Source organism: Nipponia nippon, unplaced genomic scaffold, assembly GCF_047370975.1.
Source record: "Nipponia nippon isolate SJK-2023a ecotype South Korea unplaced genomic scaffold, ASM4737097v1 scaffold_5, whole genome shotgun sequence".
Taxonomy (NCBI): Eukaryota; Metazoa; Chordata; class Aves; order Pelecaniformes; family Threskiornithidae; genus Nipponia; species Nipponia nippon.
This window is the reverse complement of record NW_028262369.1, coordinates 66,244,142-66,388,320: the sequence shown is the minus strand read 5'-3', so window position 1 is coordinate 66,388,320 and position 144,179 is coordinate 66,244,142. Positions and strand designations below refer to the sequence as shown.

The window sequence follows — 144,179 nt, the reverse complement described above, 5'->3', positions numbered from 1 at the left end:
GGTGAGCTCCCGAGGCTGAGTCCCCCCTCTGCTCCCAGCTCTCCCCCAGCCATGCCTCCCCCCACTCAGCAGGCATTCCAGCACCGAAAAGGAAAAGCTAGCCTCCCTATGCAGCTGGTTTTCCTCAGCTCCGACAAGCCAGGCACGACTTTCCACTTACCGCAAGGATGGAGGCATAAGAGCTCCCTCTTTCCAAAAGGGTTTTTGGTGCAAAGCCTCTAAATGGCAGACCTGCCCAGGGGAGTCCTCCTGCTTCCTGAGCAACCAGCTTGCCAAAGCCTGCTTAGTCCCTTTTGTCTCCCACTCCACTCCAGCATATTGCCTTCAGGTTTGAGATTCTTGGCAGGTGCAGCCTGGCAATGCCAGCTGCAAAATCATGTTTGCAGGCCAGCCTATTAGCCCTTTCCATCCTTCATCTCCTTTGGCACCTACTGAGGCACTCAAAAGCTGCCCAAGAGGTAGTGGTGTGGCCTATTGCCATACATCCATTCCCTCTGATGGCTTACAAGCCCATTTTATGTCCCTCACATGGTTTAAATTCTCATTTACATGAAGAGATGTTTCTGGCATACAAGGCGTCTCTTTGGTGTCTGAACAACCTTGGTTAATCAAATGGATATCCATAGAGTTTGCTGTTTAGTGTTCCTCTCATCCCACCAAATTTCTAGGAGACCTCTTACTGGTCCCACAACCAGCTTCACTAGTTTATTCGGTTTGAACAAGAGGCTAAGGGTAAGATCTGATGACAGACAGGTGTGAGGATCACAGCTGCTTCTGAACACCAGGAATGTGAGGTCCCAGATCTCCTTATTGACCAAAGGGATAAAAAAACCCACCATAGCCAGAGTATTTTAAACAAATACCAATCCTTGAGACATGAGAGAAAAGAAAGAAAGAAAAGAAAAAGCAGCGCATTACCAAGGACAGCTTGCTGACCACCTGCGACTTGGGTTTTCTCCATTGCCAACGCTGCTGTTGCTGCCCCTAAGGAGCCATGAGATCATGATCAAATTCAGGCTGCTGCTGTAGGCACACATACAGTTTTCATAAAGCATTCAAAGACAAGGCTTTGCAGTTAGTTTTGTACCTTCAACTTTCCAGGTCCATTTAATACCAGTGCCTAAAATAACCTCACAGACAGCTTGATTTTGCATGAAAGGATCTAGGGCAACGACAGCAATTCAGGTCCTGAGGCAGCTTGGATTTGGTGTGCTTTTCATGAGACCTGCCCCATTTTTCCAACTGCTCAGACACCACACAGGCCAGCAATCAATTACCTTTAAATAGCTCACTGAATAGTACTTGGCAAGTGAGCGGCAAATAACATCACTAAAAAAATGACAGTACTTGCCAACAGCGTAATTTTCTTTACTGGCTATGCCCTGCCTGATGAGTGTCTGTACCTGTTACAAATTAGCCTCACCTTTGCTTGTTCCCTTTGGTACTAACAGCCGGAGAGTGTAGTATAGCTCCATGGGACTGCAGAGCAATTCTCGCCTGCAAAATCTTCTCCAGCCTGCAGCACCTGCATGAACGCCCTGCAACATCCAAGTGGATGGAAGAGTGCTACAGGCAGTGGGTTTCTTTTCAGTCCAGTGTTCTCTGTGAAAGCAAAACAACTATATTAAAAAAAAAAATCAAATACAGGATAAAACATGGGAAGCTTTGGTTTGAAGAGCTCTCTTTACCCATTGCTGGCAAGAAAATGCTGGTAACTTCAGTATCTGCTAGGAAGAATTGTGGTTACCCTTTGCACTATCTATAACAAGGTAGTCAAGCAAAAATATTAACATCAGTTATTTTTACTTCTTGTGAAGCTGTTTGCCCATTCCCACATTCACAGGGTGCTAAGCAATAAGGTCTGGCCGTAGACTGGCCACAAAGTGGAGCACCTAGGAATTACTTGACCGGTCTTGAAAGTTACAGCCCCTGGGCAAAATATCTCTGCTTGTATGGAAACAGAGGTATTTAAAGAAATCTCAAGGGCTCTGTGCAAGTACAAAGGTCGTTCTACACATTGTAACTTACAGCCTCATGGTGTAAGGTATGAAACTATGGTTTGTTTTGGCTTCTAGACCATCTGCATTAACAGGAGTTATATTTCGGTACACTTGTTCCGGCAGGACCCCCGTTACACTCAACAGCTTTCACTCACATGAGAAATCCCTGCCCCAGAGGTGTCAATCTGTCACCAGATCAATGACCGGCACTCTGAGCCCATGTGGCTGCTCTGCCCCTTCTGCCCCCGTGCCAGCGGGACTCACCGCAGCCCTGCCCTGATGGATCGGGTCACAGGATGGGGACTGCGGGGATGATGGGGTCACAGGGGACAGGGAGAGGTTTCTGAAGCATACAGGCTCTAATGGTCCTCTTGTTAGCTCGGTTGTTTGCCATACTGCATGACAGCTGGTGTCTCAGTCCAGTAATTATACTGATAGAGTACTGCCTTGCTGAGGCTTGGCAAGAAGGCAGCCACCCAAAAAGGCACAGCACAGGCATGTTAGATTAACCCCATGTTCAGATAGCAGACCGGTGATTTCCCAGCTATCAACTTCAGCACAGCCAGGATTCTCCTGCAAGACAAGACCTAATTATTAGTGAAAAAAATCTATGGGATGACGCAGAAAGAAAAATATCCTCCTCTGTTACGTCTCATGGCTTGTTTGTTCTTTTCTGGCAGGGCAGAAAGTTGGAGGCCTTTAGCATCTCAGCAAGGTGAGTTACCCCCTGGGGAACACTATACTACGTAGTGGTACTGCACCCAGGCCCCAGGCAAGGTTAACTAGGAGCTCCTCCTGATTTTGGTGTAAAGTGATGCCCAGCAGAGCTTGGTCTCTGGTGAGCAGTCTAGCCCCAGGCGATGCAGGACTCACCCTGGGTGGTACATTACCTTATACTGAGTTTGAAAGAGGCGAGTTGCTTCTGGGGCACCTGGTAGCTCTCCGGTGTCCCTGCACTGCACAGCAGCCTGAATGGTCCTTCAGGAGTCTGTCAGCCCGTTGGCAGAGGAACTGACTGCGCGTGGGGCTGATGCGCGACCATGCCGCCGGCGTCGGAAAACGTCCCCATAATGAAAACCCTGACGGTGAGCTCCAATAATTTATACTTCTTCAGGTCGGTTCCTCCTGCTCACATACCAGATTGAACAAACCAGTAATTGCTGCCTGATTTCTAATTGCTCTCATTTACAAGAGCAATGGAACAAATCAGTTCTATGAACACAGCTTTGATGTAAAAAATGTACCAGAAAGCTCAGAAGCTCAGCATCCTTTTATAGGTTAGTACTGAGTACCCTACTAAAGTATATTCGTGTGACCTAAATACTTATACCACAGGTAGCAGTACTTGAGGTGGAAGGATTGAAAGCAAAAGAGATTTTTAGTGCATTCTTATACCAATAAATGTTGAGCCAGCAGCTAACAAGGCAAAAATCTGTTTCTCCAAGATCTAAGCACAGCGCAAAAAGCTGAGCTCGGATATCTTTCGTCCTCCTCTGCTCGACAGTGTCCTGCCAAACCGAAACCTCTCATTCATGCCTCTTGCTGTCTTTCTTTGGAGCTTTTCACAGCAGTCCCAGGCCATGCTGCAAGCTGTGGCTCAGGAGCACGGAGATGTGCAGTAACGATGTTTGCAGCCCTGGCAGCAAACCCAGCTCACAGGGGTTTAGCCTGGAGCGTACAGGAGGGGGAGCATTTGCTACGATAGCTGCTCCATCCCCATTTTCACCAGAGCCTTCTTCCCTGTCTCCTTCAAGGCACTGCACAAGCCCTTCGGCCCCCAGGATGCTCCTGCAGCATCTAACTGCGCAGTGCATTTTCTGGGCTTAGGGAAAGACTTACTGAATAATTTCCAAGTCTGAAACTGTCCACCTCAGCCAAGCTTGCTGAAAACCTCCCAAAAGTGACAAGCTCCCACAAGCAGATGGGGAGTTACCAGCAATGCGGGACTCACGACGTTATTCCTTAGCATCTCAACGTGGTTCGTAGCCGCTGCTTCGGTTTTTCCACTGTGGTTTGGAAAACCTCTTTGGGTTATGTTATTACAGGGGGCTTCAGAGAGGTTTCCCATAAATCAGGATTTTACCTGTAGGCTTTTGGAACATGTCTATAATGTGAACTCCCGTTCCTGTTCTAAAAGATACACTTTGGCATCAGCCAAACCCCTATAGATAGCTACAGGCACATCTTTCTGTCTGTCAGAGCGTGTGATGATGGCGTTTTCCAGAGGCGCTCTGGTAGTAAGCAGGGAATGCCTGGTCTAAGCATTTTCCCTTGTAAAAATGCCCAGATTGGTTCAGTTATGTTTAGCCGCCTCAAAGTTCCCAGCTCCTATGAAAAGTCCGTCTCAGACCTCTGCTAAGTCACTGTGGTTATGACTCACAGGCTAAACTGAAGTGCCAGGAAATCGTGTGTGTCCAGCAAAATGACTTTCTGCATCTGGCCTACTGATTGCTAGGCGGGATATTTTTGTGTTTAAGTAACAGCAGTTTATGAACGGGAACTCCTGGAAATTACTTCTTTCTGAACCGCTTCAGAAGTAAGAAATCTGGGGGCATTTATATGATGGCCCCAACAGAAAGGGAGCGTTGGCTGGGTCACATCCAGCACCTCCACATGCGTGCGGGATTCCCTCCGCCCATCTCCTACAGACATCAGCCCCAGGCAAGGTCGTTGCCGTCAAATGGGGCCTCCCCTCCCTTTGGAGGAGATAAGGATGGACTGAGGACATTCCTCAGGGGTCAGCAGGGTAGCCCCTGCGCAGGACCAAATCCTCCATCATGCAACGTACATGCTGCTTGCCTGGCCTTTTGACAGCATGCCTGGTGATACATGCCTGATACATGCCTGGCAACTTGCGCTCAACCACAGCACGCTGGATTCCCATACTTCAACTTGCCTGTAGAAATAGCATCTGAAGTAGAAAAGTGATTTGGGTTTGACCCGCAACTTCCACAGCAGATAAAACTCGACATGACCATTACTTGCCCTTAGGAGTCAGGGCAAAGTTCACTGCAGCACATATAGACCTGTGTTTGCAGTTTTTAATTAATTTAATTTCCTCAAGTGACTTCAGAACACTGACAAGATTTTCTTTCATCTTCGGCTGAGTCTTATTCCTCTTTAGAACCGATTTGCAGAATGAAGCATACATTCAAAAATTAAAAATAGCATTCAGGTTGGTATTTAGGAAGACAGACATTTTGTGGTCCTAGGCTCCTTTGTACAGCTGGAAAGGAAATGTGGGCTCCACAGGGAGGACAGGATCCTCAAGCAGCTTAAAAAAACAGCACAAACCAGAAAAAACTGTTCGTGAAAGCCAAGGATGCTGCACCTGGAGGAAGGAGCCGACGCTGGCCTGAGACGCAGTGTGCAATGGGAGGGACGCTTTGCTCTGGTGTGGATGTTGCAACCCAGCCCAGCTGCCCTCTGCTCCTGCCCTGTGCTTAATTCAACTGTCACCTGATGGCAACTAAAACTGACCAAAAGCATTTAAAATCTAAATTACAGAAGCTCTTTGAAGGATCTCTGGTCTCACTACTTCTCTGTAAATCTCCAAAATATCATTTTGATAAAAACACAGGGAGAGCATTTCCAAGTTCAGAAACCGAAAAGCTGTTTCTTCTGAAGGATGCATTTAAAGTTCCCCATCCACACCACAGAGTCAGAAAGCCTACCTAGAAAAATAGTTCCCTGCACCATCATAATAAAAAAGTAAATATTTACAGCCAGCCAAGGTGATTTGCAGTTAGGGACAGTAGAAATCACTCCTTTGTACCACTCTGTGCAGTTCTGATTTTAATATAACTAATACCCTGCAGAAAACTGGTGTAGGTTCCCAAATGGATTCCTCATCCCAGAAAGCTGACAAACTCTCATCATCTGAAGAGCCCTATTTTGAAAACTCAAGTGAAGAGACAGAAAAGGTAAAAACTCTAAAATATTCACCCATGGGAGTTCTCCCCTGGCGTGTGCATGGGCATGCCTGGGACACCTGTGAGTGGAGAGGACCCACCAGACACCCTTGTCATCTCACAAAGGCGCTGCCGTGCAACATTCCACCCCACCACCATGCCTGGGTGAGCCCTGGAGCCCACAGAGGCACCCGTGGGACCATGGGGGAGAGCAAAGGTCAATAGCTACCACACACCAAATATTAAAGCTTTCAAATCTTGGAGCAAAATACCAGCTTCGATTAAGCCCATCGGGATCGCACACCATGCCAAAAACTGATGCAGGAGAGAAGCTACTTCGTGAGCTGGGCTACAGGCTGGGTCACACATTAGGGGAAGGCAGCTTCTCCAAGGTGAAAGCGGCCACCTCCAACAAATACAAGGGCCCCTTAGCCGTCAAGGTGGTGGACAGGCAACGAGCACCCCCAGCTTTTGTGTACAAGTTTCTGCCCCGGGAGCTCTCCATCATGCGTAAAATCCGGCACCCCAACATCGTGCGCATCTTCGAGCTTATCGAGGTCTGCAATGGGAAGGTCTACATTGTGATGGAGGCGGCAGCCACTGACCTGCTGCAGCTGGTCCAGCAGCTGGGGAAGCTGCCCTGCGTCCCCAAGGCCCGGGACATCTTTGCGCAGGTCGTGGGGGCCGTGCGCTACCTGCACGACCGCAACTTGGTGCACCGGGATCTCAAGTGTGAGAACGTGCTCCTCACTGCTGATGGCCGCCGGGCCAAACTCAGTGACTTTAGTTTTAGCAAGGAAGCCAACAGCTACCCGGACCTCAGTGCCACCTTCTGTGGGTCAGCAGCCTACGCTTCCCCAGAGGTGCTGATGGGCATCCCCTACGACGCCAAGAAGTACGACATGTGGAGCCTGGGAGTGATGCTCTACGTGATGGTGACCGGCTACATGCCCTTTGACGATACTCGCATCCGCAGCATGCCCCAGCAGCAGAAGAAAGGGGTGCTGTACCCAGAGGGGGTACCCCCGCTGCCGGAGCCCTGCCAAGCCCTCATCGCCCAACTGCTCCGGTTTAGCCCGGCCTCTCGGCCCGGTGTGGGACAGGTGGCCAAGAACAGCTGGCTGAAGGGGAACATCTGAATGAGGAAGCCCTCCCCAGAGATCCTGGGAGAGCAGTAACACTTCAGTGCAATCAATGCTGTAGTGGAAAAGCATTTCTGTGGTTTATTGATCATTTTGAGCCCTGGGTTGCCTGTACGTGGAGCTGATTGAACTTCGAGCACCGGCAAAACCATGTGCTCTCAGAAGGTGGTCGGGTCTCTCCACAAAGGAGACACGTGAGCCTGCTGCAGGTTGGGTTTCAAGACACAATGACCATGCTGAGCTAGCGGTAAGAGCAAAGCACGGGGCTGCTTACACCAGCCATGGCTGCCTGACTGCAGGGGGGACCTGCACTCGCCGTCAGGGAGGTGGGGGCTCTCCCATGGAGCCAGCATGGCCGGGGCAGGGTGGTGAGGTGCAACATGCAGCAGCACAGTCCTTTATGTTGCCTCCTCCCTAGTACATGTAATGAATACCGAAACTCCCGTGCAGCTACCCCTCTCTGCAACCGTATGCACAGGGCACTGCCCAGGACTGCAGGAGGAAAGCTGTTCTCACACGGGTCTTGGCTTGTCCTCAACCTTATTCGCCACCAAACTGTATTTGAGCTGGTGGGAGGGGAGAATTAGTGGTCCTGCAAATCACTACTGCAGAGAAAATGTCACATTTTTTACATACCACCATTTAGATCTCACAGTGATATTCACAGCCCAAACTCACAGCAGGATCTTTGCAGGCAACTGGACAGCATTACCGAGCCAAAAGTTTTGGTGTGGGTTTGAGATCCACACCTTACATTCAACTACATCTTTCAGATATTGATTCTTACCAACGTTTGAAATCTCTGCCAAAAGATATTTGATGAGAGAGAAATGCCACTGGCCGTGGAGAACCTGAAACAGGAGAGAGATAAAGATGTAAAGGAGAACTGCTTTGCTAACACCTGCTGTCCAGCTTCAATGTAGAAAGTTACCAATTATTCAGAATGCAACCCCCAAAATCTACTACAGACCCTACTGGCAAGTCCCATTTTCAAAGGGTTAATTAAAAGTAGGAGCTGGCATCTGAAATGTGCTTTCGTGAGACATTTCAAATCCCCTTTAAACAATCTCCAATCTAGCTTCCACCGAAACTGAAGTCAAACAGAAGATTTCCAGTTGGGTGGTCCACCTCTTCGTGTTGCTGGTGCCACATGAGCTAACACAACGCAGCTCTGGCAGCAGCTCCCGCAGCCAGGCCACATCTTACATGAACAAACCAGTGCACATGGCTCTGCTGGAAGAGAAGGAAACATCTTTGGTAAAACAAACCTTTTGGGTCTATTAAAAGCAGCAGTTTAAGTAGAACAAGATGTGTCAGCAGAGCCAGCCCAAGGCTTTTCAGCATGTGGGCTACAGTGAATTTTGCCACCCCCAGAATAAAGATTTATTTTGTTCTCCTCCTTGCAGCTGCAAAATAAAACTTCATAGCAGCAGGAGCAAAGTCCAAAGTAGACAGAGTAAGGGATAGGAAGGGTGCCTTGGGGCCATCCATGGCTGGGGAAACAGGCTTGGGGAGGATCAGGAGGATGCTGGGGATGGAAAAGAAGGAGAGAAGTCGTAAGGATGTGGGAAGCGGGGAGGCGGATTTCAGGGTAGTGAGATTTTCAGCAAGGTTCAACTCTCTTTTTCCTAATCACCTTCCAACGACCCTGCAGCCTCATCCCTCTCCAAAGCCACCACCTTCCTTTGGGAGAGTTCCCGAATCCATACCCCAGGATATCCAAGTACCTTCTCATCTCCATCCCCCGCCTCACTCCAGCCCTTGATTACCTCCAAGCACCTCCCCACCGCCTGGGAAGCAGAAACCTGGTGTCAGACCTGGTGCTACTGTATTGCCTCTCCTTTTGCTTTCTTTTAATTTTCTTTCATTAAAGCTAACATAAAATGAGTTGTTTTAAAACCCACACCCTATTAATCTCCCCTCAGCACCACGGTCTCCTAAACAATTGCATCTGTTGAGGACATGAGATGACTAATGTTTTGCAAGGATGTACCCCCTTGAGTGGCTTGGGAAAGCAGCCGGGGTTCAAGTGGCAAGTGATTTGAATGAGCCACAGGAGGCTCGTAAGGCTGCCCCGCAGCCCTCGCCTTCTCCACGCAGATGGCAATCTCACAGGGCCCAGCACTAATGATCTCAGAGCAGTCCCGAGACCGTGAAGATAGTCCATTACAAATCTAATTATGCAGATTAAAAATAAAAATCACAATTAAAGACTCCAAACCAATTCTTATCTAATTTACACAAATGGAAAATCAGTTTTGAAGGACAGCAGAACCAGAGGTGTTGAGCAAGCTGGGGAGGACTCTCTGTGCCGGAGGGACTCCTGAGGTCTGCATACGTGCTAAGCCTGGCGCTTCCCTGGGCTTATTTCCTCCTCAAGAGGGTAGAAATGCTTTTTAACCTTCCTGGGAGGCACACAATCAATGGAAGTGCCCCTTCCCTGACTTCTGGCAGATGAGCCCTGCTATTCTGGCCGTGAATCACAGCGCCCTGCATTCATGGGAGAGCCCTTGAACTTTGCCTGAGCACCCGTGGGAGGCATAAACAGCTACGCTGGGTTATCAATATCCCGATCAGTCCCACCGGAGTCATTCTTCAATGTGACTCTGTCCTCCTCAGGCTGTTTGTAATGTACTGGTGCGGTGCGATCTGGAAATGAAGGGTCCTGTCTAATATCAGCACCGAATAAATAACTTTCTATGGGGGAGCTGATCACCATGCAAGATACACAATAAATAGACTTTATTCAATCCTTCTTCAAGGACAAGAAGGGAAACATTCAGAGACTGTATGAGGCAGCTCTGCAGTATGCCACCATCTAGCTCCTGTTGGCTTCCTATGTGGTCTGAGCATTACCCCCTCCGTAGCCCTGTCGTCGGCTGTTGTCATGCCCTGTGTCACCCGCCAGGCTTACTCTGTCTTCCAGATTTTTAAACCCGTATCTTGAAATCAGTTAGAGGGGCTCTCAGAAGGATGCTCAGTGGAATAAATTGTTTAGTATTTTGTGAAGACATTTTCTAAGCATCTTGAAGCAATTTTACCCCATTTAATCTCAGAGCATTAATAATTTCAAAGACATCTTCCAGACTTTTAGTATAGCTTTCCTCTCACTGCTTCTTTGTCCAAATTCAGCATCATCTTGCCTGAAATACACTTTATTTCAGACAAATGAAAGGAAGGGAGATAATTCGCTGGACGTTGACATTAAAGCTCCCTTTTCAGCTAACTAAAATTTGCTTTCAAGATTTTAGGTCATAGCTGATGCGTCTGATAAGCTTTAGGACTCAGCTATTTAAAAGTCTACATGTTACAAAACTCTGGAGATAAGTATATTCATGAATTGTGGGAAAACACTGCTGGGTAATCAAACACCTCATGTATTCCTGCATTAACTCTGAAGCTGGCTCTCTCAGGGCTGTACGTTTCTGCCTGGAGAGAAGCTGGGCTGCCCAGCCTGCAGCTAATGACCTGTTTCAATTACCCTTGGCCGAGCCGGCATGGGCAGGTTGGGTGAGAGGCATACCTGAGTGGCCCTGCCTCATTGGGAAGGCAAAGCTTTCAACAGGCAATTTAGCAAATAAATATAACTCACTCTGCTTGAATGCATTAACCTTTCCATAATTGCAGTCTTGAGTGCTAGCAGCCTTTTATCCACCTACCTAGGTCCTCCCCTCGCTTTTCAAACCGCACGCTGTGCCAAGTTATGGGTCTCCCATCCTCTTGCGTGCATCTTAACCCTTCTTCAGTTTAAGATCTCCTTTTCTGCTCTTTGCATAGTCCATTGCTCTGCGGGTCTCTACACTAACTTGTCTGTTGGAAGAGATAGGGAGGGAGAAAGGGGGCAAACATTTTCCTGTCTTGAGCCGTTGGATTATATTAAGTATAATTTTAAAAAAGCGAACAAGAGGTTCTCGCCAAAGGACAGGATCCAAAGGCTCTTTGTGTGCATAATTTTCCTTGCAGACAAGAAGCTTTCTGTGAAGAATATTTTCATTTTCACAGCATCTAGCAAAGATTAATCCTCACACTAGCACCAAGTGGTAAATATTATTCTCCCCATGTTATAGTAAGCAGACTAAGTGGCTTACCTCAAGCCAAGAGGATTTCATTTTACATTACAGTTTAAAACTTCCCTGGCCTCCGGTCTTCTGGTCAGATCATGATTCTGTCTTGAAATGATAACAAATTCAACAATATTTGATGGCCTGAAAAGACATTTGAATTCCCTCTCCCAAAACTGCTTCCAAATCAATTTCATTTTATCTCCTAAATGAACAAAAGGGACTATACTACAAAAGCAGATGGCCGGAGCTTCTTTTCCATGCTCTGAATAAGCGATCCAAATTTCTTAACTCCATTTAACACCCCTTTTCAGCAGTCGAGAAGGCACCCACACCACGGGATGTAACCTCAGCCCAGGTTGCCCAGAGAGGTTGTGCCACCTCCATCCCTGGAGGCTTTCAAGGGCTGAGCAGACAAAGTCCTGAGCAGCCTGGTCTGATCTCAGAGCTGACCCCGCCTGGAGCAGGACGTTGGACTGGAGACCTCCGAGGTCCTCTCCCGCCTGAGTTACCCTGTGATCTATGAACCCAGAATTCTGCGATGAGGTGACAGCTATTCTTTTTCTCACAGACGCACAGACTTAATGATTTTTACTGCAAAGGTAATAAATAACTGTATTTTTTAGACCCATGAAAATGCGGGACAGCAAGTGATGCCTGCATCTGCTGACTACGTTTTGGCTATTGTTGACTTCTCTCATAGGTGGCAACACGACATAGGCACCTAAAAAGACAGAGCACAGGGGTGAGCATGGTTGTTAGGTGTTTCTCTTTTAAGTTAAAGAGCTGCACAAGGGTGGGTGGGTGGGGTGTCTGTTCTCCTTCCTTCCTTCTCACGTTATTATCAGCCACAGCAGCAACCAACAGATTCCTTGAAAGACATATGTGGTGTTATTTCTTTCTCTCAGCTGACAGATGTTCATTATATTCAGGTAGCACCTAAATGTCACAGGAGCCCTACTGGGAGAGGTCCTGTGTACAGATGCTGTTATTGATCATCTCTGCCTCAGAAGATCTCACCTCTTAAATGAGAGAGGTGCACCTTGGCCACAGGAGAGGACCTTCTCCTGGACCACACAGTCTGTAGGTGGCCTCACAAAGAACAGACGGTAGGACACCACGGTGATCTGTTTGCCTCGTGTATTACCTAGCATCGGAGAAGCATTTCTGGGCAGCACGGCTCATAGTGTGCTTTGCAATACGAGTGATTCCTGCTAACAAATAGGAAACTAATTAAATGCCTCTTAGCAAACCAATTTAACACCAATAATGAGACAAGGTCAGTAGCAGCAGCATCAGAGTCAGCGTGGTAGCTGACAGGTTCACAGATCACCTTGCACCCTTGTAGGAGTGTATTTACAAAGGGGCTCGATGCCACCAGATGCTGAGGGCTCTCAAGTCCTACTAAATGGTTTTAAAGTAAATAGTAGCTGAGGGAACTGAGCACCGCCAGACAAACCCTTAAGAAATAACAGACCCCTCCTTCTCCATATGGTCCCTTTGCTTATTCTCCATGTACCGTATTGACCCACTGGAAGTGTAATTGGCAACATCATTGTTTTCATAATACTCTGCACGGCACTGTCATATCAGTATGTTCTCTAGAGAGGGACAAATGCGCCATTTCAATTAAAACCTTAATTAAAAATGCAGCGTGAGCATTTAGTGCAGCTGGCTTGGCTTTAGCTTTAACTCAGACATTGGCATCCCCAGCCTGAAGGCTGGTAAGATGTTGGAGTTCCACCACAAGTACAAGGTAGGGCTCGGCAGGCGGAGGCAAAAGGGTGTTTGCACAAAGGAGAGGCAAGATTTGCACAGCATGCTGGCTGCTGCGGCCTCCTAGCAGAGCACAGCAAACAACCGACCTCACCCAGGGGACACCAACAAATCAGACAACGTTCTCACTAATTACAAGCAAAACCCCAAAATATGCATTATTGTCTCAAATATAATGATAATCCTTGGCTCCACATTTGCATGTTCATTAGCTTGTTAATGGGATACCTATTATGGAACACCTAAAACACAGTCATGCACATATGCACCCAGTCATTTATTATAACAATAGCTTCTTCTCTTTCTATTTGACATATTTCTCCCCTGTCCAGAAAATGGTTCCAACTGCACCATCCAGGACAAACCATAATTGATGAATAAATCTCAGGGAAAGCAATTTTGCTTTCTGTGCATTACACAGCCAATTATCTTTTCCAATACTGAGAACTGTGTTTATTTACTGCCGATGGATCCAGGGAATTGCTGGATGAAGGACGCGTGGGAGGGTTGGTCCTACTAGCAGCCTTCAAATAAATCCACACAGCCTTCAAATAAATACACATATTCTTATAAGTAGGGGAAGAAATATCAAAAGCAAGTCCTCATAAACAACAGGTCTTCAAACCACTGTGTCAGAGTAGAAGGAAACTACTACTGGTGAAGAAAGCAGCTGCCATGCAGAGGGGTGGCCCGGGCAGAAGCGAGGACAGACCTCCCGAGTCCAAGAAGGGAGGATGAGGACCGATGCGCCCAGGGAAACAGCACGGCAGCCGCCAGGAGAGCAGCGGTGGTGCAGGCAGCTCGCTGGGGACAGGGAAGGCAGAGCGCGGCCAGCCTGGGTAAGCGGGACAGTTGCTCGCGTACATTGCCATGTATTTCATTTCATCTTCATGGCAGAAACAGCAACTTCAGTTTTCTGTCTTTTGTTAGACTCTATTCCAGGCAGCGCCTGGCAGCAAGACATTCATGGAGACAACTGTGCTGGTGGTTTTGGGACGGAGTATCAGTCTGTCAGCAGATTAAATCTATTACAAATGTTGTTCTCAAGACATCATGCAGGATCTAAACTTCAGACCAACAACTCAGCACAAGCTTCATTTCATTATGAAACTGGAGCCTTTTCATGTTTCATCTATAACACTTCGAAAACATTTGTGTTCTTCATTGCACCCTGCTCCATTTCTTTGGTTTTACTCTACCCCTAAATTTGCTGCGTGCCTCAGATTTTTGTACGGGCAAGGAACAGCTGCACCTCAGATGCTTTGCTAGCAGAACCCCATGGCCACACAGCCCCACAGCGGTCAGGGAGGACACAAAAACGGGCATCAGCTGGTGACCTACCTGACAGCAGGGCAGCAACAGAGGTTTTGGTAACCGGGCGGTGGATGCACAGAATTTCCCATCGAGCAAAAAATGTCGGAGGAGACTTTGGCATGTAAGACCACGACTTTACCTAAGTGCATACGATAAAATGCTGGCTACTTCAATCATTCACTCTGTTGAAAGTTTAAATATCACTAGTCTCCAGAAGGAATGGTCAGATAAAACAAATCGCTATACTGAGTTATGGTTGAAATCATCACCCACAAAAAGATCATCACAATTCATTGCTTAAGTTGAGCTCATGTTTCCAAGATCTTCCCCTAAATTTATCGGCAAGAAAATTTTAAAGAAGTATACGTGGCTGCAGAGCTGCAATTCATGCCAGGATAGGACAGAATCTATAGCTAATTCCAGTATCAGAGAAATACAAAAAATAGCACACAGAAGGGGAGTATTTGTAATGAGGGCATTTTTTCCAGTAGTAGACAGACTCAGGTCACTTGTACATATTTAGCGTCTGTCAAATGATAAGGGCTGTTGCTGGCTAGCAAAGCACAGGCGATCTCACTCTGGGCACGCCAAACATTTCCATAGCTTGTCATTACCCAAAGCTTTTATCACCTCCGCCACCAGATTTGCAATTTGTTACTGCAGCATAAGCAGACCATAGCAAACCTTCTCCTCTCACCGCCAAAAATCTCACTTCCATTCATTAAACTATGAAGTTCTCAAGCAGGACCTGACCCCGCCAAGCACTGTGGTGGAGGAGAGTCCTGGGACGCTCACCAGCCTCAACCCTTCTGCCCAGGGGACGCACACAGTACCAAGCTCTTGCATGGTGGTTAACACCCAGTTGCCCATGCACTGAAGAACGAAGGGCAGCGCTGCGCCTTGCAGAGCCGCAAGCAGACAACGTCGGAAAGAAATCAACGGTGGCAGGGGTTAGGCATGGTCAGTAGAGGACTGCCGCTGTCAAGGATGGCCCACTGGGGTAAAGATCTCTTGGTGTTATCACTAGGTGTCTTGTGTGCTAGCTTTCCCCACAGTTTAAAAAAAAAGTTCTACCAAGACAAACTCGTGACAACCAGCGACACCAGGGAACAAACTATGAGGTTCAAGAACAGCGGGAGACTGTTTTTCATCTCAATGGCTAGGGGTCAGTTCAGCTGCTACTGGGGCTGGGGAGGCTGGAAATGTGGATGCTTGGAGCTGGAAGGAGGAGGAAGGGCCATAAAAAAAAAAGCCCAGAGACCCATGGAAGGTTGAAGAGCGCGCGCGCACACACACACACACACACACACACAAAGAGAGCACGTTGTGTCCAAAGAAAGTTCAACAATTTTCCCAGCTCATTGGATTGTGGGAACTTTGCTTTTCCAGGGAATAACTATGCTATTTTTAGCATTTTTATGATACAATTCGTCACGAGCCGTCTCAGGAGACTATCAACAATCGGTTTCAAGCAGCATTTGACCACAAACACTTCTCCACATGTGATTTAGAACATCTGGAGCGAAGGAGTCTGCTTTCAAAGCATGCCAGCACTGTGCTGCCTCCTCACATTTTTTCTTCTTCCTTCCATCTTCACATCCATTCTCAGACCGTGTGTAGAAAGCGGGCTCGAGAAGCCAGGCTCAGAGGCCCTGACAATACACCCGTGCTCTGTATTTGCTGTAAGCACGTGGGGAGAGCGGACACCGCCTGCTTTGAAGAGGAGCATGGCTGGGGATTGCTGGTGGCACATTCCCCGCATTGCCGAGCTGCAGTGATTTATACATCACGTCTCCTAAGGATGGGAGATGGGATTCTTGGCCTGGAGGAGGGCCAGCGTAAGGACTCATGCCAAAGCCTGCACACTGCATATCAGATCCCCAGACCCGAAAAGGAGGTGCATGCTTTGCTCCATTCCTGCTGTAGGCACTAGCTCTGTATGTGGTGCACGGATTTCTCTGGCAACCTGGGGAAACCTTTTCACCAGAGAGCTCTGGTAAGTAAATTGTAAATTCACAAAGCACTTCTTCAGCAAGGCTGAGGAGGGAATGGGAAGATATGAAAAAGGAATCCGAGCAAATAGCAGAGGAAATGACATTATGATCCCAGCTGGAAGCTCTGTAATGATCTGCTTGGTGTCTGCGCAAAAACCTGCATGAGAACGGGGAGAGGTTCAGGCCCCTGTGGAGCCGATGAGAATTTTATCGTCAGCTAGAGGGGGGTGAAGGTTTCACACAGCCATTCATTTTGCGTTCATCTGTAATTTCTCTGACTAATCCACATAGATGTGGTGCAATCATACAGTAGTCTGCATTCGCACCACCTTCTGCCTTGCACGTCTGGCTTCCCCACATGGCTTCCAAAAGCCGGGCTCATTAGGATGTATGCTGTGGTGCTACCAGTGCTCCCCAACTAGATCCCATACAAGTCCTGGTTTGTAAGAATAAAGTCAGCCCAGGGGAAGAGAGAAATCTTGAATTGCGCTTTGTAAAGAGCTGGTTGGTGACATAGCAGCAGGATCTGTATCTACTTCTTGTCCTCCTTTATATGTTTTCAAAGAACAGCTGGTAAAATTCAGGGATGTTTTTCTCTCTTAAAGGTAGAAAACCTGGGATTTTGGCACACAGTGTCTTTTAAGAGAGCCCACGAAGTCCTCGAAACCCATTGCGACTGCAGAAAGCACAACCACTATTCCAGCACATGGTTTCGCATCATGCCTGAGCCGAATTCACAGCTCCCCATGCGCTCTCCCCCCGTCCAGCCCCATGGGGCTGCGCAGGGACCTGCGTCCCCCCAGGGAGTCCCTGTCGCAGGGCGACTTCTCCGCCCTCCTAGCGCACGGCCCCGGCTCACCCCAGGGTCAGGGTGGCACGGCCGGAGCCGTGGGCAGGGAGGACCAGAACACGCTGCTGTGGTGGCAGGGAACGCGCTGGTTCAGCTCATGCTGAAACATGAGACCACAGCCTCAGTTTTACTTTTCCAGCCATTTTTAGGAAAGAAATAGCTATAAATACAGGTCTCGTTGGTAGTTGCTAGGACCCATTTTATTTCTTTTTTTTTTTTTTTTTTCCAATACTGAGAACTGTTTTCAACTCCATTAGTAGTCAGTTCACTCAAAAAAAAAAAAAAAAGAGGAAATTTGTCCCTCTGTGTTAAATTACATTTTTTCATGAGGAAAAACATGTATCCTTAAAGCCACAGTGACCTTTATGTCACATTGCAAGTGCAACAATCCAAAAAAAGAAAAAACAAACAACAACAAAGAACAAACCAAAAAAGCCCGAACTAAAGCTTCCACAAGAGACCAGGCACTATTTCCAAGGAAACATGTGGCCAAATGCCTTAGATAATGAGGAATTGCATCCAGTGGACGTGCCAGGCCGAAGCTGTTCGCGCACCGTGCACGTTTTCATTTCCTTGAAGTACGTACATTCACACACCCTGGTTGAGGACACCAAAACCAGCTTTCCAAGCCCCACGGTGAGAACGCTTCTTCAGTGCTGCCCTGCCACGTCCTAGCAAATATGTTTCTCACCGATTAAAGCTGTCACCCGTACTGAACAGAGCTACTACAAACTCCAAGAGCTGCATGCTGAACCTCATAAGCTACCCTTGAAGCATGAGTAACGTGTCTGCCATTTTGACCAATACTCTGGTTTTGGAGCCCAGGTCTTCAAGATTGAAGAGGCAAAGCAGCTAAACCCTGAGGTAGGTGGCTGTGGTTTAGCAGTCACTAACAAACTCCTGATGCCTTGCAGCTCAGGCACCTTTTCCAGATGCCTCTTACCCCTACTCTGCTTTTGATTTGGTCTCCCTTCAGAAAAGATTTTCTGCTCCCCCTTACATCCCATCAGTTTCTAGAAATCCCCCTGCAAGCGTGACTGAGCCCTAGCAGAGATGGGCAGAGAGGTCGCAGGCAAAAGGGGGCTGTAGGACATGCTGGGGTAACATGAGAGAAGGCAACATCTGGCAGTGCAAAACTGACTGTGAGGAGAAAGCCACACCAAGGGAAGCCTCTAAATAACACCATGGACCGGGTTTAGCACAGTAACACCAAAATAGATCAAATCTACAACAGGCTTTGCTCCACCCCGGCTGGAGGAAGACGCAGGCCCCCACCCACGGCACCCCAGGGCCTGGCAGCTGGAGAAGACGCTCTCCTCTCTTTGGAAAGGGTTTCCTCACCTCCTTTGTACAGAAGAGCATGAAGATGTGACTGAAACTTGAGGCATAGATCTGGCTCACAATCCCCCTTCCTCTTCCATTCTGTTCTCGTTCGGTTGGGTTTTTTACCCTGAGAAATCCTATCTCCACCTCAACAGAAGGGAGAAAACCACCCAGGTAGGATCAGAACCCACATCCCAGGACGACGCGGTGCTCGGGAGCCAAGCACGTGCAGGGCATCACGTGCTGTCGATACCGCAGCGCTTTCTGAAGAACAGCGCTCAAATAAAGGATGGTCAGGAGGAACGTCTCTGTGCCAGTAACGGGCTGACTGTCAGCTGGAAACAGTCGTACATTTATCTTGCACTAAGTCTGCTGTTGGTTTAAAACAAATGCCTTTTTCCTATATCAGAAATAGCCAAAATTTTTTCTTCTTTGTTTTTTCTACTCTCCCCAGAACAGCTCATGAAAACTCAGGAAACTGCCATCACAAGGCTATGATCCCCGTATAATATTAAGAAGTTTGGGATGCAATCAACAGTTAGGATCTTCCGCTGCAAGCTCACCCACAATTTCTGGACATTATTCTTAAAAATTAAATGTTAATCAATAGCTTATGGCGATTTTGATCAGACAGCATTGCTTTGAACACCTACAATTGGACTCTTCATGGTTAAACTATGCCAAGGTCCCTTTCCATAGCTATAGCAGCATACAGGCGAGTAAAATCACAGGTAAGTGCATTCACAGCTATTTAATGCTCTTTTGCATCCAAATATAAATGAATTCCCTCCTTTTGGCACCACAGTTAGAAACTACCTATTTCATATTCTGATGGATTCCTTTTTTCAGGCTACAAGAAGCACGTACAGCAACCTTGAAAGCTGCATGCAGTGAATCGAGCCAGCAGGGACTTCATCACATCACTTCAAGTGGATTTCTCTTCTAACAGGAAGAGACAGAGAGCATAGCAACAGCAGCTTGTTACGGTTCAGGCTTCAGTTTTGCTTTTTGTCAGAGTTTTGGGAAACACTGGTGATACTGATACAGCTAGCAAGTTAACTCGAAAGGGAACAAACCATTTTTCATTAAAAACAGCTCTTGGTTAGAAGGGAAATAAAACATTTCCTGTATGTTCTACTGAAACTGAGGTGCCAAGATGCAGGGGTAGGTAATGGAAGAAAATAACCTAAAAGAATACATTGCTGCTTTACCCTGGAGACATATGCTGCTCTTTATCACCACAGGGAACGTCAGAGGCAGGAGGGAACGGGGGCAAGAGGAAACCAGAACGCGATGAGCCAGGGTGGGAAACGGCACCCAGCATCTCTGAGACCACCCAGCATCAAGATACTGGTGGGGAAAGGATTTGTAATGTCCAGAAGGGATGTTGCCAGGCCAGTAAAAATCACCATTCATCGTGGCAAAAAGCATCATCTCCTGCTTTCACAGAAGAACAGCCTAAAAAGCATTCCATGTTTTGGGGGGTGAAGGTGAGACTGGGCAGTGAAGTCCCGGGGGCCTGGGCAAGGACTCCTACAGGAGGACTCCCTGCAGATCCCCAGTGCTTTGCCACATTTCTAGTGAACAAAATTCCCTGGCCAGAGGAATATTTAGTTTTTATCTTTTCTGTAATAATTAAAGACCGTAAATAGTGGAATGTTATACAGCAAAGAGATCCTTACCTTGGCTTAAGTGCAGGGTGCAGCCTTGGAAATCAGTTGAATTATTAAGAAGAGATACTCAGATTCTTCAATTGTTCTTTTCATTCATGAAAAAGGCTTTTGTGGTTCATACTTCAAAATTTTGCCTAGCCAGTTCACAATCAGATGTCAACGTCTTAAAGGTTTAGGATGAAGGAGAGGGAATGTGTTTCTAAAAATCTTTTAGGACACTATTTCATCAATTGATTATAATCAAAGTGAACTGCAATGCCCTCAGACTTTCCCAACTTTCATTTTAAGTTAAAGCCTGAATACCCAACTCATTCATGAGCACAAGGGAACAGGAGCAGAACTGGTTCTAGCTGGTGACCCATTGGGATGAAGTTTGATATTCCTCTCACAGCCCCAAACCTTTAAATAGCCCTAGCTTACCATAGACAAATACAGCCAGACATGAATTAGCGATGCGTTTCCTTAAAAACAACAAATTCCTAGGAGCACCTTTTTCCTCTTTGCATTCCAGTTAAGTTTTTGAGACTGGCCAAACCAAATCTGCCCAAATTTATGTAAATACATTTTTACAAGAATTAACAGCAACTGTAAATTCACCACAATCCACCATCCTCTATATAGTGCACGTCAAAAGTACGGAAGAACGGAGAGATTCAGTGCTGCTGAATGAGCAAGCACTGCTGTCAGTGCTATCCTGGAAGAAAGAACGTGGCTTTTCTGTGCAGTGTATATATAGCGTGCACTTAAAGAGGCAACCGCTCCTATGTGTGATGCTTCAGCAGAAGCAAGTGCTGCTCTGCAAACAAACTCTGGCGATGAAGCTTTTTTTTCCATACACTAAACTTCCCTTCACCTACATCTCTAGGAGGAAACACTCCAGTTCAGTCACAAAATGGAAAGTCTCGCTGTACCTGGGACTGACACGTGAACGTTGTTCTCTTTGGGAGAAGATGCCGCTGCCTGAGTTAAGTCTCCTGAAACCAGAGAGCTTGAAACCAGTAGTTGGAATTAGCAAATACTGTGCTGGAATGGCTACAAGATCACACCCATGCCAACAACCTGTAGTTAGATTTAACTGGAAGGTCATGGGACAGTGGCATAGCATGTAATTATTTTAAACCGCATGATTAAAAGCAGCATCCAGAGAATTTTGATCACTTGGAGGGGTTTTACAAACATTGGTAAAGAACTGTGTCCTCCCCCCTCACAGTCATATGTCTAAGCTACAAAATACTCCCATAAGGACAGAAGCTGGACAGGAGGAAAGCCAGAACTCACCTGTTAGTGATGCTAGAGGTTACTTAGAATTCATGCTTGTCTGTATTGTTCTAAGTTGGCAGCATCCCCATAAAACACTTCCAGTTCTGTCCAAAGCAGCATGGACATGTGCCTCTCCCTCCTGCCCATCGCCATCACACTACAGTGCAATCTTCCAAAATAACCATGACCATTTCCTATAGAATATGGAAAAGTAGTTGTTCTTCAAGATTAAGGATCTAAAAGCTTAAGAATTAACAGTGAAATTGCTGCCGACTGGGGAAAATTATCTCGTTTCATATCAGAATTTTGAATTAATTCTTCATTTTTTTCCCCAGAACTGTTTAGAAAAAGGCTCTCATTTTGGCAATGAAAACAAACCTGAATTAAGATTGAAGATGCTTTTTCTGATTTTACATTTTAGTTTCTTTCTCCCATAATTTGTAAGATGAACAAAAATATACATAAATCAGGAGAAAATTGTTAAGGATAAAAAGAGAGAAAAAGACCACAAGACAAAACATGTGAAATATGATAGGTTTGGGGCTCAAAGTAATTTAAAAAAAAAAAATCAGGTTAATCTGGCTATTAATACTGTTCTTAGGGAATTGGTCCAAATCCTAATGTTAGGAAAGTTGAGTTTGCAGAAATTTCAGAGAAAACCATGTCGAGGAAAGACTTGCACTGAAGAATTGCACTGAAAAAGGTTACTGTGAATCACTGAGGAAGACATGCTGCCTCTTAAGGAACCACACACAAAATAAAAAATTGCTTCTCTTTCCAAGTCACTCACCAGTGTTGTGTATATTTAACTTAAAACCCAGTCATCTGCTCTTTTTAGATTTGATGGCAGTAAGGAAGATACAGATATAGAGAAAGTATAGGTCTGGGAACAGAATTTTATTTGATTCTGGAAAGTATCATGCAACAAATCTCTTTTTTTTAAATGATCCTTGCCCAGCTTTCAGATGACAAATTAAAATTTACAAGTAAAAGGATGTGTAAGGTTAGCACCATAGGAGGAATAATCTTCTCTTTACAACTCCATTTGACAGATGCTTATAAAGGAAAACAGAGGAAAAGAAAAAAAAACTAGGTGACCTTGCATTTTTATTTTCAACATCCTAGATACTTAAACCTAAACATCAAGATACCATGACTCTCCTAGCATATTTAAATAATTAATGTTCAGCAAAACTTGCTGTGTACATTGAGAAATATTTAAGTGTCAAATGGTAACTATCACAAAGTACCAGCTAATATGCAAGGTAAACATTGTAAAGGTCCAGAAAAAGAAATGAAACAACAGAAACCAAAGTGAGGAATTTGTCCCTCCTTCCAGTCTTTTGCAGGTATGGCTATCATGACTTGCTGCAAAGATCAAAAAAATAAAAGGGATGTGTACTGGGTCTGGCTGGGATGGGTCAAATATCCTAACGTTATCCTGTTATATCCTAATTTCATGGGCCAAATATCCAGATGTACTTAATCTAAACTCGCCCATTTCCTACCTGCAAGCCACTACAGGATTACATCAGACTTCAAATGTCTGTTTCCCTTACTTTTGTGTTCATTTTAAATATTTGCTCCTTGTGGCTCTTACTGTAAGATTTCCACGATAGCGAACAGCTTTACAAACCCTCCAATCTTTACCAAGCAGGAATTCTAATGCAGGATTTAGGAATTTTAAATGCCATGTTATTATGTGCTGTCTTCGTAACGCAATGGAATAATTCCTTTGAAGTATCCTAATTTTGCATTACAAATCAATGCTAAGATTTCCTTCGTAAGCATCTCTAATTACAATACATGTAAAATTATTTAAATGTTATTAAACTATTAACCTGACTTAATTCTTAAAAGAAGGGTTCAAACCAAGATCATAAGGAAGAGGAAACTTTTTGTCATAGTTTGGGAAATATATCTTTTGATTACTCCCACCTTGCGAGGTCATGCGCGTGGACTTTTAACAGCAACATTAAAGCAACCAGTTAAAACAATTGTTTTGTATCTAAATCATAACAAAATCATTTCCTCTAATCCCAAAGCAAAATGTGATATAACCCAAACCAGCTGGTTTTTTCAGACTGATAACCATTAGCACTAGAACATCTATTGCAGTAAACGCGGTTTTAACGCAGAGCCAACGTTAATGTTGAACTACCCAGAGGAGCCTTCGCAGCCGTGAACACTACGTAACTTTACCACCGGGAGAGTAAGGAGACTCTGAACTTTTCTTTATCTTTCCTTTATTTATGCTTGGACTTCCAGCACTGCACATCAGATACCCAGGGTCTTAATCTGTCCTGTATCAGGCTGCAAAAATACAATGCTTTCTCAACTGTCCTTGCATCAACAAATCAGTCAGTCACATCCAACAAACCCTTCACTTGAGTAGTTACTTCTATCTAAAAATGCATCTCTCCTCTTACGGATTTCACCTTATGCTTCTGGCTTATAAAAGATTAAGTGCAATCAGTTACACTGAAAGTTTATAATGCAGCTCTTGATTGTATTTTCTGTGCATGCATTTACATCAGGCACACAAGTTATATAAAACAGTTTGGAGTACAAAAATATGGTTATAACATAGGAGTACCAAACAGCACAGAATTAGAACAGCTTTATTACCGTAATACCAATTTATATACAGACCTCCAAATTAAGGATTTTTTAATTCTAAGTATTCTTCCCAAATTGACAACTGTAGTGTACACTCTAAAAAACTGCAAATTACAACACAAATCTATTTTAACGCCTACATTGTCTATGCAGTCTGCACCAATCCTCTCTTGCACACAAAAATGTATTATAAATAATTTTTCAAAAAATGTCATGTATGTTTTATTGCACATTGTACATGCCAATATCTAAAAGAAAGGCTCAAACCTTTTGCTTAATAACTGTTTAAATACCTAGCATTTACTTGCGTTATGAATACTATTGCATTTGTCAGGCTCTAATCTTAACTGATAATTTAAAAGAAAAAAGGCAGAACAGAAAATATGCCTCGAACTGTATAGCTTTTGTGAAAGAAACAAGCTTTTTTTAATTTTACTGATTTCTACTGTATAAAGTCATTAAAAACATCTGACCTAATTAAAAATCCCATTTCAAAATTTCTGCATTTTTTTACTATAAAATTATGCATATAGCTGCTTGTATAATCATATATTCCTTCTGTTTTGCAGAATTAGATGTTCCTGTGTTGTACTGACTAAAAGATTGAGTTACACAGGTCCTAGTGTTAACTATAGGAGTTAGTGTGTCAGTCTCCGTTCTGCCGGTCTCCCCAGTGGTGGCAAGCAAGGAGCCCGTCAGAACACCAGAATGGGTTGGTATAAAAAGACACTGGGCACAAGTGGCCATCAAGCATCAAGGCCATGTATAGTTCCTGTTAAGCGGATCTCTAGACTAAGGAATATGAGTTATTTATCATTAATATGTGGGTTTATGGTATGCTGCACTAAAATATGACCACTAAACAAAGAGAATGATTCGTGTATGATAGATATGTGCCAGCTGGTAAAAATGCCTCACTGGGTAAAAATCTGCATTTTGAGGGTTAAAACTCTGGCACAAACAAAAAGATTAAAAAGTCAATTGATCAAATGTTTTGCCAAGGGTTTCTAAAGCTATTAGCCATCAACAGCTCCAGAAACGGATAAAACCAGCAAAACCAAACAACTAAAATTGCACTATTACAAAGAAACAAGTCCGTGAAAGGGAGAGTCACCAGCTGCAGTTAAGGGACAGCCACTTCAAGAAGCCGATTGTTTTTTCGCTTGCAAGTTGGGATGTTGCCATTTTTCTGGCTGCCTTGTATGAACTTCACACACACTTTATCTTGTCTGAACTGGACCAGAAACCTAGGAGAGGGAATAAAAAGATACATTTTAGTTAAAGGTGGAAAAAAACACATGAGGAGCAGAAGTCCTTCCTCTTGGTTCTGAGCATCACTCCAAACGATGTCATTTTCAGGTCTGTTATTATTAATAAGAGTTGGGGAATTAAAAAAATCCACAGGTTATGGTATGGCTTGAGTCTCATTTGGGTAGTATCTCTTAATTATTGCCTTTTGCCTGTAACTCTGGACTTTTTACAATAGCTAGTTTGCTATTCCTTTAGAAAGAAGGCAGTTTAAAACAGTATTTCTAATGTACCAGAAATGCAGCAAAGACTATTTCCAACTCCTTCACCATCATCCAAACGGACTTTTCTGTTTTCATGGAAGCTAAATACTTCCATAGCAACATCAGGAGTGCTGCTCTTCTGGTTTACACTTAATTTAGTATACCCAGTATTTTAGCAGCTCTCATATTTCTAATCCTTAGTTAGCCTTTGCAGTCCTCTGCTTGGCAACTGGGAAACTTCACTTCCTTCCCAGCAATCCCCAAATTTAGATATTTCCTACAGTCCAGGATAAATTAATCTGGATTTGACTCTTCACTTTTTACTGGAAGAGAAATTTCACTGAATGTGGAGAATTGCTTTAAAAAAGCCAATAGGCTCCTGTGGAGCCTCAAACTTCTCACTGATCTGGATAGCAAGATTAAAAGCTATAAACAGGGCAGTGCTGCCTTCTGGCTCACACGCAGCGGTTGCTGACCTAAAAAGTCCTTTGTAATACAGCAGCTTTTCTCTTTTACCATCCTTAAAAAGTCCTCCAGCAGAGGCCAAAAACTTCAAAGAATTTGTTCTCCAGCCGGAAACCACAAATCAAGCTGACGGCAGAGCTCAGGGGAGGAAGTGGCCTCTGCTGCGCCGAGCTGCCCTTCGGTCCCGCTTTCCTGCTGAACAGCCCAGACGCCCAAAGATTAACTTGTTCAGCACTCCCAGCCATGCAAGCATCCGGTGCATAGGCCGCACCTCGAGTACTGTGTTCAGTTTTGGGCCCCTCACTACAAGAAGGACATCGAGGTGCTGGAGCGTGTCCAGAGGAGGGCAACGAAGTTGGTGGAGGGTCTAGAGCACAAGTCTTACGAGGAGCGGCTGAGGGAACTGGGGTCGTTTAGCCTGGAGAAGAGGAGGCTGAGGGGAGACCTTATTGCTCTCTACAACTACCTGAAAGGAGGTTGTAGTGAGGTGGGGGTCGGTCTCTTCTCCCTAGTAACGAGTGATAGGACGAGAGGAAATGGCCTCAAGCTGCGCCAGGGTAGGTTTAGGTTAGACATTAGGAAAAACTTCTTCACCGAGAGGGTGGTCAAGCATTGGAACAGGCTGCCCAGGGAAGTGGTTGAGTCTCCATCCCTGGAGGTATTTAAAGAACGGATAGATACGGTGCTTGGAGACATGGTATAGATGGACTTGGCAGTGATAAGTTAACAGTTGGACTTGATGATCTTAAGGGTCTTTTCCAACCTTGACGATTCTATGATTCTATGATTTTCCTAGACCCATTGCTCCAATATTATATATATAAACAGTATGTCTCTTACTAGACATACCCCTGGATCAACAGCATTTTTACTTATATAAGCCCTCTTCCCAAAAAAGTAGTGTACAGTAGTCAAAGTAAGGCCACATTTTCTCCTCGATTCCTAGCTGTGCTTGTATCTAAGCTCTAGCAGGGAGAAGAGAGTACCGCTTCACCATCAACAGAGATGAAACTGCTAAAAAAGAAGCAAACGACTTAAAATTATTGAGTCTGGATAAACTCAATAGCAATACACACTTGAATGTTTTTAATCTGCAAGACAAGAAACAAAAACACATCCCAAAATGCAAAACTCCCAGAAAGCACAGTTTTCCAGACCTAAGGCAGGCAGGCAGGCAGGCAATCCAGACTAGTGCAATGCATGCTTAAACTTTGGTTTAGTAGTTTATTCCTTTGCAGCCATCATTAAACTAGAATCTTACTAGGGACAGCCACACTCTTTCAGAGGCTAAAAAACACACCCTTGATTAATTAAATCACATCTAGTAACAGAACAAAGAAAAATGGCATATGTCATTTTCAAGGAAACAGCAAAAGTAGCCTTTAAATAAACCCTGAAATCTGAACAGATACAAAAGGTACTCGCCATGACTCTAGAATACAAGCAGTGCTGTGCAGCCAGATAAAAGGTTCAATTTTTGCCTACGGAAATTTTATTTCACTATTGTTACAGGGTTCCAAATTTTCTTCTTTATTCAAAATGAGCAAAACTACCACAGCAACACTGCTGAAATCAGGGGGCACTTCACACAAGAAACTGAGTGTATAACAACAGCGGACTAAGTGAGGGACTCTCACTCAGCAGGCTTTAGGAGCTCACACACACACAAATGTTTTTATTGCATGGGCGTAAACGCTGCAAGTGCAGTCCTTACTTAAGGCCAAAATCTGAAACTGAACCAAGCAGAAAGAAATACTGATTTGAGATGCAAGCTTTTTATCAAACAAAACTTTTTAACAACAGAAAAACCCAAACCAACAATAGGTGGTTCAAACACTGTCAGCAGGAATTTTAATAATATATTTTTCACCTTCACAAAAGAATGTAGAGCTTTATAGACCTACATTAGTAGCACCATCATTATGTGTGTTTCAGGAGGAGCTTTTCATTCTGTTTTGGTTGTTTTCACTGGAACTTGGCATCTGGTGTCCGCTCTAATTGATAAACATCTCATAGGAGTATGTAAACTTTTCAGTCACACACAAAATGGTTCTCTCAAATGTACTATCTCTTAATTATTTCTACAGCAGCAATTCTGCTTCACAGCCCTATTTGAAACTACCTTAAGAAAAGCACATTTTCTCTAATGACTTTCAAGGAAATAAAGCCAAAATGAATACTAGAAATGAGTACACATTGAAAATTCCATCCTTATTTACAAGTATTCTGTCAAGAGAAAAGAAATACTTGTTACACAACAGTGTTTTGTTTTTCTAACATTAGATACTTGACTTTTTAGCATGTTGCATTGAAGGAAATGCACTTCTAAGCAAACAAGAAACATACTCATCAGATATTTCAATGTTGAGCTTCTGTTTGGTTTGGCTGAGAGTAGTGCGGTAAAGTTTAGTGGCCATTTCAATAAGGTGATCGCTGCTGAGCAGGAAATCCCCTTTACCAGCTGCTCCTGAACCCTGAAACAGAAAGGAAAGTAGTTAGGACTACCAAAACCTAGAATATGAAAAATATTAAACGACAGCCAAGCAGGGGGTTTTACAAAGAGTGTTCTCTTCCCAGTGCAATGAAACAAGAGTCTCTTATCTGTAAATTAAATAGGGATGCGATGCAGCGTATAGGATCAAAATGAAATTCACTCTCAAATAAACAGCAAACCTGTGGAGAAAGTTAAAAACCCCTCCCGACCCTAAAGGAGGGTCACCTTCATCTGTCCTACAAAACTGTAGTGTTTCTGTATCCCTCTTCTGGCTACACCGCGGCAAGCTCACAATCTTTTCGGAAAGGAATAGAAACCAATTGCCAACACCAGTGTTAGGATGAAGGTGGTCAGTGTGAAAAGATACATATATGACGTTCTTCAAATCCATTTAAGCTAGACTACAAATGCCAGCTTAATGATTTTAGCAGTGAAGCAAATATAGCACTGAACTAAGTTCTTCAGAAATGAGTAACCAAATTAGCTGTGCCATAACGTGGATTTCTTGGCATCCCATAAAGAAGAGAAATATTATGCTAGTGTGTCAGGAAGAATTGTATGAGCAGCTAAAAAGGAAAGCATTGCCACAAGATCTCCAAACCAGATTAAAGGCCTGTATTACAAATGGAAAACTCCAATCCTGAAGAGGCTAAAGTGAAGCATGCAGTCTAATTTGCACAAGGAAATGATCGTTCGTAATGTAGTAACTGTTCTCATTTGGCTTCAGTAGTTTTAAATCAAAGTTTTTGCAGATATGGCAAAGTTCAATAAACTTCTAAACCTACAAGCTAACCACTACAATTTAATGCTACAAGACAATTAATAAACATTTTTTATATCATTGCATGTAAAACAGTCAAATTATTGTATTATAAAGTTGTAACCAACCTCCTTGAGGTGCACTGCAAAGAAGCCATCATTTTGGGAGCTCATGGACACTTTGGTAACATCTCCCAGTGGAACCTCTGACTTGATATTACCAGATTTTTGATCCGCAAGAAGAACGTTATTTTTGGTTAATAAGAAAATCCTGGATGTAGCCTGTGAAAATACAGAAATGCAAACCATTATCTATATAAACAGAGAACCGGTCTTTGTTGAGCACCTACTAAGACTACAAGAAGTTCATAGAGTTAATAAGCTTGGACCACATTAGTAAACATGAACGTTTGATGTTCAGTAAAAGCTGCAGATCAGTTAAAATCCGGTCAAATTTATTTATGTGTCTAATTATAGATTGAGAAGCTTAGCTCATTTGGGCACATATGCTTAGATATAAACAGTTCCTTTAATTACTAGCTTACAGTTATAAAATTCAGAAACTGAAACTCAGAAACTATGCAAATCAGGATAACCTCATTTCTCATGCTCTGTCAATCCCCAGGAAAACCAACATACCTTTTCAGTGATAGCCAATTCAGGACTAAGCCTCCCTATTTACTGTTATTCACCAAAACTGTGTTGCAGAAAAACACAAATCACGCAGGTATTTTCAGTGTTACATTGTCCTCCCTTTATCTAGTGGAATTATTCTTTAGGAGGATACACATTCATATTTTCAAACGAGAAATATTTTTAAAGCATCAATGTGTGTTCTTAAATTCATCTTAGAAAGTAATGAGAAAGAAAAATGAGAACTTAATCGACATATAGCTTTTTGTCCTGTAAAATTTTAAATAATGAAATCTTAACTACTATAATTAAGAAGTAGCTGTCTTAAGCACACAGAACAGCTCATGATTAATTGTTTTGGTTTTGTTGGGGTTTTTTTGTTTTTTGTTTTTTAAATTTGGAGAGCTGTAGCCTATGCAGTTACAGGAAAGATTTTGTCTTCATTTAATTAGTTCCTTCTAAACCAGAAAATTAACTTGGCATCAACAACAGGCAACCTAATTTTACTCCTACAAATGCATAAATGACATCTACATCTGAGAAGCTGAGATCTAGTACTTCTAATATTTAGACAGATACAGTGAAAACAATTACATTTACTAAGGGAGGATAATACTTCCTGTTTTAATAAGTATAATTTAAATGCAAAACAAGTTCTGTGTTGGCAGAATAAAAAAGTACCCAGCTTATTTAACAACTTTATTCAAATGATACAAGAAGCTTGCCTCTTCACTCCAAAAAGCTTTTGATATCAATCAGAAGACAGGCAAAGCTAGCACAGTATGCCACTCACAATTTTAAAACATAATAAAATGTGATAATCAGGAGCTTGAATGACAGTGTGAACCTTGAAAGGTTAAGTTTTCTAAATACTTGAACAATAACAATATTATCTAAATATTTATTTTCTTCAATTGGCAAATAGTAGATCTAAGTTTGGTACAGAGACTGCACTTAGTTGTGAATCAATACAGCCTGTTACCAGTTGATGAGATGCCATTTTTGTTTGAAAAAGTCACTGAAAACTACAAACCCAAACAAGATTTTAGTAATCTTTATGTAAATTTAAAATGGGTGCTTAAAATCACCAGTTTACATAAATCCAACATTTCCAATCTTGCCCTTAAAAAAAGGCATTTTTTTAAATCCTCAGACTATTACATGACAGAAACCAAGTCTCCCTCTCAGCTTATTTATAACAAAAATCATCTACCCTTCTGGATAAAGCAATGCCATTTTATTACCTTCCCATTAGCTCTATTGATCTTATTCACAACTTCTGCAATAATGATCTTTTCATCCACAGCATCTTTAAGTTTTTTGTACTTGGGGTTCTTGCTGATTTCCAAGTAAGCCCCTTGGAATGGCTGCCCAACACTGCCCAACAAAAAGAGAGACACGAGTTAAATATGAATCGCAGGGAAGAAGTAAACCTCCTGAAACCATCACGTTCTGCTTCAGACTTCGTGGAGCCAGGAGATGCACCAAATATCATTTTCAATGACTCTACACTACCAGAAGCTTCCTTAAACTTTGATAAACTTTGATTTTTAGCGAAAGAATGCTCTGATCAACCCAGAAACCTCTACTCACAATTTCTACCTGTTTTAAACAACAGCAATGCAAAATAATTTGCAATTGTGTAACAGAATAATTAGAGCAATACATAATTGAACGCAAACAGAGCTCTTAGCATGGTGTTTGTTTATGCAGCACAATTGTCCTTAATCCTGCTGAGAAGCCGAAAGCTGCAGCCCCCCAATCTCTGCGCCAAGAGTTTTCAGGTCGGTGCCACCGTTCGCTCAGTGCAGTGGTGTTGGCATCAATCTGTGCTGTGCAGGCATACTACATCAGCTGAAAATAACTCGGGAATTGCTACAGAGTAGTGTGGATATATCTCCCAGCACATTATCCCAGAAGAAAGAAGAAAGGAGGAGGAGGGGTAAGAAACGGTATGTGTATTAGACACAGAATCTTGTACACATTAACAGCACAGTGATGGTGAATAAAGAAATTTATCACCACAGACAGTAATAGGATTTTTTTTTTTTCCTTGCTCTGGCAACATTTTCCAATTAAATGGGCCAAATTGCTATGGGTATCAGACACAAGTACGTCCTTGCGTATGCAATCAATTTTGATTTAAAATCACCCAATAGCAGTCTCTGTGAAAACAGAGGAAATAAGACTTCAGTAGGACTGCCACCTCTGCTCTTCCACAGTATTTCACAGTGACAGACAAGAACTTGCCTTCAAGATCTGCTGTGTGTTGAATGTGTACCAGCTCTTCATCAATACTTGTTGCGCTTGCAAATCACCCCACCTTTGTCCACCTCAGGGTTATACAGTAACAGCTTCGTGATCAGGTAAGAACTGGTGAATACAGTTGCTGCTTGCTTTGTTTGGAAGTCCCTTTAACTAACCACTTTGATTAAATTACAGTCAATGTACTAAATGCAAAGCTTCGCCAAGACTAGAGCCCAAGAGGAACCAACATATTATGTGGAATAGCAATACCTTTGTAATTGCATCTCTGGCACATGGGGAGATGGGAGAGAAAAGGAAGGGTACTGGTATTTTAGTACTCACAAGAAGTCCCTCTTTCTTCTTAAATAATTATATTACACACAGAAAATTAGCCACATCCTATAAATCATTATCATACTAACTAATCAGAAACTTTATACAGTGATTTCCTACACCCTTAGGACAATTAAAAAAAAACAAAAAACAACAGGAGCTAATCAGCTCTGAATACAAGACAAAAAGAGATGGAAATGTTTCTAAATGAGTGCCGGGTGGGGAAAGCATTCCAGCTTTCTACCATGTTCGAGCTTTGGTGGTTTTTTTGTTTTTACTAATTAACATTATGAAACCACAGTCACCAAAACTGTAGATTCCATGTGGACTTTGTCCCTAAACGAACACTAATGACTTACAAGCTAAAACTGAAATGAATTAACAGTTACCCTCTATCACATATACCACTTAAGAATGTCTTGGATAAAAAGTAATTCAGATATATATTTTGCTGTATAATATTTCATTGTTCAGTCTTGGTGTAAAAAGTACCAAACCAGGGATATAAATAAAATTCCTTCCTTCCCAAGGAGCTCTACACTGATCAGAAGTATACTGACTCAAAGCAAAAAAACCTGCTTGCTTCCAGAAAAGTCCAAAGGCAGCATCTTTCTCTTTTTCCCAGCAGCATAAAAAGACGTCCCAAAGCAAATAAGGAACAAACCACAAGCTAACATATACAGCCATTAAATAAGTAATCTACTGAAGGGAAGAAAGAGAAACATATACTGAGCCCATTACAGGAAAAAAGGAAATGTCTCAATAAAAAATGAAACAAAACAAAACCAATAAAACACACAAACATCCAAGCAGAGCTTGTCCATGCGTTGAACTGCCCTCATCAACCCTTGCAGATTCCTGTTCCTTCCTCCACTGAGCCTTGCTTCTCGCTTTACAGTGCCTTGCTCCTGCTGTGCTCAAACTATGGCTTCTAAAAGAAAACTCTCCTGAGATCGACAAGACCTTTGTTTGCAAGAAAAACACAATTTCTAAGCTCATATTCACTTAAAAAGTTCAATTCAACTTCTTTCAAGGACATCAGATCTCTATTTTGTCAGTTTTATTGCATGCAAAAAAAAAAGTGCATTCCTTACGTAAAATCAGATACTATTGCACTTTGAGTAACGGAGTAATGTTAGCTCTGTAGATAGCAATGACAAGAATTTACAAGTTTTCAAGAACTCAATAATCTGAGAAACCAAAGTACTTATTTGCAGAGATTTCATATTTTTAAAAAGTCTCCAATTTAAAAAAAAAAAAAAAAAAGAAGATTCTAAAATGGAAATGAACTTCTAAGCACTTTTTTTTTTTTTTTGAAGTATCCTTTCAAAAAGGTATCTACCAACGTATCTAACTCTTAAATTACCTAGTCTTCACATTAGAGCATTATGCTGAATGTCCTACGTTTGAACACAGGAGAGCTCCCTGGCACGCCTCATCTGGGAGTGACATTGTCACTTAGAGCCTTTCAGTTCCCTCTACATTTATTGGTTCCAGGAACCAGCGTGATGGAAACTAGGGGAAAGGGTGAGAGTTACTCCTTTCTACAACTTCTCCAAAGTTTTACGATGTGAACAGGTCATGGGGGGTTAGAACAACAAAACATCATGGCTTCTGGACAGAAATGCTCAGTATAACATCTAAGTTAGAAGCAAACTGAGGTCAATTTCCAGGATTGTAAAGTAAAATGATGGAGGGACATTGTCAGACAAGGAAAATGCACTTTCCTGTGGAAGATAAAAAGCAAAATCTTGCTTAGTTTCCTAAATCTGTGTAAGTATATTGGATTTATTGTACACTAAAAGCAGCAGAATAAGTCATTACCTGGCTGGATATAAAGCCTTCTTGTCCTTGAAAAGTTCACTTGCTTCCAGTTTTTCTTCATATATAAGCTTCTGTTGATCTGTGAACTGGTCTCTGTACTTTTTACACTACAAAACACGATATATTAAACAAACCAAAAAATTATCCTTCCAAATCTGAGTTGAAGCAGCAGTACCACAGACTAATGGTTGCTTATTGCTCAAGATGCACATTCTTTGTATACTTCTGAAGTGACTCAGCTCCATCCTACATGCCACTGTAGCACAGTAACAAACAGCAGAGGTGTTTTTCTCCTCAGCCATTCTAGATCCTTCTGAATTACAGCAAAAATAATCTCTAAAACATATCATTTAAGCATGCTGAATTTGAACACGAGCTTAATCTGTCAGATACCCATCACTGGAAGACTGGGCTAAAAAGGTCCACAGAAACATATATAGTTCCATGATTGTGGAAGTTTATGTAAACAGACAGAAAGAACAAAACATAGCTGAGAGGATGAATTTTGCAGAAAGAAAAACTGTTCCTTGACAATTCACAGAAACCATAGCCCACAAGATCAGTAAAATGTCTCATCAGCACTTATACAGATTCTCGCTGTTCTCTCCATCCAAAGATGCAAAACAAATTTCAGCTAACCACAGTGCGTAAGTAAAAAATTCCACCCGATACTTCCAATGTTGGTCTAAGCCAGTCCCAGTCCTGGCCATGGACACAAGTATTACAAGCTACCAATTAACAGGCAGCAGGCTTACTGCTTGACTATTAAGTTAAAAGCTGATGGCAGGAAGCAATCCTCTCTCCCTAGCCCCAAAAAGGAGTAGGCAGGATAGTTATACCCCTTGCAGGCCAAAGACAATGATCAAAAGACACACTTCTTCCAAAGAAATAAAATATCCTGTCTGGAACGGGAAGAAATACAACCTAAAAATAGGCTCTTCATGAGCAACACAAAACTATTGAAAATCATGTGATGAAGTTCTGTATAGACTGAACCACAATGTGCCCTACCCTCCACAAATGGAAAATCCTCTTTAGTTCCTTGTGAGTTGAATCCAAGAAAAGGTAAGGTCTCGCTGGCCAGTTTTTGTCTATTGGTGATAAAGAAGGCATCTTATTCTTCATTTCCAGGAAGTATTTTTGCATCTGTGATAAAATTGAAGCAAGATGTTTTATTAATGTTCAAATACCAGAGTTATTGAAATAAGCAAGGAAAAGCAGATGCTCTGTGATTAAAAGCAGTTACCAAACGGCAACTCGCAGCTTTCATAAACCTGAATATGGATTTAAAAAGCCAGGTACATTGAGAAATGCAGATTCAGATATCATACAAGTGAGGCAAATGCTTAGTTAGTGCCATTCCCACACCTTCAAAACACTATCACTATCCTTTCTTTACAACATCAGAATATTTAAGTTGTCAATTTTCCATATGCTTAGCTTGGACATTTCCTTACAAAGACTATCGAGGCCATAAGATAGCTGTTACTTTTGCTAGAAGACAAAAATTTAAAACACAGAAAATGTACATGTGCTTTGTACGGATATATACATACAAGTCTCTGAAGGGTAAATTCATAAATTTTTCTTCCAGCATTGGCTCTGAAGAATTTCCTGTACTCTCTACGGACCTGAAAAGTTAAACAAACCCTCAAAGTGAATTCAAAGACATAATTTGTTTGCACAGGTACTTTTTTATAAAGCTCTATGGCAGAAAATACTAAAAAAGCATACAAACATGCAAAGTGTTCCCTGAAACAGGAACACTAACTGGGTACACTTGAAAATATATGAAGCAGACCATGGACCAAGAGGTCAGAAAGCTACCTCGGATGACCTGAATATAGTAAGTTGCAAATTTAACATAGAATTTGAAATACTTTCCTCTGGAAAGGCAAGCTACTCAAATATTGTTGAATTCACAGCATGAATCTCTTTTCATAGGCTTTTGCATAAAGCTGGACTGGAAAAAGTGAGATATCATCAGTGATACATATTTTATTGTGTCTGAAGTGACACTGATGTTAATTACACAGTTAACTGATGAACTGTTTCTGTTCTTCTCATTTAAGATTCTTAATACACAGAGTTTTCTATAATAAAAAAGGGATTTTTTTCCCAGAGCAGACTTATGCATGAAAAAACTCTTTTCACACAAGCAGTCTTCATTCCAAAAGGAAAATAAGGTTTTGGTGCTTGATGAGAGCAGCGAATCAACACAAAGGTTGCTTAATATCAGCAAGCTTGATATTTGCTCCTAAAATTTATTACAAAAAAAAAAAAAAAGTGATCGCTGAAAACCATTTTTGCAGGTGATACTTATTTTTTATACATGCTTGTAAATGCAAGTTTCAGAGTACTTGTTTCGCCCTTGGTATTTCTATCAGGGCTAATTAGCATAGTATCTAAATTCCCCCCCTCAGAAAACCCAATCTGAGAGAAAGCACAACCGGTTTGCAGTTTTTATGAGAAGCCCAGGCTCACGTCAAGTTAGCTGAAACATCCCCTAGGTTGTTTGGTTTTTTTTCTCCCCAAACTTTGGCATAGCCTGCAACACACCTGTTAAAAGTTTTGAGCAAAACCCAGGGAAAACATCGTGGCTTTGCATAATTTACCCCAGAGCAAATTTAGTGGTTTTAGCTAACTTGCTATGTGTTGCTGAGTTCACTGTAACCAGAAAATAAAGGGAAACCCATAGAGGCAAAACCCACATCAACTTAGAAGAAAAAGTTTGCTTGGCTTACCCTGGCACACCTTCTGCCCCACACTGAGTGTCATGCATTTTAAGATAAGCCAGCATTTTTAAAGTAAGAATCTGTCACCATTCTGGGATTTAAAAAAACCCCATAGATAAATAGGTTTTGCTTAATTACACATTAAGATGCATCAACAAAACTGACAGCATTCAGCTGTCTTCATTCTATGCAAATACAGCACATAGTTTTTTCCCCCCTCACTTTATAAAAAAAATTATTAGAGTTCTTATTCACTGATTTTCTCTAAGGTTTAGTGCTCTATAATTAGTGTATATAATTTATTTATTATTCAGGGATGGAAATTAACACACTCAAAGCCACTCCAACCACCATCATCCCAAATCTCACCATGTTCTCATAGACTCTCTTTAATGATGTTGGTTTATATTATTCTTTGTGAGCTGCAAGGTGTGCAAATTAATTTGGAACAAAGGGACTAATATACACCCACACATCCTATTGGCGCTGCAGGGAAGCTGCAAAGCAAGCACTGAGAAATGCAAGCCATTCCAGAAAAGCCTAAATCTGGAAGTACCGCAAATGCTATTAAAATCTACTTATCATACAATTAAAAAAAAAAAAAAAAAAGACTCAAGAATTAATGGTTTAATCTTGATCACTTGTATCAACTTTAAATCTTCACCTCTGTATGCCATGGGTGAAAATACTTTGCCATCAGACAAATGAGAACTGCCTGTGGTAACAGTGGTATATTGGAACTGCAGACTATGTTCTTGTTCAGAAAAATCTGCATGTTTCAGGTAAGATAGAAGTGCTGCTTACACTATTTAAAAAATACATCGAAAAACCACACCACAGAAAGGCAGAAACATATTTCTGCTCTAATGTGCCTTAAAGGTTTTGGATTCATCAGCTTTCATTTAAATGCCGCTGTTTGATATAAAACAGCTCCTGAGTTCTCAGGAGGGACATATTCTTGTTTTAAAATCATAAAAACAGACCAACTTTGGCAGTGGGTCTCAAGTACCTCAAGTGTGATTCTGATCTGCAGAATGACTTCTTAAAATGGCTCCTTTGTATTTCCAGCTCTGGTTTCCATGCAGGTATTGTAATGGATATTTTTATATACATAATATACATATATTATATACAATTATACGTTTTGTAACTATTTTTCCCATTTCATCATTGTTAGAATAAGTATGAGAATACAAGAGCTGGACTTTGCATTATCAAGTAAACTGTTTCCTTTTATACTTCTGTATTCTACAATATCCCTATTAGCAAACGTGACACCCCGCCAAACAAAACTGATTTAGATTTCCGCAGTTCTTCAGGACTGCATCTGTAAAACTATGTTTGAACACTATTATGTAAATCGTTTGGGCACAGACCTGAAACATCTCAAGATGCCAGACCTGAAACATCTCAAGATGCCATTTTCATAGTCTATTTACAGAGCAGAACTACATTTTTCCAGATTACAAGTGTGTCTTCTTTTGCCAACCAGTCCTTGGAAAGCAAGGGACAGAAAACAAGAGACTCTTGTACATCTCAATTTTTTCTGGGAATTCATGGCTACCACAAGCCATAAGTAGCTGCACACAATGCCATGCCCTAAAAAGGCTGATGGAAGCAACAGGACATTATCATTAGCTTGACACCATGCCCTCGACACTGGGGTCAGGGGTCTAACGTGAGCAGCATTGAGAGTCAGACAGCTCCACCCTACTTCCCATTCAATCAAGCAGAGGTCACAATAAGAAAATACATCCTTGTAATCTTTCTGGATAGGATCTTTGCCAACGTAGGTCAGGTTTTTAAGTCAATAATCGTAATAGAGTCCCTTTAATCTGACATTTGTCTTTTGCTTGAAAACTGAAATTCCTGTTTTGACAAAAAACACCTGATGCCTAAATATTGCTGTAAATGAGGCATTTTCAGCTCATGAATTTTTCAGTAAAGTCCATGGACAAAATTAAGCAATGTAATTCTGTGTAAAAATCATCCCTGCTAGTTAGCCCACATAACGGCTTGTTTATTAAGTGTTAGTAAGATGCCACGCTTTATTGAGTTCATGTTGACAGACAGGAGTGTTTGAGAAAGTACCTTCAGTCCAAGCCAGTAAGCCCAAATGACTGCAACAGCATGCTTACGCCTAGCCTCCTCCTTCAAGCGTTTCAATTCCCTTCGAGCCTAAAAGGTTTAGATAGTGAACAAAAGAGACAGCCCGATGCAGATAGCACAACGACCAGGAAAAGGCTTCTCCCAAACAGAACAGCCAACTTACAATCAAGATACAGAAAGATGGAAGAACAGCGTTTAACCTTTAAAACCCAACGTGTGTCAGTGGGAATTGCTGTGAAGCCAGACAGGAGGTCAAAAAAGCCTCCACTGCTGCTTAAGTGGCACGTACAGATAAGGATTTTGTCAGCCCCATTATTTGCTACCAGTGTTTCCATCTTCTCTTCCGTGCACACCTCGCAATCAGTGGTAAGTACCTCGTAACTTGATTCTAATGGAGAACTTTGCCTGCAGTTGCATGATCAAAATGGTGTGTATGAAAATCAAGACTTACTAAAATCTCTCTATCTAGTCACTTCTTCCACTGGCAAGTGCCTGGGCAGAACAGAATCAACTCTGAAATTACGTACATAATGATGCATTACTGGCACTATATTGAGGGCTTTTATTCTGGAGGTTATTTTTTATTTTGATCTTTATGTACTTTAAAAAAAAAATTCTCCAGCCTAGTAAATTATGTCTGTCTGTATGGAATGAAGAGGTGAACACCCCAAACATAGTGCCTTCCTCATGTACAAAGAGATAGGCACCTACTTACATTTAATCAATCATTCCCATTTTTGGAAAGCAATTTGCAAAGTATTCTAAACACAAAGGCATGTGTGGGCAACTTAACAGAATCTAACATTTTAGGAGATACCAGTACATTTGCTATTCAGTTATATGATGATAACACTCAAGCAAAATCAAGACTTCCAGTATTATAGGATCAGTCACAGCAGCTCTAGCCATCTATCTGAAGTTGTCAAGTTGTCAAACAGACTTGTGCAACAGCAGTTCCAGCCTGCGCCAGTTACACTTTTCTGATGTAGCTAGAAATGTTAATTTGTGTTAGACATAGGCTCTCATAAAGAGTATGTTTTCACTCATCTGCTTGGAACAAAAGCCCCTACTATACAGCACTGTAAAAACAAGAGCTCTGCAAAGCAAAAAGTATTTGTCTGTCTTGTGAAAAGGAAGGAAACTGGAGTACTTGAGTTCTATAGCGCTTTTTTTTTTAGTGTGTGCTAAAGCAAGTGATCTCTGAAGATAACTTTCAGAAATTTTGCTTTAAATATTCCCCTGGGAAAAGATAAAACATCACACCAATAACAAGTTTTATCTTTTATCAGATACTGTAATTCTTTTTCTAATCTTAATTCAATTTAGATTATCATCTTTAGAGATATATATTTTTAGATTATTTATATTTAAGGAATAAGGAGGCGATTTTTTATGAAATTCCTGTGAGCCAATTGATAAAAATAACTACCAAAACAAGTTAAAAACTATCCAAATCTACTAAATATTTAAACGAGGAGCTCTAACACAGTTAACACTATTGCATTGCTTGCTGGATGTGTCCTTTTTAATTCAAAAGAACATCTTAAACCTAGGAGAGTAAATATCACTTCTGCAGTACTGAGCAATTTTTTTAGTGAAAGGAACTCTGGTTAAAAACAAAATAAATTATCAATGTATTGCATTTAAATAAATGCAGAGGAAGCAGTGTGTCTGTCAAACTACATAGTTACCTAAATATCAAGCTAGAACTAAAAAGATGCAAAGTCTCTCTAGTATGAGGGAAATTCTGTACATGTTTGTTTGGATTCCCAAGGCTGCCATTTCATTAGAAATCTAATACATTTATATCAAAATAGCAAGGGCCAAACTTAGCATTATACTCCAGATGTAATTTGAGCACATTTCTCCATCTAGTTGGCAAGGTGTTCTGACAACACTCCCTCACCACCCCTCCAACCTTTATAATAACTGGAAGATGTTTTAAACTTAATATATTTACTGAATATGGTTTTCAACTAAGCTACGAACTTATTAATTGAAACCAATAAATTTTTGGCCTCTGGTGAACAGCATTTCAAATGTTCACATAACCCACAACTGCAGGCTGGGGATTAGCAAGAATCTTTCAGTGGGACTTTGCTTCTGAAAACAAACAGCTGATGCTGGAATTCCTGGGATTTTTCTAGGGCTGTAAGTTTAGAATTGCAAACTAACATCATTTTCTGCTAAAAGTTCAGGTCATAAAACCGTGCTTTACTTGTACTTACTGAAATTTTCTTACTGGTTCAAATGACAGCCAGAGAATCAATTAAACCAATTAAAACTAAAACTTAATAAAACTTCATAGCGTTGCTTTGAGCTTGTAAATGAAGACTGTCCAGAGTGCAGAACATATGGCCTGGTGAAAATCTCAATTGGATCACTAATACAGTGTCACTGAAAGCACTTGTTAGGGGGCGAAAAAATAACACACCAAAAAAAACCCAACCGTTTCTCCCCTCACAAACCATGCTTTGCATATTCACATGTAGTTAAATGCATTTCCTAATTTGAGAATACTGTAGTCTAGTCATTTTTAATCTAGTCTAATGGCTTGTTAGTGCAAATCACTACTTGGCTGCCATGCAAAGAATTTCCTACTCTACAAAAACCTGACATACAGAATGTTGCCAGATTTATTAAGTGTGGCATGAATGGTAATGGAGGGAATCAATGATCATGCTCTATTACTATATATTAAGTCAATTGTATTAGTCATTAATTCTCACTATTTACTACTGATTAAATGTTGATGTTGTTGGGTAATGAAGGGGGGCATGTGATATGTGCATGAAGTACCTTATATCCAAGCCAGTAAGCCCAAATAACAGCAATAGCATGTTTATTTCTAGCCTCCTCCTTCAGTCGTCTCAGTTCCCTTCGCGCCTGTGATGCATTTGAAAATGGGATATAGAAAAGCTTAGGAAAGAAAAGGTTACTGCAAGTTCACAATGGTGCAAGAAAGAAAGAAAGAAACCATTCGCTACAAAGAGCAAATATTAAAGCATGTCCCAGCTTCCCAGATTGCACCAGCTAAAACATGTTAGCAGCAAAGAGAAACATAAAAATCAGTAGTTTAAGCCACTGAAAATATTCCCAGATAACTTTATCTGAAGGGCCTTCTTCATTCTATGTAGAGACAATTAAGTCCACAATTTGTTGCCATTTTCTTACCTGGGTACCATGCCAATAAGCAGCAATTATTGTGGCAGCCTCATTACAACGCTTCTGATGCTTAAGTTCCCGAAGAAGTTTCCGAGCCTGCGAACAATTGAAAACATTATTTTATTCAAATAAATAAATAAATATAATTTCTTAATGATTTTAAACTAAGGCACTGCAAGCTCTAAACCTGGGCAAAACCAAAACACAATGCCTCCAAGTCCCCAAGCAAATAAATTAATGCTACGCAGCCTAACATTCGCTGTTCCAGGCAGGGTTCTGTGCAAAAGTGACAGCTTGGGACTGGTGGTTCAAGGGGATCTTAGTTCAATGTTTAGTTGTCTCCCAGATTTGTTGCATCACCTGAGATATCTATAGCTCTGTCTGTACAATGGCAATAATACTTTTCCTCCACACAGTATATGTCTTATCCATTTAGACTGCAATAAAGAATAAATCACAAGTAAACTGCCTGGCTTTAGGTCACACTTAAGGTTGCTGTCATACCAGGCTTTTATCCACGGCAGTGCTACCACAAAAGAGCGTGTTCTCCAATGACAAATGGAAAACCATAACCCGAGATGATGCTTTTACCCAATTTTCTTCCAATAATGCTCATGGGAAAAGACAGCACGTCAATAGTTAGACTGAAAGGATATTTTTAACTCATTTAAACAGAATAATAAAGACAAAGTAAAAATCAAGAAAAATAGCAAAATCAAATTACGGTAGCTTAGTGCTGGCAAACTTTAAAACCTTCTGGGCAGAAGAGGGCTGTTTATAACTATACCTAGTAACTGCAGCCCCTTCCTTCCCTTTCTGACAGGAAGGGAACTGACTCCTGAATTAAAGGCAGTTCTCTCTTCCCTAAAGAGAGGAGAAAGCCACATTTAGTGGGGTGGAGAAAGGTTAATAAGAAAACAGAGGAGCCCAGGGACATTTTTTCTGAAGCTGGACAGAAGTAGTTGCTTTAAGCACTGTGGCTGCTTTCATGTAAGCTGTTAACTTTATTTTTATCTGTTATTACAGCATCATTCCTTAAGTCTCTACTATGGCTGCAGGATTATCCCTTCACAAAGTACAAACCTCTCAGAGAAGAAGCAAAATTGTACCAAATTGAGGTAGAGGGCAAGCAAACAGTGATAAAGTACTTGCTCAATCCAAGTTGAGCACAGCACACTTTCACCCCTTTGCTTAGCACACAGAGGAGAACTGAAGACAACCCAAGTAACATACTGCCTAGGGCACCCAAACTCTTTATTTTAAGCCTGCTTTCAATTTTGTTCATTCTTTGACAACCCTGTTAACCATAAAATAACCACCAACCACAACATATTTCTTCCAAATCAGTCCAACGTTACAGTTTTCATAAGCCCAGTGGCAGAGCCCCGGACCATCCCGCTCTGGAGCTGCTGGCCTGCCTGGTTAGCGTGTACCTAGATCTGCTCTGAACACCGGATTCACGCATTCACACTCCAGTCCTGAAGCCCATGTAAAGAGGGCACCTCTCTCCAAATTCTCTGGCAGAAGACACCCCAAGGATAACCCAGTAGTTTAGTGTGGTCCCAGCCTTCCACTCACACCACCTGCAGGGATTTAGATCCCAGGCCACAAGCAGATATCCCAAACTCGCCTCTTCTATGGCAAACACCATGGCTACGGCACAGCCACAGCTCAGTGGACAGAAGGCATGTGTTTTCTGACCTGCTCCTTACCTCACCATGCAGGCATAGCCGCAGTAACAGGAAACTCACCTTCCATCCTCTGATGTAAGACTGTACGATAATAGCCGAACTCTTTATCTTCTGATACTTTTTTTGTTGCTGTATTGGAAACAAATATGTGGTGCTTAGAACAGAATATTGCAATTGTAAAATATTGTACAATAAAACTTTCATTACTAACATTTGAAAATATGATTAAGGATGCAAGCACTAAATGTAAAAAGTGAACTATTTTTGACCAAGCAGAACAGAGCGTAGATTCTCTGTTCAACTCGAGGGGAAACAAAGCACATCAACACTGCTGCATGGACAATGTCACTCTCTGTTTACAGAAACACTAAGTTCATGGTCAGCAGCACAAAAGTGACATGGAGTAAATACTAACAGTAACAGCTTTATTTCTCTTTCCCACCACCAGAGTAGCATACAAACCATCACAAATGCTCAGGTTTGTTGGCTAAGCTTTTTGCTGTCTTTTCGTAAGACTTGTGCTGTTCCTATTACCCACAGTCCCTTTATAATACCAAATGCTGATGATAACTTAGGAACAGGAAAAAAGAAAACCCATGGGTTCCTGAATGACATGCTGGAATATTATCCAAGTATGCCAGTTCGAACAATAAATTTCCTGGACAGCCAAGCATTTTCCTTCTAAAAAGCTCAGTTCTCCAGTTAGCATTATACTAAGTGAACAACAGTTGACAGACTTTGCAAAAAGGCTTTTAGACTTCACAGTCAGTCCACTCAATTACAGTGAACATCTCTGTGGCCAAGCTAGAAAGACTCCCCTCTAGGCCACATTCATGCCATGACTGACGTCTGTCATGCCTTGCAAGGGAACAGACAGGCAAGTGTCTGCAGATCCTTTAGCCAAGCCTCCAGCCCAAGGAGGTATCAAAAAGCTTTGTTCATGCAAGGGATTCCTTAGGAAACCTTCCAAAACACAGCGCCTAACAGTCATGTTGGGTTAGGAGAATGGTGCACTCCATCTCCATGAAGAGGCTGAGGAAATATCGCTGTCATCACCCGTAAGTAATTCTGAGGGTATTGCTATGACTTCATCCTGCATTCAAAGACAATTGCTGCCATGTTTCACCAGTGAACCATAAAGGTCTACAGTTAAGAAAATCAACGATGATGTAAACTCGGTCACATATTTGTTTTCATTTCATTAAATATAAAGTTGTGCCAATCTAGCTGTGGTAACTCCATTTTTAATTCATTAAGATTGTATGAGATCATCATGTTTTTACAGAGAAAAAGCATTTATTCATACTTTTTCTGAATTATTGATACTTTTCTCTATTTATCCAAGATAACTGAACCAAACATTAACGGCTTTCAAGATGATAAACAAAAGTACTCATCAACTGAAAAACAGTGATTGCCGATTCTGCAACTTGCAGCTTAAGAAGATACTTTCTTTCCGTATCATATATTTTATCAAGCTTCTCGATATGCACACAATAACAAAATGCAGCTGAGAGGTTTAAGAATTGTTTTAAAACTTAAAAACAGTAAATCTTTTTTTATCACGTAAGCCAATGTTATTTACTAACTGACAAAAAGACATGAGAGAGTCATATAACAGTACCGTTCAGAATACCCGGTCTAGAAACAGATTTGAAACTGTTTTAGAACTGTATCAGTAACAACTACTGAACTACGAGCCTTTTGAGCTATAATTAAAATAACTCCCTGGGATCCTCCCAAGCAGCATTCTTGAGCCTTAAATGCAAAGGTTCCAAATAAGGCAAAACTACAAAAAGCCTTAGGAATGACTGAAATCCACAGAATTGCACACATATACTACTGAACATTTTTTACACATTAACCATATGTTTTGAGAGCACTTTAAGTGCTAGGCAGCACAGCATTTTAGCTGAATAGAAAAGACTCTTCCCAGCTGGGCCACAAAATCCTGCTCTCCCAGAGCTAAAGGACTCTGGTGATCTTTTTAATTATTTAAGCACAAGCACAAACTAAATACTTAATAGAGGTCTCTAGAAACTAAATTTTCTTTTAGTCACATTTTTGGTACTTAAATACTAACGTAAAATTGAATTCTTTCAACACTTCTCCATACATATCAAGGAAAAATATCATATGAGGGTTATATGAAATATCATACCAAGGTTATATGAAAAAACATAATACACAATAAAAAGAACCCCCCATTTAGTAAGGCTATTATCTTACTGCATATCTCCTGTACCAGGAAGCAATGACAATCTGGCTTTTTTTCATTAACAAGAAGCGTGTGCGGCACTTCCAACCTCTATAAATCTTCTCAATTAGAGTAGCCAAGTCTTCCAGCCGCTGCTTTCTCAGATCTTCTAGTTTGAAGAGCTGGGTGTGAGGTTTTTTAGGGTTTTGTTTGATGTTGGAAGAAGAACAGTAGGGGAGAAAAGACAAAAAAAACCATAAGAACAGCTATTGTAAGAGAAATCTCTCCTTTATTCAAGTCCCCCTTCAGACACCTTTTGGTTTATTCATCTTCAGAGCTGTAGGCAGATACATCAACAGGGTTTGTGGCAGATGCATTGCCACAAGTCAGTGCATGAAAGTCACATTAAATTCAGGCTGACAGCTATTGTAGAGTCTTGATTCACACCAATTTTAATGGGTCTAACATTAAAAAGTGCCTTTTTTAATGCTATATTCCACAGCAATATATCAAAGCACTGTATCTAGAAAAATCTGTAGTAACCTGCTAGTGAATTATGCAGTTCATAACAGGCTGTCCTCATGAAAGATGGCTTGATTTTGCAGGGAAAGACATTTTTCACTTACCGTTCTTGGGTTGCGGATGAATATCTTTGATCTACCAAATGAAAATTCTTCTTCAGGGATTTCCAATTCATTAAACAGAACCTGTACTCCAGCCCTAATAAGAAGCAAATGAGCTTAACAAACATGACCTCCAGCTCTAAAACTTCTTAGTTTACATATTCACAGATTAATTCATGGAAAGTATACGCAAGCATATTTTAAATTTTTAAATAGTGCTTGACATAAGAAGATTGAAAACCTAACTCATTTACTCACTGGTTATTTAGCTAAAGGCAAGAATAATCACTGTAAAGATTCAGAATAATTCGATGAAAAAAAGAGCAATTTTTATTTATCTGCAGCAGCAATGGCCTATTTTTCCTCTTACATCTATAATGATTTTACTTTAAAAAAAAAAAAAAAAGAAAGAAAAAAGGAAGGGCTCTCACAGTAACGTCAAAACGTGAAACAAAAGACTGACAAGTTTGACAAATGCTAATGTTCCATACTCTGCCAACCGCATTTTATAAATGTCAACAAAAAAGAAAAGAGAGGAATTGCACAGAACTTTGTGAGGATTGTAACAATGCTATTGTTATCGATACTGCACTTCCACTGTTATCGTGATAACCTAAAGATTTAAATTGTAGCTAAAGATATTAATCTATTATGAAATAAATTTAAATCACGCTATTGGTGGCCACATGTAAAAAGAATTAAGAAGCTCATTCGTTTACTCAAGACATCATCTGTAAAAACACATACGAATACTATGCAATTTAAAATCATGTATTTAACACAATTGACCTGCAAGAGGTATTATCTCATAGTTGTTCACTAATCATTATGTAAAATTATTCTTGAAAGGACAGAGAAAGATTGCATGACTGTCTTCAAAGAAACGGGTGTTCCTACACTTTGAAAGTTGGTTATTAAAGATAAGCGTCCTCCTGATCATTCCAGACCTCCTTGTCATTTTCATTCCACTCCAGTATTGCTCTCTCCCCCCATTTTCTTTCAGGCCCAATATATTGTAAAAACAACGTGCTCTCCTTGCTCACATGCAAAATCTTTTCCATCAGTAGATTAGTTCATCACTAAAATCATCTCCTTTGCCAAGGATCTGTAATTTTTAGACTACTGAAAAGTATAGGTTTCCCAGTGAATGAACTCATCCAAAATCTGGAACAAGATGCTAAGGAACAACTTACAAGTAAAATACTTGAGTCACACTGGCTTAGTTTTTAATTTACTTTTAAAATACTTGAAAGTTCATTAAATTAAAAAAAAAAAAAATCAGAACATGTGGAAGATAATAATTTCAATCATTGGAACAGGACAGGTAAGAATACTGATGTTTTCCTACCTGGCTGGCCCTCTCCAGTGGGGCCACGTCTGCTTACACAGCATTTTGTACCTTTCCAGGCAAGGCTCATACGCCTGCCTGAATGCATAACCTGCCCTTCTGACCCGGACGTTCTCCAGAAGACCGAGGTAGCGGATCTGGTGGCACACCAGGGCATCATTGAAAATGTGTGCAGCCTTTTTGTCATTGGGTTTGATGCACCTGGAAAGAGAAATGAACAGGGACACTCATTTGCAGCACTGTACGTGTCAACAACTGTTATTGTGAGTTTAAACCATAGATTTCAATAATTTATCCTTAGATACCAAGTTGTTTTTATTTTTTTTTTTTAACTTCACCAAACATAAATTCAGCAAAGCTTTGCCACAGGGTAATTTACCTAATGTAGTTTGGATTTTTTGTCTGAAGATTTTTCATCAGGGTAGCAACTGAAGCCTTGAACTGTGAACCTGCCGTCGGTGGTCGCTTTAGATTGATCTTAGCGGGGTTACCTTCAGGGAACAATGCTTTGATAAGAGAGTGACTGGCCTTCCACATGGCCTGAGAGAGGTCACGGTACAGAAGATCATTATTTTTGTCAACAAATCCTTCCACCTGGTACATAACCTGAACAATACAAAAGAGTCTCATCAGAGCATGTTTTGAACTATAACATAGGCCAGTTCAAAACTGAACCAAGAAATTGATTTCTCCTTCTTTCTCACTATCCAAAACAAATGAAAGACATTTCAGCTTTCATTTTAAATTTGACATTTGTAAGACTTTTTGTTGGATAAAATTTCTGTTAACATGCTTCCTGAGAAAGATGCATTTTCTCACACTGCTAACAGTTCCTTGTGCTGATCAATTCTGGTTTCTGAAATGGAAAAAACCCTTCTTCTGTGATAACTCTGACACAACACCACTTGCCAATACTTCAAAATAATCTTTTTCTGGCTGACAAAAAGGTTTTCTCCCTCTCTTTTAATCACAACACCAAAAATACCCTTTCCCTTCAAAGTACTAATGCTTACATTATTTGCCTAACTAAAACAAGATATGAAATATCACCTCTTGATATGGCAGCAGCAAGCAGCTATCTGTGCACTCCTCAGGGGACTGTTATTTTAAAGGACTTTTACCAGGAAAACAGTCCAATGACAACAAGCATGAATGCAAAGCTCGGACCTGCAGCTGGAGACTCAGGAGGCGTCCAGGGGAACTTCATGTAGATCTCAGATTGCTACTGGCTTTTTTAATTTTTGAGGGTAGGGAATTTAGTTTGATTAATTGTGACAAATCATCTGGCTGGTAACAGAGATTCTTCAGCTTCGTGATTTCTCAGTTCTATGTAGATATGTACTATGTACACAGAATACCGAATAAAACTAATACTGACATAGCCATATTTTACACAACAGCAAGTGACTGGGAACTCAGGCAGCATTCTTCTTTGGAGTACACATTTCTGTTTCCGACAGGTGTGGTAAATGCCACTACTGAAAAAAACTGTTCATATGAACTTGCTTATATTTCATAAAAGGAGCATCAAACTTTTGTTCTCCAGTGACTAGATCAAAATGTTCTCAGCTGAGTACGGAAAGACAACATTCCTCCCAAAATAGGAGAAATTCACTGACTTCTCAGTGGGTAAGTGAATGCCAATAACAATTGAAGACCCTCACTGCCTGCTAAGACACAGTCTGTTTGCAGTCCTTCTCAAAGCACTGGAGTATTTTCAATTCACTTTGAATTTAGACAACCAAAGAAGTATCTAAGTATTAATCCCTGATAGATTATATGCAATTACAAAATAGTCTTAGCAAATACGTAACGTAAAGTTAATGAATGGCTGCATCAAAGGCTGAAAGTATGACATTTCCAGCACTATTCTGAATGAGCACATTATTGAGCTACTCAAAATTGTAAGATTGAGAAAATATTAAAAAATAGGGAAGTATTAAACAGTGCTAGCAAAATTAAACACTTCCCAAATATTCGTTACTCTGTGAAACTAACAGTTCAGCAGATTCAAATAAGAGGTATAGTTTCAATCCCTATGCTTACTTTTGTTTTAAAAATAAGTTGTCTTTTTTTTTTACAAATTTAATTATTTTGATTTTCATTAGTAAAAGGTCATACTGAATTGTACATCAAAAACTATCAGACTTGTATTTATTCATACTGCTTATGTTGTAAAAAGCAAATACATTTGCAAGCCCTCTGTATAGCTTTCTCTTCCATCTGTTTAAGTACACAGGCTGTCAAAATAAACTCAGTTCCTTCAAATGTACAAAAACTCCACTTTCTCATCAACATGACTAAGGACTTCAGCTAGTTCAGTGACAAAGAATATGTTTTTCCAAAATATCTTGCCTTCAGATGTGTGTGAATTTTTGTCATTCTAAACAACATTTTTATTTCCAGAGACCTAGCAGCACAAGCAGTTCACCACCAAAGCACGTGGGACATCTTTCTCCTTTGCTGAAAGAAGTACTTGCCCTTGATTTCAACTAGAGCAGCATGATCTCTGAAAACCTTCCAGCCCAAACCATGCATCTTATGCTTAAGATGGAAAAGATTAAGACAGGTCTGGATTTTTCGATCAACTATTGATTCAAGCAATTCTCCTTCATTACTGTAACATCATTTAATGGACGAAGAGGCTCGCCATTGTACCAAACCTAGGCTTCGCACAGGTACAACACCCTCCAAACACCGCGTACTCGCCGCTTCACAAGGTACCTTGCCAGCGTAATGCTGAATCCTGAAGCAGCTGTGAGGCAAGGAGGTGTCATTGAGGAACCGAGAGCACTTGCTCATCCTGCTCTCAAAATGCTGGTGAGTGGCACAGACTTGGTTCAGTTTTTCTAAAAAGGTGTCATCAGTAACAGTTCCTGGTCTCAGGCATTCTTCGTCTAGCATGGCCAGGATTCCAGTTTGGTTCTGAAGTTTCAAGACAAGAGCTTTAGTGTTGGTTGCCATCACATTTCCATCACAGCATAAAAGGGAGACCGCTCTCTCCTGTTTGACTTCTGCTACCCAGAAAAAATGTTCTTCAAGCCATCTCAATGTTTGGTTCTTTTCCTCATCCCCATTTCCAACAGATTTTTGGTATCTGTGTTTTTGAAAGACTGCTTCAGAGATCTGAATCTTGAACTTCATGTTGGAATTTTGTGTCATTTACTCAGACTGTAGAAACTCCAACTTAACGGAAAGTAGCCAGTTTATGGGTAAAACCAGCATACGGTTTATGTTAATGGTTAAAAACTGTTCTTTTCCGATTGTTAAGGAATTTTATCTTTCTTGCTGTGCTAAGTCCATGGGAAGTCCTCTTATTAGATACAAGTACTTTCTATACCTAAAGCACTCAGTAACAAGTCATTGAGTTTTCTAGTTTCCATATAAAAAGAAGTGTTATTTACAATGCAGCATGTGATATCTGCTATTGAAAACCACACTAAATGTATACATTTAAGGGTTGTTTAGTTTTGGGGTTTTTTGAGTTTTTTTTCTGCATAGGTGCTGCTGAACATTTCTAACAAAGTAACATATAGCCTTATAAAAAAATTTTTTTTTGGTAAAATAAACTTTTACTATACAAAGTAAGATGACTGTTACAATGAGTGGCTTGTTTTATAAAATCCAAGTGTGAGAGGATACGTACAGCCTTTACAGCTAAATTCAATCCATGCACTAAAAAATTATTCAGAGACGTTCTTGAATATAACTTACATTTTCTATTAGGTCACAAATTATAGCATTGTTGAAATACTCAATATGAGTCCATTCAATCCCCTATAAGAAAAAAAAAAAGTATGAACAGGAAAACAATCAAGGGAGCTTTTCCTCTAGGCAATTTAAATTATATTGCAGTTAACTAAGATACTACTTTCAAATTTAATTCTATATGCTTACAAACATTTTATTTATAAAGAAAGAAATGCAATCATCTACTACTAACATTATCTGCGCGAAATGACTGTCCTTGAGTGGCTGCCAAACCCGCTCTCCATTCCTTTCCCCCACCCGTGTCAGCTTCCCATGCACTCCCCTGGCGCCCCGCCAGGCTCCTCTGCCGCTCCTCCACCACCCGCCCGCCCCAGCACCACTCTGCCCACGCTCCCACCGCTCATAAGGAAATAAGACCATTGCACTGCAAGCATCCGAGATCAAATTTTCTAAGCTCTTAGTTGTTGGGGTTTTTCAATGGGAGGAAGAAAGAGGGCTAAATTTAGATAAGACCATCTGAAAAATCCAGAGTCTGGCTGTTGTTCAGATATTGCTAATATCCTAATTTTTTCAAATATCAATGATAAAATTTCCAGTATGAGATGCCAATGCATCAGGAGGTAACACTGGTAGGGCAGAGGACTGAAAAAAGAAAATATTCATTTCATTCTTAATTTGCATTCTGCTGTACAGTTTAGGTTTTTTTCAGAGCATTTGAAATATCATTCAAGAACCAAACTGCAGTAATGATGTTTGAAGAGTTTCACCACTGAATGCAAAAAGAAAAAAGACATGCCCAAACTTCATATTATCCTCAGGATTATAAGGCAGGAACTTTATTTAATTTTTAAAAATGTTTATACAGCAAAATGCTATCATCTAATTTGAGTACAGACAGCGTATGCCAGTTTCTGCAGCTGTGAGCTGGTATTTTGCCTGAGCTCTGTATATCATGGGGAGTACTGCTAAAACCTATTAAAACTTTAACTTGATGTTCACTCACTGAATAACATCAAACACCGGAGTCCGGGCTCCAAAGCACATCTTAAATTTACCCATAAAGCTCACAGAGCTCCCTTCAATACTTAACTGAAAGAAAACTAGAACCCAAAATCTATCTGTAGTTTCTTTCATCTTGCATGCTATTGTTTTACCCACCCAATTCCCTTTTGAAACAGGATTAGCTGTGGCCGGTGTTGGGGTGTATCCCAGACGCTACTGTGTAATCCAAAACACAGGCTGTAGGGTAATGGCACTAACACCAGAAAGCAATATTAGTCTTCTAATAAATTAATTAGCCCTTGCTCAGAACTGCCAGTCATTGTTGCCAATGAATGAGAGCTGGGTCTGGTTTATACCTGGACAACTCATAATGTGAAACAAAACCAAAACCGACTTTTTTTGTTTAATGTAACCACCACACAGTCCTACACAAACATGCTCCATGCCAGGCCTGTGGTCAAAAAGTGACTCCGTTCCCTGAAAAGGGGATCCAGTATGCATGCCTAAGTATCTTTACAGGGACAACGGGAAGAGAGGATAAGGAAAGATCCATTCAAGTATTACCTCTCGGATGTATTCCTCCTGCTCTTCTTTGAGGGTAAGTTCAATGAAGATCTGCTGCAACTTCTCATTACAGTAGTTGATAATGAATTGCTCAAAGCTGTTGTCCTGTCAGATAAAACATGTTTGCATTTGCTATTGTGTAAACACCCTGGAACTCAGCTGGAGTAAGTTACTGCAGCAGCTGCAAGTCAACAAGCTGCTTTATTAACTACTCCTTCCAGTTTTGTGATGTGACGGTTTGAGTAATATTTTATTGAGAATGAGATTAGTTTGGAAATTTTAGACCAAATCCTTCCCTGAGGCTTTCTCCATTGGGAGGGACAAAAACTCTGTAGGTTTATATTCATGATGCCTCTGTATCGATTCCTTGGGACAAGTCATTCCTTGAGCCTGTGGTGTCAAGGAATAAACAACAATAGTTTTGCCTGCACTAATCTGTCCCCATGTGTAGAACGTAGTCTCCTGCAGGTTCTGATAAATGAAATGATGATGGTAGCATTAGCTCTTTTCCAACTAGGATCACTCAGTAGCAAATAAAGTATCCTATTTCACAACAGACCGAGGCCCAGGCTGCTGTTCTGGTTGCAGCTAAGCCTGGGTTAAGAGATTATTGGCTCCAGAGGTCAACCCACCTCCTCCCTGCCAACAAACTGCTCATGTAATTGCCCCCTGAAATGATGGGAATCGAAAGAACTTTATCAACCAAAAATCCTTTTAAAGGATAACTCGTATAAAACTGGGTTAGGGAGCAAGCATGCGTGTAACCCTTTGCAGAAGGGACCAGGAAACAGAGCAGACCCTGGAAGCAGGGGTGGGCAGCGGGAAGGCTGCTCAGCGACTGCAGCCATGGCAGCCTACTCCATCACGGCTGCATGGCAGCACTGCTGCAGGAGCAGGGCTGTGACATTACAGCAACAGGCTTCCAGAAGGACACGGGTCAGCATCGGAAACGATGGCCACTGCAAGCCCCTAAATACCACAGGTAAAGCCCTCACACTCAAGTCAACTGAAGCTTTTCTGCTAATGTCACCAGGGCCAGGACTGCAGCATAAAAGCTGTGGTTCACCACTTCATCTCCATTATCTGAAATGAGTGCAGTTTGGAGGCCAGGTGCCCATTCTGAGGACCAGTTTAAAAGGCCACTTTCAAAGAAAAGGGAACAGCAGCTTCATTGGTTTTTTTTTTCCCAGTGCTTGAAAAAGTCACTAATATTGCAAGAATTCTATACATGTATCTGCAGAAATAACTGCAATCAAGAGTAATTTTGGATATCTGCTGCTGGTTGCCTCTTCTCAGCTTTGTGGTTGTGGGGTTCCCTCCCCCTCATCCTTTTTTTTTTTCCCCCTTCTTAATTACTAGTCATCAAGAACACTTTGGTTATTTAGGAAGCCTGAAAATTTGCAGAATAAACCACTATGCCTTTTTACGCTATCAAATAAGTCTGCTATACAATACCTGCGAAGCTCAAATTATGGTGATACAATTTTTATGACAGGGCAACTGCAATCATTTAAATGTTTTAAATTAAGGATCTGGTTGCTAAAATGAGATTAAGAACACACAAGCAGATTAGAAAATATTGCGGTAGCACAGATTACTTTTATCATTTTAATTTTAGGTAAAGCAAAATCATAGCTGATCACCAAACTTTCTCAGCCACATCAAACTCTGCCCCTCACACCAACTGCAATTATCAATCAGAGATTGCAAAACTTGCATAGCTCTAGATGAGAGAGATAAAATTGGGCATGCATCAAAATCAGCACTGCAAACGAGTCATACTTACTGCATTCTGTTGCAAAAAGAAATTACATAAACTGCAGTCAGTACTTATGCAACTTCCATAACAACACAGAATGTAATATATCTATGTATATATCTACGTAGTATATCTATTAGCATTTATTTGGCGTACCAAGTACATCAGTCTTTTTATCAGACTCATATTTGTATGTCACTGAAAATGTGAAGTACTACATAAATATTATGTATTACTTCTTTGTATTATGTATTACTTCTTTGTAGATGAGTGTATCTTTAGGTATTATCCAAAGATTATCAAACAAACCAAGGGATTGAGGCACATCAGAACAGCATTCTTGCATTGCCACATCTCTAAATCACCATGCGTTTTTTTTGTCTCAAAAAGCCATATATACGACATTTGGTAGACACATCTCAGTAAAGGGAGGGGAGAATAGGGGAGGGAAGAGGGAGTACTGGAGGAAGAACGAGTAAAAGTTTATGTGACACATTCAGATAAGGCCATCACTTTAGATATATTGAGTCTGAAGTAAAAGGACCCCAACTGACACATCACCTTGGCAAAGAGGAAGGGTAAAACACACTGCATCCTCCTGCCGGGCACATGCCACCCAATGCAGAAAGATTGTTTCTCCATGATATTCTGATTACAAGGACTGCAGGACTTTTCACTCACATATTATACACAGTCTTCGTCTTCAAAAGAGGATGGAAACTGAACTGCAAATCCTGCTAAACCATCTAACCAAAAGGTCATTAAAAATATATTAGGGTAATTGCTAGATGCTTTCCTGATTTGCAATGTATCTGTGATATTTATGGTTTCCCAAAGAAATGCAAACCAAAATCCACAGAGTTCTTCACAAATCACTCACTTTAAGCTATGAAATTCTATTTGACATTGCCAAGCCACTGAAAATTGCTACTCCAGGAAAAAAGTCATTGAGGAGCAGTGGCAATTTTGTTCTTTATGTGTGATACAGAGCAAAAGGCTAAGTTAATTACAGCAAAGAAAATGAGGAAAGATGTTTGGAATTACTGAAATTCTCCAAACACTTAACTCCGAACAGACCAGAAGACATTCTGTAAATTAAATACACCTCAGAAATCTGCATTTCCTTTTACAGATTTTAAGAAATACTGTATGAAAAAACAGTTAGAATGTTTATCTCTGGGCAAATCTGAGTAAGGCAATAGAGCTTGTGAATATATTCTCCCTTATTGTATACCTATAATTTTTCATCATGTGAGAGCTTCACAAAGCATAGATGAGTGCTCACAAATGAATTGTCCCCCAATATTTTAATGAAGCCTCCTAGAAATTAGTATGACAGAAAGGATCTAAAGGACTTCTGACACTGTTTTTTAGAAAGCAATAGAGAATGGCTAGTATCAGTGATAGCACATCACTAAATCTGTTCAGGAGAAATGGGCTGGAAGGACCCAGCCGTCAGAGACTGTACTTGCTCCTTACACTGTCCCATATACATTAAGCAATAGAAAGGGTTTTGACCAACACAGAAGCAGCACGCTCAGACCCAAAATTTCAGGAACAGTTAGTAAATTCAAATATTCTTTAGGATATTTTAGGAAAAAAATATTTAAGACCAGCACTTCTCAAAGTGTCAGCTTCTCTTGCAGGCTGTAATTCTGCTACTTTAATGCTGAGAGCATCACTTCAATCCATGCATTTTTATAGCAGCATTTCAAACTATCCAATTGAAATCACTGTGGAACACAAAATATAACCTTTGGGGAAGAAAAAACCACTCAGTCTCTCAAATTAAATTAAAGGTGCTGGGAAACAGAATGTCACCTGTGATAGGCTTAAAGTAATGTCAAATTTATAGATACAGATCAACCAACCACCCACAGCTTATCCTCTCAATCTTTTATCAGGTGAAACAATAAATTTAGACAAGTAGAAAAATTCACTGACAAAAATCAAAGCCTACTTCACCATGTTTTTCACTTTACAAATAATGGTGTCTTGCTCATACAGCTTTATTCTTTATCAGTCTTCAAACTATTGGGTATCAGGGTGGCATTTCATGAATAGCAAGTTTTTGAACTCTAAAAAATTCTGCTCCATGCAAAAATACAGTGCTTATATACACAAGCAGATTACGATGTTGTACTCGCTCAGGTTGTTAGAGTCAACCATGAAAAGGTAAAAAGTTCTAGTTTTGAACCACTGCTATTACATTAATTACATACAGATGCTTGAAAGTCTAAGGAAAATATTTTTTGTTCCTTTATATTTTACCTAATTTCTTCTTTGGAAGATTCCAGTCATGCATATCATGGAATCATCTGAAAAAACATATATGGACGTTCCTGACCTTATATGCTGTTGTACCAGTAAAATACCAATAGCGAACAGACAAGATAAAAATATTTTTTTCAAAAAGAAAAAAAAGGGCTAAAAGTCTCTTACTGGTCTCAGGCAGAAATGTCTTCATATGCTGATGCATTAGATTTACAAACACAAAATATCTAAAAGAGAACATTTTCCTATGAAAACCAGCTACTTTCTAACCTTCCCTCCCCATAGAAAATTCAAATTAACTTTTGAGTACCCCTATTCCAGTGATTCCAGAGACACTGAGGCAACTAAGATACCTACTTAAAACTGAAAACTAGGTACTTTTCCATACTACTAGGTAGGAATAAATTCCACCTGCCTAATAAAGTCCTAGTTTAAGTGTCCCATTTTCTTGTGTCCTCTCCACTTCACTGTTTCCCCCAAATCAAGCATATGTTGTTGATCCAAATCTACAGAGTCAGATATATCATCAGTATCACACCTATACAAGGTGTTTCTCAATATTTCCTCTTCCTTCTTAATCTTTCATCGCACTAGTTCTTGTTGAGAGCCAATTCAAAAATCTATGTATTGCTCAGTCTACAACCACACTAACAAAAAGGTGTTGAGCAACATCTTTTCAAATACCTTATACGAACACACACAGCTAAAAAATACATGAGAAGAATTTAAAGGAAAAGCATAATTTAAAACAAAACCTAAACATTTCAAGTCACGAGACTGTTGAAATCAACAGAACTAATGCTATTAAAATGAACTTTTTGATCAATATGGGGGGTGGGGGGAAAGACATACAGAGATTGATGTTTTTGCCCTAACACATACGGCCCCAGAAAGCAACTTTTTTCAACATCAATGCAGCTCTGGGCATCAGAAGTCTCTGACCATCCCCCTAACACAGGGAGGTGATCCCAGGTAGTTCCATCAGGCGTGCCTAGACTACTACTGAGGCTCCTAGAGAAAAAGCCAGGTGGCAAAAGTAATGATGATAAAAGACTAACATACGCGCTTCACTGAGATGAATGGTGGAATGAATGGTGAAACCAACCAGCAAATTTAATTTATATCCTACTGTGGTGTCTGGGGATAGGGATTTTTATGTATGTCTACAGAAGCATAAGAGTTTATGAGATGAAACTAAGAAATATAAATGCTAGAAAATGAAAATCAGCAAAATGGAGAAAGTGCATTTAAAGAAAAGGAAAAAAGACACTATTTTTATCTTAGAAAGCAATGAGGTACATGTGACCCACTTATAACAATTTTGCAAAATTAGTGAAGATATGTTATCAATATTTGTCCCTTACTTTTCTGTTTACATATACAAACACTCGAGTAATCAAACTTAATTGAAAAATATCTTATGAAAACTAGAATAAGCTCTGTGCTTTTGTGTAAATATCTCTATAGGCAAAGAACCAGAGAAGCATATCATTTTACTACAAATATTCCACGTATATGTAATCAAACTATGTTTCAGTGTATCTAATGGAAGCAAGAAAGATACATGCCGAAGCTTCAGGGATTATCCATTTTCCATATTTGCATAGCAGAACCAGCTTCAGTCCTTACTCATGCTACTGACACTGGTAGAGAACCGGGCACTCCGAAATCCATCTTGCTCTCACCTGTGGTGTCTGGACACACAGGTCTAAACCAAATTTGGAGTTAAAAGGGCAAGAAACTACAGTGAATCCAGTGCACACATTGCATGTGTGATCCGCAGGGAAACCCAGGTACAATCACCTCAAACAACTCAATCTGATAAATTACAGTCCTGGAACAACAGGAATTACAAATAGGCAAGAACCTTCTATATAATCATATCCATTCCTCTACTAAGAACAGCTGCTCTAGGGCAAAACATTATTCTCACAACCTGAAGCAGAGTATTTGTGTATATTTGCTCCAGCATTTCAAATTTCTTCTGTTGAAAACAGCCAGCCAATGGGATTTAATTCATAAACCTGCATTTTGCAAAATAAGCCTCTCTAAATACTTAAATTATGATGCGATTAATTAAATGGTGATTAACTTTCTGGGATACACCTCTGCTTCTGAGCATTCTAGCACTTAAGGCAATTATTGCTTTAACTGTATTTTAAAATCTCCATAGCACCTAGGAATCCAGCCAAGGGTCCCTCTCTGTAAAGCTCCCCTCTTTCTTAACACTTGCCAGCAGATGTAGTTCATAGAATCATAGAATTGTTAAGGTTGGAAAAGACCCTTAAGATCATCGAGTCCAACCGTTAACCTACCACTGCCAAGTCCACCACTAAACCATGTCCTCAAGCACCACGTCTACCCATCTTTCAAATACCTCCGGGACAGAGACTCAACCACTTCCCTGGGCAGCCCTTTCCAGTGCCTGACTACGCTTTTGGTGAAGTTTTTCCTAATATCCAACCTAAAACTCCCCTGGCGCAGCTTGAGGCCATTTCCTCTCGTCCTGTCACTTGTTACTAGGGAGAAGAGACTGACCCCCACCTCACTACAACCTCCTTTCAGGTAGTTGTAGAGAGCAATAAGGTCTCCCCTCAGCCTCCTCTTCTCCAGGCTAAACAACCCCAGTTCCTTCAGTCGCTCCTCATAAGACTTGTGCTGTAGACCCTTCACCAACTTCGTTGCCCTTCTCTGGACACGCTCCAGCACCTCAATGTCCTTCTTGTAGTGAGGGGCCCAAAACTGAACACAGTACTCGAGGTGCGGCCTCACCAGTGCCGAGTACAGGGGCACTATTATCACCTCCCTGGTCCTGCTGACCACACTATTCCTGATACAAGCCAGGATGCCACTGGCCCTCTTGGCCACCTGGGCACACTGCTGGCTCATGTTCAGGTGGCTGTCAACCAACATCCCCAGGTCCTTTTCTGCCAGGCAGCTCTCCAGCCACTCCTCCCCCAGCCTGTAGCGTTGCATGGGGCTGTTGTGACCCAAGTGCAGGACCCAGCACTTAGCCTTGTTGAACCTCATACAGTTGGCCCCGGCCCATTGATCCAGTCTGTCCAGGTCCCTCTGTAGGGCCTTCTTGCCCTCCAGCAGGTCGACACTTCCACCCAACTTGGTGTCATCTGCAAACTTACTGAGGGTGCACTCAATCCCCTCATCCAGATCATCAATGAAGATATTGAACAGGACTGGCCCTAACACTGAGTTGATCAATTATAGATTAAAAATTCAGTTATCCTCTTTCACACTAGACTGGGCTTTGCCCTGTGCGATAGGATTGAATAGAGGGCCGGGTACACGCCGCTTGCCAGTACATAATACGCTGATGGGCATCAGAAAAGGGCTGAACAATTTTGAAGAGGAAATCTGTTGCAAGGTAGAGTGCCTAGAAAAGGTGGCTGGAAATTATAGGTTGGAGATTAAGGCAACTACCAAAACAACAGATATCCATGGCTGAGTTAAGAGTCAAAGCCAAGACATGAAGAAAGGGTCCCCAGAGCCTAAAAGAATAAAAAAAAAAAAAAACCTAAGATAAAAGAAGATCCTGATAAGCCAACTTTCTCTGTCTGCTTTTTTTCTCTCTAATAAGTAATTTTTCTAGCAAATAACTAGATCCTTCTCCAGTAAAATCATCCTTGAGGGGGAAGGAGGGGGAAGTCTCTGGGCCAGCAGCAATGTGTCAGAGCTCAGCATGCTCTGCAACTGTAATTTCCTTCACGTAATGAACAGGAGAGAGAAAGGCAAAGCAACTATTCAGCAACTGGACCAAGCTGTCGTACAGGTTTATGGTAAAAGTGGAAATACCTCCCCAATTTTTTCATGCCTTAAACATCTCAGAAAGGTATTTTCAATGTTTACTCCCTCCTTATTTGATTACCTCCCTCTAAAAACAGATAATTAGCACAACTATGAACATGCTAATATAATGAAACTGCATTCTTTATATTTCTAACAGATTCCCTCAATCAAGATATTGGCATTTTACAAACGCCCAGATGACAGTTTACGTAGTACATGCAATATGACCAAACTTCTTTCCATCACCACAAGGGACTTCTACACACAAGAAATGAGCTTATTGCTCTAAACAAACAGAAGCACTATCAAAGTGCATCACAGACTGTGAGAAATGGACCTGGTTTTACCACTGGGTGGCTTGTTTGGCTCTTTTGTTTGTGGTATTTTTATTTACTGCTGAGTTTTACACAGACTGTGATGGATGCTGCCATGTCTTTGCATGTTCTTGTGTACTTGGCGCAAAAGGAGTTGGTCAGAGGCTGTCCCCAAAGACAAGGCATTCACATCACCTCAGGTCAACCTTAGCAGATGTCTGAGGGGCAAATGGAAACAGTCCCTCTCTTTCTGCAGCATTTACTTTTGCAGCTCTATCCTCAGCACATCCCTGCTTCTCATCAGGAAGTATCCCATACGTGGAATAAACTGCTCTGCCAAGGGATCGAGCAGCAAGCATTCACACTCTGAAACTGCCTTTTCAGGGCCTGGCAAATTTCAAGAATAAGCCTTGTTTGGCAGCCTTAACTTTCATAAAACTGCACTCCAAATCATTAGCTTTGTCGTATGGACCAGCTACATAGTGGCGCCTGAAAATTCAGAATAAAGCTTTTAAGCCAGCTAGCACAGACAGACATTTTTATCTCTGATGGCTAGGCAGGATGAAATATTCACACTTGCTCCATGACATTCATTTTTACGTACCCCAGTCCTCGTCTACACAGGAAATGTACACGACAAAATTAAACGTCCAAACCGAACAGAATGAATCTTTTGCTCATCTCTGTTGAAACCTGCCAGGCCCTCAGTCATCTGCCTTCTACAGCCTTCATTTCTTTTTCATAAACCCCACCCCTTCCACAACCCTACCCCAACACTTTGTAGAGCTGCGAAAACCACTTCTGCCCAAAAATACAGAATCAAACACGGAATAAAACAGGACCAGCCCTAAACCTACCCCAGGAAGTCTGCAGTTGAGCTGGTTCTGAAATTCTCAGTGTCACCAACCATCATCCCTACCCCATCTCAAATCACAGGCTAAACTGCAGACTGACTACACATGCAGCCGCTCAAAAATGTGGATAAATATACATGGAGCAATTAGTGTCGGGCTTCAATCCATTGCTCAAGCTCCAGCAGCGTTACACAACCAACCTGGTTCTGTAGCCTGCATTTTCACAGTAATCCTAGTCCCTAAATCCTTGCCCATAGACAATTCACACAGACACCCCCAAAATTTCAGCATTTTGCTTTCAAAACCTTCAGTCCCAGCGTACAGCTTACCACAAAGGGCATGGTAGGATTCAAAAATAAACACAGCTTCACAGCACCTACTTTGTGGATTGTTTAGCCAAGCTTGCTGTTGACATCTGCCAAACCCACAGAGGCTGAGGATTATCGACAGATTTAAATTCCCTAATCTGAATTTTTGGAGAGCCAAGTCCTTAAATCTGCTTTCTTGGATAGCTTTTGGGTTTGTCTGAAAAATGGGGTTTGTGTTTGATTAAAATACTAGCGGAAACCAAATCCCAAAGAGTATATGCCAGCATTATCAATACTCCAGTATCTTTCCTTTGATAAGTTTCAAGAAACCTCCAGTTACTTTGTAAGTTAACTTCAGCTTAAATTACAGAAAATTGTAGAAATAGATGAAAAAAATTTCATTTATATAAGCCTCAATTTGCATATAATAGAACAAAACTGCTATTGTCATCAGAAGGCGAAGTGTAGGATCTTTCAGAATGGTAAATCTGGATTTCTTTACTCTTCTTACAGGAGGAATTGTAGGATGATCTAAGGAATCATTCTAAAGAAGAATAAGGCTGAAGAAATATTGTCTGCCCTGCCTACTACGAAACAAAACAAAAACCTCAAAAATCTGTAGCAAACCAATATTTTTGAAGTGGAAGAAGACTATTCTATAATGTATTCCAATAACTTTTAAGTGAGAATCTTAGCACAAAACAGGTAAACTAGAATATCATTAGTTTATTCTTTCAGCGATCCTGATGGGTAAGCGTAATACTAAAGGGGAAAAAAAAAAAAATCACCCTTCAGTAAACACCTGTCTTGCTACTTATTTCAATAGTATTAAACTTCATGTGTAAATATTTACCATGTATATAAAAAACTCCTACTACACCTTCTGTGTTTGATATGTTCTGTCTCCAAGGTACAAGGACACTTTAGGTCAAAGAACATGCACTAATGATAAACCTATCTGCCTCCTGAGTAGAAACATGATTAAAGTAGGCCTTTTTACCTTCAGCATATCAAAGAGCTTACAAGTTTAAAATGCACAAGTTTACAGATGAAGAAGTCTTTCAAATACTTTTTTGCCAAAAAACATTTTTTGTAGAGATCATGTTAGTTCTAACCTGCAGGAACAGACATGAAAATCAAAATCTGACTTAAGAATTCGGTTCAAAAGGGAACTGCACATGTTTAGTCAGACGTTTTAAGTAATGTGTAATTAGATGGATAGAGTTACTTCCATTAGCTACACCTCAGCTAATATTTTGAATGTTTAGCCATTGTGTTTACAAACGTACCACACAGCAAAACACTCCAAATTCCACTACACCTTCTATGCTATAAATCTTAAGACATTATTGAATTTTCCTTGAGTTATGGTATTGTACCGTGTTAAAATTTCATTCATTTATTGATTGTTTTAATATAATTAACTTTAAACAATATATTTTCTGTGAAGTGGTTACTTAAATTCTCAACAATAATTTTGTAAGCATTTTCTCAATATCTTTAATAATTTTTGTGAGATTCGATCATTTGTTACAAAACTAGACATAATTGGGAAGCATCCTCTTAATTGACCTTACTACATGACATTCATTCAAGCAACCACACCACCAGTTACACTTTGCCTATACAGTGTTCATTACAGAATTACTTTACTCAATTTAAGGATTATGACATAACATCCTCTTTTGTTCCAACTAGAGCTGCATAGAAAATTAATTGTGTTTTGCGTTGAAAGAATATCTTTGCTTTTGATTCAATTGAGAATAAGTCAGCAGTTTCCGATTATAAAACTAACCTGTCTGGAAACACAGGGATGGCTAAGCGGGTGGTACGGGAAATACAGCTGATTCAGGATTTTCCAATGGATTGTTTCTCTATCATTCACCCTTTGAATTACAGTACTGCCAGGCAGTCCCAATACCAGTAACTGTACTAGCTACCTCTAGAAAACTAAACCAATCAGGTTTCTTTTTCAAGCATCTTTAAATTAAAATATGGTATAGTACAAATCATGTATGTTTCTGGCATACTTCCTGACTCGCATTTTGAATGTTCAGAAATAACTCCATTATTTCTGTGACACTAAACCAAGCTGTTTGGCTGGTGCTCTCACCACAGGTCTTAACTCAAGAGAGGAAGAGTCCCATCTTGTATGAATGTATTGATGAATTTGATCCTCAAGTCACAAGGCAAACGTTTCCCACCTTTTCCAGTAGAACCAATACTCAGCATTTAAAGGAGAGAACAATAACTACCCATATTATTTTAAAGCTTTTGAGTTTGTATGAATTGGGAAAGCTACATTGTAATTCAGTATGAACAGTAAGTGAAAAGAGCCTTGGTTGGGGTTTTTTTTTCTGCAAAACTACATCTCCTGTACTCAACTACTTACTTATGAGCTTCTAAGATGTTGAACTCCTACAAAAAAAGGAAATTCCATGCAAGAAGCAACCTTGTCTCTGGAACACCATCCCACAAACACAATTACTCAGTTGGCTTGTGCGCTAGTACAAGCTTCTGTCTCCCACCTCACCCTACATGTTTATCCTTAATCAAACATAAAAGAAAGAGCTAGTGGAAACAAGAGTCCTGCCTGAAGATGCCAGCAGTACCATTCCAGTGTCCAGCCTTCTAAAGGTACACCAAGGACCAGCTCCAAGAGATACGGCAACCGAGATCTCCGTTCAGCCCCCTGACCGCTTGCAATGTATTTTCATAAATATGCTCCTATATTTAATGCAAACAATACAACCTAGCTTAGTAAACCCTTGAAGCAAGTGTCAGCTTTGTTTTTCCTCTTCACAGAGGTATTTTGATGTGCACATACTTTGATGTTATGCTTCTGAAATAAAACTTAGAGCACCCTCCCATGCATAATTACTCTTTTCTGGATTATTCCCACCTTCACAGTTTAAACACACGCCCTGGATTTTCAAGAGAGATGTAGGGAAGTGGGTAAGGATTGCATGTTTTCTACTGATTTTTCTCCCCAATTGAGTTTCTAGTTTAAACACTATACAGATTCCAACCAAGATCTATAAATCTCTTAAAATAAACTGTCAGAATAACATTTAGAAAAACTCCCTCTCCCTGGTGTTCTCTAAGCCAATTAAAAACTCCTCGTTGATTGTTTTTGTTTCAAAATACCACCAGTCTAAAAATACTATCATAAGCAAACAGCAGTGAGCCACAGATCATTAGCTAGGAATTGGTACAGAATTATTTATTTAAGTGAATCGAGATAAATGGAATATAATTCCTTGTTTAATTTTGACAGGAAAAAAAATGTATAGTTTTTGTTGTGTTTTTTAAAGGATACAGAGCTTGTTCAAAGACATCCACAAAATGCCTCAGGGCAGAAATGACACTGCCAGAGTTTCTCTTATGCTCAGAACATATGTCACAACAAAATATACTTAGTTTACCCATCATAAATATTTATTACCTATGGTGTAAAAACGTAAGTTTGGCTTTCATAAATTTTTGTTTCAATTGCCAGACATGCTAAGACATCTCTCTTTGGCTTACTTTTCTAGTGTTTTTTTGTCAGGAATGACACACGATTCAAATTACATGTATTCTGATTACAAATTCATGAACTACTGTATTAAGCTTTAGTAACAGCTCTCACATTAAATGTTTACTATTATAAAGGTCTTACCTCAAAAATTTCAAAGCCATAGATGTCCAGCACCCCCATTACCTTCTTTCTCACTTTTGTCTGTGCCTTACAAAAGAAAAATTAAACATTGAGTCCATCATCTGTACATTTCATACTTGGGAATCAATAAAACTAATGTATCTCATAAGTAGGCTGTCAAATTCTGTAACTAAAATGTTAAGTATGGTTTCCCAAAATATGCTTAATGTGAATATTTTCATAAGCTTAAAAACAGAGCAGACAGCAATTTGTTGAGCTGTGATACAGTTATCCACTTGTACCATGTGTAACAGTGTACAACCAGGAAAAATGAAATCGACAAATACAGTTTTACTGTCCACTTAAATTTAAAGGATTTCTATTGATTTTTTTACAGGCACAACAATACCTTAATGCTCTCATTGATTCTGGTAACAAGCCAAGAGAACAGTCGACTGTATAAATTCTTAGCTAGAGCATCACGGGCATAATAAGCCTAAACAGAAGAAAGAAGAAAAATGTTATAAATGCTGGGCTAATCCCAAACTTTTTATGTTACTGACGTATCTTAAAGGTGCTATGAACAGAGTGAGAATGGCTCAGGCAGCAGTGCCTCTGCCCAAGCAGGCACTGGAGCCAGACCGGGGGGCCAGGACACTTTGGCAGCATCGGTGGCTTGCTGGTGCACCCCTCTGCCTTCCTGGCTGTGGGCTGGCTGGAACAGCAGCCACAGTCAGGGCACTTCGACTCCCTTCCCGCTCATCCGGATATCCTCTAAAGACTCACATCCCCCATCCTAATCCTAAGGCAAAGGGACTGGAGCAGCTGCAGTTAGGGAAACAACATTCCTGCTAGCCCGAGCTGATGAGACACAGGTGGCAATCACACTGGCTCTGCAGCATTACACTGGCAGCAAAAGTTTTTCAGCAGCCCAGGGCGTACAACTCACATGAAATTACACCAGTTGCTCTAAATGAAAACAGCCTGCCACAATACTTTCAACATACGTTTTGTGCAGAACTGTTTCATTTTTTCATTCCCTGCAACATTTTCCTATACCTCATCTTTTTGAGGTAATTCACACATAAAAACAAAACATCCAGTATATTTGAACACTTAAAAACTGCTGAAATAAAAGCACACTTATGCCAGTGATACATTTTATTCAGTACAGCCTATTAGTTGTACTTTTTATTTGGGCAGTTATGGTTTAGTAAAGTAGAATAAATTGCCATTTAAAACGATTCTTTCCTTTAGAATTAGGACCTCTTTTTACCTGAGCCACATTTAGTGTTGTTGAAACTTTCTCTTGCTTGGCTTCAACCGTCCGGAAGCTGAAAGCTCTTTCCAATACAGACTGATCTATACCTGTCAACTCACAGATTTCCTTGAGTTCTAGCGTGAAAAAGCAGAGTGTAAATATAATAAACCCTTTCGTATCGTTGCTTTTTCTTCCCCAAAACTATTAGCTTTTAAGTAGTTCAGTATTTCCCCAAAACAGGTTTTCTTCAACAGAAGTGGTCCCCATCCACACTCTCCCTCCCTTACCCTGCCAAGCAAAGTTTTTAAAAACATGCACAGCATGAGGAAACCAAATTATTGGTTTTGAAAGCACTTTCTATCTGGTTATTTCTGTGAAGAAACTTTTCTTCCATTTATCACGGACTACTTTTCATGATGAAAAACTTTCAAATGAAAATACATGAACTTTAAAAATGTATCAGATGCAAAAACATGACCAAATGAATCTGACATTACAGGCTGAGATGCCCTACTACAGAAGAACAAAAAGCCTCCATTGCAGAATAACCAAGCAGTTACAGAAACACATAGCACCATTTAACATTTCAGAAGAAAGTGTTAATAAAGTGGAAAAAAAGAAAATAATCATTTTTGGAATTTCAAACAGAGCTATTGAAATAGCACAGAATTCAACCTATATTTGCCTGCGGGTGAGTTTTGGAAACAACCTCATTTAATCCATCTGTAAGGATATTGTATGTCTACAGAAACTACAAAATTAAGAATGACTTCAGACAAATTAGTGTTTTTCCTTCCATCACTAATCTCATCTTACCGTTTTTATCTTTGATTTTACTTTCATCTAGGCCATTCACACGAGATTCAGGCTTAAATTCAATATTTCCCAATTTCAGAACGGCTGCCACCACTTCAAAAACAGACTGTGTTTCATGATCCATAAACCCAACAATCTGCATTGCATTCTGGAAAGGGGACAGATAAAATTATGAGATAAAAGAATCTACATTTAAAACAGATCATACTTGCAAAATTCACCATTTATCTGTATTAGCATTAGATAAGTAAGTTTTTTAATATGAAAGACAGGTTAAAGAAGATCTAGTAATTGAGCTGACATGTCAGTCCAGGCCACTTCTAGCATTTAATTCAGTTTATGGGTTTCTAAAATGCAGTACTTTCTTTTTAGCCACTTAATTTAGTTTATAACCCAACGCAATTTTTCACAGTCAAATGAACAGATACTGCTGTCTTCTCAGTCCACTCTGTTGCTCTAAAAGCCAGTAACTTTTAGAATCCAAATTTGCATACACTGGGTAACAGGGTCCTGTATTATTCTTGTCCCTGAGTATAATCAAGCAAAAACATCACGGTAAGTCATCTTGAGAACCATCCCAACCCTGTTATTCTTTTGACTTTGTCAGCATCACCCGGTTCGTGAAGCTCAGTCATTGCCATAATAAGCAACTATACAATATAACCTTTTCCACGATCTGATCAAGGGGTCTTGGCTTTTTTTTTTTCTTCCCCCTCTTCCTTTTTTTTCTTTCCTTTTCTTTTTTTCGGTCTTTTTTGTGTTCCCACTAGAATACTCCAGAAACTTGGTTCTTTGTATTTTCTAGTTGTAGCTAAGCTTCCCTGTGCAAACACACTACACACTTGCATGAAGAGTGTGAGCATTCAGAAAAGACGTCCCTCCCAGCCCAGCCCAGAGCAAACAGCGGGACCAAGGGCATAAGAACTCTGCATTAGTGTCGACCCCTTCAGGGGTTACACTCAGCCCCTGTTACATCTTACCCTAACTGTTCTGAAGTTTGCAGCATCATCCACTCCATTCACTTTGGCAGAATCAAGGCCCAGGTAGTTGTATCTGCTGAAGTCCCGCTCCAGTTTGAGTTTGCCTAATAAATCAAATAAAAATATCATGAGTAACAGCATTCTTGTTAGTAGCCCTTTTATCCCTGAACCGGTATTGTCAAGAACTGTTGTTATTATTAGTAGGATTAGGTTTTCTTTAAGGATCTTTTAATTACAAGCCTTCTGAATAAGAGCAGACTTTCTTCTTTGTTTATAATATATTGCAAAGCCAATGCTGACTCAGATATCTGGATAATACCAAGCTATATATTTACTTCAGGTATTACCATTGCCACTACCACCAATAATTTGAAAAATTTGAGAAATTAAAAAAAAACAAACCCACATTTCCCACAAAGGAAGATGTGCGTGGAACAGCACATTAAATATAAAGACGACTCATATCTGAAAATGGCACAAGGGCAACACTTACAGAGGAAGTCTTCTGATGCACCAGACAGTATCTGATAGAAAATGTGAAAGTTTCTTTCACCTCTTGGCTGCTTAACAACACGAGACTTCTCTAGCAGATCTAAACAAACAAACAAACAAAATCTCACAGGTCAGGGAGAGATTGTTAGAGCAAAACCCCTTAATATGAATATAATCCCCCACTGTTTTCTACTTCATTGCTTTATATCATCAGCAGCAAATTAGAAGATGATAAATCATAGGCACAAACCTTATCACAATTTATGAAATTAGTACATATTTCTCAAAGAAGTTATTTGAGCAAGCTGTAAGCCCAGTACACTTCTAAATGCTGCAGTCTATGAGCTGCAAAGAAAACTCGGGTCAGGGAGGCACTGTGCTCAAACGATGTCAATCGATTTACGTTACCACCACAAAATCAAGATTTGGTGAGAATGACCGTATGGGTGAAGGTTTGAAAAGAACTGAAATGTTAGCAGGCTAAGCACATGAAAGATAGGTAAATGAAAGGGGAAAGCCAAATAAAGAAAGATTTTAAACTGAATAATCACGTAGCACTTTGTGATCCTCAGGTGCATCAGACTATGAAATAATTCCCAATGGAACTGACAGAAGCTCCACCATAAGACACTTAAAGTGAAATGGAAAAGCAGCACTTTGAAAAGCATCACTGCACTGATTGAGTAGTTTGACAAGAAGATTACTTCGTCCACCGCCGTTAGTGACGGGCACATTTCTAAGCCTTACCAATAAAGGTAGGAATCCAGGCAGACAGCAGAAGCAGACTAACTTGTAACACATTGCAAACACTTCAGACTCTACATCACATTTACCATGGAGGTGACAATAGAAAGGTTGTTCAGCCTGTACTGCACTGAAAGGCTGTGGTCCCCAGCGCAACAAGAGAGGGATGCGATAAGAAAACCTCTGGACAGGTATCTGTGTTACTCGCTGTTTTTGTACAAAAAAAAAGTTTTTCCTCCTTTTATTACTGGCACATGAGGGCTCCACACCATTTTTCCAGATAGCGAACCCACAGTTCCCAGTATACAGCTTCTCTTAAGCTACATATATTCAGCGACACGAAGACATTCAGTGCCTCATTCCAAGTGCACAGCAAAGGAGTTCCCCCATGCACCCACCACTACCTACCCACCACAGCGCTCTCTGACTGGGGTTAAGTTCTCTCTAAGCTGTGCCCATGCAAGAAGAAAGCCCCAAAAGGGAAATTGCCCCAGCTTGGATGTGACTCTTCAGAAGAGCTGCCACAAAGTTGAGATGAGGTTTCACAAAGGTGAAACGCAGGGAACACCAATTCATTTAAGGGCATGTGGGGTTGCTAAACACTTCCCCTGCCTGGCTACTATAATATCCAACGGGTATTCTACCATACCTTTCCTCAGACTTCCATTTCTGCTGAAACTGAGCCTGTTTAGTCTTAGCAATCCGGAAAGTTAGAGACGGCGCTCAGTGCAGCCACCTTTGTGCTGCAAACCCCCCTCCAGCCCCGCCACGGAGGAGCAGCTGGGGAGCGGATGTCTCCGTGCCAGGCTGCAGCCCCCAGGCTCCGCCGGCTTTCTGGCATGCCAGGGCTTAGCCCGAGAGGGAGTCTCTGCCCTGGTTACAGATTTCCACTTCTGCTTTTTCCATTTTGTTCGTACCTTTTTTTTTTTTCCTTTTCTTTTTTTTTTTTCTTTTCTTTTTTTTTTTTTTTAAATCACAGATGACTAACATCTGATGGTTGATGCTATGTTGGAAAGGCACAGATCAGGAGATGTAGTTCTCACCAGCAGCCTAGTGTACAACCTCAATACCTCTGACTTCACCTAAGGTTGGGGCTCCCCTCCTTGAGCTGTGGTTCATCCTAACTATCCAGTTAGTTAGCCTAACTATCAGATACCTGATCCTCTCTAGTTTTTAATTCATAACTGAAAGGGAGAGGCTGGTCCACCATCCAAGTGTTAATACTTGGGCTGAGAAAGGCAAGATGAGTGCCCGGCATTTCAGAGTCATGCTGGCTGTGAAGGTTCTCCAGTGAAGCGTTGGAACAGATCGCAGCCAAATTTAATCTCAAAGAAACAAACAACTTCAGCTCCCGCGGTGGCTACACACACTTCAGGAAACAGCTGTATTTTCAAAGGATGTAGAAGTAATGCAGTTTGTGAAGCGGTTTGGCTTATTTGGGTTTAAAAACATTCTATATATAAATTTAGTCAAATGCTGTCATAAAAGCTCAGCTACGTATCCTGGCAAAATATTACATGTAAACCTTCTTTTAATTACATGCATGCCTTCAGCAGAATTAACAAACAGCGTCTTGAGCATATGTCAAATGAGTTATGTTAGAAGGATAACCGTCTTGGATTTTTCACCACAGTTCATCTTATTTATGTTTTTAGAAGCAAGGAGGTTAACTAATTAGCAGTCAGCTTTCCAAAGTCCCAATACTCCATATTCTGTCAGCCTTCATAATTGAGGAAAAAGGCTCCAGAAAGCACTTACTGACAGAAAATCAGGTATTTACCTTAGCAAAGCAGCTGTTAGCAACTCTTTTTAAAGCTGTATTCATTCTCTGCAGACTGCAATCAGACTGGTAGAAAAGATCCAGACCATCTGCCCTACTCTTAAGAAAACTTCTTCCCTTTGTTTGCCCTAATTAGCATTTTAATAAATCAACCAAATATATTTTCCTTAAAGCAACTACTGCACAACGAGTAACTTTTGTGTTAACTCTCACATGATTACAAATTCTGTGGATTGAACAGTTAAAAGAGAAGACACAAAGATGCACATCAGATTTCTGCATGCACCCACTTGGCAATTCTGTTTACAGTGGCATGTGTGGACAGATAGCGCTTATCTATATGAAAACACACACAAGCAAAAACTCCCAAACTCTATACATATTACATTTTATTATATATTCTATATAAATTATGTATAGGCACTATGCAGAATTATCTAGAGAAAACATACAGAACCACATATGGCGTATTTATGGATTCTGCACTAACACTGCTTCTGCTTGAACTGAAACATTTAATGTGTTGTGTGTATCAAAGCAACTGTAAAAATTAAATTGCTTTGGAAAGGTCCAATTTGGAAATACTTCTTAAATCATACTGTTTGAATATCCATTGATTCAGACGACTCAATCCAGCTACACCCCTCAGGTTCTGAAGATTATTTGTTATTCCTAGATGGCACTGGTTTGAATGCAAGAGATCTGTGTACACATCCTGCTAAACCACTCGACTGAACTCAACATGAAAGAAAAAAAAGAAATTGACGCTGATTACCTCTGGAAACTCTAATGTACAAATTTACATGATTTCTTTTCAGTTACTTGACCCATGAACTTGACTGATGCAGAAAATTTTAGGATATTTGTATTTCTCTAAACATACTAGAGATTGAATCAACATTCAAGAGAGGAATAAGTAAACACTACAGACAAAACCAACACTACCTTCGCACATTCTGAATAATGCAGAAAAAGTTTGTTTTAGTCATATTCTCTTCAGCCAGCCATGACCAAGGACCTTTTTAGCTATTCAGTCAAAGTTACAGAACATTTTCTAGTCATGGAAGCTTATCTCTACACCCACATTATGTTAAATTATGTTTTCTGTTTCCCTACCTTGATTCTTCGGCTGTCATCAAAAAATGTCACTGATTAAAAAGAAAATACAGTAGTGCTTTCTCAGGAACTTTTTCACATTATTCCCACCAAGTTTATAATAATGTTCTCTTGAATGAAATCATCCATAATTGTATCAAACAAAACCTACTCTCTGGGCAGTATGTGCAGTGAAAAAAAAATGATTGCACAATTTTAAGAGTCTTAAATCCTGATTACTCAAGTGATACGTGAAGTTTAAAAATGAGCTAATCAAAATGTTCAGCATTGTTTGGTGTTGGTTGGCTGGCTGGTTGGTTTTTTTTTTTTTTTCAACACTTCCTAATTCAGGCAAGACAATTGCCTAAAAGGTGGCAACTGTGCTAACTGAAACACCAAGGGAGATGTTGGAACAAGTTAAGATTTAAAAAAAAAAATTAACAAGAATGAGTATCTCTTTCCAAAATGTCTAGTTGTAAAATTTGTATCATATTTCCCTGAGCAAAAGAGATTACTAATAGCAATCACATAACTAAAATCAACAGCCTGAGTTGCTGGGTTTCTCAGTAAGTGGGTAATTACTTTTGTCTTTTAAAATGAACAAACAAGCTGTAAAGAAAAATAAGTTGTGAAGTTATCACTATCACTTTGCGAACTTAAAGTTGTTGCTTTAGATAAGCATCATAGGTTTCTTTCATGTTGTTGGTGGAAAAATGGCAAAACAGGGCCCTTTCTTAGTCACGTGTTATTTGGACTTTAAGTACACTCTGCTGGTTAAAAATGGCTTTTCAAAAGCAGGCATTACTTATGCTGTACTTCACCTGCACCACTGTTATCTTCTAGCTAATCATTAAATCACTGAAGGGCTTAGGCAGATTAGGAAAGATCACCTAAAGCTAAAAAGTTAGGTAACTTTGAGCAGGAAATCCCAGATGAAATGTGAAAAATTAAGACTTACAAATATTCTGGGAAAGATATCACGAGATCCCTGCTTTTGAAAAGGTCTAAACAACCGCAAGTGTGAAACATTTCAGACCGTACCATGCAAAATTATTTCAACCATAAAATTAAGTGTACACAAAACCGGTGACAAAACTAATGAACCAAGTGTGCACACAAACATCGCCTTGAGTACAAAACAGACAGCGCATCTGTGGATAGAGTGTCATATTTTAAAGCTGTACGAGCAATTGCAATTAGCACCTATTACTTTGAAAACAAATGTACCCATTTTTACATAAAATATATTTTATTCTGTAATTACAGGTGGAAAAGAAACTACTATTCTCCTTTCTTCTGCTCCCATCCCCACTAACATGGTAGGTATAATAAATTGAAAATTAAGAACAGCATTGATGGTTTCTGTAATGTATTTCCACAGTACTACACTCAGGTGAAAGCAAGTTACTTACCCAACACTCCAACTGCCTTTCTTCACAAGCGCTTTGGAAAAAAACCTCTGAGCACATAAGCACTAACAAGAGCCATCACTGCAACAGCAGCAACCGTCAACATCCCGTGGGAGGACAGAAAGAGCAGATACACCTCATACTCAATTCAGTGAGAGAAAATGTAAATGCAGTTTACCTGTTTGTAAATGCGTTTTAGAGCAGCAGCATACCTTTAAGCAGGGACTGATGTTTGTTACAAAACCCCAATGGGATATTTACGACAATACAGCAAGGGTTTAGTGTTCAAGAGAGCTCACAAGAGTAATTTGGGCTTCCTAACCCCATGCACGTGAAACAGGTCAGCCCGTGAATGGTGGGCTGGCTGTTAGCTAGTACTAGGGCTGTGCACCTCACCTTACACAGATTCCAGCATCTCCCACCTGTTAGGAAAACAAGGTGGGACCTTCACAGAAAACTAACCAAAAGGGAGGATTCAAAGACTCAGGCTTACCACATACCTCAGCTTACTCAGCCTTCTTCACTTTCCTGCTCACCCCCCCCCATGCCTCAGTTGCTGCCGACATTGGACCAAACAAGTACAACACATGCTACCTGAAATAATTTTTCTTTTGTATTCTAAGGGGAAAAAATTCCTGACTGAAGTAATAAAGATTGCATAAATCCTGTTCATCTCAAATTTTGCACTCTCAGTTTCTTTTTATGACTGTACACCATGACACAGCAATATGTCAAAATGCCTTACAAATCAGTGCACTCAGAAGCCATATAATGTACATGTAATAAGTCTATAAGTATGTTACACTGTTCGAACATAAAATTATTTTCAGTTTGGGAACGTACCAGTTCTGACTTAATAGATGTTACAAATCTCTTTCATCACAATCCCTTCCGTTTTATTATTTCCATTCTAATTTTACTTAAAAGATTTACCCTTCCGTTTACGGCACATTAGACATTTCAGATCTATCAGCTCCTGCTAAAGCCCATAAACTGCAAACTGGACAGGACAAACATGCAGTATGCATTGTCATGATAATTTTACCCTCTAGCTCCATCCCGTGAAAGGTTCACTTGTAGGCGAACCCCTGTCATTAAGAAGTAAGGGGTCACTGAAGGGCACCAGGAGAATGGCCCAAGGGAAGATCACAATAGCCATCAGCCGCTACATGAAGGGTCACGGGCAGATTGACTAGCTTTTCACAGAGCTTCACAGCATTTCAGAATAGGACAGACCAGACCATTTCAAACAAGACCTTTTAGGTTAATGGGTCTCTGCCTATCTTTACCAGTCTGATAAAATTAGTAGCTTATCTTCATTACCCTTCTTGCCACCAAAATAAACTAGATGTTCACCATGTCTGCTTCCAGCCACTCACAGCATGAAATACAGCTTGGTGACATAGGCTACGATCCAAAAAGCCCACTAACTTCACTGATGTTTGGAAATCAAGCTCATCACATACAACTATTAAAGCTTAATCAAAATATTATGATATCATCTTCACATCATGTTAACACCGAACCAACAGATGGTCAGAAAGCGAAGAATATTTATGACCAAACTAATCATACTTTCCCTTTTAAGGATAGGAAACTTCAGCACTACTTGACTTCCTACTTGATGAATTAAGAAGGCAAATCCTAAATTTGACTAAAACCAGAGTAAACTGTAAGTGGTGTAAAAGAATTTAAGCCCCCGATACCTCCAGAATGGTGATACCTCACAACAGAAACATTTCTGTTCTAATGCAATGCTGGAGTCATGTGGAAAAGATCTGAGGCAGGACAACAAACTTGCTCTAAAACTCTACAGAATTCAAACTCTCTTTTAAAAAGAGATGGATGGACGATCAGATTTTGCAAACATTAAATCAAAGATGAGATACATTAACACGCAGCTCCAAGAATTCAGTATTTACCTGTGACATATCCTGTCAAGTATGGGGTGTTTCATAATTCAACAAGTAACATCTTTTCCACAACAGGGCTTACACATAAGGCCTTTATTTTTAAATTTAAATTCATCTTCTTGCTATTAGATATTTATTAAATGTGAGAAGACAGGGAGAATGCCTAAAATAGGCATTTTTTAGGAAGCTTTAAAAATACATCTGCCCTTGATTACATATATCATCACATCATAATTACATGTAATAATTACAACATGCAAAGATTTGTAAGGCAGATAAACTATAGCATAACTATTTGAATCGCCTTTTGATATGACACAATATTTTAATGAGATGACTCAGTGCAGTACTTTCAAAGACAAACTGTTGAATGGCCACTCTACAAAGGAGTGTTCATTTTTATGTACCTATTTTGAATGTGAAATAAAAAGAAACAAACAACACAGCTAGCCTGCCAGAACCTTTTTGTTCACATTCAATTATTGATGAATACACTGAGTATGTTTGGCCTCTAATTTCATTGACTGCCAAATGTCAAAGTTGTTAGATAGCCGTAAACACTTAAACAGTGACTGCTTTGAGTTTCAAGATGTACTCTGTCCCAAAAATCATGCTCTTTCAGGCACAGTGCCAAAAGGTGACCTGGTCCAGAAAAAAAATGTTTGACCTATGAAAAAAAAACAAAACCTATATTTATGCATAAAATTCTTCAAAAGGTTTAAAAATCTTTGTATTATATATGGAGAGTTCAGTACCCCTTGGATGATTCTCATTATTTCACAACCAGTAAAATGCCAACGGAGTCAAAAGTCAGTCTTTAGAAACCGAGATGAATTTGGCTGAGTGGGAAGAGAGGTCAAGGCTAGGTCAGTGACACCTACTATAGTCACTCACCGCTCTCCTCCATCCCTTTTCAAAAATAAGAAAAACAAACATAGCTTTATATAGCACAGAAGAGCAATTTCTTTTAAAAGCTGCATTTAAACTCTTGAAAGGAAAGCAAGTCAAAACATCCTGGGCTCGCATTCAGTTCCCAGCCTCTTTCTTCCCAACAGAGAGCTGGTTAAAATTTCTGAATTTCTATAGATTTCGTAGCAGCACCCTCACGTCAAGTAACAACCTGTGAGACCACGTTTCCCTCCTGAAACTCAACAGCTGTTCATCCTCTCTCACGATAAGCCTTTTCCTACACTGTGAGGTGTGTTCAAATTAGTACAGAACACTTTGATTCCAAATAAACACACCCACCTCATGGTGTTCTCCAGCATACTTTTTTTTACAAAAACAGCATATCTCAGACATAATCTACCACAAACACATGACCCATCAAATCAAATAACACAACTGATCCCAGGGATTCAAGTATAAAAAGACCCTCAGATACCCTTATCCATCTGCTACCAGCTTCAGAGACAATATATGAACCCATGCACGTTACTCAGCACCTTTAAACAATACAGTACATTCTTTATTCATGCTTACTTCTTCAAGTCTGTTTTCACTTACTCTAAGGTACACTACTCAGCACCAAAACAACAATAAAATTAAAAAGCAGAATTTATCACATAATGGAGAGAGATTCAATTAGACAAATGCAGCTGAACTTTTCAATAATTTAACCACCTTCCGTTTTGAACAAAACATTTCAAGCTGTTAATATGCTGATACGAAGAGTAATACTCACAGTTGCTTATAACTCCTCCAAGTGGGTCACCCTTGAAATCAAACTCAATATCCATGTACTTTCCCTGTGAAAGCAACATGTTTTAAGACTGTAAGTTTTGTTTAAGAAAAACTGCTCAAGACATTTTTTTTTAAGAGTTAGTTGGTCATGTTTACAGGCTAAAAGAGCAATCTGGCAACCTCCTGTACACTCCGTGAAATTCTGAAAAACAGAAAATGATTCAAAGCTTCTAAGACAATTGCATTATCACAGCCAGAGATTTTCATGACAACAGCTTTAATCAGGTTTGTAATGCAACCCAGTAATTTGCTCAGTTTCTAAGGTTATATAAAGAAAAAGCACATTATACAAACTTTCACCAGAACACCAAGAACACCAAACAATACTTGTGGCCATGTGGGTATTACCATGCTTATTAACGGAAGAATGCAGGAAGAAATTATCTTCCCTGCAGACTTACTTTCTCAGTGTAAAACCTTCTCGGAGCGTGAATCAAGGCAGTTGAAGGATAGTCTCTCAGTTTGGCTTGAAGGACTGGCTGGCAACGATTACTGTTAGTAATCATGGGGTGTCTGTCCCTAAGCGTGTGCCTGCCTTGTAAAAGTGATGGATTTTTCCCACTGAACTCTTTGCCTCGTAACTCAGGAGACCAGAGGCAACAATTAACAGACTGTCACCGCAAAAGCGATTTCATTTTTAGCTGTACGAGCGCAGTGTGTTTCCTTGACTTCTGTTTGACTTTTCCACATCGCAGAAGATCACTCTGGTCTTTGCATCATTTTAATTTATATGACAAGTGTTTAATGTACTAACAGTTACGTTTAACAGTGACAAAATGGACAGACCCGTACTGTGCAGAAAAGGCAAAAGGAGCACAGCTCACACTGGCAAGGAAGTTTAAAAAGATGAAAACTGCTGGTAGTAATTCAACCAAATTCCACAAGCCACACACAGAAATGATCTCACCACCCTCTGGTGCTTACTTAACAGGGGACAAAAATAACCTATTGAGAAGAGAATCCTGGTGTTTATACTTCCTTGTTCACTGCATTTAGGAAGACGTTTCTTTTTTTTTTCTCTTGATTTTAATTATAGAACATAAAACCCAAGCACTTTACATTGACTCCCTCAAAGATATTTTCTAATTTACTGGGTATTTTGTCAAGATTGGCTTGACTCTACTTAAGCTCTATTCTTCTCCTTGTTAGCAGCTGAGGCAGGCGAGACAGGACAGTACTTGTACTTTCTTGTTTGAAGTTAATTTTGAGCTGATTCAAATTTCTGAGATAAAGAAATAAAACAGATAATTAAATTTTAATTTCCCAAGGACTGGGCCAGCTGGATGTTTCCAAAAGTGTTTTTAGCTTTGTGTTTATAAGCAAGGACTTGAAAGGCAAAATACTAGTTGGTTGCACTTTGTCCTGGAAAGACTTCTGTTTGCAAATGGCACCTCTTCTCTTCGCTGTCTCCTCCTCCTTTCTGTAGTCCATCATCTCTGACAGCTGCAGTTTTTCTACCCTTTCTATAAAACAAAAAAAAATTTTCTACAGCGCCTCAAATTTTGACCCTGACCTTGCTTGCATGGACATTTGTGGAGCCTGCAAGGCCTGCGATGAAGACCCTTTGCTCTGTTCACAAGCAGGGGCAATGACAGCTGTAGAAGGAGCATTCGTAGCTGTGTGGAAGCAATATCATCAACCCCTGAGAATGAGAAGTGTCACCATATTGCAAGGCTTTTATCCATGTGCTTTTACTTGCAACACACCATTTTTCCAGTGTGTGAATTTGTCTTCTGTTGTCTATTTCACTCTATATTACTCTTCTGCACACAAGTGAGCAAATTACAAAGTTGCATTCAGTCTTCTGATTTTAGCAGGAGAAACTATGATGAATACTCACACTTCTGAATCTCCCAACTCTAGTTTCAACTTTTTTTTTTTTTGTTGGCAATTGTCAATGCCTATAATTTCACATTCTGTTACACGCTAAAAACCCCCAAATTCAATCAGTTGATTATAAAGGATACAAGCAAAAAAGTAACATTACAAATGTTTATATTAAAACTAAAGTTGTAAACACAGGTTGAAACATCATACAGGGAAAATGAGAGCCCGAAGTAGAAATTTTAACAAAAAAAAAAAGTATACATATAGATGGAAAATGAGATCACGCAGAAGGATCAACTTACTAAGCAGACCAGTTGCTAGGCACAAGGTCACTGACATTAAAGCCACCAGTGCCAGAAAATTAAAGAATCCATCTGCGCTGTAATTATGTTTGCATCCGGTCACAGACTGTCACATCCTAATTTTTTTTTTTTTTTTTAACCTCTACTTTGATTCTCCATAGAACTCTATGCCCACATCAGAAAATAATATTTCTGACAAGGAGCTGAAACATCTTTTAAAAACAGGGGTGACTGCTAATAATGCACTACTAACACATCGGGGAAGGAGAACATGCTCGAATGTACAAAATGAAATATTGATTGCTACTGAAGGTATTTGCCTTCTCCAAACATCACGGTCCTCGGACAAGAAGAAAGTTCTCGCTCCAAATTATCCATTCCCTCCTTACAGATGCCTTGATGGCCGAGACAAGGTAAAAGAGAAACAGCCAACAACATAACACGCTTCCCTAAAAGAAATTAAAATTCGGCCTTGAAGAAAATACTTACAAATCTAGAGGAGTTGTCATTCCTCACAGTTTTAGCATTTCCAAAAGCTGGAGAAAGAGAAAAACAAATATGATAGCCAAATTCTATCAGTAAAAAATATATTTAAATGCTAAACTCTCTCTGACTGTTTATATACTTAAAGGAATCAGACTTCTGAGAAAAAACACCCTGTTCATTGCACGAGTATCAGTCACTGAGGATAGACAGAGTGGGACAGAAAAGATCACACATGAGAAAACACCTATGGAAGTCGAAAGCAGTTTCATCTCAACACTTCCTTTATTTAAAAAAGTGAAAGAAAAACATAAAAGGGGAAATGGTTCCAAGACAAAACTGCACCTGGATGGATATATCCTTGGGGTCTGAATCATCAAATCTAAATGTTTATTACCTAAATAACTTTAAATATAGGAAATACTTCTTTCTCTTCAGTTCAGAGAAAGAAATGAATCTTAGTTCCCAGAACTGAAGATGGTAAAAGATGGAGGCCAGAACTGAAGACATTACAGAATGACACTTAAAAATTGTGTGTGACAGTTTAATCAATGCTTTGAAACTGACTTATTCACACTATACCAACACATTTATCCTAGCTTAAGCTGAATATTAATCGGCTGATGTAAGTCTGATTTAAAAAGAAAGTTTAAAACACTCTCTTCAGCTTGACCTAAACTAGCTTTTTGAATAGCTTGGTTTTAATTTCTTTAGCTCAAGTTTTCTAGCAATGAAAACTCTCCAAGAAAGGACTTCCCAGGGCCATGTTCAGATGGACAGCCACCAGCTTAGAACATAGGCAGGACAAGAACTCAGACTGGAGGACAATTCAAGCTCTTAACATCACACAGTGTCAAAGCACCTCGAGTCAAACACTAGTATCCCCTGCACTATTACGTATAGCACTCCTACTCCAACAGGAGACTTTATTTATCCCAGTATTTATTTATTTAGCGTATGTATTTTAAAAGATCAAGTCAAGTCAATGTTTTTTGGACAGAAATAAGTACATGCTTTTAGGCTTCAACAAACTTGCATGAGTAGACTTATTCTTGATCAAAGAACTGAAGCCAAAAGGAAAAGTTTGTTGCCCCTGAAGGCCACGGATAAGTGAAAGAATTGTTTTTAAAATCTTTATGCCCTGCAATAAATCATCTTTTCAACAACCAAATCTCTGAGCTGCATTTTCTTAAACACAGTGCTGAACAGTAGAGTCATTTATAGCTGCACAGAATCAAGCACAAATGTCCCATTATAAAGCATGAGACACATTCCTCAGTTTTCCCTTAAGTTCATTGTTTCTAAAAGTTAATTTACAGTAGCAACTGTACTTAAAAAAAAAACCCATAAGATAAATTATGCATATGTAACATTTATGTCATTTTCTTGCACTGCAGCTCGACTGAAACAGAACTACATAACCAAAGAAAAACAAATCTAACCACAAATGCTTAATTTCTGTCTAAAATGTATATAATCAGCCAGGCTTGCTCAGCAGCCTCATGGAATAATTCAGTGTCCTACCTTCCAAAAAGCTAAATAGGCAGTTACCACCACACCAAGTAGAACAAATAATAGCTTCAAATGATAAGGCACAATTCTGTAAGCTTACTCGATTCCTCTTGCATTAAAGCAAAGATTCACAAACAAAGAAATCCAATACTTTTGGCAGTCCCTGAGGAGAAACCTAGCTTTGGAAAGAAAAGCCTCCATACTTCCCATACTATTCCTGTCTACATCTGAAATCTGCCTTTCAGGACGGTGATAAAAGCAACACAGCTCTTGGCTGTGAATCCAAAGCAGCGGAAGATTGCAGTCCCTCCATTCAGCTTTAAGCGGAACATATCTGATCATCACAGAAAGACTTACCCAGCATTTTTATTATTCTTAGATTTTAGCATTTCATCCTTTCTTTACAAGTCTTTGCTTACAATTTTTGGTTTGTGTAGAGTCAATAACCACATTTTACCCATCCAGTTCACCACCGCTCTCAGCCCACTTTAGCATTCCCTTCCTTTTTTTTTATCCCCCCCCCCCCCCACTTCTCACTTGTATAATATGTAGAGTGCTTGCTCCCTATAGATTCCAAATCCTTGCATATACGTATAGATAGCTAGGCAACAAATAAAATGTTGACACTCAACAGTCTTACAAACACTGCATATCATCTGGCCATAATGCCAAATTATTGTACAGCAGTCATGAGAATTTGTCTCGGCACCACAATAGCTTAGAGAACTGTGGGAAAGACTGAGCCAGGAATCAACACAATAGACCTAAATAAGTCAGTGCTAACCAAGGCACTTCTGAAGGAAGTCCCATTATTAGACAATGGGACAAAACTGCAAGCTTTGAGGATCATATATCCTATCTCCAGGAAAAATGAAGATCCTATTGCTGGCAGCCATCGTCTTTAAATTAAAATGAATAATGAAAAAATAAAGTCTTTCATGGGACAGCAGGAAAGGCAGTTGTCAGGAAGATGGGCCAACAGTGTCACCAGACTCAGGGAACAGTAAGTCTCAGGGAACAACAGGCATGCATATGGATTAGCTTAGTTTTTTTCCAAGATCCATTTCTTCACTTGTTTTTTTTTTTTTTTTTTTTTCTAAAAGAAAAATAATGCTTTACAGGGCTTGCTTGTTTATTAGAGACTATAATAATATAATTTGGAAGGAAATGAATCAGAGGGTCAGAACTGAAGTTAAATCAAGTCTTTTAATACAGCCAAGCGTCATGAAGGCAGGGTTAAGAAAGGGTGCGCCCTCAGAGAGCAGCAGGAGGAGTCTGGGAAATATGACCTGACTTCCTAAACTCTCACTTCATGAGGAAAACAATTTTATTCTCATAGAATCATTTAGGTTGGAAAAGATCTTTAAGATCATTGAGTCCAACCATAAACATAACACTGCCAAGTCCACCACTAAACTATATCCCTAAGCACCACATCTACACATCTTTTAAATACCTCCGGGACAGAGACTCAACCACTTCCCCGGGCAGCCCATTCCAGCACTCAATAACCCTTTCAGCGAAGAAGTTTTTCCTAATATCCAATCTAAAACTCCCCTGGCGCAACTGGAGGCCATTTCCTCTTGTCTTATCACTTGTTATTTGGGAAAAGAAACTGACCCCCACCTTGCTGCAACCTTCTTTCAGGTAGCTGTAGAGAGCGGTAAGGTCTCCCCTCAGCCTCCTCTTCTCCAGGCTAAACAAACCCAGCTCCCTCAGCCGCTCCCCATAAGACTTGTGCTCTAGACCCTTCACCAACTTCGTTGCCCTTCTCTGGACACGCTCCAGCACCTCGATGTCCTCTTGTAGTGAGGGGCCCAAAACCGAACACAGTATTCAAGGCGTGGCCTCACCAATGCCAAGTACAGGGCGACTTCTGTAGTCCTGCTGGCCACGCTATTTCTGATACAAGCCAGGATGCTATTGGTCCTCTTGGCCACCTGAGCACACTGCTGGCTCATATTCAGCCAGCTGTTGACTAACACCCCCAGGTCCTTTTCTGCCAGGCAGCTCTCCAGCCACTCCTCCCCAAGCCTGTAGCTTTGCATGGGGCTGTTGTGACCCAAGTGCAGGACCCGGCACTTAGCCTTGTTGAACCTCATACAGTTGGCTCAGCCCATGGATCCAGCCTGTCCAGGTCCGTCTGGAGGGCCTTCCTACCCTCCAGCAGATCAACACTCCCCCCCAGCTTGGTGTCGTCTGCAAACTTACTGAGGGTGCACTCAATCCCCTCATCCAGATCATTGACAAAGACATTAAACAGAACTGGCTCCAGTACTGAGTCCTGGGGAACACCACTTGTGACCGGCCACCAACTGGATTGAACTCCATTCACCACAACTCTTTGGACCCAGCCATCCAGCCAGTTTTTTACCCAGCGAAGCATACACCTGTCCAAGCCATGAGCAGCCAGTTTCTCCAGGAGAATGCTGTGGGAAACGGTGTCAAAGGCTTTACTAAAGTCCAGGTAGACAACATCCACAGTCTTTCCCTCATCCACTGAGCAGCTCACCTTGTGATAGAAGGAGATCAGGTTAGTCAAGCAGGACCTGCCTTTCATAAACCCATGCTGACTGGGCCCGATCACCTCGTTGTCCTGTACATGCCGCATGATGGCACTCAGGATGATCTGCTCCATAACCTTCCCCGGCACTGAGGTCAGGCTCACAGGCCTGTAGTTCCCCAGATTCTCAATAAAACCTCTCTGTAACTGAATAGAATCTTGCAGCTGTCTTCACGGAAAGCATGTCCTATGCTTTTGGACACCAAACAACAACGAAACAACAACAGATACAGTTTTCCAAACCAGCTCAGCAGGAAAGCTGATACACACAGAGGTAATAGACTCACACATGCTCTATGAGATTCTTACCTTCAAGAACTGGATTTGACTGCAAAAGTTGTTCTTTTACTTGATTAACCTCTGCCCCTTTTCCGCACACAGCAGCTACATATGACATGACAAGTTTGCTCGCCTCTGTGGGGGGGACAGTAAAATAAAACAGCGATAAGTATTGGCAAATAGGCCATAAAATGATTTGCAGACTTGATCTCCATCACATTTTCACTATGCCAGACAGGAACTGTAAGCACATTTCATTTCAGTTTTCTTCTGCATTGTTGTACCTTCTGGGAATGAGGAAGGAGCATATCCTGCTATGAGACCCATGCCATTACATCAGCAGCCCTATTGACTTAAATACCTAGAGCCCTCGCAAGCTCAAGAAGCCACCAGTGGATATGGCACATTACCCACTACTTTTTCATTTAGCCTCAGTAAGCGGCATTCAGTAAGGAAAGAACATTATCCCTAGCTGACACGTTGGAAATGTTTTAATCTAGCCTGAAAAAATAGGCCCAAACAGTTCCAAGATGCAAAATTCAATCAGTTTATATCAGCAGATACACAATAACACAAGTGTAAACATACAACACTATACACATGTAATTACAACTGTAAACTACTCTACAAGTAAATGAGTAACTGCAATTCAACATCACATAACATTATGCAGTCTGGTTCAAAGTATAATGAATAGAGAAAGTGAAGCATTCACTTAAACAATGAAACTAATTTGAAGGCACAAACTTTTAACAAAGTCTGGAAGAATTTTTGGACTCTCAAAGCTGGGTTCATATAGGTGGCAATCACCCATATACAGACAGAAACAAATATTAAATAATCCATCCAACCCTTATGTTTTTTCTGGTCAGGACAAAGAGCAGCTGAAAGAGGATTCTGTTTATAAACAGAGTCTGTGATGTTTAGTATGATGCAAGATAGTGAAATTTGAGGCAATATCAGCTGATATACAATGTAATTACTAACAGCTGGAATCCCTATCAACTCAACACAGTGGTCATAAAAAACCCATTACTTGTTCTTCAGAGATCTGTTACAAATTTAAGGGTTTCATTTCAAGAAAGAACTGACAAACAAGAAGTTATCCCTTGGATTTTGATTCTTTCCTATTTAATCAAATTTGTTTGCTAGTACTAAATTACTATCCCATATTGTAGAGAAAACTGAGCAAACCTGCAACACAGGAAGCAAGCAAGAAGCAAGAACTATAGGTGTGTCCATAAGGCCTCCCATCTCCTTTAATCGCACCTCGAACCCAGCTCTCATTTTTAAGAATCCGTTCCCTTCAGAGCTTGGACTTACCAAATTATTTGATTTGAAATATTTCCTAAAACAGTAAACATCTTTAAGTAGAGCTACTCAATCACTGAGAGAGGAAAGCACTGAAGCAACAAATAAGGTATTATAAAATAATATGCATTAAGACAACACACAAGATAGGCTTTGAACATCACTGACAGAAAATAAAGGCCCTTTCTTTTAACAGGAACTCTGTTTGGCCCAATAAAGGCACCAGGAAGGGAATCATCATCTTAACATCTAAAAACATTTAAATACACCTCTCATTCTGGTAACGTACCATGTTTTCTTGCACAATGTTACTATCGATTAGCAATATAAACATGCAGTGAAGCAAGATCAAAATTGGAAGTAAACAAAAAAACCCAACTGATGACATTTCAGTTTCAATTCTTCCAGCCCAAACATGTCAAATGTTCTGGCTACCAAAAATCTAACCCAGAGTTATATAGGATCTGTACTAACAAGTTTGTTTCCTCAACTCCAGGAACTCCAGGAACTTCCTCCTTTCCCGCCCCCCCCCGCCAATGGAAACATAACTTCTCAGCTAACAGCCCCATTTCAGCAACAGTAGTTACATCAAATGTTAGAGAGAGAATAGCACAGATTATAAGTCAATTATTGGCTTGAATTTCAAACCCTATGTTATTCTGTACTTACCTTTATAAAGGAGTAATTCATATTATGTCCCATATGGCTATGAAAATTACAGAACAGTCAAAATCACTATACAAATCTGAATCTACCAGAATATCCTCTACAAATACAGAAGTTCAGAAACTCAACCACTAGTATACCTTTCAAGTGAATAAATAAATGAGTAAAAGGTGGACCTCACTTGTATAAGGTGCTTGATAATTCACAACTCCTGAGGAAATCAAGACATTAAACAATACCAGTACAGAACTCCTTTCTAAAGTTTGAACTCCTAGACAGAATCCCTAACAATAATATTAATAAGAACTTGATTATTTTAATATATGCTTTTACTGAGCACACATGTGTTTTCATGTTATTGAACTTAAAAAAAGGATTATATTACAAGATTTCAAGACCTCTCAATTGGATGCCATTAATCAGAAAAAGAAAAACAAAGATGAAGGCTACACCTTACATTTTCACAAAAGGCTTGGAAAGCAACTTCTTGTTACCCACTTTATGTTGTGCTTAGTATAAGCATACAAGCCTCCATATTTTCTCAGATTCAAAGGAAAAAATCTCTTAAATTCCATGGAAACAGATGTATGCGTTCCTACCTGCTGTGTCTTTTGCAAGTCACCTCAGTTTTAAATTGTTATTTCAGAAAATAACTGACTTCTTTCTTTTTTAAGGTCTACCTAAAATATTTTGCAGTTATGCAATCCTCACTTGATTTCTACCATTCCAGTTTAAAAATTAGCAGTCATTTTCAAGGCAATTTCAGCTTTGCCTGAGAAACAGTGTTCTGGTACACAAGCCAATCTTACAATTGCAGCTGAGCACAGCATGCCAAAGACTGATGAAATTCCAAAGTAATCAGCTACTACTATTTATTTTCCTTGGATAAATGGCATAATCCAGTTTAAATGCATGTACTTATTAAGAGACATGCAAAGTGTCTTCCAGTCTAGAAGACCAAGAGCATTCAGTTTTCTCCGTCTTCATGTTTCCCACAGGGAGAGGCTAAAAGTCTTCTGGCCTTTGCAATACTCTATCACAAACCAGCATTACTTTAGTATGACTTTGCCTATTGATGAGGATACTGTATTAACACACGGTAGGGCTGCATCATGGTGACAATGTCAAAAAAACAGTAGTTTATGTAAGTTCACACCTACAGCAACAGGTGTGACAGCATTCATTTTCTGTAACTGCCAGACACAAAAAGATATCGATACCTCTCAACTCTTACAGACCCTAGCATCACTTTGCAAGACTCCAAATAAGTCTGAATCTTTTTGAGTAAGATCAAAACCGCTTGTTACCTGTTTTTCCAGCTCCACTCTCTCCTGTAATAAGGATACACTGGTCTTTGTCCTGGTCCCTTAAAGATCTGTACGCTTCATCTGACAGAGCAAAGCTGCAAAGTAAGAAAGAGTCAATTGAGAATTAGACGAAACAAATACAAATAATATATAAAATAATATAATAATACAAATAAGTACAATCTGTCCTTCACATACAGGCAGGGGACAAAAAAAAAAAAAAACAAACAACAAAAACCAAAAACCAGAAACAAAAAGAACCCAAGTCCTAACGTTCTGAAAGTGGTGAAGTGTTCACTTTTCAGACTATAAAGACCCACAAAAGCAAAATGGATACTTTTTCCTCAGTGGCTTATTTTGACTTTCTCCAGGAACAAGCAAGCATAATCTTTAAGTTTTTCTAAAGATAGCAAGCTCAAAACAAATTCACAAAATTTCAGGGAAATTTACGTAGCGTTCTTCATTGAACAAAATGTCATATTCTTCATTGAACAAAATGTCAATGCATCAACAGGATGTGTTCTGTCCGAAGACATTTAAGAAAAAGGAAACAGGAGAATCCTGAGCACTAACAATACCATAAGCTGCAATTTCTACTCTGAAAAGTATGAAGAAATCTCAGAACCTTATAAAATATTGACCATTTAAAGCATTCAGGTGTTGCTAGACTTTTGCATAAATACGCAGAAGTGTTTCCCAATAAGTGTGTTCTTAACTGAGTAAGGGTGATGTCATGTAGTGAAATTAAAGAATACCGTAAGAATCAACAGCTTTCCTGCACCAAAAATGTCGTTCCATGGAGCTCAGAACATCATGACCCTGAAACTACTGGGCTGCAATTTGAATCCAGAGGTGCTTTGTTGCCATGCAGCAACATGTATTTTGGAGAAATGCAGACGTGTTACTTATATTTAGTTTTCTTTAGTAGTAATTTTGAGACAAAGAAAGAGTAGTATTGATTTTGTTTCAGCTGCATATTTCAGTTCATGGAATAAAGGACTCTGGAAACTGAGCATTAGAACCCCTTGGAAAAACTTAAGCAAGTAGTATCTGAAAAAGGACATAAAAGCAAAATCCAAATGAAAAGGCACACTTGCATTACACAACTTAAAAGAAAAAAATCTGAGAGCCAAACATGGCATATTTTTTACATGAAATAAGTATCCATTCAACAGACTAAAAGCTTTGTTAGATTACTGCACCTAGTAAAATATTTAGTGTTTGTATGTACTAAAAAGTGGACATTGTTTATTATTTACAGTAAACAAATCATGTATGAAGAAAAGAAATGAACTCTCAGGTCAACGTAAAATTCATAACTGTTGCAGGTTAAATGCACCTTTTAGAAACTTGATTCTTTATTCTACGACAGTTCAGGAGCTTTGCATTTAGCTGATAACTACAAATAGATCAAGTATTTTGTTTGAATAACATAGCCATATAGTGCTTTCACAGGCAACCACAGCCCCTTATAGATAAGCAAGCTCTGTGTCATAAAACTAGTTAGGGATAGCACAGACAACACAATGCAAGTAGCAAGAGCCACACAGAGCCTTTTCTAGAGGCTCCTATTGCCGCAGCTTGAAAGCTTCAAGTATTAAACCTATATATACTCAAATTAGTTCATACTTATTTCTTTTTTGCTACCACTGTCCCTTAGCTCAGGCAGTTCTTCCTTCTGGCTTCTCTCCCCCCAAAAGTTTGAGAGCATGTCATATTGTCCCCACTTTCATCATCACATGCATGTGCAACACCATTTATACTTCCTCATCCCTCAGCAGTATTAGACTAATCTCATATTTGCTAATTTGGTTTTTGGTTTTGTTTGCTAGTTTGTTTTTATGGTTGCATCACGTTACCAGCCCAGTCATCCTGCAAGAGACCAGCATACCAAGTGAGTGGTATTCTGAAAAGGTTGGAAAACAGGAAAATGAAACGCCTTACGGCTCCTGTACTGCTAAATATTCACACCTTCCCCTCCCTCCCTGGTTCCTGCCAGTGATGCTCATGTCATTGATTCCCCCCTCTTTGTGTCCCTCCCGTCCCCTGCAGCACACCTGCCTGGGTAGCTGCATGGGCAACCCAGGGCTCTGTCTCTCTCGCTGCTTTTCTCGCCAACTTACATTGTCTAAGGCACTAAATTACAATTCTTCTCCCTGCACAGATGGTCGGGCCATCCACTTAACAACCACGATCAAAGGTCATTAACTCCTTTTGATACGTATACCATTGAACTCAAATTAAGACTGATCTCTCAAAACTTAATACTGCTATGGTGATTGAAACATTTGAACTCAGTAGTTCAACTGGAGGTGAAAATGTGTTTACGAGAAAGTAGCAGGCTGTAATGTTTTTAGCATTACAACAAAGTCAATTTGTGATGTGGCCAACATGCTGGAGAACTAGCAAAAAAAAAAAAATAGTCTGCTGCTGCTGAGAGACCATGACACAATTTCTGGCATCCACTTTACTGTCCAGAATCCAAACTACAGTAGCAATAACACTTTACCAGACTCTCTTAAAGGACATATTTAGGAAATGAATAATATTTGTTGTACGCTGCTGCAGATATAGTTGTAAATTGAAGAGTACAATGCACGGCACTCAGAAAAGCTTATTCCAGCAGACATTACAGTCCTTTTTGCAAGGAAAAAAAAAAGGCAGTAGGATGAAGAGGAAAGAAATAAAATTGCACTGAGCATTCATGGGCCATGTGAGAGAATGTTAATAATAATTTTGTGGCTTCCATGGGTTTGGTTCAGGAAACTGGCTTTCAGCAGCATGGTAAGACTCTGAGATGTTTTTCAAACTTACAGACTGGATGGCTCATTCTGTGCCTGCTGTCCTTCAGACAATCTCAGCCATCAACTAGTATTTCACTGTTGAAACAACTTTCTTGGCAGTTGTTTCATGCTGGAAGACAAAGTCAGCATCAAGCACAGAGAAAGTATTCTCTCTGTTGACATACTGAGTTACAAGTTAATCAGCTTAGTAGTCATTCACCTTTTCTAATACACTGAATTTTAGTTTCCTAACAGCCCCTGTCAAAATATATTTTACTGCTTGATGTATTTATTAACTCTGCCTGCACTGCATAGTTAAAAACACCAAATCATGCTTTTTCTCCTCCCTCAGCAGAGAAACTGAGAGTCTAATACTGTAATGAGACCTCTGAAGTTGGAAAAAAGAGTGGGATTTCATCCAGTTTTGGTTTTATCCAATCTCGTCAGAGACGCTTGGCATACATTATCTTTTCCTCCAATCTTCTACACCACCCAGCAAAGCCTAATACTTTACGTGTATATCAATTATTATCTACTACAGACAAAAGGAAAAAATAAGTTGACTCATTTCAAAAGAAGTTTTGTGTATGTACTTATCAAAAGTTACCTAGTAGAAGTGTTCTAGAATTCACCTCTGACATTTCAACCACTGCTCCAACAATTCAATTGGAGGAGGCATAACCAAGAGTGTATTTAAATAACTAAGATTTCTTTGCTTTCTGGCATTGCATAAACAACATTAGACACATTTATGTCAGGGCCTGAGCAAAGATCTATCTCAAAGAAAAAGACAGATCTATTCATTTGTCATGTTGACTTTCATGGCACACCATTACACCTCACAGTCCCTCCTACCTATTACTGCCATTTATCTTTGCAATTAAAAAAAAAAAAACCGAAACCCACAACTTTGAGTCTTTTGGTTCAAACTCTGTTTGTGCTGAAAATGTAATTTCATGCTATTCCCTATTTGTTACAAACATATAAAATCATTTCATTTAAGGTCATTTTGGTTTAAAATATTTTAATGATCCATAGACCACAAAGAATCCTTCTATTCTTTTCCTTTTAGCAACATTAAGAAACACCGCTCTGTAAACTCAACATTTGCAACTATAGGTTTAAAGCACATACCACTCTTTGAGCCACCTCACAATTACAGAGCCTCAGTAAAATTTTAGAATAGTTTGTATTTAAAAAGCAGTTATAAACCATGTGTTCTGAATTAGCTGGCGAGTGTGTCGGCAGTGTCATTTACCATACCTTATAATAAGCTCTCCTTTGATTTTTAGATTTTTGTGAAAGAAGATGACATTTTCCTACCACAACAAACACACAAATATTTAGTGGAGTTCTCATTTAGCTAAGACTTAAGTATAGAAGCAATTTGAAATCAAACTGCCACCCACACCTAGCTCAGTAAGAAGGCTCTGCTTTTTTACAGCACGGCCTTTTCAGCCACATAGCTCCAGATGGCCAGATCTGTCACGAAGTTCTAACCCCAAACTTCTAACACAGGGAAACTGCAAACAGGCCTCTAAGGGGGATTTCCAAAGGGCTCCAGCAATTTTCAGCAGCACAGCGGAATCTCTATGCTCTAACAAAATGCCGGGGTCAGGAAGAGCCAGGCACACGGTTCCCACCCACTCACCCCAAAACGAGCATCAGCTGCTAGCGCCTCATTTGAACACACAAGATTGCATCCACAATTACACCAGGGGTAAAAACCTTGCTCTTATTGTCATAAATTCAGCTCACGGGAGCAGCTCTTCTACCATCTTTTTCCTTTAAGCCAAAATCGCAAGGATCAGTATTTGCCAGCTATCAGTACTTCCTTCCTCCTCTCATTTCCCTCAGCATTCTCAATTAACAGTAATTAGTTAACACTACCTTAAATTCCCTCCGATTCCTTTTCTCATGGACTAGTAGAGTCAATTCCCTTCATCCCATCTCCTGTTGCTTTGATTCTGAGAGTCTCGGTCCCCACTGGAAAACATCTATCGCTTGATCTTGGCTTGCAACCACCAACTCATTTGTTACTTCCAAAGGAAATTACGAAAACCTCTCTTCTTGACTGTTCCAATTCCTCATGAGGCAGAGCCCTGGTACCACTTCACTTCTGCTCAACTGTGTCTAAACACACTGGCAGGATACTAGAAGTCAGTGCTTATCAAAGACTATATACCATGCTAGACTAAAAAAAACAGCAGTAAAATGTAAATTGTACATATATTTTTAATGTAAACTTTACATAAAATGTAATTTATATTAATGCTTTCATGTCTAATTAAGAGCATCATTTAAGTTCCTTCCTTTTCTTTGTGAATGCATAGAAGTACTCAGTAACAGGATAACACCAAAAAAACCTATTGCCTCCTCTCATAACGTGCAGCGGGAAAACATCAGAATCACAATTTGTTTGGGTATAAAAATACCTAACAACCTGAGCTAGGAACAGTGGAAGCACATTTTATACGGTGCTCTAAGGCTTTACATTGTAAATCATCACTATTTGCTATATATGTTCCTCCCGCCCATTGAAGCTCCGTGGAAAATTCACCATTCAGGAAAAACAACCGTAAGAGATTATTTATAGCATTAGCTCATAGTGCAGAATCATTTAATCTAATCGCCCTAAGGATAAAAAGTGTACTCCCATTTTCCATAATTACAAACTGTCTCATGTTCAGCACTTTGACACACTTGAAAAGAAAAGGTTGATTAGCCTGCCATTGGAGTGAATAAAGTAACAGCTAAATTGATGGAGCATCGGCTAGGATAGACCTTCACAGGCAAGCAGCTGCTCTTTGAAAAACGCCAATCAGGAAAAAAATAAAACAAGTTTCAACACCAGGATAAAGAGGTGTGCTAAGACAGATGGAAAGCCTTTTCTCCTATTCATATTCTCTCATTTTATTTTCCTCGTGAGCACAGAAACCTGTTTTATCAACAGTACTATGTGGCTAATACACACAGCAGAAGGGTACCTCCTGCGTACGCTTCCCCGCTTTGTTATTCCCATCAGCAACTGTGACGTTATTAGATGCAGAATAAAGCCCAAAGCTGTGTAAATCAGCCCGTTTGATTTGTAAGCAGCAGCCATAATTTATGGAAGGAAAGGGAGAGAAGGGAAGGGAGGGCAAAGAGGACAGACAAAGCCACTCTTGAATTTCAAGAGTAGAATACTTTAAAACACAGCCTAATATTAAGCCAGAGAGATTTATTTTCTGTTCCAGTAGACTGGGAATATAATATACCCTCTGATGCTCATATACACACCACAGGTTTAGCAGAAGAGTTGATCCAGGCCAATATTCTGAGGTCTGGACAAAAAGAAGAAAATGTTCTTTCTGAAAATCTTGTCTTTCTCAGGATGAAGCAGATTTCAGACGTGTCCAATGCACTTTGCCTCAAAATCTCCCTACAGAGACGTCCAGCCAATGCTTTTTCCCCAAATACTGTGCCTGCACAACCTCTCAGCTCACCACAGCCCAGTCTGTCCCTCATCCTTTTCCCTCTTGCAGGATGGCACCCATTTCCCCTCCAAGCAAGCAGGAGGCTTTATCAGTTTATCAGTCTTAAAATCCCAGTTTACTATCTCATCTACATACTAGCAGATTTGAATTGCACCTCTGAACTCTTGCATATATTTGGCAATGACGGGCTGGTGGGACATGGAGGAAAAGGGGGAAAACAGTCATTCCCTTTCTGCCCTGCAATATCCAGACTCTCAGTATTTTACAGAAAACTGAATTAGTTTCTGTACCTAATACACCATGTGTCTGAAAATTAGGGAAGTTTTCTGGTCAAACACGCATGTTCAGTTCATGTCAGCTTCAAACAAATTTTACATCAAAGAAATCTTTTTCTGCAGAACAAGACATGCTTTGAGTAGGCTGCTGCACCGTGCGATTAGCACGCTAAAAGTAAACTCCTCCAATAAAACTGTAATTCATCTTAACTTAGGTGGCTAAGCATAATACATATTCCATCAAAATAAAACACTGAGAAACAATTATTCCTCATTTTTAAAACACTGATCACGGCTAAACACAGGTCCTCACAATTACCCATAGCTATTTCAGAAAAAAAACCAGGCCCAGAGTACAGTTAAGTGAAATACTTAGAAGACTCGACTCTATAATCCTGTTAGAGAAACAATGATCATTATAGCTTGCCTTTTCCTGTACAGATGGGAATATACTGTTAGTCACTTTTTTCCTTTTTTTTTTTTTAATTTATTTTTTCAAATAGGAGCCTTATAGTTTGAGCTTGTCCAAATCAGTGGCAGAGCACAGATGCTCCATGTAAAAATACCAGCGACTTCTTGATCTAGCAAATGAAACCACAATAGGGCTGTACTAGTTGCGGGGTTTTCCTGAGGCAGAGAGGGGAGTGCTGCTCTTACGATTTCACATAGAAAAATGTTTAGCAAACAGGCAGTGTTCCATGTTGCTGCCTCAAAAAAAGGTACTTCTGCTTAGCAAAAATAAACCCCTGCTTTTATTTGCAGCCCTAAGAAGCATCACCCTGAAGTCATAAGGTAGAAATAAGTCATTTCCTCTTGATGCAGTGAGAGCAGAGATACAGCAAGTCAAGTTTTGGCTTCCACAGTAAGTCTGCATCGCTACCACGTGCTCATGCAGGGACTTCTCTCACTGCAAATAATTTTATTGCAAAAGTAGCAATATTCTCAGACAAGCTTGCTCCACTCCGCTAACTGGAGAATGAAAAATAAATTTACTCCTTTATTCTGAAGTACTTAAACATATTCCAGTACTCAGGGGAAGACGGAACAGTGAAGTGAGGCGCCCAGTTTCACATACTTCATAGAAAGAGACATGCTTTCAAAGGTCTCACCTCACAGGAAAATAGCATACTGTAGCACAACTAAACTCCTGAAAGAAGGTTGTAGCAAGGTGGGGGTCGGTCTCTTCTGCCAAGTAACAAGCAATAGGACAAGAGGAAATGGCCTCAAGTTGCACTCCAGGAGGTTTACATTGGATATTATGAAAAATTTCTTCACCAAAAGCATTGTCAAGCATTGGAACAGACTGCCCAGGGAAGTGATTGCGTCCCCATCCCTGGAGGTATTTAAAAGACATGTAGATGTGGCACTTAGGGACATGGTTTAGTGGTGGACTTGGCAGTGTTAGCTTAACAGTTGGACTCCATGATCTTAAAGGTCTTTTCCAACCTAAACATTTCTATGATTCTATGCTGCATGTACCTAAGAGCTACAGCATCTCACAAAAAGATGCATCTTGGAGTGACTTCATGGCTCTGCCTGGTGAGATAGGTAAAGAAATGTCAGCCATGCGTTAGTGCAATAGACTGCAATGGAAGGCAACAGTTTGCCATCAGAAAAAATGCTGAGCACTCCACCAAATTCATATTGCAATACTGGGGAACTAGGAGTATTATCACATCCTCATAGCTATTTGTAAGCTGAAGTAGGTTGCTAATCATCAGATTTGAAATCTAGGGTCTGTAACACAAAAGCTAGCATGCAACTGCCTGCAAGTTTATCAGAGACAACAGTGACAAAACTGCAAATAAAAGTAATTCATTTATTTGGAAAACATCTGATGGGCAACGTCAACACTATGTAATTACATCGACACGTTGCTACTTTACTGGAGGAGTTACTGAATTTTTAAATTTTGCAAGTAACTCTTATGTCCTCTTAACAAACCAAGTAGTTTGTTAAGAAGTTAAGAAGCCAAGAAGCCTTACACAACTTATTTTTTGCCTCCCAGCTTTCTTTTCCAAATAAAGTACCTCTCATGAACCCTTGGACAAAGTAGGCACTAAAGCTTATCTCAGCTTCTGACAGCTTGTTAACTCAGGTACAACATCAAGCTAACCTGTCTATTCAGTCTATAAAACAGCATTTGCTCAAGTTTGTGCATCAGATTTGTGGATACATATCCAAAACTTTCTTTCCACGAATGGTCAAAGCAAGAAATGAAAAGCCTTCTTCAAATTGCTCAAACACTAGGCTTCAGTTCAACCCACATGGACTATTTCCAGGGACAATGTATTTCATCTACGTCCTTGGTTGGTCTGCTGATACTCAAGGAAGATGTCAACTGCACATGTCTTTTTTGGTCCTGTGGATGCATCCTCACTAAGAATCATCTTGGAGGAATTATGATCAGTTGCAGTTTGAACTCCGCAAGGTTTAGCAACTAAAAAATCATTTCTGTAGTATATAAAAGCAAACTGTATATACAAGAAAAATGCAGATTTGCACTAATTTACTGAAATGACCACAATTAAACTGTCTTTGTAGTTCAGACCTTTGTTTGTAAACCCCAGTCCCAGCTCTCTTATCTATTCAAAACATAAGTAAAAGATTATTCAGTGTGCTAGACAGTAAATATTAAGACTCCTGATTCATAACATGAAAAAGTTTATCTTTAATAACCCAAACTACATTAACCATGATGTACCCAGAGCTGAAGACATCAGAGCCCTTTGCATTAAGTTGCCAATAAAGAGAAATTGAATGGAAAACATTCTGCCTCTAAAGGTGGTACAAGAGCTGGAATTTCACTGAAGTTTCTTTAAGGCTTTAAACATTAGCTTTGTTTACGCTGTATCTAAAATCATGACAAAGGCTTCTAGCACAGCAGATGGGCATTTCCTGGTGTGTTATAAATTGCTAAAATAAAAAAAAAAGATGACCATTAAACACAATGAGACACTTCCAATGAAAGGATGGCAGCTGTTCTTAATTGCAATTTGACATCCCAGTTCTTAAGAGAGAGCCATGCTGCCCATTCAGGAAGGGCATAATGAAAATTCTGGGCCATGTACATACACTGCATAAAAGGGGATTGCTGTCATTTCTGACAGGGCCCGTACCTGCCCTCACTTTTCAGTCTGCATTTAAGAAGCCTAACATAGCAGAGCCTTCTTTTAAGTACTTTCCAGTGTGCAAAAAGTCCCAATATTCTAATGAAAAGAAAAATGAAGCTATCAGATCCTTTTTTAAAGGTCAAGTTATATTTAAAGTCACATGAAGTGTTTAAAAATGCTTTTATTTCGAAGTTCTCTCATAACATCAGTCAATTTTCTAATCAGAACCATCTCATTTTGCTAAGCAGCACAAAAAAGGCCAGTCTTATTTCTAGCTTAGATGTACAAATGAAGAGCTGGAAGAACTATTTGAAATGTTGAGGAGACACAAAGAGCAGTAATGTATTGACAAATTTGAAGAACCGCATTACAAAACTGAAAAATTACCAGGTCCTTTCCTTTATTTAATTAAGTACACACTTCATTCACAAAATTCAGTCAGACATACTGAATGGATTCCCAAGCATTTGTGTCAATTAGGGGGATTCTACTTGATGTGACAAGGTGAATTAATTTTTAAAAAATCTCAGCATTTTATGTCCTAAAAATATCAATGGCATACTGTGAATGCTAGCCAGAATGTTCCAGTTAAATGAGAGAAACGTGGTCTGGCAAAAAAGTTACCATTAGTTTAGACTACTGGAGCATTAACACACATCTCCAACTATCCGACATATATTAAGGCTTTTTTTTTTTTTTTTTTGCCTTTTTTTAAATTATCTTTGCTCTAACAATCTAGCCAAACCCCAAACTTTTTTATGCTTAAAAATAAACACAGACTATAACAAATATACTCACATGCAAAAAAAGAAGAGAGAGAGATCATCACAGATAAGTAAAAACATTTGACTCTCAATCCCCAACATAACTGAAGTCAAATGTGAAAGTATGCTGTGTACAGAGGTATGAGTAAATATTTGAAAACAGTTCTGAAAACAAAGTTATTTTGTTGAGGCTCTAAGCCAGCAGTTAATTCATGAAGGATGCCCCAAGATTATTTTCCTTCGTACACCATGACGACAATTATAGAGTTATAGAAGCATCTGGAACAGATCTCAAGTTAAGCGTTTCCCTTACAAACTCATTCTGTTTTAAAGGTACCCAATTCTTGCGTTTTTTTGCAAGCTGCTTCAAAAAGTCCACTGGACACGTGAATGTTTGGGGTTTTTTTTTCATCGGCTAGGACCACACAAGGCTCTCCAAATGAGAAACTGATGGATGAGCAGGCTCTACCAGAACCAAGTGGGTCCTGCCTCCTGGGGTATTTTGGGAGACAGTTTTACCTTGATGATTTTTATATCCCCTGAAGTCTATATATACTCCTTCCTAGCCTAGCAAATGCTTAAATGCCACAACAGCACAAAAGCCCACCTGGACTCCACACCGCCAGACCGCCTGATGTCTGAGCAAGCCTGTGTGCAGGCAGATCCATTCCACCTGTGCTACTGCTCTGCGGCTACACACAGCATCGGATGTTTTCATGCTGGAAATCCCATGTCCCAGACACTTACAGAAGAATGACAGCACCACTGCCATACACAAAGAATTTAAAGGGCCTTTTCATTTCTTAATTTAGGCAGTGCTACTTAGAGGACTGACAGAAAGGCTCATTCCAGTGAACTTTGGAATCCAGTCTAAATGTCACTCCAGACCATTTTAAAAATTAAAATAAAGCACATTCATCTATACACTGCTTTTCCAGGCTGTTTATACTTCTTGGGTGTTAGGTGCATTTTTTGAGCCTCCTTACAACCACATGTCCTGCTATAAATCCGTTCCTGTATTATTACGCATTATTACAAAATTTCATGCAATCTAAAACCGGCAGCAAACAAGTAACTACTGTTCTTGTCAGTAAGACTATATTCACCTCCGAAGCACTGGGGTGAGATGGCTGCATTATGTGCTACCCAAACCAACTAAAATAGCCCTGCTCAAATTTCAGGAAAAAGCTAAATTTATTGTTGCATGCGAGAGAAACCTCGCTTTATACCCTAAGCCTTCAAGTTCACAAATCACTTCCAAAACACTTTTAAGAATCAGACAGCCACTTCAATATGGCGACATCACAACTGCCTTCCTCAGAACTCTGTTTTCTCAGAAGGACTTCTGAGGTCTCCTACCAAGTGTAAAATTTAGGAAACTGTGGATCCCAGGGGTGGTGTTCCAGCATCCTGCAATCGAAAAGGCTCTTCTCAGGCATGAAGCCCTTTCTGACCCTTGAAGCAAGTGTGATGCTTCATCCCCTTTTCATCTACATGTTTGAGGGATTTACCTTCACGGATATACCATATCTAATACTGCCTCACCATAGAGGTTAAGAGAGTAATAAGCCTGACCCCTTCCAAAATAAGACTTCAATATTCTCTGTAGGTTCCCCTCCCGCCTCTTTCAACTCATCTCTAGCATGGGTTTAACAATTAGGTACTGGCAGTCCTCCCTAATTGCTATTTATGATTTCTGTCAGCCATAGATGTTCCCTCCCTGCCCAGAAGCTAATTTTGCCAACTAACCTCTGAAGCGATCATCTTCCCTCGACTATAAATCTCTTTTGAAAGAGGCGTTCTGCTGAGCCACAGGAACAAGTCCACAGACTGAGTCTCTGGAGAAGTCAGGAATTGTTAGGAATAAGAACAAAAGGTCTGTAAAAAATGGGATACTGCAAGGTGTACAAAACCATGGGTGGGGCAGATTTAAAAAAAAAAAAACACACAAACACTCAGTGCCCTGCCCCCCGCCCCCAACGAAAGCAAATGAAGATGAAGAAAGGATAAACTGAAAAGGAAATGTTAAAATAAACACACTGGGGGCAATGAAGGACACTAAACTATGGGACAGGCTCTCACCCCACCATCCCCTTCTTCAAAAAATACAGATAGCTACACTGTGTATCCTTCTTCAACAAATACAGATAGCTACACTGTGTATCTTAAAACTCTGCTACCTGTGGGGAAAAGCTTAGTTTTACACATAGGCAAAAACTATCCTTCACAGCTGAGACTTTATCATGCCTTCAGACAAAAATCTTTGCTTTAAACCAAGGACGAAAAAGAGTTACTGTAACCTTGGTGTTTCCGAAGACATGCAATCCTGGAGTACCAGCAAAAAAAAGCCAGAAGCAAAAATATAACTCCTATATTCACTGCTTGCATTGGCTCAAAATTTGAAAAAGAAGCAGCAAGTGCTATCTACTGTCAGAGTCATTGCAGATATCCACAGGATAATCATAGAATCACAGAATGGTTTGGGTTGGAAGGGACCTTAAAGATCATCTGGTTCCAACCCCCCTGCCATGGGCCGGGACACCTTCCACTAGACCAGGTTGCTCAAAGCCCCATCCAACCTGGCCTTGAACAATTCCAGGGAGGGGACATCCACAGCTTCTCTGGGCAGCCTGTTCCAGTGCCTCACCACCCTCACAGTAAAGAACTTCTTCCTAATATCTCATCTAAATCTACCCTCTTTCAGTTTGTAGCCACTATGCCTTGTCCTGTCACTATGCTCCCTTGTAAAAAGTCCCTCTCCAGCCTTCTTGTAGGCCCCCTTCAGGTACTGGAAGGCTGCTCTAAGGTCTCCCTGGAGCCCTCTCTTCTCCAGGCTGAATAACGCCAACTCTCTCAGCCTGTCCTCATAGGAGAAGTGTTCCAGCCTTCTCATCATCTTCGTGGCCCTTCTCTGGACTCGCTCCAACAGGTCCATGTCCTTCTTATGTCGGGGGCCCCAGAGCTGAATGCAGTACTCGAGGTGGGGACTCACAACAGCAGAGTAGAGGGGCAGAATCACCTCCCTCAACCTGCTGGTCACCCTTCTTTTGATGCAGCCCAGGATACGGTCGGCTTTCTGGGCTGCGAGCACACATTGCCAGGTCATGCTGAGCTTCTCATCAACCAACCCCCGAGGTCCTTCTCCTCAGGGCTGCTCTCTATCCATTCTCCACCCAGCCTGTATATGTGCTTGGGATTGCCCCGACCCATGTGCAGGACCTTGCACTTGGCCTCATTGAACTTCATGAGGTTCAACAATAATGATTTGTTCCAATAATTATTAATAAGTTTATCACTGAAATGGGGAACATTAATAAGTTTCTCATTCTTGCATTTTAATAGGCATCAGGTTGATATCTCTGCGCTTGTATCCTACATAAAGGCAAACTGGTTTTCAGGAGTTGCCTGCTAAAGTTTAAGTCTCTCTGAATTTGAAAGCTTTTAATGCAAAACTATTGTCTCTTCAGAAATACTTGACTTAAAAGAACTAATAGCAAGTAAATAAACTACATAGCAAAATTGTCTAAGTGGAATGCAATAGATGTCTGATAAAACCCTTCTCCAGATATTTTCCTGCTGTCCCCGTTATTCACCATAAATACTCCAGTGCATAGCTAAAAAAAATGCACGTTGACTCTGAACTCTTATTTGCTTGTAGCTTGCCCCTAGCAGTACAGTTGCCACTTTCTATTTGCCCCTCAACTTAAATAATCCATGATTCTTCTAAAGTGAGCAGGTAAGGTGTTTCAGAACAGGAAGGGGAGCAAAAAGCCCCATGCCACCCTGCCTCCCAGAGACGGAGAGCTGCTAGTAGCCTGGAGCCAATGTTAAGATACGAAATGCAAGAAAGCACCTACTCGGCAGTCCCTTAAAGCAAATCTGTTACTGGTAGGAAAGCGATACGTCACGACGGTTACAAATAAATGGTACAATAAGTCATTTATTTCCTATTGCCTTCACTTCAAAGATGCCAGCAGCTGCTTTTGTCACGGGTGGAAGTCAATGTAAATTAGCAAGATAGACAGCTTGGTTCTCTCTCATGTCTAGATTACCTACAAGGTAAGCAAAACAGCAATTACATCAACTGATAGAGTAATTACACCAACAGAAAGAACACAACAGAAGTCTAAGGACTGCACAAAACAAGAAGCAAACTGTTTGAACACTGAAATGTCATACTCTGCCCTGTCAAGTCAGAGACAAGTTTGATCCTGCCTTGCAGATAAAGACAAAACCAGCAAGATTAAGAAAACATTGAAAAAAAAAAAATTAAAAAGCTTGGTAAACTTCCTATTACAGCTATGCAAATAGCCAGTGACTACAAAAACAACCATTCCAGGAGACCTAGAAAAGTAATACTTTATTACATGGTGCCACAACAACAGTGGTGTATTTAGAGAGGAATGAACTATTAAAATAAAATCCCTTAGATCGCATTTTATCAGGTATAACACTATCCGAAATCATCTGACCAGAAACTGTCTCCCAGAAATTCAGTTTGGCTGCCCATTCAAAATGTGTCCACGGCCTTACTCCCGTTTCCAAAGAACACTTAAAAAAAATAGAACCCTGACCAAATCCTGCAATTAAATATTAGCTAGCGTCACTGAAAGCATCAGTCACTCTCACGGACGCTCTTGAGGAAACACAGAGCAGATGACTAGGTGCTCACTCCCCTCCTCTTTCAGGTTAGGGCTAAGAAAACACATCAACAGATTTTTCACTCCCATGAATATATGTTTCCTTCAGTGACCATATATGGAGAAAAAAATCTCTAGGTATGGATTTCCTTCATGTCATTATATACTTCTCTCTCATTTTCCTTCCCTTTTCATTTGCTCACCAAGCCTGCTATTTTATTGGGACAGCTGGCATTCTCAAACACATCCTCCCTATACCAATCCATCACGTCAAAACACTTGCACGTACCTCGAGCACAGACAGAAGGTCATATGAAACTACTGGAAAATAACCAAAACATGATTTAGATTCCTCGTTTCCCAGGAGCTCCCAGACAGAGCTGGAGCTCGGGGAATGTCCCATGGCAGTCTGCTCCAGAGATGCTGATGCTTAAAACCTGGGATTCCCAAACCTGAATGTTTTCTCCAAAATGACAGACCTTGGAGAATATGAGCTATCATGCCAACAGGTGACAGCACGTTTATTTCTGATGGAAGAGTTTTGGTGCCATACAGACCTGGTTTCTATAGGAATCTCAAACCAAACCACTGCTAGAAATTTTCTGCAATAAATTGCTTGCATTTTTCTAGCTAGCACTAGTAGAAAAATTAGATTGATTATTTGTACAAAGGAGATGCTGAAATAAGAAACACACTATATATAATTTTATTTCTAGACGCACTTTCCAGGTCATAGGCATTAGTTTCCTTATAAACTGTCAAGAGTTTTGCTTTGCTCAGGATTATGCAATAAGGACCAAAGTCTTTTCCCAAAGCACAGTTAAATAGTACAGTGGGCTTACCCACAATCAAGTCTTCTGAAGAGGCCATGGCTCAACGGAGATTTACACATCAAAGAAAAATAAGTATGTACATCTCCACAAATCACTGTGGGTTTTTTCACCCCCACGTCAGAAGAAATACCACAAATTGCAATTTGTCTCACAGCATCTCTTCATTAAACGTTCCTGTGCAGCTAAAAAATAACCACCTTGAAGATTGCAAGGTCTCTGTGGAAGTGTAGCAACCTCCCCAGATATGTCTGAACCCTGCTTTTAACAGTGGTCTGCTACTCCCAAGATCAGTCAACCCTAGAATTAGTTGCAAGCTCCAAGGCTGGGATGATGCCGGCTCTGTCCCAAACCCAGTTCTTGGCCCGTACTGACCAGTATGGTAGGGCAAGCACCCTGTTGGTGATCAGCCTAGGCTTGGCTGCAGCAGGACCATATGGTCACCCTGTAAGCTCACCTCGTGGTCTATTAACCAGCATTCAAGTACCAGCTCTACGTTCACAGAGTGAACAACTAGACTGGCATGAATTCTTAGGCTACAGCAAAAGGCACTATATATTAAAGGGGATGAAAAGTTTTTTAGGCTTGTCAGAGATGGCGTAAAGCAGCCTACATAGCACTTATTTTATACAACTACAATATTTTAAAAGTATCTTTTAAAGATGGTGAGAAGTTTTCCAATTTTAGCAGAGACAAAAGTGACTCCTTGATTCTGCAGTTCTCATAAGCATCTACAGAGAGGTAGGCAGGAAAGCAAGGTCACCATAAAGTAAGACCATTTTATATTCCTACAGTTTGAAAAGAAAACACTGTACCTGTAAAAGAAACCCTAACAAAGATTGTTTCGTAATCCTGTATTTTAGAGATATGTTGTCTATTTAGCATGTGTCAGAAAACAAAATTTTCATACAGAAGCAATGCCAAATAAAGAAAATTTGTGGAGAGATCATATCTGTCCAAGACAAATTAGTCTTACACTTTTCATGACTTGGCACTCTATCCAAACTTGCAAGGAAAATCCATTACTATCACACAGTCGAGATCTCCTGGCATAAGTTAAAATTCAACATTTTCTCACTTCAAACCACTGCTCTTAAAGTGGATTTCTAGTGTTTGGACTCAGAAGTTCTTGCTCTGAGATGGCAGCCTGACCATACAGTTACTGTCATTAGTGATGAACGATGTTTATGAAACATTTTTCTACCAAGTTAAGACTCTCATAATACATACAAGAATGACTGTTGACCACTTCTATTCTAGAAAACCACCTCTCAAGAGAGATGGAAAAATGTGGAGATCAATATATTACTGTGTATTTGGTTCAACATCTAACCAAGTACATAGTACTGTCTTTCAGAATGTCAGACAAACTGTAACTCCCAGATTTTATTTTTAAAATCCTCCATCATATGACAGCAAATTTTATGTAGCTGAACAAAGTTAGCAGAGCAGAAAGTTCTTTTAGCAAGCAACTGTGTTAATTTAGCAAGCAATTGTGCTTGCTAAACAAAACTGTGAAGAAAGAAAACTTGAACATAGCCAGAGTTCAGGTCCAAGAGGGCCAAGAACCACCAGAAGCTTATTCAATCTCATTAATTGGCTGTCTGCATTTCAGCCAATGTATCTGGAAAAGTTACAGATGAAGAGGAGAGGAACAGCTGGCTTTAATCTCACCACTACAATGTCTAACAAGATAAAATGATTACTGCAACATACAGGCCTTGAAGACAAGGTACCTCATTTTCAGCCATACCACCCACACTTCTGATCAAAGTCTTGTCCTATTATGGACAAGGCTTAACCATGTTCCATTACTCTCAATAATTCTGACCAGGCACAAATAATACGGGTGGTGTCAGTTCTCTATAACCACAAGGCAAGGCCTTTGACTTCTTTGCAATATGCACCCCTGCAGAAGAATTACAGAAGGTGAATGGAAGTCCGAATGAGAGACTATACCCACTTCCCAGCCTTCTATTCCTAAATTTAGACTTGGAATTTACATCATATGCAAATCCTATTTTGCAATATTATACATCTGTATATATGCTATATATTTTAGCCTTAAAATTTGCATTATATATTTATGGCACTCTGGCTGCCCTCTTAGAATGGGCTCATTTCCACCCAGCACAGAGGAGAGGAGACCAAGCGTTTATTTTCCTACAGTTACCGTTCAGACATATCCACTACGTTTCTCACTCATCAGGAGGGTTTCTTCATTTTTTTTTGCATTGTGCAAAGAGAAATCAAGAGTTTCAGATATCAAAAATAACACTATATGACTCAAACATTTTTAACACGTAGAGGCTTTCACAAGGCAATCTGGACTTTGAAAGAAACAGATTTCCTCGAAAACAGACTACTTACTTTACAATACAGTAATAAAGACTACTGCTAACAATTGACAGGAAAATGTTCTGAAATGACCAGGATCTAAATACATGAAACAGAAAGAGTAACTCATCTTGACTTCTCTTTAAAATAAAGGATGAACTAATAAAAATTCATTTCAGGGGAGCAGTGGTGTAATTTCTGTTTTGTTTGCTTTAATCAACACAGACCTTTTTATGAGAGAGACAGCTGGTACCACCTGTTTCAGGACAGAATGAAAACTAAAACTTCTTCACTGTACTTACATGTGAGGACTGAGTTCATAGAAGTTTCGGTTTCTGTATTCTTCCACTTTCTCCGGAGTATAAATGGGTAGAGACCTGTAGGGGTTTATCGATATCACCACACTGCCAATGTACGTCTGTTGAAGGAAAACAAAAAAATTATTGTGGATTTTTCTTTTTAACATACTTCTGCTGCTTATATATTATTCTCCCATTTAATACCTATGCAAAAACAAACAAACAAAAAGCCTAATTGTAGCAATGAATAAATATGTACATACACTCTGAAACACCTTTTAGATCTCTCTCAACAATCACTGTTGGGTAGCAATTTTTACATAACTGAAAGCTTCTTAAGAACATTTTTTAAAAGAAAGCCCAATCATAAACTATTTCTCTAACTAATTCAGTTGGGGGAGGGAAAGGGAAAAGGAGACAGACACTCATGAAGAACCGACTCCACCTGCATGGCAAATGTCACATAAGCTTTGCTCCAGCCCTTGGGTGCTCATTCAAACCACATAAAGGCAAGGCCGGAGTTGGACTGCGCTCCCTCACCCAAGGAGGAGCTTCACACCATGTCTTTAAAGCCTTGGGCACAGAAGAGCTTCACAAGGAAGAAACCTGAAGGCTAATAGCCTCTGACAGGTTTCTGTCAAAGGAGAGATTTACTGTCAGGATTCAAGTCAGTCGAAGTCCTGCCATGGCTCCTCAGCAGACAGGAAGCATAATTTTTATTTCCAGATTCTAAACATACTTGCCATTACCCTTGGAAAGCAGACAGAGTAATGCGTTGTTTTACTCTGTTAGGTCCTGTTCACCACCGACCTGAGTGAAGACCAATACTGTATATCATGATTACCATGTCGGCACACAACACAATTAACTTGCCTTCATCAAGCCTACTGCTGGGTGCCCCGCAGCCCTCTACACCTTCCTCCAGAGCTTCCACTCTGCCTGCAGATACTGATCAAGGATTAATTAACCCCCAAGTATTTGGTATCTCTTTCCACAACCATGAAATAAATAAATAACACCTGGTGAAACACAATTTTCCAATAACCAGGGTCTCCCTGGGAGGTGTAAAGGCTGTCCACAAAAGCCACAGGTTCCCATCATTTGGATTACATTCTCTAGTAACTATGGAAGAAAAACAATGCTTTTTACATATATCTATGATTTTAAATAGCTTCTTTGCAGTGATACCTTAGCACCTCACAATCACTATCTGGATTTCTCCCCACAGCTTTCTTACAGGGAAGTGCTGTAATATGCATTTTTAAATGGGAACAGAGGCACAAGGAGCACAAGTTACTCACCAACAGGTTCAGCAGAGTGCTGAATTACCTCCAGAGCTGCAGTCACAAGTTAAAAATATTAATTTCTGCAACCCTTCCCTATCTTAACTGTCATGTCTAAAGCAATTTCCTGCTAAATGCTAACCAAATTTGGTCCTAAGCAGAAAGCTAGGAGAGCAAGATTTCCCATTTTCCACAGCATGCATATGCACAGGCAAGCTGTGAACTCACATGGCGTTTTCTGTCCCATTTAAACCAGAGTTGAACAAACTAGACTGCAGTGATAAAATAAGTAGCATGAGGCCTCCAGAGACTCTCGTAGTTCACCCTTGTAGTGTTTACTACCCACAGGATGAAACACAAGCAACCACTTCTGGCAATTCATCGTACAACTAACGGCTGCTACAATGAAACACAATACTTCACCAATTGGGCTCAAGGCTCACCATTTCTAAACAACGCATACTTTCTCCTCTCCTTTGGAACTGGCCAGAAACCTTCCGCAAAACATTTCCCCCCATGCATCTGAGCCCAGAACAGACCAAATATCCTAGAAATAGGCTGGTTTCACACCAGGAGCCTATGCAGGGTGCTGCAAGGGGGGGCAAGCCTGAAGGTGCCTCACCTCTTGGCAGCCAGGCTGCAACTTAAAAGAGGGACAACTCCAATCTGCCTCGCACTACAGCCTGGGAGGGAAGTGCCCCCAAAGGCATTCAGATACAGACTGTTGAGAAAAATCCCAAAATAATTAAGATTTTTGCGTCTTTCAAACACACGACGCAGTGTGTGCTTATATATATTTTCTTCAAATTAAAAAAAAAATTGCTCTAGTTTTGTGGTCATCCTCCCCCTAAGGAGGAAAGTGTTTTCCATCTATGTCTAATCTCTTTGGCCGAACAAAAAGAAAATGCAAAAATTGCCTTTCTACAGTGCTTACTTTGCTCTTTCAACACATGCAGCTTTGGCGATTTGCAAGCCTACAGATTCTTGGCAAGAATAACAGATACCTAAGAGTAAGCAGCTTTCTGGTCTTCACAAGTACATGGATACCCCAATTAGGACTCTTTCCTGATAAAACCTTAACTTGTTTCCTCCTAAATCTTAAGGATTTGTGAATTCAGCCTGTTGTGAAATCAGTGCTGGAAAGTATCAGCGGAAGAGAGATGAAGGCCAGATCTTGAAGATTATATTTTGAAACAGGAATTCTTTGGAACTTGAAGACTTGCCCTTTTCGGCTATTCTGCTACCATAATAGCATACAATTTAATTGCTAAGTTCCTTGAAGTACCCTGACATGCCAAGGTAAAGAAAGATGAATGAAAGTGAAAACCTTGATTTTTAATTTTGAATACAGGCATTCAAATGAGATTTATTTAGAACCATCTCTTCATAGCTAACTATTGCTTAGACGATGTATTTTGGGAATTCAAGTCAGCTGTTTATTGTCAGACATGAACAAATACAGACCATTTCCTAAAATACCAAAATTTCAAAAGGTCAAATGACTATATAGAAACAAAGACATACTCATTTCCATTTTAAACACCAAGCCAAAGCATGCCAAGGAATCATTGTTTTTGCTGCAAAGCTACTTACAAGAATTAATACATTTCTTCTTCTAAAAATGCCAATATCTCAAAGCTGATGCCTAATAGCTACTTGCTACTGGTGTGCTGTGAGATTCAACATAACGGGGATAAACTGATCTGGAAAATAGCTTTCCCACATAACATCTGCCTTCCCACCAGAACTCTATTATAAACAAACAAAATAAATGGCTTAAATCCTTGAGCAAGCCACAAGCACAGAAACATTCCAGTGCCGAAAGCAGAACGTCCAAGAGTAGTGGGAGACCATACCGTGGCACCCCAGGGACTAAAGAGATCCTTTATTTTCCCTGTTTAAGGAAAAAAAATGAAACCTCAGAGGAATGGCCTCATGATGATGAACACACAGAATGCAGTCAGAAGATTTGATTTCTTTCTTGGCTTTGACATAGTCTTGTTATGCGAGTTTGGACAAGATCTGCTGTCTCCTCAAGTTTTGCTAACTAGAGACTCTTGATAATACTCCTTCCTCCAAATTTCTACTTTATTGTGATAACTCACAAAGGCAAATTCTATCTCCTTGGCACGTCTGTCCAGAACCTAAACCAGAAGGACTCTCACTCATTGTTTATCAGTGCCTCTATCATGTAGCATGGCAACACTCTAATGTGCGAACAATTCATCTGCGGAAAAAAGCATTCAAATTTCCATTGGGTCAAATGACAACACATTCTGCATTCTCCACCAAAACAACACAGACAACTCATTCCTGTTCAGAAAGGGCTTAAGACCCTGAGCAGGAAGAAAATTCTAAGTCACAACTCAACTGGAAAAGCCAATAATATTCACTTCTAAGTACTGTTGGAGATGCAACATCCAAGACACTTTGATGCCTCATTTTCTCCCCCTAGGACTGAAAGCAAACATAACCACTTGGGGCAAGGTGTTACTACTACTTCAAGCTTGTATCCACCTTGCAAGGCCTTCTGTGCCTTTCTAACCCAAGCAGCTTGAAGACTGGCTTACGAAGAGGTCTGAAATAGCAAGATGATGCGAGGCTGCCATTGCTTGGGAGAAACCTACGGGCAGCAGCCTCTTCCCAGCCAAGGGCTGGGGAAAGCTATTGCTAGAAACTGGCAAGCTGCCTGAAACGCTTGTGGACCTTTTCAGCTGAGAGGTTGCAAAAACCTTATAGAGCGCCCAGCGAAAGGTCCCCAAACACCTCTGTAGCCAGGCCGCACAAGCACGGCGGTGAAATCTGATACAGAGGGAAGAGGCAGTACAGGCCAACTCAAGAAGGGGAGCTTTTAGAAGACCACTAGTAGAGCTTATGGGAGAATATTTCACACTCTGGGATAGGGTATATCAATAAAGCTACTTTTCCTCTTGGCAAAGTTAGTCTTGCAATACCCCAAGGGCCCAGAAGAGAGAAGATTGCAGCTGCAGAAGCCAGGGAATGTTATCGACAGCAGTTGAGGCCGCACTGCTGGAGCTGCAGAGCTGGGGCTACCATAAGAGCCTGCTCCATATCTTTAAAATCTTTTTCTGGATCTGTGGCATCCTCTGCAAAGCAACCTTCTACAGAATTTAAGATCATTTAGCAGCTACACAGATTTGCTGCAAACCTTCTACATCACTTTTGGCAGCTGTGTTAAAACCAAACCCACTGCTTCTTACCCATAGTAGCCTGTAACAGTCCAGAAAAATTGCTGCTGCACACAAGTCACTCCTGCTGTAAAATGTCCAATTGCTAATGTACCCTGCAAGTGTGCTAAATTCCCAGGGCCCAACAGGGTTGCTCTATTTACTTATTTTTTAAATGCTGGAGCATAAAAATAGAAAATAAATTCTAGTAAAAAAGATTGCTTGTGTGGATACTGATTCTTCCATTTATTCAGACCAACTTTAATACTCCAGATTTGCATAATGTACATTTCTTTAGTATTGATTATGCCAAGTGTACTGGATTCCTATCATTTTGAACAGTTTCAGATCACACCGCTAAAACAATTCATTGAAACGAGAGACACTGAAGTAAGATCAAAGAGAAGTGTGGCCAGATTTTATTGGAACAAATGCAGAACCAAGCCTTGGGCAGCACTGTTTTCTTTGCAGGGGGAAGGGCTGTGTTTTGGTTTTGTGGGTTTTTTTAATGTGACATATGCAAAATCATATTTATAATATAATACTCATTTTCATTTGTATTTGCCTGAACTACTGCGGTTCTGGATCTTGCCAGCTCATAAGCACATGTGCCGCTGCATGCTCAGAATAGCAGAGGCCAAGGAGATGGCAGATGCAGAGGAAGCCTGTACTTACATGTTCTCAGTTTTCTGAACTGTCTCAAACTCAAACAGAACCTGGTAAATTTAACACGGCAATGTTACTCCATAACGAGGTTTCTCATTTTAATAAACTTTAGCAACTAGATCAGTACCTTATTAAATTATCTTCTCTTATTTGAACAATCATGCTGTGTGCTCAAATTTGTTTTTCACTGTGGCTGGCCACAATAAAATAGCTAAATGCACCCTGCTTCTAGTCTATTGTGTTTTTTCAGGTCAGAAACACTCGCAAAGTTGCAAGACACTATGTTTGAAAAGAATAAGGAAAAGAGTAACATCAAGACTAAAACCAAAACCACTTTAGACCATTATTACTGTTTCTGGGGCTTTGATTCACTGTATTACTGTGTATCACAATGTAGGTGTTTGTATTGTTTGGTGGAGAGGGATGGGCTGGGTACTTGAAAAAACACGTAAACAAACAAACCAGGATTTCATCCTGTAGTTCTCCAGGGTTTGCCTGCACAGTTTCATGACAGCACATACAAAATAAACTCTGCCTGTGATCCAAGCCGTGCAGCTGCACTCTGTGTTGAGCCAATGCCTTGTGCCTCAGTGAGCTTGGAGCATGAGCAGAGCCTCCAGGTACCATCTGCAAGCAACTATGCAGGCACAACCCCAGGATCCCAAAGAGCGGCGATCAAGTAGAAAGAGCAGGAACTAACAAAGTTTGATTTCCTCAAACAGGAGCTTGTGTGTGGATTTTCCCATATCCAGCAAGGGTTGGACTTGTGCAGCATCACACAGCACTAATCCTTAGTCAGCAAAAGAAACTTCTATGCTTTAAGATGTCTCATTAGCATTTCCCAGCAAATGTAACATCTCTCCAAAGCTCCTGATCAGCTCTAAAGAGGCTGCAATAATTCGTGAGATCCCAAAGATAAGAAAGCCTGTTTCCACCTCCCTTCACTGGAAGGGAAGCCAATGCTAAAAATTTACTTTTCCAAAGGCTAGTCTGTGGTAAACGGAAAATACAATCCAGACTCTCAGTTTTACTTTCTCTCTCTCTCTCTCTATATATATAATAAGAAGCCTCCCCTTTTCCTCAAAAATACTGAATATTTTTCTCTGTAGTTTGGATGGAGTCCTTTCTAATTATGTTTGTACAAGTGAAGAAATATAATACTGGATTTCTGAACAAACACAGCCTATTCCCCATAATGATTAAAACTCTCTTGCTCCAGACCACCCTCCTTCTGGACATTGCATTTTCACCCCAGAAATATAGTGGACCAAGTCGGTATGTTGTAAGAGAAAAACAAAACAAAACAAACAAACCCCAAAACAATCCTGGTAAGCTATTACATGTGCTTAATGCAGTTACTAATCATGAGAGGCAGCCTTGTAAAACCTGAACAGGACAGTAAAGACTTAACAGAAGAAAACTTATGTAGAAGAGCACAGGATGACATCCTGAAATTGGAAAGAAAAAAAACAAATCAAGCAAAAGAAGAAATGGAGGCAACAGAATCCACAGTTCAAGCCAAACCATCTTACTCCTAGAGTAGATAAAATTCAGCATTAGTATGTATCACAGTCATGTACCAAATATGTTGATGGCTGATAAAACGACTCAAGAAACAAAAGCTCAAACAGGTAACGCAAAGACAGAAAAGCACATCTATACCATCCCAAAGCAAACAATCACGACACAGGTGACCTATGTAAAAAAGGATAACAACGCTGTTAAAATATTCTTCAATATGGGCTTGATCCTGCAAGTCACTGTGCAAACAGCAGCGGCCTGAACAAGCTACAGGTAACCCACATGGATCAGGACCAAACCCTTAATCGTACTGCAACCTGTTTTAGACCCGAGCCTCGAAGTAAGAGCAGAGCGTTTGCCAGAGAGAGACACCCACACGGCAAGTTGAAGCGAGTACTTGAAGGGGGATGCATGTGCACAGATGATCTGGCTTCTCTTCTGAGTGTCTCGAGGGCACAGAAATCTCTCTGCTGCTCAGTGAATATTGCTGCTAACCTCGCAATCATTATGACAGACTCTAATGTTATTATTAATGAAGCAGATTAATCATCTCAGCCATTCGCCTCTCTGACTACATTGGGATGTTTTTATACAAACAAACAGAATTCCTATACAGGATGCAATTACTGATGAAACCTGCAAAGTAAACGATGAGGAAGTCAACCCAAAGCAGACACAAGAAATTTTACAGAAAGCCTTTAAATACCCCAGAATGTCAGTGTTTGCTCACTTTTGAAAAAGATAGAAAGACTTGTTTTTGTAAGCAAACAGTAGCTGGAGATTGGATAGTGTCTGTGCCAAGAAACCATTGGTGAAAACATTAGCGAGAGCACTCATTCCAAAATGTTTTATTATTTCTGTATGAATAAAATGGGGGGGAATGATGGAATTCTCCTGCCATGCTGCAGCCAAGGCTAACTTATGTTCTTCAGGGTGAAAACCATATTTTTACAGTACTTGGACACTTTTGCTTCTACTTCTGTTATTTTCCAATCTTTCATTAATCTTCCTTTTGTGTTTTTATTTCATATAACTTGCACTGAAACCACTAGTAAATGCCCAAAATGTCATCATCACCTTAGTGAAGAACTATACAGCATTTTGGGGCAGAACCAACACTGTAACAGTCCCTGGGGCCCTACAGGAGGCATTTCCTACACCACCTCCTCTCTTTTTTCAAAGTATCACATCAGAGGCAAAAAAGAGTGTGTAGGGAAGGAGAAGATCCCTACACAGCCCACAAGATGCACATAATTTTCTGTGATCCTTATTAATGTTTTTTTACTCCTTTATGCAGATATTGCATACGGTCTTACAAACAAGTGCTTCAAACGCTATGCTCAGCATCATGGGAGCTGTACAAAAAGGAAAGGAAACAAAGCACTGCCTTGAGATAAGCAACCCTCCTCCCACGAAGCACTTCAAGGTAAAAAGCAATCAGCCCACTGGCTGCGAAAATCTTTACTCCTGACTCCAGGGAACTTATAAAGTTTGTTTTACCAGAGCAGGCTGATAGGAAGGGCCAGAGGAGCAACAGGATTTCTATCTAGATAACAAGCAAAGCAAGATTTACAGGGAGGCAGAATACTACTTCTCAGACCACAAGCTATCACAGGAAAAGATGTGCCTTGGGCACACAAACCCTTCTTCACATCTGAAGGAGAAGCAGCAGGCTTCAAGGTCCTAGCCTGTGGCAGCTGCAACAATATTATTACTACAACTCAGTAGCTTCCCTCAAAGAGGGAAACTGTTGAGGCACTGCTGGGAAAAATCACTCAAACCAATGCAGGCGTCCCCCGAGGGAGGAAGAGAAGGAGATCTAAGGAAACTCGGGTCCCCTGGGCTCCCATCACAGGCGGATGGATGGCTGCTCTGCTCCGGCTCTCAAACCATCCTGCCTTCAAGAAACAAGTCAGTCACCACACCTGCTGCTCCTCAAACTCCCAAAGGAAGGCCAGCAGTCCAGGCTGGACTCACTGGATAAACACAAGTAAATACCTCAAGGCACAAGAGAGCAGGGTGGGGTCTGGCAGGGTGCTGGACTTCTGCACATTGCTGCAGGAGCAGCAAAGGCACAGACCTGCTACTGACAGGCGTGCACACAGCTAGGACATACCCGAAACCACAGGGGACAACAACCCTCTTCAAAACCCAACAAAGGACTCCATCTGGACTCAAAAACAACATACTAAAGACAAACATGATCATGCTGACCTGAGAAGGTAATGAAATTGAGAATAAAATTGAACTTCAATAATCACCTGATCATATTACAATGAAGATTTTCCCAGCAAGCTGCATTTACGTATCCCAATACCAGAAAACTCTGTTCTTCACAACGGAGTTATATAGAGGGATGGTCACACAAAGCTGATGCAGACCAAGACAATTGGTCTCATCCACATAATTCTGTCCTCCACTCTCTTCTTCCAAATGTAGCATCGGGAATACCAGGTATGAGTGCAGCAGGAACAAAGCCACTATGCTTGACAGCAATTCAGTAAACTCCTGAATACTGTAAGGCAGCTGAAAAAGGAGTGCATCAATAATAGAGGCAGAGGTAGTGGAGTGAAGTCAAGTCAGAAACAAAAAGGCTACCCCTAAAGTATCAAAACAATAGAGATCAACAGGAAGCAGCTCAGTCTGTGAAACAAGCACACCACAATAGCCACGCCACCAGAAGGCAGCCACAAGGATGCTACCTCAAACAGCTAACACCGAGTTATTATACCGGAATGCCAAATATTTAATATTGCAGCAATAAAACAACGTGTGTTCAGTACCATAAGACTGCTCTTGCCCAAAGCAACCCACAAACTCCACGCACAGAAAATACAAATTAAACGCTGACATCAGAGAAAGATTCTGTTTTGTTGTAAGAACAAAAAGCAAACAAACATTTTTTTGTAAGGAACAAAATGTTGACCTCTGCAAATTTGGGAAGACTTCAAGAAACAACATAACTGTGCAGAAAAATGTGCAGGGCAGCAGAATAAAGCAGTATCTGGCCTCTAAAGGCCTACGCAGCACCGCTCCCGTCCAGACTCCTCACACCTCCCTTACCACTTCCACATGCCTCACAGGACAACAAGCCCAGTACAAGAATAAGTTTCAGACCGATACATGTACTACAATTTTTCCCAAGTCTCTACCATTCCTGAGTCACTGTAAATACACATATAGACAGATGTCCCCCTCCCATTTGTCAGCATCCCAAAATACAAAGGAAAAATAATTGCTGAGCTGGATTGGCTGAGCATATTTCAGCCAACTTAAAAAAAAAAACATCAAAATAAAAAGTTCAGGGAGGGAGTTCAACAGAATGAGTCAAAATTCATCACTGACACCAAATACATTCATAAAATTCAGTTTCTAAGCTTTCCACGCGGTCTCTAGGTCACACATTTTAACCGCATAAACTGCTCCCTGGAACCTTCAAATAATCAACATTGTGGTTTTTTAATACTTGCTAACTGCATTGCCCATGAGCCACATTTTACTCTGTAAAATTAAAGAAAAATTCTCACAGGCTTTTATTTGTTACTGATATTTACAGAAAAGAACTTTTGCAAAAAAATCGATGCAAATTTTATCAATGAAAAGTTTGAGTTGCAAAAAGAATATAATAAACAATTACAGCTTTTTAATGAGATTTTTCTTGGTCAGACATACCCCAGACATTTCCAGACATGACTAAGCTCCAAGATTCCCATTTCCAATTAACATATGCATGTTACCCAGTGAGCCCTTCCCCCCAAAGCCACTCAGCATGAGATTACGGCAGAATCTGATGGTCTTTAGCAGAATACTTGGCCAAACTCCAACTCCACCAGCCTTCATGCTTATTTTTATAGGCACAGCCTTCAGCTTTGCGCTCTGGTATGCAACCTAACACCCAAGTCCATTAAACTTTCCATCAAATACACATAAAATTGAACAACAGTTAATCAAGCTGTAGTCTGTTCTCTAACTGTTAGGAGTACTCTTATTGCCCTGTTTGCACCATGGCATGAAACTTAGCTAATATTCTTGAAGGGCTTACAGTGACCATGCCCAGGATGGTACAAGAGGACCATCAGGGGATCCAGACCTGAATTGTCTTGCAAGGGGAGCTCTTATGCACAGGACCTCAAATTTCAAAGGGGTAGATGGAGATGGCACTAGGATCTCCATTCAAACATTCAGCGTCAAACATAACTACTGTGAAAAGACTAGAAAAGACAAAAATTGTATTCTCTTCCAGTGGAATGAGCCCATTTATCTTGTCATCTTTGGCTACGGGGAGAGATTTGGCACTGTTCACTGATGGCTCGTCTCTCACATTTACCTATCAAGACTGGCTGGCTAACACAATTATGCAACGTCTGGCCAACTTTACAGCATTTTCAAAGCTATCCATGTTACAGGTCTCATTCCTCATGACAAACCCTTTTGAAGGTTATAACTGCAACTCCACTTTAAAACTAACATATGTAGCACAGACACAGCCGTCAGTCTACAGAAAACTGCTTAGAAACTGATGTTGAGTAAGCCCCGGTTTACTGCCGTGGAAACATTTCAATCCATTCATGTAGCTTCAGTTTGACTTAGTTTTTTAAACTTGGATTCAACTTTTGGTAATGCCTACAATGAAACACTGACATGAGGGGTGAACTTAACCCCACAACTGAGCCATGGAAGGACAAATCCATTCCTATTGCCCTCTGAAAGGATCCTGAGAGGTCAACTTGTGTAGCTTGTTAGAGCTGAAGAAATCTGCAGTCTTTGTTAAGCACCAACAGTAGCTCTTTAATAGCCCAAATTGGTTTCCCCAGGATAGCATGCAAACTACCGATTCTACATGGTAAAACAAACATTACTTCCAGATGTAACAAAGGCTTCATTGTGCTCATCTGAGTCTAAAACCAGAAATGCAAAGTGTAGTTTTCATGAGTGAGGTTTGGGGAGAAGAGAGTGGGTGGCAATAAGGAGAAGGGAGAAGAGTTTGCGCTTGAAAATTAACATGTGATTGTTACTGTGAGCACCGTTCCAACTCTTACTGTTTTAAAAGTTTTCTAAAATATACAACTGTAGCATGAAACTTGTAGGGCAGCAGAACTCAACTGATACTGAAAGGAGATATTATTCCTCAAGTGATTTGGTAAATAAAACCATGCAGCATCACAAACTAAGTAACTTGTATACTTGGTAGCAACATGCGGCACAGACATAAACATCTATTCTTTCCACCACTGATGTAGTGAATGTTTTAATACTTGCAAAGATCTGCAATATTTTGCCTTCATAGTGTGGATTCACAAACAATACTTCTAAGACGTTAAAAAAAATTTAAAAAATCACATGATCAAACAAACCTGGAGATAAAAAGGGTAAGTGATAGTGCAACAAACTACAGGGGAATGATTCGGGGGGGGGGGGGCGGGGCATGGAGGAACACCACCAAAAAAACCCAACACCACCAACAAAAAATCACCAGCAAAAAAATACTTCAGTTTTGGCAGTAGCTCATGCTTCTCAACAGAGCATGTTTAAGTATTAGGCTTTCCCACCTGCGAGGCGAAAGATCCTACAGTGCTAGAGAAAAGTGACACCTTGTATCACCTGCCAAAGCACATAATACAGCTAATTACATTGCACATCAGTGCCAGGCCCAGCCAAATCAACAACTAGGGGAAATACATACTTCTCTGTCACTGTCTCAAAGAACTGTGTGTTTGAACATGGTTGTCAGCTAGCATATAATAGCAGATAAAAATAAAACATATTACTCATTTGTTATTCAAACTGATTTCTTTCAAGAAAAAGCTATCTAGTCTAAATTAAGTAGAAACATGTAATTAAATTCTTTGTAATCCATAGTAGTTTACAGTAAAAAAAACCTTGAGAAATCCACTCCTGTATGACTTACAGCAGTCCTTCTTCAGAGACTGCGTAGTCTAAGGTACCCTCACAGAACAGGTTTCCATCCTCAATGCTTGGAATAAAACTTTCAAATATGACCCAAAGATTGTACAAGGTAGTACTGTCTTCTTCAACCTCTAGGCAAATAACTCCCTTTCCTTCTCTTCTCCTTCATATTTTCTTGAGGTAAAGTGGAATGAGATGATTCAGTATCACCCACTTTTACTGCAGGTATTAGGAATATAGAGTTAAACCTATAAAACTGATGTGAAACAGGTTAATTATACAAGCCACTGACTGGAAAAAGCTCTGAATCCCAGAAGAGGTAGCCACTGCGGTTGTTGAATATGGAGGACCTGCCAGAAGCAGGATGAGACAGCAGCAAAGAGGAGTCTGATATCTACCTGCCTGTATCAACATCTAAGGGTTATCAAGAGGGAACAGACTACATTTTCAAGGAACAAGGAAAATTTAAGACACAGATTTTTGGAAATGTAACTCTCAAAGGTATTGGGAGGATTTTTTAAACTATTGTGGAAGGAATCTTTCCACAAACACAGATCGTTTTGGATTCTACTCCAACAAGGTTTTAACGGATACTGAGAGTCCTTGTCTTACTTTAATTTTCCAGTTAATTTAAACTGTCAGTCCAAACTTAAGGACCAAACAGGCAGAGGTGATACAATGGTAGACAGGTACAACTGTATATTGCCAAGTAAATGCCTACAGAAAAGGCAACAGGCATAGCTGAGTAGGAAAACGACTCCAGAAGAAAGATGCGGCAGTCAATGAATAGCAGAGGTACAAAAGCACAGACTATAACTAAGGGATAGGAGCAGCAAACAAAAATAACACAGATCCTCCCATACTGGAGAATGGAAAGGAAAAAGTATAATGAAACCACAGAGGTTCAAATGCTTAGCAAGAGGGAAAAATATAGTCACACTAAAAACTAAAAGGAGGGGAGGGCTAAGCTATAATTAAGTACAGAACACATCTATTTGATTGTAATAAGCGGCAGACACAATTGCTTGCAGATCATAGCTATACTTTGGCTTAAACATTTCAGCTTTACTTACTTATCTTTTACCAGTGGTCTTGGAAAGTCTCTACAAATCATTAAGTTCACACAGCCTCAGCAGTACAACAGATACAATACTGTGCACATTTTAACAAAAATGGACTAAACAGAGATGAGGCAGGAAATGAAAGGCTTAACTGGAATCACAATTTGCCTCTTCATTCCCAGCCTGTGTTTCAACAGTCAGTTCACAGCATCTCTCCTATTGATCATCACTCAGACATTAATATGCCTGAAGATTTTGATTACTTCCACATATATCCAAGCTCATAGTTTCTAGTTTAAAACCCAACCATTCTAATAAACATAACTTTTTTGCAAATCAAAACCAGCAGGCAACATTTAAGCCAGCCCTAGCATATTCCAAGCATATACTGCTTCTACATCAACCTGCTCCAACATCCTGGAAGTGCATTATTTATAACTGCAACGTCCTCTGACAACAGGGGTATCAAAGTAATTGTCATCATCAGTTCTGGAACTGTTTTTTATGAAAATCAGAGGTCTACCACATTGTGCAACAGGGAAAAAGAAAAAGGAAAAATATCCCAGATGGAAAAGATCAAATGCAAACAATGCAGTACAGGAAAGACTACAGCACAAGTAAGGTTTAAAATATCCCTAATACAATAGATCATGTTCAGGCATTCAGTCTATGTGTATCCTTATAAATAAACACATATTTTAAGAATGACAACATAGCTTCTCATAGGATGTTATTTGTTAACATATACTCACATATACTTCATTGTGATCATAGCGCTTTTTCAGATTATTGATAAACGAATCTTCATCAAGTGGCTCTAAAAGAACCATATCTCCCACCCCTATCATGTTGTCCAAAAGTGACGTCTTGACCTCCATTTTGGCCATTTTCTCCTGCAAAGAAAGAAACGAGAAAAAAAACAAAGAGCAAAGTTAGCTCAAAATTATTCTAATTATTCACAGGCATTATCTAGTAACACTATTTAAGGAATACAAGTACAAGGAATACAACCCATCAAATGACACTGCTTTAAAATATTTTTCCAAGGAACATTCTCAAAGTCATTTTATCTATGAAGGTAGTCCACACAATTCCAAAAACTTAACTCCTAACAGTCAACATTGCCTTCTGATTCACTATACATTAAATATGAAACTGCAAGAAACAGGAATTAAGATTCCAGTGGGCACTACATCCAGATTTTCTGGATGACTTCAACAGTGTTCAAGTGTACACAAACCCAAGTTTTATCAAAAGCTTCATCAACATCTCCAGTGTATCAAATTAGAGTTTAAACTTGTCAATACCCTAACCTGAATTTCTTTCTCACCCTTACTTGCATTTCTCCAACCCCATCAACTTTTAAATGGAAACCAACTAAGTGAACTCAAGCAGAGACAAAACCCACCACACTATTATATCTTAGTTCATGAACCCGGTACTCCAGAGTGCTTATATTCCAGTACAGTACTGCTCTTGGTTACATGAGGCTACCAGATTACTTCATTTCCTAACCAGACTTATTTGGATTTATTTGTAATTTATTGCTTAAGAGAGCATTTTCATTGGGCAGCAACAATCCAGATGACAAGTGGAGACTCTGCATCTATGTAACTGGAGCAGCAAAAGGCAGAAGCTGGGCTTAAACAAGGGACCAGTAGCAAACAAAGTAACCAAGTCTGATAAACGAAGTAATTCCGGCAAGGAAGTCAAGGTCAGGCCAAAACTCCACACTAATTTGACAGCCCCAGCCTTTTATTCTTCCAATCCAAATGCTAGAGAAGATTAAACAAACTCCTCAAGAACTCCAGGCACACAGTTACTGCTTTCAGCTTTCATGACAAGACTGAAAAATGAACGTATTAGCAGTGGCGGCCCGCAAATGGGGAACCAGAGGTGAGAGAACAACTTTGCTGACAACACAAACCAAGAACCAACTACCGCACAGCTACAGCTCCACAAAACAACAGTTAAACTTCACCAGTCAGCTGTAACTTCTCAGCTATGAAATGCTATCAAGGCTGTCCTTGCTCCCCCTATCACTGCAGCATATTTTAATTCTAAATATCTTTTCTCATTTTTCAAAACGTCTTTGAACAGCTATTAGCTTGTACAATCAGCGTTAACTTGCCATAGTAGCTATCTACCAGATAACTAATTTAAAACAAGTGGAGCTTTTTATCTCTTGTTTCTGTCCACAGCCACTGCGTTACTACATGCTATTTGATTTTTGAGCAGTGAGTGACATTTGAGGGATGTCCGATCAAGACTTAAGTCGCGTTTGATGTTTTTCCAAATTCAACGAAGAGACACGCAGCTCCACAGGCAGCTAACGCAAGTGATACAACAAGATCCCCAAAACCTGAACCAAGCCTGGGAATTACTGGAAATTCACATGGAAATGCAAAAACAGTGCTGAACTATAGTAACCAACCAAAGCTGAGTCAACTCTGCTAAACAAACAAAAGAGCATTTATTTTAAACAAAAACACTGGACAAATATTTTTGTAGAGAAAGATACTTTTATTCTTAAAAAGTTCACCTCTCTGGTATCACCAAAAAAATTTTAAATATTCACAAAATCTTTTCAGATTCACTTCAACTTCTGCATCCCATTAAGACAAATTCTTTGAACTACCAGTCTTGTTTCAATGACTTAATTACTTTCCATACATCAACTAATGCTCAAATAATTTTTGAAGGCTGGAAAAAAAAAGTAGTCCTTCTTAAGTATGGAACTTATTAAATATTGGGTTTGTAGCCAAAAAAAAAAAAGCCAATATAAAAATCCTAATATGGGCAATTTCAACCTAAAATTTAAGTTCTAAGTAGTATACCTCATCTACCATTGTGAAATTACATACCACCTACCACACTTCATGCATCACTGCTCGGGAATTTCAAGACCAAGAGCAGCCAAACCCATCAAGAACATTCATGTATTCCCAAGCTCAGAGGCACGTTTTGCAGAAGAGGTGCACAAAGACACCATACCTACTACTAAAAGCTGGATCAGAAAGTTGTATACAGGTATTAATTTATCAATACATTTGAAAAGTTCAATTTTATGGGGAAAGGTTAATTTTCAGCTTGTTTTTTTCCCACAATAATTTAACATCATACTATGGTTAAAATATTTCCTTTAACTTGAGAGCTAGGAAATATTAGAAACATAGGTGATGAAAAAATTGGACAATATGCCTAGATATCTAGTTTAACACTGAATTCCCAAAATCATTTGCAATAGCTTAGCCTTTGCAAAATATTGTTAAAGATTACCTCATACACTGATGTATGCATCAAGAATATTCTGCCATACCAATGTTGTTAAGACCCCACTTTGGTGGAATCCAGTCATAATCCCTGCTCTGGTTTAGCTAACGACAAAGGAAAAACTGGCAAGCTTGTGGGATAATTTGGTTGCCTATCTGAGGTAACAAGTGGGAAAAAAAACACTGTTAAGAAAAGCCAACAATGTTTAAACATACATTAAACACTTAGATTTAATCTATAATTGAATTTAATCCACTAGAAGAACTTATTAGATCAATATATACAGCACTTTCAAAATACCAAATACTAATTTTAAAAATAGCTTTTAAAAAAAACTCAAAAATCAGCACACTACACAAAAAAAAAAAATTAATCAAACCCTTGCTACATTGCAAGACTAAACTTCAGTCAAGATTTTTAGCAATATGTCACTAAGCTCAGAAACTCAATCCAAATCCTTGTCCAAGTATTTGTATTTGCCATATATTCAAAGATGCCTTGCAGCTGGAAATCTTTTCCTATTAGTGCCGGTGACAGCGTGCTCACCACAATCTGGAGAACAGTACATAGAAGTAAGTGACTTCTTTCTACCTGTATATGTATTCACGAAGGTTTCTCAAGAACCATTTTCAAGAACCAGAACTATGAGAGGGACAGGACCAAAACACGCTCCCAGTGTCTGAGAGATCAGTAATGAACGAAACCACAGCTGTGCTGGTGAGAGAGCACCAGCAAACAGGAAATGAGGTCAGAGGAACGAACCAGAATGGGTTGTGTCCTTCAAAAGAAGGACACCTTTAGTTGTTTTCAAACAAAGATTGCTGGAATGGGGCAAGGTGGACGGAGGTACTGCTCTGAGGCTCTATTTGAACCGTGCTGTAATTTCATTCTGGAAATTCAATAAAAAATAACCTAAAAATATAAGCAGCACCCCCGCGATTTACCTAATACTTTGCTTTTGTAACTGCAGCATCTCATTCTGTTGACATCAAGAAAAACAATGGTGTTGTATAAAAATTACAGCTGCAAATTATTAATATACCAACAAATTATCTCAGAAAAAAACCCAAAATTCTTCTAAGGCTTGCAGTCTGCAAATCAGATTCTTCCTCAAACATTCCCTGATCTCTCCCACACCCACTTGCCACTTGAGTCTCCTCCCAAATTTACCTTTCTTATCCCTAAAGCAAACATCAGCAGCATTTCAGAACATCTCCCTTTTCTCTAGTCATTTGTCAAAGCTGTTCTTCCTCACTTTGGTCTCCTATCTAGGCCTTAATTCAACAGAAAGAGAACACTTTCAACACGTTTCCATTCTCAGAAAAATAAAAAAGATTATTCAGTAATCCTTCACAGCTTGGTCTGTCTTATGTTGGACAACATGCTCGGGAGGAGAAGCGCTGGGCAGGCTACGTCTGTAAAATGCTTTTATCCACACGCTCCCACGTTACACATGGCCTTTTCAAACATAGACTATTGTATCTACTACTTGCAATGCCTGGGATTGCCATCCAGCTAGGCCAGTTGAATCTAAATCATTCTTGTCCCTTTTGGCTGCCAGGATGGCAAATTAAAAATTACGCTATTCCACAGCCACAGTAGCCCTATCATCAACCAATCTGAAACGAGAGCTAATGAAAACTATAAATAGAAGATGATACAGGGAACAGGCAAAACCCCAAAAGCCTTGTACAATTAAGTTCACACATCCTCCAAGGGGGAAATGAAGCGATACCCCGTTATTAGAATACAGCATGTTATGGAATTGTTCAAGGTTTTCCACATCACCCTCATACAGTAAAACAGCAACATTTGTCAGCAGCTTCCTACAGTCCTTACCACACATTTGCATTTGCTCTACTGGAATTATCACTGGCTGCAGAGGCAGCTTGTTTTTCTTCTTTTGTGGCATTGTAGCAAAAGGACAATTTCCTTACCATCAAAACTGTCACAACAGATACACTCACATATGCTTCAAGCTCTGACTATTAAAAAAAAAAAAAAAAAAAAGCCTTTGGTTTCACTACCACCAACTCACTGTAGGAACTAACCACCTTTTTCTTTCATAAGAGTTAACAGGAACAACCTGCAACATCAGTAATTCAATAGCAGAGTTCGAGCTGATTTCATGTTCCAGGTCTGATCCTGAGCTCTCGTCAGGCTGTAATTATGCTTGCCCACTCGCTCCCTTTTTTCTCTGGCAGGGAGCAATCGGCCCACACAGAGCAGAGATGCTGACAGGCCGCTGCTGCAAAAAACGGCTAGGGCCACAGTGTCGTTACCTGAACAAAACAAAACCAAAAGGGACTACAGCCATCTTGTACTACTCATGGCAAGCGTAAGCACCAATTTAGCAAGAGGCAGGATTTAAGTTTATCCTGTTCTGCTGCCTAACAAACCCCACGTATCTCTGACCTCTGACTGATGCTCAGAAGTTGCAAGTTCATTGGAAACACCTTGTGCCTGTTCACCAGGTAAACTGAGGCAGGCTCTGAAGATGAACTATTGTAGTGCCCTCTTCACTCAAAGCTAGATTTCCCGACATCAGCATGCAGGAAAACGATACCATCCAAAGAAAATAGTTGTTTTGTCTCCAGATCCCCTAGCTTTTTACACTCTGGATGCTGCAGGGGATCTGTGCACACAGCATCTGCTGCCTGGCCACTGTCTGCTAGGAAAACCTGCACCCTCCCACCCAGCTGCGACTGCTCACAGGTGTTGCTCTGTCACCATCAACGTGCTGAAGAAAAAAGCATGCACAAGATGTTGCAGCCCACGATTTCTTCCTGCACGAAAATGGACTTGAAAAACCTGACAGACAGATTGCAGGAATGTTAACAGATATCGCAACAGCAGTAAAAGCACACTTTAAAAGCTAAAATGCTTCCTCTGATTCTCCATCTTTCCTTTTGGTTTGGCCAATGTCTGAATACCTTCTGAATTCCTTTTCCTCCCACAGTCCTACTGAACAAATCAGCCTTTTCCAAACTGAAAAAGTTTATAACTTGGGGCTTTTGAATTAGCTAATGTTTCTCACATCTTACCTAGCAAGCAAGAGCTATTATTTGAAAGCTTTGTGCAACTTCTCTTTATTTTCTGTAGCCATTGAACATTATGCATGTGTACCAGATTCCTTGAGTAGTTAACAACAAACAGCTCCAGTAAATTACAAAAGCAAAACGCAGCATGACAGGGTATATTTGTATTAGGACTGCAGGAATGTTTGCATTCAGCATCAGCTAAATGAAAACGGCTCTTTAGCAACATCAGATTAGGACAGAGTTGCGCGCCAGTGACCGCAATTTAGATGACAGAAGATTTGCCCAGGAGAATTCCATAGGAGGAATGAATGCTCCACTGGCTCCTGCTACCAAACGCCACGCATTTAGCTAAAGATTGGGCAATTTTCAAGAAAGAAACAGGCCACTTAAAGTACCGCTGAACAAACAGCTGCAGCCACGTGAAGCAATATCATCTTTTAGTAGTTTAACAACGGAGGCTTAACTGCAGTTTAGAAAAACTGACAGTGTAATAATTAGAGTTCATTAGGAAAAGTACAACATGTTCACTGGGACATGATCTCCCACTGACATAAACGGTGGCTGAAACTTTCTTCACTAACAGGACTCGGGTCCCTTATAAATGCAGAGGGGAGAGGCTTCATTGTTGCTGCTGGAGTTCTTTGTCGTTTGTTGGGGGGGTATTGTTGGGGTTTTTTTTTGTTTTGTTGAGGGTTTTGGGTGTTTTTTTATTTTTACATCCGCTTAGTTACAATCTACATTAAGCAGTAATTAATTGTTGCCAATCCCCCAAAAGTGAGAGAGATGCCTCTTTCGTGCCTCAGTTCACACCCTTCATCACAAGACTACGCACCACACTCACATCACGTAAAATGTGCACAGTACCTCACCGCAAAAACAAAAAAACCTGAGCCATGTATGCAGAAGATACAGCTTTGCCCTTCTATGAGTCTGTGATTCCCTAATAAAAGACTAATTCACGAGCCTGGAGGAAGGAGTGAGGAGCTGTGTTTGCATTTCTCTAAGGCTACTTTCTGTCACTTTTGCATACTAGTTTGAATAACACTAGCATGGACACTACCTGCTGTAAGAGACCCTGGGGTACAACTATTCTACTCTTTCTACATTATACTCCCAGCACTACAGGTTTTCAAATTACTTCTAATAATTTTTTGCAACCACAATGCAATAACTGCCACCAGTAATTGCACTCAAGGTTGACCTATTTCCTAAGTCAACTTGCAGCCTCACTTTAACTCATCTGGGTCGGTCATACAGTCACACTGGGTTTTGGGAAAAACGTTTGGGCCTTCAACATCGCTAAGGCACCCTTCTTTAGCACCTGCTAAAATACAGTCTTAAAACAATCAAAAGATGTTTGGTGCTCCATTTTTACCCTTCAAAAGTTCCTTTACATTTTGGATTATATTGACAGGTTTGAAAATTATAGGTGTGGAGTAGCCTTCTCCATAAACATTATTCCTGAGCCTGAATTTTTTTTTCTTTTTTTTTTTTTTTTAACTATTTCTATTTGACAGGGAGAACACCTTGGGCATTTTCAATACATAATGCATCTGGAAATAGGTCTTCACTAACAAGGCTATTTGCAGTCCAAAATTCTGGTTAAATTCCCACTGACTTCAGCAGAAACAAGATCCATAGTGGTTTCTTACATTTAGGCTTTTCTTAGTCATTGTCTAACCACAGTTTTATAATCATTCCAGGTCCACATCTACAGAAAGGGATAACATATTCAGGAATAGAGGGGTCTCTTTTTGGCCCATACCTTGCTAAGATTCTCTTATATCTTTTTCAAAATAAGGAGCAAAACGTGACTGCAAAACCAAAAGTTGCCAAAGGTCCCGCCTTCTTCCCCTAAACCAAAGACTAGATTTCAGAATAACAGTGTTCTTTGGACAATGTGATTTTTTTAAAGTTGTCAGTACAGAACACGAACACAAAGAAAACACCCTCATTCTTTTAAAAAATATCCACAAAAATTAGCTTTTACTACTGGATATCTGAACTCCACTAAGTAGGGGGTGCCCTTTTAAACTGATTATCTTCACCTTTCAAGCTTCCGCTTAAAGTTTTCTGCCAATTTTTTGGGATCCTGCCCGATCCAAAGGTTACGTTTGCATAGCTGTTGCAGAACAGGGGCACGAAAACCAAGGTAGCGCTTATTTATTTTGGGGGATCTTCTTTGTTTGTTGTATGCGACACACCAGTAGCTTGCTACCATACCAGAGCTTGCGTTCAAAAGATCCTCCGGTAGCAGATCCACACAAAATACTACTTAAAAACAACCAGCCCTGACAAAGTCAAAACATTTCTTCCAACTGAGGTTTCACTCCTTTGGAAGCGATCCAGCAATCGACTGTAACCTATAGTTTTCATTTATACTTTTATTGTAATAAGGTTTTTACCTTCCCTTCCACACAAGTGCACAGCAGAGAGCAAGCCTTGCTTTCCTCCAGTCGGCACATGAATCACACACCCCCGATACAGACAAAAGAAATCTACTTGTGGTGGGGCAACTGGCGTGAACACAAATTACGTCATGTCAGTAGGGTGGATATCAAGAGATATCTTAATACTACAGGGTTAAAATACCAAGAGTACATGCTAATCTTCTCCTCAAATGCTTGTGTGCGTTCCCTCTTAAGCAGCCTGTGATAAGCCTCGAAGACACGCAGAATATGAAATAACAGAACAGGTAACACCGCAGCTTCATTCAGCTGCCAAGAGCAGAAGGAAAAATCAGCCACAGAAAATCATCACGGCAGTCACTGAACCAAACTTAAAACTGGGCACGGACAAACACAACGCTAATCAGGAGCTTCAGGAAATCCAGATCCCGGAAGAGGCGATGGTACTCCTATCTACCCACCACCAAACCACCCATGATAACTAAGCGTCCCTGGAGTTCCTAGAGCAGCTGGCAGACACCATCACACTCACAGTTACCCACAGAGTAAGGTCCAAGTTTCCATGCACCCATATTCCCTTCCAAGCACTAAAAGTCTGAGTAAAGCTAAAATTTACATGGCTGAAAGCTCTGTGTATTGCCACACCATTCACTTTCCTATTCAATTTAAGAAGAAAAAGAAACCACCCAAACACCACCCCAAAGATCTTAGTCTTGCCTGTTGCAATTTCGGCCTCCTGGAAACCTCACCTGACAGGCTCCTTGTAATATTCGTAAACAATATTTGGAATGTTTTTAACCTAATATTTTATAAAAATAAGACGAATTAGGCTAGCTGTACCCATCTTGGTCAATGTGTCTACTCTGTCACACATGCCTAATGTTGAATTTCATTCAAAGGAGAGAGGAGTAAAGTACAACAGAATAGGTAATCTTCTACATGTTGGCAAAAGCAGGCAGGAGAGGGAAGCATAAGCGTCCCATCAGAGACGGGGGCTGCAAGGAGGACAAACACCTTGCTGAGTACCACTGAGCCATTGCAGAAGCGTTTCACAAGACTCCCTAGCTGCAGAAAAGCTTCAAATGGAAATCATTGCTTCTTTGCAAGTTAATCTGTCACAAGAGGAAAAACCTGCAGGAAGCCAGACTCAATTAGTCCCATTTCTCCCAGGACTAGCTGCCAAGGTAACAGAACATTGCAAGGTTTCACCCTATAACTTGCCATCACTGTCTATTCTGCACATCAATTTCTCTTCAGCCAAACACTGCTATTTTTAATGAAAAGCAGGGGGGAAGAAAATAAAAAAAAAAAAATTGGATGCAAGTAGTGCAGGAAGAGGAAGGAATATTTCCCTAAATCCAAGCTAAAAAAGCATCTATTTAAGGGCAGAGGAAGCTTAGACACATTACGTGTACTGTTAGACGTGTTTCCTTGTCTCAAGTGTTAAACAATATCCACAGTTTTGTCATTTTCATTCTCAACAGTCATTTTCAGTAAGACACCTGGAATCACAGGATAAAAGTAATCCATTTTTAAATCAAGGTATCTCCAGCTATTCCTGTGTATTTCTTATCAAGAGATATCTCAGACAATGGGGGCAGTTCAAGAAGCTGCATTTCAACAGACAGTAATCACTCTTGTCCAGACAGCCGTGAAGTTAGAAGCCAGCACATAGTGTTTTTATTAACATCTAGCATGACAAACAAAGGCATTTCCGAACGAAATGTAACACTTTGCAGATTTAGAGAAGGACACTTCCCTAAAACACCAATAGAAAGCACCTCCCTCCCACAGAAGGAAAACAGCCGGTCCCATGGCAGAGAAACTCAACATATACCCACAGGTACTGAGTTTTCCCTTGCTTTGTTTCAGCGAGAACGATCATCTGGCAGTTTTAGGAAGCAAAAAAGATCTATTCACATGGGATACATGCAAGCTTCCCCTGTGGCAGAAATCTGTTAACAAGGTACGAGGAGCTCCAGCTCTACCCTTGCTTGCCAAAAGATTTTCCAGGGTTTCTCCTGAAGTGAACTTTGTTTAACGCAGCCTTGCGCTCTTTGATCATTGAAGGTAATCTCCAGAGCCCTTTTAACTCCCGCAGCCTGACAGTCTGCGAACTGAACAATGGCAATAGTAGCTATATCTGTTCTGCATGTTTGAGGCCGGTGCCAAAACCACTGTATCATGCAATCACGACTACTATACTGCACTACTCCACAGTGTGATTTTTCAGCCTTCTAATGTTTCATGAGAGAGAGTTCCTACAGAGGGCCTCATTTCTAGCCTAAATCTATTCATGGTCAGCTAATATCCACTCCTTGCTTGAGCAAATGCTATAGGGGTTTTTTTTGTTTTGAATTTAAATATGTTTTCTTCCTCTCAGGAAAATATTTAGAGAGGATCTTCTCACGGTCCTCACTCTGAATAAAGCATAGCCAGGATTGCTCATTTTCCTCTCAGCATCTTCTCCATCCCCCTGATCATCCCACTAGCCCTTCCCGCTCCCACTCCTATTTGAGCCCATCTTTGCTGAGCACGGTTAACCAAGGCTGTACAGAGGATTCCTGGTACGTTGTGGCAGTGATATTTCCTCACCATGACCAGGAATATTCCTTCCAAGAGAGGGGGATTCATTTCCACCCTCCTCACTACTCTTTTTTCCTTCTCCGAAGTTTCACCTGGAATCAGCATTTCCCTAGCTTACCCTGTGTGACTAAGCTCAACTGCTCCGTCGGTCACAGACCCACTCTCACAGGTAAAAACTAGGAAGGGTCTACAGACACTCAGCACCCAATTGGTTACTGGTTTAGCTGTAAGATTTAACTTGCTTAGCTTGTAGGTTTAACTACTCCCCAAAACGATCTGCCTCTCAACTCCTACCATCTTCCTTCTGACCTTTCTCCAAGCCTCTCTTGATGAGAAGGGAGAGCAGCTGGTATTTCTGCTGCACGTTAGACATCCCAGGTATTCCTTCTTTCACATCTGAGCATGAGCCCCACTAGAAAAAGCTTTTTTCTCTGCCCTCAAACAAGAAGCTCTAGCAAAGCTACTTGGCGGACGGTTAACTGGTCCCTGGAGTCCCAGAAAAAATGGCACCTCTTCATCTCTCAGCCAGCGTCGCCAGCGCCTCTCTGTTAAGCTGCTTATTTGCTCCCACAGAGGAACAATGGAAAGGATTAATACCAATTTCACTCCCTTCAACAGCTCTCCTAAAAGCAGAACTAACTTCTCATTACAGTGCCATCCAAACAGTCCTCATGCAATAAGGACTTCAAGGGTACCTCTTTGATCTAAAAGGACACCATTAACTGTCCTACAAATTGTTTTAACACAAAGGCATTGAAATACAGAGAGTAGGTGCAACTTCCTTTGCTCGTTCTTTCCCAAGATACAGAATTCAACATCTAGTAGCTTCCTTGTTTCATTTCTGAGGTGCGGGTTTTTCAAAGGTCAGTGGAAAAGTTAAAGCACAGTATCAGGACATTACATATGCTCTATTGTGCACAAAAACTGGTTACCTTAAGGTCAAGCCTTTACAAAGACATTCAAACACCACTGTGCTCTTGCAGACATGAGGAAGAGCAAACTCCATAAAGAAAATGCATATAAAAGAGCAGAAACATTTCAGGACGCGAGTTCTCTGTACCTGTTTTTATTTCCATTGTAGTAAGTCCTGCTGTTTAAATCATTCTTATTTCTAATTCAAAGTACCCCCAGCAGCACTTTAGAGCATACAAACTATGAAAATTATGGAAAATTACAGAAAAAGGAGCAGAGAGAGAAAAGCAAGAGAGCTTGCATACAGAGCATATTTGTGAGCCCAGGAAACTTGTACCAATGCTGACCAGGCTGTGGTCGCAAACTTTTAAAAATTGCTTTCTGCTGACAGTAGGGAAAAATGAGTCTCTCCTTGTTGCCTGTATTTAGAAAATAAAGAAAACTACAGCAAGCAATTCTGATATTACAGTACCCACCAACCTTTCTGTTACTCAGCACCTATTCCTCATAATTATCTCCTTTTTTTCTCCTTCCTATATGCTTTTTCTTTCTTCCTGCTATCTTTGCTTTTCATGGTCCTCTTGCCCAACAGCGTAAGGATTTCTGCTAATGTAAGACTCTCGTAAGGACTGCTTCTGCCTCTACAAGAGAGGGAGAACAAGGCAAAGTTTATGAACATCATTAGCACACCCACACCAAAGCAATTCAGAGGCAGCACTGCACAAAGTCAGGGACAAAGCAATTACCTAAAGCCCAAGATACACCCACTCCCCACCCCTGCAAAGGAGAAGACCTTTGTGGCCGTAAATGTTTCTCACCCTCATTCCTTGGGACTCTGGATATTTAGATTCCTTATCTTGGGCCTTCAGCTTGTTTGCTGAAACGCTAAGTCTGGCTGCTTCGGCTAGAAGCCACTTCTTGATTGCTTTCATCCCAAAGGCTCGAGAATTAGTGTCCGTGTACATGCGTGTGCACAGGTTTTCCCCTGGAGAGAAAGGATGCTGCTCTTGCCTCCGGGGTCCATTACTCCTGCTATGCTGTCTGCACAGAATGATTCCCCAACCAGTTTGCATCCGAGAAGCAGACTTCATAAGTCTACTTCATCTCTGAAACCCTATTTTGAAACTTCAGTCTCTCTCATTGAAACACCTTCATCACCACAGTGACTTTGCTAGCGGAATTAAAATATAGCAAGAAATGGCCACAAGTTTACTTGCTGATACCATATGGGAAATTTCCCAGTAACAAGGAGTTGGGAGAGACAAAAAGATTACATGTCTGCATGGTTTTCTCCAAAAGCTATGCCACTAGCTCTTCGCATGCAAAATGACAATTTGGATGGTTCTAGCTCTGGGGCTGGATGATACATTAGTCTAAAACCTTGAGTCTGCAGGCAACTCCAAACACTCTGCAGTTACTTAAAGGTAAGCGAAAGGTGAGATAAACTGCTTGGTTTTACAAGTTTCTTCAAATACAGAGCAAAGGATCAAGAACGGCAGGAGTCACTGAAAATGGCCATGCATACCACAAAAGCACACTCCAGCTCTGCTGAAAGAAGAGCCTGCCACAGGCCAGGCTGGTCCCTGAGGATCAAGTCACACATTTCACAGTTACCCGCCTCCCAGATACAGCACATGATTGCAACAAGCATGGTATGCCAGTGGCTTCGGGAGGACAGGGGACAGGCACCAGAGGCAAGTTAAGAAGTAGAGGCTACTTGGTTAGAGAAAAAACAGCTTGGCAGGAGACCAAAGACAGAAATGATGAGGAAGTGTGGAAAAGAGTTAATGTCCCTACTGAGGTATGGAAGCTGGGAACCCCAGAGGGAGTTACAGGAAGATTTCCTTTATTTGCTCAGTGAGCAGAGGTACTTCTCCTATTCAAAGGGAGAAACACCTACTGTACTTCTTTCCGAAGTTTTTATACATGTAAAAGCACATGGAAAGGTTTCAAGACCCTCACCTTTCTCTTCCCCCATCACTCTCCCCCAAGACGGGGCTTAAGTCCAACAGCAAAAAAGAGGAGATCCTGGTCTCCACGCTCGTTCCAGACACCAAAATCTGGAGTCATAAAAACCAAAAGAGCAAAGCCTTCACAATCTACGAGCAAAGTGGGGCACGACTGTAAAGGGCAAATGTTTTGAGACTAATGCTCAAACCCACTATGAAAGATTCACAAAAAGACCCTTGTTGCAGTTCCAGTATTCTCTTTAACAGCTACTCCGCAGCATGCGACAAAGAGTTGCAACCCTTTCCACTACCACATCAAGCGCAAAATAAAAAAAAAAAAAAATCTTTATTTTTACTTTTTTTTTTCTCCATTCTAGGAACTGCAAAACAAAAGAAAATTAATGTTATTCTTTACTGCTTCTTTATGACAAAGCATGCCTTGATGTTAGTTTATACACCAGAAATCAAGCTCTGGTTTCCTTCTTTTTGGAGGATATGAATGGAGAGGTTACATAAGGGTGTAATAGGAGCTGTTACTTCCTTTCCCAGTTGAAGAGAAAAAGCTGTGGATCAGGTTACAGACTCAAGGGCTGGTCATCACTACTGCAGCCTTCCTAAATTTTTCGCCAGTAGTCCCCCAGCGAACAGGAAAAGCTACTTAGATACCTTTTATTTCAAAGAAGGCTCTGAGAATTCAAAAGGCTAAGTACATAGCTATTGGGGGGGGGGGGGGGGGGGGAAGCCTTTATTTTTGCCTTTCATCAAACTCAGGAAATTCCCTAAGCTTGACGCGTACAATCACTCAAGTCACCATTTTCCATTTCAGTTTATTCTTCATTAGCACAATAAAAAGGATGAATGAAATATAAGATTTATAGGATGGTCTGACACGTGAGCTGCACTAAATAAGCTTAGTACACCAACTAAGCGCTTAACTTTGGCCTGTATGTTAGCATTTGTCCCAGCTCTGACCACATAGGGCAAGCAAAAGGAGGAAACGCAGTGTCCAGATGGGCCTGCATGAGCACTAAGCTGTTCTCCAAACCGTCCCACTTGCGCTTTCTTCACCTTCGTCTCCGATTCCCAAGCCACTGCTATTACTGCTGCCGAAGGAAGATGAGATCAGACTCCAGCACGAGGAATTTCTGTTCCCACAGAGCTCAGAGAAACCGGATGATCTCAGAGGATCATGTGAAGCAAGTCCATGACACTTCCATGAGGCAGAGTACCTCCAGCATATTGCCAGCAGTTTCTTAAGAGTGCACAGTGGGAAAAATTAATGGCTTTGCTTATGTTTCCAATTTCTCTCTCCCACTTCCTTCTCTCATTTGCCAGACTTTTATTTTCCCTTCCCCCAGAAGAACTAGTAGGCTTGCAATGTACGTTTGCCCTTCTAAAGGGAATTACATCAAGTCTTGCACAACGTTTGAAAGGGCTAACACGTAGCTAAGCTAAACTACCGTCCCCTGGCATCGTTTCCTCACGGAGTTCCTCCCCACAGATGTGATTTAACAAGGTCTCTTACAAAAAAAGGAAAGAAAAAAGGCAAGTTTCTGTGATCTAAGATGCTTTCATGGTTCTTTCACCTTCACCTTATGGAGCACTCAATCTGTTTGTGGGGCCCATATGGAGCCAGAAGCTTTTAAGATGTCCATCAAATACGCCACATAACACCACATTGGTGTTTTCAGAATCGTGCTCTTTCCTAAGGACAGGGGGACCTTGTGGTATCCTAATACGCCAGTAATTGCTAGACGACGGTAAACACCGACATGAGCAGTGACGGCTGTAGGTTACTCTGGGAATAACGGGAATGCTACAACTATTACACCTTCACAGAGAATCAAGCCAGAGGCAGCACGTTGCATTAAGCACTAAATTAAAGCGCTGAATTAAAGCTCTTAAACTCAGGCCTGGGACAACTGGAAAGAAAAACACATGAGGAGAAGAACATCGTTACCTTTAATATGTTTAAAAGCGGCCAAGCACTGAACTCGACTTTAACAGATGGGTCGGACTATTTCTGGTCCCTAACACTGTGCACTTTTGGGGAAAGCCTTGTTTTTGACATAGGGCTTGACAAAGTGATGATTCATCCAGGGAAGCATGGGCAGCTTGTTACCAGCCTTAATTCACAATTAACAATAGGACAGCCAGATAGGGGAAACTCATGATTCAACATAAAAATTGCAGAGTCAGCTATTTTACCTGACCTTTCAATTTCCAGTGGTAATTTCTAATCTGGATGTACTTTAAATAGTTTCTCCAACATACATTTTAAGAGTAGTTAGCTTTTATTTCATTACTGTTACGTTTGTCCTTGAGGATAATGATCCTGATTAAATACATAGCAATTGACTTAATCACGTCGTCTGAAATGGCAAAGGTTTAAATTACTCGAAAAAGCAAATAGCGAGCACGCACACAGACGGACGTGCACATAGGTACCGCGGGCAAGGCAAGCGCGCACCGCACCTATGCACGTCGCGACTGCACCGCCAGCCCCGCTGCCGGCAGGCCCTGCTGGGATGGCCGTTGCTTTGCACAGGGGAGTCTGGCCACTCCGAGGAACAAAGGGATGCCCTTCCCAAAACGCAGCGGCAGCAGATGTCCTACACCGAATCCCGGCGGCCTCGGCCTCCACGGGCGCAGACAGACGGTCTTGGTTGGGAGGCCACAGCAAGCCGCCTCCTCAAGCAAGCTCTTCGGGACAACGACCCTGCCCTGGAAAGCCCTTCCCTAAGCCTCTTCTCCAAAAGTTACCCGACAGCTGGATTTATCACCCCACTCCAAGTTACCGACACTCTTCCCACGGTCCTCCCCTCTCCCCATACCCGAACCCGCTCTTTTGAATTAAGCGAAGCCGCGCACACACGGTAATTATTTCAGACAAGAAGAAACAGATGCCACGGTCTCTTTCCAGAAAAAGCACACACACATTCTTATTTTAAAGGGTAAGATCCGGACCAGCTCTGCGTGTGTGCGCACCAGCATTCATGCCTAACTTAAGCTGCCTAAAGCCCACAACCATCGACCAGATGCTAAGGAAAGCCACAACGCCCGTAAATCGTCCCAAAGCCGCAGCTGTGCCCCGGGATGGGACGCCCGGGAGGCGCCGGGGTCCCCGTGCTCGGCACCCGGACCCCGGCACCGCCGCTCCCGTCTCCCAAAGGACCCGGCGCCGACCCCGAGCCCCCCCCACCCTCACCCCAAGCCTCTGAGGCCCCGGCCCCGGCCCCGACCCCATCCCCGCGGCGGGTCCCGTCCCGTCCCGTTCCGTCCCGCCGGGCTGCCGGTGCCGGAGCGCCGGGCTCCGCGCCCCGCCGCCCCCCAGTCCCGCACAACAAAGGGAGCCGGTGCGGGGGCCGGTGGCGGCCGTGCGGGCAGGGGACATCCCGGGGGGAGCCGTACCTCTGCCGCCGAAGGGCCCTGCCCGCCGTCCCGCGGCAGCCCGACGCCTCCCGCCCCGAGCCGGCGGCGGACACTGCCCCGCCGGAGCCGCGGCGGAGCGGGGCGCAGCCCCGGCCCCTCCCCGCCCGCGCCTGCGAGGGGCGGAGGCGCCACCGCCCGCCGGCCCCCGCCCGGCCCCGGCCCCCACCGGCCCCGGCCCCGCAGCGCCGCCCGGCGGGCGCCGCTCCCCGCGCCCGGGGGTCCCGGCCCGCCCCGCCCCGCCCCGCCCCGCCGCAGCCCGCCTCCAGCGGCGGCCGGGCCCCGGCCTCGCCCGGCGCCACGGCGGGTCCCGCGGGTCAGCCCGCAGGGGCCGAGCCGGGGCAGGGGCTGCCAGCCGGAGCCCTCCTCGCCCCATCTCCCCCGTGGGCTGCAAAGGGCGGGTTCACCCGTCCTGTTTGTCGGACGACTCAAACCTGTAAGCAGCTGCAGTTCTCCAGGTCTACCTTGGTATCAGGTTTTTTTTCCCCTGTAGTTCACCTTTCGTCTTCAAAAACCAAACAAAAAGAGAGACTGACCTATTTTAGCATGAAACCCGACATCCCCGACTGGATTTCTCCAATAATGTTTTCAGCACCTCCTCAAAACATACCAGAATTTTAAATGTGAGCACCCGAAAGTATTTACAGCAAGCTTCGACATAACCTACCTTATCTGCCCAATCCTGCCCCTGATAAGCACATCAGCCATCAACAATGTAGGGCGACTACCCCATTGTGTGAAAAGAGAGAAAAAAGAAAAATCCCTAAGGGCTCTGTTCATACTGTGTCTCGGCCATTTGCTGGCCTGAAACTGGGTCTGAAGGAAAATAAGCAGACATTTTTCTCCCCACCCCCACAGAAACTCCCCAATGCACAGATGAGACAGGGGAGTATCTGGGTCTGTACCTTACGCTCACACACTTCCTGGGAAAATACCCCGCGCGAAAAGTTTCACTACATGTACTTTTTCCTAAGAAACCAATTACCACATGAGCTTTTTGTTATTTTTTCGTGATGGCAAGCAGGCTTTTTAAGCTAACCAAATTACATGTAAAAAGAACTATTATATTTTAAAAAAAAAAAAAGAAAGAAAAAAAAAGAAAAAATGAATTGCATTCTCTATGTAGTCCAGCAGTTAGTAAGGCTGCAGTAATACGCTGGTGTAAAAGGAGGAGTGAAAGGTCAATTTGGCTTTTCCTCTGCTCTTCGTACCTCCATACTCCACTTCCTTCTGGGAGAGCTGAAATGGGCTGAACCGTTGCACTGGTTCTGAGCTGGGTTGTTTTTAAACAGCAAAAAGCTTCAGTTCTGCTACAAGCTAACCTTACGTTTGATGGATAACAGTGAAGAGGACCTGAACTGCAGACACACAACAAAAACGCTTCATATGTGATAGAAATCCAGCTTATGGCACCAAATTCAATATGAGCAGAACCATACCGTAAAGATGCAAAGCGCATTTTAAAAGCCTTTCTCATTAAAACACTTCAGTTATTTCAAAGCCAATATTCTATTTTCAGCTACATATGCTATTCCTTGCTAGTCCTTCTGCATATAGAAAGATATTGTATTCTCACACAATTTTTCAAATCTATAACTATATAACTGTTAGAGACAGCTTTCAGATGAATTCTAGGAACTAGAGCCCTATAGCCCTACTCATTCATAGACTCATCACTATTTTATTATCTGTAGATTTTCCGAGCAGACGCTTAGCTCCTAAGATTTGTTTTGCCCTGAAATTTTTATATCTGGAAAAATAATGACTGCTTTCATCAGAAGTCGTCAAAACTGTTCCAACAGAATATTTTTCCCACCGAAAAACTGAAGGCTTGGTCAAAACTCATTTCTATGAAAACAGTGCCAGTTCTGATGCAGGTGTTCTCAGGAAGATAATTTAGGTTTGGGGTGGTCTGAAAGAGACAGAGGCAAGAAGCGTTCCCGAGCAGCACCACGACCCCGTCCTTTCACCCCATTCTCCATTCAGGTGAGTGCTTCGCTCATGACTCAGCTTGCTGTTCTGGGACATAGTTGTTGCATTCTTTCCCAATAAACGAAGGGGAAAAAAAAAAAAAAGTAATTTCCTTTTACTCCAAATCTAAATGAAAACTAAATTCAAGTTTTTGTAAGGAAAGCAGTTACTGTCCAGCCAACACTTCATCAACAACGCACCCAAAACAGTAAGTAGCATCACAAGACGCTAACTGCAAACATTTCACAGAGAAAGTATCTATTTCAACTTTACACATTAAAATTGTTGTAAGTCATTGCATTAGTGTGAAAATACAAAATTTTCTACCTCAGAGGTTAAAATTCTCCATTTCACCCAAAGAGAAACTCCAACACAGGAAAAAAACAGCGCAGCTTTCCTTCCATGGTGCTACTGCTGTGCTTCGAAAGGGTTAACAGTGGCTACTTCTCAGATGCACTCTTCATGCCCATTTGATGCTTAGATTCCTGCAAATAAGAATGTCCATCTGTAACAGCTGGTGATATTTGGTAGCATTTATAACGCAGATAATATTAAACATCCTTGTGAGGCTGCCTTGTCCTCCAGGAGACGAACCAAAAATACCCATTTTTCCCCTAGCTTTCCAGCACTCCATTCCCCCCTTGTTTCTGATACGTGCGAAAGAAAAGATCTCATTACCCATCCTTATTCTGGGCAATTTTCCATTCTTCACTTTTTATAAAATGTGAATTAGCAGCCTATCGCTGTATCTTACACTCTTTGCTTTCCCTGGCTTAATAAGAAACGTTGGTCCTGAAACCTGTGTTCTTTCCCTAAAGCAAATGAGTACAATACAAAAGGTATCACAACTCAATCTAGAATATTTTTTTTTTCTTTTTACTACATCTGCTGGACTACCATAATTACCACTGAAACAATCTGCAGTGAATTTAAAAAAAATCTAAAATCAACTAAAAGACATGCCTGGTCACAGAGGATCAGGCAGCTACCCAGAGCTCTCTTCTTTAAGAAGTGGCTCATTTGTAAAAGCCAAATAGTATATCCTGGACCATATAGGAGATCAGGGATAATCAGTATTCAACACACATTCAGGTTTCTTTTGAACGTTAGATATAACCTAGAGGATAATTAAGGGGAATTTCCAACTACTGAATCATTAAATATGCTTTCTTTAGCACGCAGACATCATTCTGAAAGGGCACAGGCAGAGGCTTCGTTTGGGAGGAGCCTACAGCCATTTCAGAGAGAAAACGGGAATGTGGCTACATCCCTGTTTTGCAGCTCCCGAATCACAGGCTCACCAGAAGCTGTGGCAGACATCCGTGTCCATCAGAGCAGTTTAGGAGCTGCTTATTTACAGATTACCCTTTTTTTTTTTTTCTCTTTTCTTTTTTGGGATGTTTCCACAGGGTGGATTATAGTCTCTTGATTACAGCCTGAAGGCCTACAGCTTCGCAAGCCAAGCAAGTAAACCAACTATAAAACTACCTGTTGCTGAGATTGCAAGGGCAAAACTGTGGAGATTCAGGGACCCATTTTGACTGACAAACCACGAATCAAACACACAACAGTCCTTAGATCCGCCTATGATAATCCCTGGCAATTAGAAGAGCACTAGTTAACGGCTAGAAGTACTTCCTAGCCAACCTTGCCGAGAAATAAAACAGAAAACAGGATTTAGATGTCCATGGTTCTAACCTCATGCTTAGCCACAAGACCAAGCTTAACCATTTTTCCTATATTCAGTGAAAAATTCTGCGCACTTACAAAATGTTGCAGCTATACCTCTGTTCTAAATCAGTGGGACTGAGTGCATACCAGAAGTTGTGGAAATATACCCTACAGTAGTTATAATACTCTTCCACCTGAAACAAAAAAAACAGTATTCCTAAGACAACGACAGGAAATCTTGCTCTAAGACTGAGCACAGGGATTTAACAATAATAGTCTCTGGCTTCTTTGTCATGGAAAATGGCCACAGGTTTGAGCTCTGCCTGCACACAAGTGAATGATTCAACAAACAAGCTGCCAGTGGTCCAGAGAATTCCAGTTTTGTGACTGGAAAACCAGAAAGCGAAAACCGTACGTGAACACAGCTTATCCTTCACCCACCTGTGGCAAATTAAATTGCATGCAAGTTAGAACAAACAAGCATTGGCTCTGTACAGCCACATGCTGGAATGCTCCTCAGGTGCTTTGGAAAGCATCAGTTAATTCAGTATGGAGAGAGATCATCTGCCTTCTCCAACTGTGGATCTTATACAGGATTTGTATTCCCACCTGTCAAAACACTGTCAGCTTTCCATTTTGCCATAACGTCTCCCGATTTTGCCAAATAGGGACTTTCCCTTTTTGTCAAGAGGCAGCAATATGCCTTCAATTAGCATGGTATTTTTGTCCTTTGCAGTGAAGACCCCGTAAGACAGCCCGAGGGTCTAGACCTAGAATTCAAGAGAAGAGGCCACCTCAGGGGAGATTTCAGCCTGTGTGTTGGCATTAAGCACAGGACAGGATCTGAGAGGCAGTATTCATTTTCTTCTGGCTAATTCAGGCTTGAAATCAGTTTGATACATGATGCAAGCTACCAAAAGCCCCAAACCTAACTTGTGCGTTTCATGCTAAAGGTCTTGCGATAGCCAAGAAACCCCTGGTACGGAGGTGGCCAGCCCCCACCTCCTGCCGTCACACACTGGGCTCTATCTAGCAGCTGAGTGCTCCCTGGAGACATCCACATACTCGGGCCTCCCAAAAGGGACATCTGGAAAAGTCTGCCCATCAACGCTAACACTGGCGAGATCTTTACATTAGCACGACCAAGTTACAATGGGGACATGTCAGAAGTTTTATTTCCACAGTTCTTTTCCTTTGAAAACACATTTAAACACTGACTGGGTGTAAATCTGGGGGCAGCTGATTCAATTCAACAGAATTTCCCCCGAAATGGGTTTGAGCGTCCTCCTCAGCAGCCAGCAGGGAGGAAGGATGGAAAAAAAACTCCCAGAGAATTCAACACGGGCAGACTCCGCAGCTCTGTGAGCCCGCTGTAACAAGGGCACATCCCCAGTCTGATCCAGCGGTCTCAGCAGCTGCACCCAGTCGCCACCAGGCAGAATGAACCTCTGTGCAGTTCATCTGCCCTGAAGGGCTGAGCACCTCCCTGTTATGTACTTGGGTGATTATTTTCTGGTTTCTCTTCATAAGGACCTGGGATGCAGTGCACAGAAAAATGGACTCCCCAGGGAAGCAGGTACTACACTGTCCGATGGACTCACTAGCTGCTGGATCAGCACACTGAGTCATGAAACCAGGAGTCTCCAAACAGGTTTTCTTCTCTTCCTATTTTTTAAACAAACCATATACAACTTTCTCTGCTAACCTGCCTTAGTAACTCTTCCCAGTATGGATTCCTCAGTCGAACTACCCAAATGTCTCTGCTTTTCAGTTCAAGAGTAAGTACATCCATTAAAATTAATAAAAAATGCAGAAAAAAGGAAGATTAACAACATGAGAAAGCTACGAGAACCTTCTGAACTGCCACCCCGTAATTCTGCAAATGTGGAACGTATTTCAAGAGCTTAAGGAAGAGTTTGCTCAGACGTAACGCTTGCAATTTCAGACTTCCTAAATAATATTCCCATACACATCTAAAGGATTATACTGTTGGTGTAATGGAACAGGAGAAGGTCCCATTTTTCCT

The 144,179-nt window shown here is 40.7% G+C and overlaps 2 protein-coding genes across 4 annotated transcripts; one reads left to right on the top strand and one right to left on the bottom strand.

The window, feature by feature from the left end:
• Positions 1-6,216: 6,216 nt before the first annotated feature.
• On the top strand, positions 6,217-7,050 carry TSSK6 (testis specific serine kinase 6). Its single transcript, XM_009466862.2, has one exon. The coding sequence runs from the start codon at positions 6,217-6,219 to the stop codon at positions 7,048-7,050; it is 834 nt and encodes a 277-aa protein (XP_009465137.1).
• A 16,859-nt stretch (positions 7,051-23,909) lies between these two features.
• MYO1B (myosin IB) lies at positions 23,910-138,611 on the bottom strand. Of its 3 annotated transcripts, XM_087732574.1 has the most exons (31): positions 138,494-138,611; positions 121,666-121,806; positions 107,291-107,406; positions 88,771-88,865; positions 85,517-85,621; positions 81,139-81,185; positions 78,462-78,525; positions 69,838-69,936; positions 69,345-69,448; positions 68,365-68,512; positions 67,564-67,682; positions 66,697-66,783; positions 66,309-66,374; positions 53,335-53,439; positions 51,772-51,834; positions 50,782-50,982; positions 48,437-48,663; positions 48,058-48,258; positions 46,713-46,806; positions 46,119-46,268; positions 43,950-44,018; positions 42,208-42,294; positions 41,833-41,919; positions 39,016-39,102; positions 35,746-35,820; positions 35,201-35,335; positions 34,190-34,296; positions 31,030-31,162; positions 29,282-29,434; positions 28,246-28,373; positions 23,910-25,170 (listed from the first exon to the last, which is right to left on the bottom strand). In XM_087732574.1, the coding sequence occupies exons 2-31, from the start codon at positions 121,798-121,800 to the stop codon at positions 25,047-25,049; spliced, it is 3,411 nt and encodes a 1,136-aa protein (XP_087588700.1). In that variant the 5' UTR covers positions 121,801-121,806; positions 138,494-138,611; the 3' UTR covers positions 23,910-25,046. The 3 variants fall into 3 exon arrangements, with proteins under 3 accessions (XP_087588700.1, XP_087588701.1, XP_087588702.1); XM_087732575.1 differs by lacking the exon at positions 41,833-41,919; XM_087732576.1 differs by lacking the exons at positions 39,016-39,102; positions 41,833-41,919.
• Between the last annotated feature and the right edge of the window lie 5,568 nt (positions 138,612-144,179).

What these genes read in the sequence shown, in the direction of transcription:
- TSSK6 (XM_009466862.2), top strand. Translation starts at nt 6,217, where the DNA reads ATGCCAAAAACTGATGCAGGAGAGAAGCTACTTCGTGAGCTGGGCTAC.
- MYO1B (XM_087732574.1), bottom strand. Translation starts at nt 121,800, where the DNA reads ATGGCCAAAATGGAGGTCAAGACGTCACTTTTGGACAACATGATAGGG. An exon ending in CTTACTGGCTTGGACTGAAG is followed by an intron (nt 35,821 to 39,015) that starts GTACTTTCTCAA and finishes TTAACTTTTCAG; the next exon opens with GTCCGTAGAGAGTACAGGAA. An exon ending in TCAATAGAGCTAATGGGAAG is followed by an intron (nt 29,435 to 31,029) that starts GTAATAAAATGG and finishes GTATTTTCACAG; the next exon opens with GCTACATCCAGGATTTTCTT.